Below are 141,268 nucleotides of genomic sequence, written 5' to 3'. Positions count from 1 at the left end.
ACAAGCTTGCTCGTGGAAACCCCAATTCCCGCAAGCACTCAACTAAGTTCCATTTTCGCAGCTCTCCTGCAAAAGGCCCAAGCTCCAAACCCTAAGGCCTTCCATAAGCCAAATTCCGCAAGCCGGTACTTCTTTCAAGGATCCGTACTTCAAAAGGGGATCTCCACGTACGAGAGAGACGGGCAAAGATCTTAAGGCTGCATACCAAGGCGAGTAATTCGTAGACCGCGAAGGCAAACCAAAAGCCGAAATCACATCTACGATGGCCCCTAAAAAGTCACAAGGCACGCCTGCAGGAGGTTCATCTCCTAGTATTCATGTGGACATTTCCCCGAGCCCACAAATCCAGGTTTTCTTCCTATTTTTGATTTCACGTAGAAGTATTGCAATTATGCACGGTTATTTCATGGACTAGGATGCACTTATGCTTGTCAAATCCACCTAGCAAAATGATATTGGAAATAAATTGGTTATTTAGAATTTACTAGAATTAACTTATGATACGAAATTGGTCATTGGTACTTTCAATGGAATGAATGAAAAAAACATAAGGTGTATATGCATTTTAGGACCTTATTAGCAAGTTGCCTTTTGTGCATTTAGAGTGACGGTCTAGAACGCCTATTGCCTATTTTACAAGGTCGAAATTATTAAAGTGCAACTTTGATTAGGCATGGAAAGTTTAATGGCATGTCACATTTTGTTTTCAAATCTCCTTGGTAATGATTCATTAATGAAGTCGTTATCAACCGTAGGAAATAGCAAAGCATGGAAAAGATTATAAGGGCTGCATGAAATAGGTTAACTCTAGCTTCAATTGGCGTGAATCTCATTTAACTATGTAGTAGTTAGGAAAAGGTTGCATGTTGCACATTCGTTGTACGCAATAATTTCATTCATCAAGAGTTATATTTAGGGAAAAGCTACATGATTCATTTAAGCATGAAATCTTAAAAAGCTTAGAAAAAGAATTGTGAGCATGATCCTTGAATGTAAGACCTAGTAGGTTCAATGGAAGTTATGCCGCAATGTAACATGCATTTTTTTCTTAACAGGAAATGTTAGGGTTATTGCGAATCTAGTCGTATGTAGAAGCAATGAATCGCGTGCTTACGTGAATTGTGACATAATGCAACTAGTCTTCCCCGTTTAGACCAAGTTGATATCTCTTGGAATGGTTCATCCTGGTCACAATACAAGTACATCGAATTACCTAAATCACCTAACCCGCAAGGGATTCGCATAGGATGGTTCAAGCGATACAATAAATACCCCAAGTGCTAACTAGGGTTTAGCATGTTAAGGAATTGACCTTGTTTCGCACTTGTTGTCAAGTCGAAACCCCCACACCCAAAGGTCCTACCCACATTCACGGAACGTAGGGACAATTGGATGCGCTTGCAAGAAATGATCTAGGGTTTCTACCCTAAGGATCACTCATTCAAATGATGAAACTTGGATTGAGTTGGAATCCCTAGGACCGAACGTTGTCCACCTAGTGCAATTAGGAATGGGTTGGGTAAGATGACACCCTAAACCCTGTTTCTTATCTAATCATAATTCCTTGACCAGAAAACACCGTTCAATGGGTGAAAATGATCTTATGGAATAGATGCGACACTTGTGTAACAAGTTGAAACCTCGCATGATCTTGTGGGTTGATCACAAGAGAGTTGCCAATTCCTTGGAATGAGATTGGCAGATTCTTGCGCAAGTTTAACTTGCAAGAGGATGAGTAGCCGTCTTGCTACAGCACCTTTCTTGGGGAAAATTTGCCAAGATAAGGGAAATTAGGTATTTGCTTGGAAGCAAAAGGATCAGTCAACAATTTGGAGCGACATGGTCGTCAGGAGTTATTGTTAATGTATGAAACCTAAGGTATTGGGTAAGTTGGGTTGATAGGGTATGGCCCTAACCCAAGGACAAAAGGGTGAACAAACAAACCCTTGGGGATCTTGCCAAGTCGCAATTGATCCCGGATTGAATGCTAGACGCATTCGGAGAGAAGAAGTCACTCCTTAGCAGTTGGCCAAATAAACGACCACTGGAATTGATTGTGCTTGTAATAGTTTAGGAGCATTGTTTGCATTTGTTTGCTCAACGAACTAAAGGATGAAAAGATATTTAATGCTTCAGGTTGAAGGCTTGAAGGGAGAGGCAACTTCAGTTACCCCCGACTGTCTGCGTGACCCTAACCAAGGGGGTTGTTAGCTGCGCCGAGAACGTGGGCCGAACCCGCCGCGTGAGGTCTCTCTATTGATTGCTACTTGGAGCAAGAGGACGCTTGGGTGCCAGAGGGCTCTGGCCATAAATCCCTTTCCTTTCGGGCCCTACAGAAGAGGCCAACGTGACTCGGGATTGGATCTCAAGGCCCGCATACTAGTCTACGGGCAGAATCTTGGATTAGTAATCCCTGTGGATTGCTGGATAGCCTTCGGGCGGATTATGGATAGCCTTCGGGCGGATTATGGATTAGCCTGCTGGTTGGAATTTATGGATGTATTCCAAAGATAAATAAGATAACATGTTGTAAAGGAACTTGTTTGATACTGCTTTTCTATGTCAAGTGCTAAGATTATGTGAAGGAACCAGTGTCTAACGGTCTAATTAAGAAAGCTGCTTGATGCATGTCCAACTAAATGTGGTAGATAATTAGACAACTAAAACAACCTTGAGGAAAATGCAGTTGATGTGGCCATGGGTCCATCCTATCGATGGGTGGTCCCAGTTGGCCGAAAACTTTTCTCAATCGTAATGGACAGCAAGGAGCTCCTCTCAAAGGAAATGAACAGCAAGGGCACTGACCTAGAGTTTAGATAACAAAAAAAATCCCGGTTTATGCTATTTTAGGGGAACGGAATGGGATTATGCCTTATGGCAGAGAGGTCGAGCCTTGCATCCTCTCGTTTCCCATTCTCCTTGAACCAAATGCAGCGTGAATCCGCTTCAACCCTAGCGTTTCTACGTAAAGTAGTGCGCTTGGGGTTCAACGCTAGTAGACCCTGATTCAGTGTCTTCTAAGTGGGGACGGCCAAAATACTTCCGCTACGTGGCAGACGCCGAAGTCCTAGATCACAAACCCTGTAACATTCCATGAGAGTGCCGGGCGGAGCTTTCTAGACTCTCTTTCCGATGGATTGCTAAGACGTGTCCTAAAAGGGAACAGATGGACACATTACAATTGGTATCAGAGCGAACAAACGAAGGATTTGTCTTTATAAGAAATCTTAATAAGAAGAAGTAAAGCAAATGTTGATGTTAAGAACATTTCCTTACTTTCGATGCTGTCTTGCAGAATTATGAAGCATGGAATAGGTTCTTAGTGTTCCGAGTCATGTTTATGACCATGATGCATTCCTTAGATTATCAACGAAGGATCGATATGATGAACATCCTAGATCGTATTTATAATCCATCGCCTTTGTACATGGAACGGAGATGGACAGGTGACTCAGGAATCTACTATATAGCTATCCACCGGTTTGCGTACCTTCAAACCAACCTAAAGAGGATCAAGTGGTTGGAGGACTTGAAGATCGTGAAGCTATTCGTTTTTGTTGAAGCTCACGTAAACACAACTTTACATGTCGAAGGTCAGAGGGTCAAGCTGAACTCATATGTATACGAGGAAGTGACCCACATAATCCCAACTAAGAGGATCAAGGTGTTGGGACGCTACAAAAAGAATGGGTACCAAAGGAAAGGATACCCTAATCTTTCGATGACTTATCGATTCCTAAAAGTCCATGACCCGAAACCATACTATTATCCAGTTCCCGTGGCTAAATGTAACACAACATTATTCTCCCCGAACTAATGTACCAATTTCTCTACCATCCCAAGAAATATTGTACTCCGAAAGGGCTAGGCCCATATAAATGAAATAAAACTTCTTTTTATCAATGTTTGTCTTGTCTATGAGAATTGATAAAATTTAAGTGGCTAGGTTCTTGGCTAGAAGCTGAATTGGGTATGAAATATAATCATAATGATTAGCGAGTTGTAACGTTAAAAATCCTCTATCCAGGCACAACCCCAGGTACAGGTTCCCAGTCCATCCCCTACATCAAGTACGGTTGTGATTTAAGAGAAGAAGTTTCTTCTCAAGCAGATCAAACCGCCGGAATTTGACGGGAAAGGAAGGACTGTCCAAGCTAATGCTAAGATTTGGATAGAGTCCATGGAAGATTACTTTGAAGCAGCCGGTACTGCACCTGCCAACTAGGCTATGCTCTCCAAGCTAAAGCTCACCGACGAAGCCAGGCTTTGGTGGAAGCAATAGTGCAGAGATCAAGGGATCTCAGAAGGATCCATTACTTAGAAAAGCTGAAGAAAGCTATGAAAGGAAGATACTTACCACCTACGTATCGCACGCAGAAAATGAATGAGTTTTACGAGCTGAAACAATTGGGTCTAACTCTTGACGCATACTACTCAAAATTCGTCTCACTTCTGAAGTATGCACCACAGATGGATATGACACAGCAGGTATGGAAGTTTTGTGCTAGTTTAAACCCACCAATGAATACCTGCCTTGAATCTATGCGCCCAATAGATCTACAGGACACACACATTCGAGCTACGCCCATAATTCAGGAGGTGCAGGCTAGGCCAAGAAGTAACAGGACTTGGTCTTATAATGATCAGAACAGAGGAGCATATAGGCCCCAAGCTAAGAGAGTTCAAGGTCAAAACCGTGGACAAAGAAAGAAAGCAAGGACCAATAATGTCAATAACTTTGTCCCTACCCAATGTAATGGCCGAAATCTCTGTTGTTTCCATTTCAAAAGGCAATGTCCCAAGCTTGGCGGAGGACAATGTCGAGCTCCTTTCCAAGGAATTGGCCGTGGCCAAGGGGCCACCACCCAAGGCAGAGGAAGAATCGCCTGTATTGCCAACAGGGAAATGTGCGAAGAAGAAGACCCAACCATGGAAGTAGAGGTTGAAAGGGCAACAGTCCATGCCGCCCTTCACAAGAAAGGCCCGAATCGCGAGTTTTCGATGATTCAGAAACCATCAAACTATCAAGGTAAAGGCTTAAAAACCTTGATTGATTGTGGCAGTACGCATTCCTTTATCTCACCAGCTGGTGCAAGAAGATTAGGAATAGCCACAGTAGAAGCATCTACCTTGCTTGTGGAATTAGCAAATGGTCGTGAGGTCACTTGTACCAGGCAAACTGCTAAGGTGGAACTCTTTCTGGGAGGAAAGTCGACTTTGGTCAAATTCAGGGTCACGAACCTAGGTATCCATGAGTGTTTGCTCGGAATGGATTGGATTAAACCTAATGACGCCCACATTCATTGTTGAAAGGGCCAAGTTTCCTTTCGAAACTCTAAAAGGGAATTGGTCACAACTCAAGGAGAGGCTGGAAAGCCGAAAATTCAATTGGCTAAAGTATCTCGGATTGTGAAGGGAGTTAGAAAGGGATTACATGTCTACTTTATTAAGCTCAATAAGCTAGATCAGAAGCAGGAGTGTAGTGAAGGACCTTCATGGCTAAAGGAGTACGCAGAAGAAAGCCCTCATTATGGGTTTGAATATTGCAAAGAAGGGTGGTATCCGCCAGTTATTGGTGAAAGGGGACTCTCAGTTGGTTTTAAATCAACTCAATGGGACATATATGGTACGAAACCCCATCCTTTGCATGTACCATCATACTGCCATAGCCCTGCTAGACGAATTTGATAGAGTGTCTTTTCAGCTGATTCCACGAAATTGGAATCAGTTTGCCGATTCATTGGCTAACCTTGCGTATGAAGAAGACCTCTTCTTTAATTGTGGCCCTTGTCCCGATACATCTATTGATGGTGAGACAGGACCTGGTCGTTTGTGGGGTATGCTTTCTGAACATGCCCTCTTTGGCAGACGATGGTTGATATGGGTGATGCAGAGGGTAGGCGAGACTCATTTGCCTTTATTATCTTGGACCCAGAGACTGATTAGACGACATGTGATGCGAACACCTCTTGCGATATACGCAGGAGGGATGGGTCATAATTTGATGCACCTAGTTTAGGGCTTCGAGCCTCTGTTCCCCTGGGAATGGTATGCTTTGATGTCTATCATAGTTGTTTCCAGGAGGATATTATCTGTAGTATTGTTTGATTTCATTAGGCCAAGAGGGCCAATTTAGTTTTGTAGCAAAGTCATGTTTTATTTCATTAGGCCAAGAGGGCCATTCCCCTGTCTAGTGCGGGTGCGTTTAATCGGGTTTTTGTTTTAAGTGTTGTGCTGGACAGGTTTCGTGTTGTGTGGAATTTGGTGGAGCTTGGCGGAGCCTTTGCTGCGATGGAAGCTTCTTGTGGCCAATCCAGGTGATACCTCTCCTTTACGAGTACCTTTCTTTCCTGTTATATGTGTATTTGTACTTGTCGAGGGGATATATTTTTGTTGGGGACCGGCAACCAAGGCATGAAGTCCCAGTTTTCGGCTAAGTATGTTTGAGGGGGGTCGGAGTAGTCATTGCCTCCTGTAAAGACATTGTCAGGCATCGAAAGACCTGTTTTAGAAGGAAGTCCTAATGGCCCTGTTCTGCTAGCTTGCTAGGCAGCCGTTCTAGGCGTTCCTGTTAGTTGTGAGGCGGTTAGAGAAGCCTGCCAAAAGATAATAATGATGATGCCAAGAAGCCCTGAACATCCTGAAAGATGAATATAAATACGAAGGTGTGTAAAAAGGGGTTCTAACCCCTATCAAAGAAAATAAAAGGGATGAAAATGTATAAGTAGTTGATCATTGCCTTGCGAAGGCCTGGTAGGTTCCTGGGGACGAATCAGACCCGGGGTCGATACCTTGTCTTCCTAGGGGTGGCTTCTTGCTGAAGAATGAATGACAAAACAAGGAAGGTTGGAGCGAAAATAAAAGTGAGCGTTAGAAAAGGATTAAGTGTCGCCTTGCGAGGGCTTGGTAGGTTCTTGGGTGCCGAGATATGTCCTGAGGCCGATGCTCTGTTCTCCTTGGGTCACTACGCTCAGCTCCCTCCTTTTTACATGCCCAAGTATATTGATAAAATAAAAACCCTACAAGAAGACATGTACTGAAAGAAAATGCTCCTTGATCAGGCTATAGGAGTCCTCGCCTAGTAGGAGCTCCTAGTTGTGTTGTCTTTAGTTGGTAAGTAGTTCAGACTACCACTTAGGGCAACCTCTTTGATAGGGTTTTTAGTTTAGGCTATGTTGGAGCAGTTGGTCAGTGACTCGCTTCGGATCTTCTATTGGATGATACTAGGCCAACTCCTTGTGGATGTCATGCCTTGGTTCTGTCCAGGGGTAGGGGGAGCATTGTGCTGAGTGTTATTATATATTTGTTTTGTATCATCTTGATGCTTCTTTGGTTGTTTATGTGCAGATATGTTCGTGGATTCGACGGGCTGAGCCGCCCTATCCCGTGGTCGCCAATGAGAGCGGAATTTAGGTGACAGAAAGTGCTTTAAAATAGCTAAAAATTATGAATATCAAGGGAAAAATATTCAGCGTCAAAGGCGACGGCTCGATCTAGGACGATTTTAAGCGTCAAAGTGCTTTAAAGGTGCCCGAGCAACACTTGTTGATTTTTCATAATTTTTCAGACAGTCGTGCGGGTTGACACGGGCTACTGGCCAATGCGGGATCCTAAGCCGGACGCCCAGGATTTTTCAGAGCTCAATTCCGAGTCCGGACGGGGAAATGGCCAAGGAAATGGTCAAGATTTGAAGGGGTGGACAAAGTTTGGCCCAAACGAGTAGACGGGAAGTGCTTAAAAATAGCTAAAAATTATGAATATCAAGGGAAAAATATTCAACGTCAAAGGCGGCAGCTCGATCTAGGACGATTTTAAGCATCAAAGTGCTTTAAAGGTGCCCGAGCGACACTTGTTGATTTTTCATAATTTTTCAGACAGTCGTGTGGGTTGACACGGGCTACTGGCCAATGCGGGATGCTAAGCTGGACGCCCAGGATTTTTCAAAGCTCAATTCCGAGTCCAGACAGAGAAATGGCCAAGGAAATGGTCAAGATTTGAAGGGGTGGACAAAGTTTGGCCCAAATGAGTAAGTGACTCTTGGGAGCCCAAAATGAAAGTCACATGAAATGAAAGAGAGAAAATCGTGGAGAGAGAAAGAAGAAGCCACGCCTGTAGCACGCCGAAATTTGCGCTAGGATGGAGAGAGGGCATCATGCCTGTTCAATACAACCCCTGTCACTGATCATTGCCCTTGCTTCCCTCCTGGATGATGACTCTATCGCCGCCTCTCACCCGTCAAATGATGCTCTCTTTGAAGATCTATGATTTCAATCTTTCTCTCTCCTCCCTCTCTCTCTTCTAAAGTCAAGTTCATGTGGGAAGAGGAAGGAAGAAGAAAGAATGATGGAGGCTTGTCCGGCATTGATCGGATTGCTCCACGGGCTGGAAATGGTGATTTGTGATCGTCATGAGCATGAAGTGCAACTGATTTTCAGGTTTGCAGCCATGGACATGAAACCCGAAACACGCAAATAAGCGGTAATTCAATTTTTTCAAAGGAAATTTGAGATTTCATGGCTTTTGATTGATAAAATGTGGTTCATGTGGGCTAAAAATTGTTTATGTTGCTGTTTTCCATGAGTACTTGTTGATCCTAATCAGAAAATCAGAAAAATATACATCTTGTGGTTCAAAATAATACACTAAAACACGTAAAATATGGAAAATCAAGGGAAAATGATGGTTTTGAGCATAAAAATGGGAAAATGAATAGGAACACCATTTAAATTTTCATTTTGCTGCAAGAAGGAACTAAGGGCCACAACCCATAACCTGTCTTGAATTTCCAGTAATTAAATAATGCAAGAAATAAGGGAAAATACAATGAAAATAGAGGAAAATCACTAAAAATAGGGAAAAAATGCATTTTGGGTGCGGAAAATTAATGAAAATTAAGAACAATGTTTGTGAATGTTTGTTGGGATTGAAGCATGAGGATTTGCCTCAGTTCAACCCCACCTTCTTGTTCTAGTGTGTTTTTTCCGCTTTTTGCACATAAAATGATGGCAAAATGCCCTATAAATCTATGCAACAATGCAACATTTGATCGATGGAAGGGTAGAGTGGTTAAAATGTGTCTAAATATGGAGTCAAATGATGAAAAGATTATTGTTTTGTTTGCATGCCATATAGGCCGGTGAATAATTATAAAATAAGGGCCTAGTAGCACGAGGGTTTCCTCGGTGCTAGGTTTGTGCAACGCCGCATAAGAATGGTAGTTGAAAATCATTGAAAGGATGTCTTCCGCATGTGCACAATATTGATTTCATAACTATTTGAGCACTTGGCATCCACACTATGCATAAATCATGAAAAGGATTTAAAGGTATCAAAAATCCTGGATGCACAGCAATTGTTTTCATTAGGATCTTGACCTGTGTTGAGTGAGAGATAGGACACCCTAAGCCATAGGCTAGTCGTGGGGTCTAGGGAAAAGAGAAGGACAATGGTACATTCCTGTATACGATTAAATGGTACCTTGAGTGGATTTTGTGCGAAATGTTTATATGTTGAGCGACACATCGAGGGGCCAATCCCCAAGGTGTAGGAGAGTCGCAGAGGGGTGGCGGCACTCAGCCGTTGGAGGACCCCCTATGTTTGTGCTTCGTGCCATTAGGCAATGTGTAAGGGACTCCCTCTGAGGAGTAGTGGGTGAGAGAAGAGTGGATTACAAACGACGTAATACAAATGCAAGATATTTAGGAAGGCAATGTGTGTGTCATCAACGCTCCTGGCCACGAGGCCGTGGGGTTGTTGAGCACGTGAGATAGAGGCCCGGCTAGTAGATTTGCTGTTTGCTTTGTTTTGATCATCAAAAGAATGAAATAAAAGCTTGTTGATGTTACAATATAGATTTTCTTGCAGTAGAATCCCCTTTTCCTTGGTGTTCCTCTTGGGGCTCCAACATAGCCTAAGCCTTATCCTATGGTTGTATTAAGTAAGTGTGTGAGAGGCTGTGTAAAGGGTTCTAAAGGTCAAAGTGTCTATCTTTTTGTGAGAGACTTGGAAAAGTAGACTATAGAGAAGACAAAATGAGAATATTAATGAATAAGAAGAGAATGAAGAAATCTTGAGCCTCTATATCTGTGTCTCAACCACCTTCCGTTGTGCATCCACATGAGATCTCTCATCTATTCTTAGGTGGATAGGGGTGAGGGTGGTAGTTGGGAGCAAGAGAGAGGGAGGGTGGTGGTCAGGGGCAAGGGGGGGAAGAGGGGAAGCAATGGCTGGTGCAGTCCCGAGTGACAGGTGAACTAACTACTAGCAATGGCTAGGGCAACAATGCCGAGGGCGACCACAGTGATGGCAGGTGACGGGGCGATGAGAGGAAGGAGAGAGGAAAGGAGGGAGGAGGGAAGGAGGGAGGTGCATGGATGGGTGGGGGATAAGGAGAGAGAAAGAGAGAGAAGAGAGAGAGAGAAAGAAGAAGAAGACGGAGAAAAAAAGGAGAGGAGGGGGCACAAATAGATGGGAGGGGGTGTAGTTCGTGGATTTTGTTTTCTTTTTTTCTTTTTAAATTATTTTTAAAAGTTTTTTGGTTTAAGCATCGGATTTTTCTGTCTCATGCACAAGTGTGGGGCAAGGTAAAAAAAATTTCAACGATGGGAAGGATCAACAAAGGAGAAGGATAGGTGGATCAGCCACAAGATGGTGGATTAGACCCGACTGCATGCCATTCAAGGTGAAATCTAGACATTCCCATCCACATGCAAAGGCAAGAAGATGAAAAATTTACAAAAAAATTATTTTGGAAAGATTTGATGCTCAAATTGACATGCAATAAAAAGAAAAAGTGGGCAGGGAAACATGATAAATATGATGGATAACACAAACAATATGTACGATATGAAAAATAGGTGTTCACATGAAAAAAATAAAAAATTTCACCTAAAAATGAAATAAAAAGGTGATAATAAAAAAATCATTTGCCAAAATGGAATACAAAAAAAAGAAAAAGTTGGCCAGTTTGATAAGAGAAAAGGGCAATCAAATCAAAATATAGATCTGGTGAGAAATGAGAGCGTTCACGTGGAAAATAGTAAAAAGACACATGAAAAGAGGAACAAAAAATAATTTGAGAAGATCCACCAATCAAAATAGAGGGAAAAAAAAAGAAAAAAAAATCAAAGGAGAGGTGTTCAATAGGACTACTATGTCAAAGTGCGATCCTAGGGGAATAAAGGCATATTTGGATGAAAAAATGTCAAAAAATACATAGAAAAACACACACAAAAAAATACAAAATCTGAGTGTAGAGACGGAGGGAAGGAAAAAGGAAAAAGATTTAGTGGACAAGCGACTCAAGACTATCCAAGAAAGGCACCATTCCGATTAGAAGAGAGCGTGTTCACATGAAAAAATAGCAAAAGATGCATAAGAAGTTTACCCACCACAAATACACAAAAATGAGTAATGGCCAATCCCTACATGGAAATGATAGGTTGTAAAGAGGAAAAGTGCCTAGGAGAAGGGAAAGATCACGGGTATCATCTCAGACTACAGTTTTGGGACGTGAAAGGTACATTCTCATGAAAACACATCTAATTCGCATAAAATTCTTCAAAAATTAATAACTGAGGAACCGTTGCTGAAAACAAAGGTAAGTAAAAAGAAAAATATCAAGTTCAAAGGGACAAATAGGACTATAAGGTTGGATTTCAATTTAAAAAAACCTTAGGATATGTTCACATAAAAGATCAAAATAACTAGAAAAAAGTGTTAAAGGGCAAGGAAAGACCCCGAGAACAGGGTAGAATAGGACGGTTGGTGGAAAAGGGACCTCAACAGAGCATAGATAAAATATGATATCATTAAATATCGGATAGCAGTGTGTTCATAAATGCAAATAAACAAGACACATAGGGATGCATTTCCAGATGTAAACTTTGAACACACCAATTTGTCTAATCATTAGTAGTAGGGGCCTAATACTTGACCATGATCCAAACCCTTGCATCCCTACACTTAAAACATGATATATATATATATATAAATGCAAGAGGTAGGGTTAAAAACACTTGGCCCACTCAGTTTGTCGAAGTGGATTGCTGTTAATGTGCTGGGGGGTCAGAGTCATCTGTAGGAGGTACCATAGCTTCCTACAACATGTATCAAATATGGTAGGGACCATGTAATAACACTCACGGAGGTAGCATCATTGATGAAAACCCTTAAGTTATCAATGAGATGAAGAGTATAGCACTCAACTCAATAGGTGCTCATGTGAGAATGATAGATCAATCTCTCATCCCCCACAACTCACAACACTCAAAGAGGAAGGAAGGAGAACCTCTATCTTGCACCCATTAAGAAATCAACAAGGAGAATAATGCAAAGGGAGTTTGCTAGTGTGCACAATTAATGGTGTGTTAGTGCATCCAAACCCATCTAGCATAGGTGCGAGAGGGCAAGCCAAGGAGCCTTACAGTTTAGTGCATAAAATAGAGTGGTGTGTCCTATGTTGACTATAGAGACATGTCTTGTGTGTGCATAGAAAAACGAAAATGTGCCTAGCACCAATATCATAATGTCCCTCAATCCTCACCTCTTAGAGTTGATTGAAGGGAAATTTGGGCATGCTCAATCCCCCCTCTGTCTCATACTGTGTTGATGAATATAGGAGGGTAGCCCATACTTACATCCCCATCCGATTAGGATGAAAGCTCACATCATTCAAGGTTTATTGATCAAGAGCGGCTTCTCCAGTATGTTACTCATGAATATATGTGTGCATCACGTGGGTTCAAAAAAATGTATTTTTAAAATACAAATTTTATATATTTTTTACATACAGAAGGGTGTAATATAAAGATGTTATTTAGAGATTGAATAGAAAAGGATTATAATATATTCAAACACACACTGTATACACAAGAGGAAGCTCACTCAAGAACACAAGAAGAGAGATGGAGGCCAAAACGTTTTCTTGCTAGTTTCTTCTTCTTCTTCTTCCACACACTATACAATGTACACAAAGATAAAAGAAAGTGGCCTTCTAAGTCAAACAGTGCATAACTGACTATACTAATCGACTAGTGTTATATCTTTGCCAGCTGTAGGTAGGTGTAATAAACTAAATATAATAAGTGATAAGTCAGTGGCCATGTGAGTATCATAATGACCACCAACGTACTAAGTGTAGATGTGCGGACTCATCTAGCTAGGCAGACCATCATCAATGTCCGTACGTGTTGAGCTTGCCATCTCAACACTCCCCCTCAGGCTCAAATCTATCTTTGCAACTCCAAGTAAGCTTCGAAGCTTTCAAATCTTCTCTCCACCCAATGCCTTTGTAAAAATGTCAACTATTCTAATCCTGTGTGCTGACATATACAAAGTCAATCTCTCTTGCAAGTACCTTCTCTCTCACAAAGTGGTAGTGCACCTCAATGTGTTTTGTCCTAGCATGGAACACTGGATTCCTAGCTAATTGTATGCTACTCATGTTGTCACAATGAATGACAACTAGACTATTTCCCTGCACATCCAAATCACCTAACAACATTTGCAACCATACCACCTCACATACAGCCATAGCAGCACCTCTATACTTAGCCTATGTACTCGATAAAGCAACTGTAGGTTACTTTTTGCTGCTCCATGTAATTGTTGCACTGCCAAGGGAAAACATGAATCCACTTGTAGGTCTTCTATCTAACCTGCTACCATCCCAATCTGCATTTGTGTATCCAAAGACCTATACATCCTTACCTACCTCATAAAAAATTCCGTAATGTGAAGTGGACTTCACATACCTCAATATACATCTAATTGCATCCAAATGAGGCTTTCTAGGCATCTACATAAACTGATTGACAAGGCCAATAGCATAGCTCATGTCTGGCCTTGTGATAGTCATGTAAATCAAATTCCCCAGTATCCTCTTGAACATAGTAGGGTCTTCTATCTCATCCCCAATGTCAGCACTCAACTTTACATTTTGCTCCAATGGTACTGAAAGAGGCTTACATGCTGTCATACCATACTTGGATAACATATCCAAGCCATACTACCTTTGGGACAGTCATATACCATCATCACATATGATCACCTCAATACCAAGAAAGTATCTCAGTTCACCCAAATCTTTCATCTTAAACTTTGCAGCCCCACTCTCGAGTGCCTTGCGTGCATCTGATCGTCTGTGTGACATATATGCACGTATGTAGTCCATCATCCAACCTGTAGAAAATCTATTTGTTGAGGCTGGAACCAAAAACTCCTCATGCAAGGATGCTACTATGTGGTATATTTTTCCAATGATCTAAGACATTGTGCCAAAAAACTTGTTGGCACAACTCTCTCATGCGAGCCATCTGTTTGAAGGCAGGCATAGGAACCCAGTATAAGCAAGGGAGTATAAGGGCAGATGAGTGTGAATAGCCCTAGGGGTAGGGTAAACCCTAATCCTAGCTTGGCAAAGGCTATATAAACAGCCTATGGGTCACTATCAAATGTGGGAGAGTGTACCCAAGTTGTACTCTAAGCAACTTAGTAAGCAAGATTTTGTTATTGTACCTTGAACTCTCTTCTCCCTCTTGTGCGCACATTCCAATGCTGCAACTCTAGTTTTCAACATGGTATGAGAGCCGCCTTTGATCTCCTCAGCTACCCTTAGCCTCAACTATCACTAAGTGTATATGAGCCTTTACCTCCTTCATCTTATCCTTCTTTCCTCCATAGCTGCCTGCAACCTACCTCCATTGGAGGAGTTGGGGAGGACAAAGAAGGCCATATCTCCCTCTCATTTCTTCTAGGGACTTGTTGCCTATCCCAGGGCGAATCAGCCTGGCATGATAAACCTCGGGATTAGTCGACAGCATGGGCAATATTGCCAAAAATTGAGAAACAGCACAGTTTCTGATAGCGTGGCATCTTCAGGCATGGCGTGGGCAACAGGCAACACAATCTCAGCCACCACCATAGGGCTTCTATAGCCCCCCTACTGGGCCATTGTTCTACAAGAGGGCTTCTAGAAATTCCTCTCATAGAGAGAGATCTCTGCTAAACCCTAACTGTATATTTTGTGGCAGCCATAGCCAACAAGCTCTAAGCTTGACATTTTGTCATTTTTTCACTCTGAGCTTCATTAACAATGATTCTAATCACTGAAGCATAGTCTATGAAGCCTATTCCAGATTCTAAAGCTCTTGGGCATGCTCAATGGACATTACTAAGCATTGGGAAGCTGACTTCCAACTAGGTTCCATTCAAGCACTTCACTAGCTTGACAATAGTGTTTCTAAACACTAATCATGAATCATCTAATCATTTGCTTACTAGGCATTCACTAAAATATAGTGAGTTTTTGTATTCCTCTTCGTATATTGTTGAAAGGTTATGTGTACAATTAACACATAGACCATCATACACTAGAAGTGTATTGCATACCGTGAGTGACTTTGTTTCAAGTACACTGGTCAATGAAATCAAAAGCATGAGTGTCATTGTACTCTCCTCGAAATCATTAGCAACAAGCATTGAGATCATAGACCAACCTTGCCCAACACAAGCTTCATCCACTAAGCCATACCACAAGGAGGAGCCTGAAGTCGAGTCTAGGTTTACTTCATTAAAACCTAAAAAGAGTATTAAGCCTCGGAAGAAGTTTGCACATAAGAAAGGACCACCACAGTCATACTTTGAAATATTACATTAATATGATTTTCAGCCTTTTTTTTCATTGCAACTTTGATTTCAAATTGTCTGATTTGCTTCCACATTCAGTGGAAAGTTTGTAAGGGACTAGACACTGCCCTTGTCCTAACAAGTGGTAAGACCTTCCCAATAACCACAACATATGCTGATGTCCGTCCTCAAATTCGAAAGTTTGATGGCAAAGTTTTCCACCCATGGCAGGTACTTATAAAATACAAAATGATGGAGAGAGGGTATTGGCCTCTCATTCAAGGCAGTAGAGTTGTAAACTCTACAAATCTGGTTGATATAGAGGATTACCAACATGCTCAAGCAATCATAATGTTACACTTAGACGAGTCCTTGATTCATTTTGTTGATCAACTAAAAACTGCTAAAGAAAAATGGGATGAGCTTGAAAAGATCTATGGAGCCACTGGCAAAAATACTAAAATCTTCCTTAAAATTTAATTCTTTAGCTTGGAATATCGATCAAGAGAAGATTTGGAAAAAATCATCTCTCATATGAAGGGACTTATGGCACAACTTTCCTTTGTACAAGCTCCAATACATGAAGAAGATGCTATTGCTATTCTTCTAAAAGCTATAAAACAGGTGTTTCCTACTCTTGTAACCACTCTCACCAACATTCCAGATCCTACATTGGAAAGTACCATTTAATCCTGTTTGGATGAAGAAAACAGGAACCACAATAAAGCAGCAATAGTCAGGAAACTTCAAATTCCCATGATCAAGTATTGGTTCATACAGCTCTCACTAGATGTTCTTTCTATAAGAAAAAAGGACATCTTGTAAACAACTGCTGGAAGAAGTATCCCGAGAAGATGAAATGTAATAAGTGCAAAAAGACAGGGCATATCACAAGTAAATGCCCCAACACTCCTGATATACCCAAAGAATTGGTGGCCAACTATGCCTCCAATCCATTGGAGGGTGGAGTCATCTGCTGTCTACTTGGCTACGCACCAGGACGATATCGGTAACATGTTGGTATGGGTGATGTTGCCTTATTTGTCCTCTGCTGAAGCATTTCCATTCGAGCTAGGCATCACGGAAAGCTTTATCCCAGTCTCATGGAACGGTGTGGTAGAGAATTGCAGGAATACACTGTGTTACTACTGCGAATCATGCTATGACTACTCCTATGCCTTCTGTAATTACCAAATAGCTTTCTTTTCCATTCTCTGCTCGATTTCTTTAAGTGCATAAAGTTCCAGTTCCCTTCTCAATTGCAGGTATCTCGTCTTGCACATATTTAATAGCTGATGCGATTTCCTTGGTTGAGGATGAGCTTGCTGCGTGCTTGGTTTTCCTTGTTGAGGCCCTTTTTCTTGATGTTTTGCGCTATTTTTTGTTTCTTCAGAGTTGCCTTCTGCTCAAAGACAGCTTTTTCATGTACATTGCTTATCACAATCCAAGATACTGTACCCAGTTCATCACCACCATCATCTTTCTCTGTTATCTCGGAAGCAGTGGGTATCTTCTCCTCGTCCAGTTCATTGTCACAGGTGCTCTCCTTCGTTTCCTTCTGCGGTGTTATCTAACGCTTCCTTGAACCTTCTTCCCCCGTAGCTTCCCTGTCGCCCTCCCTATTACACTCCCTTTTTCCCCATCACGGAGAGAGACCAAAAAAAACCAACATTAGCCTCCCCATTCCCAAAATTCCCTGCGGCCCCCCAAATTGGCTATACAGCACGTAGCTTTTTGTTATAGAAAAGCAGCCCCATTATTACCACAAGCTTTTCATTTTCCTTGATCTCTCACAAACTTTCATGCTGGACAGGGCGGAAATATGACTCAATGATTCCACCACACAACCACCCATAGGTTAGTGCATGGTATATCTGTTTGGAACCTGGAGTAGAATCTGGTGTGGCTGCAGCAAGCTTTTCTAATAGGGCATCCTAGTTGCACATTAAGAAGGGATCTTCCCTCAACTGCTCAGCAAGAGCATTATGCAGTCCAGTAGTGCAGCACCAAGCAAAACATCCTTTTCCAATAGCCCCTCTCAAATGATCTTAGCATGTATAACTTTTCCCTTGTCGGCAGCTCCTATACTACCACAGGTTTTCAGAACACAAGCAAAGGTGACAACATCAAGAGAGAGACCCTCTCCTTACATCCGTTCAAAACAGTTCAGTGCTTCCTTGCCGTGTCCATGTTGGATGTATCCTTAATAAGTGCAGTCCATGAGACTATGTTCTGAATTGGCAGCCCATCAAACACTTGGATTGCTTCTGCAAGAGAGTAGCATTTCCCAGACATGTCCATCATTGTAGTCCCCATGTATAGCTCTTTCTCAAGTCCTCTCCTAGTTATCTCAGAATGTATGCTATGCCCTGTTTCTAAATCTCTGAACCCATTTTGAATATATCCTGTCATTAAAGCATTCCATGACACTTAATTTCTTTCCAGCAAGCCCTTGAAGATTTTATGCACTTCGTTTAAACTTCCACATTTGACATACATGTCAACCAGAGCATTATTGATTAATCCTTCTTACTCCAAACTCTCTTCCTCGTAGAACAAAAGTATAAACACAACAACTAAATATGTACAAAGTATCAAATCCCACACACAACTTTTGGGTGGTTTTCACACCTCGAATGCGCAGCAATACGACATCCACCCCCTCTAATCCTACGCATCCTCCGGATGGGCCAACTACCCATGATCGTTATCATCAAGATCCACAAACAGATTGATCTCTTCATTATGCATTTCCGGTATATCATCAAGCTTATCTGTCATATCATCTGTCTCTTCCATTGGAGTTTCTTCTCGTCGCTCTTCTCTTGCTAATTCTTCCAATGCATAATCTTCATTATCTCTTTTCTTAAAAATCTTTATTCTTTTTCCAGCAATAGGCACTCTAAGCACTGTCCCATCCAATTCTGTCAACTCATATGTTGCATTATCAAAAACATGTCTGACTATGTACAACCCAAACCATCTTTTCACCATCTTCCGAAGTGCAGTATGCTGATTTTCAAGGCTGCTATCAAAGACTAATACCCAATCTCCCTCTTCTATTGCTCTAGGCCGCAAGCGATGCCTGCTATCAAACTTGTCCTTATTTCTTAGTCTAGCAACCTTCAACCTGTCAATAGCTAGCTGAATATCCTCTGGTCTTCTCTCCAACTGCCGAATCGGAAGAGCTAAGAGCTCCTCTCTCGTCAAATCCTCCTGCCAAGGTAAAACTGACCAAGTCAAAGCACAAGTCTCAGTCGGCATAACAGGTTTCTGACCATACATCAACTCTGTAGGCATATATCCTGTGGTAACACTGTGAGTCGTACGATCAGCCCACAAAGCAAATGGTAGAAGTTTCGGCCATTCTCCAATCCGTCCTCTGCATGCTTTGGCTAATGCTTTCACTATCGGCGGATGCCCTCTTTCATTCTTCCCATTTCCCTCTGGATTGTATGCTGTGGTTAGAGCCAACTTAATTCCTAGTTGAGAGAAAAACTCCCTAGCTTCATCTGCATCCAATTCACCGTGATCCGCAGTGATCTTACCCACACAGCCATACCTGTAGAAAATTTCTTCCAATAAGAACTTACACACTGCACTAGTGGTCTTTGTTCTCAAAGATATGCCCTCAACATGATTGGTAAGATCTTCTCTAGCCAAAACAATGTATCTCATCTGCCATAGACCCATAAGCATAGTAATCAAGTCAACTACCCACTTATAATGAATACATAGCGGATAGGTCGGATGAAGCTCATCTCGATGACGCACTACCGAATACATCTGACAATCCCTGCAAGTCTCAACGAAGTGAGAAACATCTCTATACATGCCTTTCCACCAATATTTCTCCTTGATTTTCTCATAAGTAGCCCACACTCCTCTATGACCAGCCCAAGGACTCTCATGAAACTCCCTCATCACCTGTAACTGTCTCTCCCTATCGCAGACAACCCGCAAAGGTAATCCGCCTCTTTTCTTTGGATGCTTCCAAAGAAATCCATCCTTGAGAAAATAACCATAGGCTTTCCTTCTGATTTTCTTGAACTCTTCATCTATCCATTCATCTTTTTGCTTAGTGTACTAAGGTACCTGCCAATCTGCAACCAATCTCCAACATAGAGTTTTTCTATGAAAGCCACAATAACCATAATGGCTGAAATTTCTATATCATCCTCTTCTGCAAATAGCATCTCCTCATCATCATATCTAGCTCTAGACAGCATATCTACCACTGGATTATCCTTCCTTGCTATGTGTTTAAATTCTGGATTTAATGACTTGATGTATACAATCCATCTCAGCATAGCTATATCCGGAGTAGAGCAACTCGTGATCATACCAATCAATGGCAAGCAATCTGTCTCTACCACAATTGAAGCTCCAATAAAGTACTCCTTGTCACATTTGAGAGCCGTAACAATCCCCAGTAACTCCCTCTTGATTTGCAGATATCTCCTCTGTCTCTCATTTAGGACTTTCGCCCCAAACCGAATAGCATACCTATTTCCATCTGCATCTTCTTGACCCACAGCCCAATTGGACTAGTGTCAACTGTCAATACAATAGGCCTTCTGCAAATATAATCCGCTTTCCTGAGAGTAGGAGCATTCTGCAATAACTTCTTCAATTTCCGTATGGCTCTAGTATGGCTCTCATCCCAATAGAATTTCTGCCCCTTTCGAAGTAGCTGATATAAACAATCTGCTATGTGTGCAAAATGAGGTATCCAAATCATATAAAACACACAAGCTCCAATGAATCTCCGTACCTCTGAAGTGGTAGAACAATACTCCGCAATCTTGCATATAGCATCCACCTTATCAGGTGAGGGTTTCCTGCCATAATACCCACACATATGTCCAACAATGACAACCTCATTCACTCCAAAAACAGATTTTTGCCCTAAAAGTGTCAAGTTCACTTCTTCTAATCTGGCCAAAATCTTCTCACAAGCTGAAATATGATCAGCCACAAAGTATCTACAACCCTGCTCATTTAGACTCTCATTTTTCTCTTCTTCTGCACACCCCTTAATGGGCACATCATCCAAGAAAGGCATAGTAAGCTGAGGTATATAATCACAAAGGACCTTATGCATGGCATTCATCATATGCGCAACAGAATTAGTGGCACCTTGAGGCAAGGTACACATCCTGACAAGCCCAATAGGAGTTCTCATGGTGGTTATGTCCCTACTTTCCAAAGCCAACTGAAACTGATCATATCCTGAATACAAATCACCTAAAGAATAGATGGCACGTCCAGCAAATGCTTCTGCAAACTCATCCACAACTAGACCTATACCAACATTCCTGATAGTAACTCTGTTCACTGGTTGCATGTCCTGAATAAATCGGAGAGTACCATTCTTCTTTGGAACTGTAAACCACCTGTTTGAGTATGGTGCAGATGAAGGCTCAAGAATTCCCATCCTGATTTTCTCATTCAATAAATCAATCAGCTTTGGCAAGTGTGCTTTAGGCACTGGAATAGGTCGGAGATTCCATGGAATATGAGGAATAGTAAAAATGACCATAGGAGCAACAATATCTGGATTCACACATCCAATCTCATGCGGGAAAAAAGCAAATCCCCTTCCATGTCACTCAAGCATCTCCTCAAAGCATTGCTTCTCTATGGGTAACAAGAAATCACAATTTCCAATTTTCAATTCAACAAGAGTCTATTGCTGAAAATTTATGACCAATATGCTCCGGATTCCTCAAAATTGGTTGTTTAGCACCCCTCTCTATTTGCTGATCACTGTCAGGTGGAAGCGGTACAGCTACCGGCTTCACATTCTTATCCACAGTTTTATATTTCTTGTCAACCCTGGCTTCATTATGCTCTTCTGCATTACTCAAATCTTGCTGTAAATCAACAATTCTGCACTCCAATGGCTGAATATCCTCAGTCCTCTGCTCTATGGACTGCATAGAAACAGCCCTAAACTCTGGATGCTGAAATATTTCAGCAGTAAACTCTGTTGGCTGAAAGTTTTCAGCCCTCTGTGTCTCTGTAAGCTGATCATAACCAGCCCGAAACTCTGTTTGCTGAATTTCTTTAGCACTCAACACTTTTTGCTGAGCTACCTCAGCCTCTAACTCAATCTGTGACACAAAATCTGCAATTTCATGAAACATGTCCAGGGATTGCACTAATACATTACTGTGACAACTCTGCATATCAGTTTTCAGCATATCTTCCATCTCTTCCATCGTATCTGCATAAATCATACTATTATACATCCCATCTATGTGCTCGTCATCCTCCAAAATTCCTGCATTTTTCAATTTTTTCTCCTTCCTGCATATGTACTACCTGGCAGCTCTAGGCAACCTAGAAATCTTCTGATAGCTCATCGAACTATTTGCTGAAATCCCAACAAAACCAAAGGAGAAAACACTGCTGCCAGGAGGCGAGAACTCCAATCTCCTCTGCTCTGTACCACCATCGTCTCGCGAAACGGCAGTACCTAATGAAAACCCGAATCCCTCACAGTGGGCAAAGGTGCATCTCTGAGAGTATCTCTGTTTCTAACATGGTTCACACACACAGTCATAAACTGAACTGCTCTCATGCCATCTTTACTGTGAATCCGTGCATAAGCAGAACCATCATCCATTACCTTTGTTTCCATGCGCATCTCTGTGATGAATGGCTGTCCAAGAATTATGGGATAAGAGCATGAATCCTGCACAAAGAAATGGAAATCCTCCTCTACATCACCAATAGAAACCCTGACAGTGGGACAGGCAGCATACAAATCACCTGCAGTATTATTGGTGGCTCTCATACGCCACCCATGCTCTACATCCATAGGCCATCTGTTACTTTCATAAACTCCACGAACTATGAGATTAATCTCTGAACCATGATCCACCAAGCAACATAAGGTACCTGTTTCTCTCCAATCTTTACCATCGTCTCTGTAGTTGCCCTAGACCAATGACTCCGCGAAAAGTGACTACGCGGTATCAAGACAGGTTCATCAGTTTCAACATAATGCATAGGCTGAACCCTCTTCTCTATCTGTGGAAAAACAGAAGCATTCTCAACCATAACCTCATCCTCATCCTCATCCAACTCCCCAATCAAAACTCCCTGTATATCAGTGGTAGGCAATGCATGTCTTTTCCTCTTGAGGACCTCCTGAAACTGATCTTGAAACTCTCTTTTCGAGATGCCCAAAACCTTAGAAATAGTGAAAGTCACCTCACTGCCAAGTATCTTGTCATTAAAGATTTTCTTCATGTCTGTAGATGTCTCAATATCGGACATCAATCTAAACCCTGGTTGCTTTCTCTCTCTAGGCTCTTGCCTCTTTTCTCTGTTTTAAGCATCTTCCATCTGTCGATCTGGCCGTGGTTTCAAAGACGGTCCTGTAGTAGGTGGTGTAACAAACTCACCCCCTCTAGTCTTCTTAGTTGCACTTGGATTTTCTTCATCCCTCTTACGCTTCTCCTCAACAAGTACATTTTCTCCATGAGACTTAGCCAAATAAGCATAAATAGAGTACCTGTCACAACAGGCGAATCCCAACTTGTCTCTGATCTGATGCTAGAGCCTGCACTAGTCAAAACATTTTGCTGAATTTTTCCCTTGTTTGCAGTCTCCATAGCATAAGTCCATAGTGCTGACTGAGTCTCTGATCCCTTCTCAATCTGGACTCCATATGCAGAAGCATCACCTCTAGCTGTCACATAAGAAATACGCGCAGCCATATCATCCACTAACTTCTTCATTCCACCTTTACCAAAGTTGGTAGCAAGTGGAACCCCTGTCTCAGTCAACCAAATCTTACCATCTTGTCCCCAATATACCAAATTCTTCCTCCTTGCATCCTGAAAAGATTCATAATCCCTGCAATGTTGATGGTCCGTACTATTGCACCAAATACATCTCCGATCTCTCCTAGATGCAGTAGGAGCACTCCTAGGTGCAGTAGGAGCACTAGAAGAAGAAGTAGGCGCAGTCGAAGCAAACTGCTCTTTCAATTTTCCCACCAACTCCGCTTTAACTGATTCCAGTGTCAAATCCGTTATGCCTTTGATTATGTCATCAAGAGAGGTAGGCACCGATGGAGCGGATGGTTTTGGAGCAGAAGATGCAGGCATCGGTCGTGGAACAGGAGGAATAGGAGGAGTAGAAACAGTAGGCACTGGCATAGGCCAAGAAACTGGTTGAGGAGGAGAAGAAAAAACAGGAATAGAAGTAGGCATAGGAACAGATGATGGTGTCGGTGTCATAGAACCATTCTATAGGCGGGTCTTCCATATCCTCCTCTTGGTCAAAGTCGAGACTGCATCTTGGGCATCCTGCCAATCCGTTTTAAGTCCCATAGGCTTCATGCGATCCTCAAGAAGCTCTCCCAATTCTTCCTGAAGAGCAGGATCTGTAGCTTGCAAGAAAAGCTCAAGTTTTTCAACATCCAATGCTCTTTGTTCAATGGCATCAAGCTGACTATACCTCTCTTCAAATTCCCGAATCAACTCTGAAGCAGCTAGACCTTTGTTTGGCATGTAGACCCACTCTCGAAATGACCGCGGAGTAGCCATACCAAAGTCCTCAAGGAAATATTCTTCTTTCTTTCTTAAAATCTTGCCAATGTGTATTTTGAATAAAAAGATCAGTCACTTTTTCCCTCAAAGCGGCTGTGAGAAGACGAAGAAAGTACTTACTCATAAGTCCAGCTGGAACTCCAAAAAACCCCATCTTGATCTCATATGTCTTCAAATATGCTGAAACATTATGGCCATCAAATAGCTTCTTCTCATTCTCAACTGCTTCAATAGCCTTAGTCGCGCTGTTTGCATTCTCCTTCTCTGAATAGAGTTGCCTTTGCTGAGACAACTGCTATTGATGCAATTGTTGCTGCTGCTGCATATACAATTGTGTCTGCTGATTTTGGAGCTGCATATACATGGACATATTCTGTAAAATCTGCTTTAGATCCTCTGTTGAAGTACTTGACGCAGCAGTCATTGATGGAGCTGAAGTAGAGGACGCAGCTGGAATTGTAGAAGAGACTGAAATAGAGCTGAAGTATCTCCCATCCTGAAATTTCTGCGACGCTTTCACGTCGGGTTCACCAAGATGTCGAAGGATTTGTCAAAGCAAAGCAAAGTCGTGTCTACAGAAGTCTCTAATTACTTTGACAGGTATCTTGCTCAATATGGGATCAGAAGACAACTTACTTGCAGCTATACACCACAGCAAAACAGTGTTGCAGAGAGGAAAAACAAGGTCCTGATGGAATCAACTAGAGCAATGCTGAATGAGAAATGTCTGCCAAATGGTTATTGGGCTGAAGCAGTGATGACTGCTATCTATGTACTGAATTGAACCCCTACAACAGGGATTCATGATGTCACTCCATATGAGAGGCTGTATGGTCATAAACCTGATATTTTACACTTGAAGGTATTTGGCAGCATTGCATATATGCATATACAAGATGAAAAGAGGAAGAAATTGGATCACCTCCTCCATCTGATCTCAAACAGGATATGTAGCAGCCCAACTCATTTTTTGCATTCTTCTTGAAGTCTTTGAATGCATCAACACATCATCTTTATGCTTCAAAACATAAAGCCAAGCATACCTGCTGAAATCATCAATAAATGAGACATAATACCATGCACCTCCAAATGAAGCATTATGTGAAGGACCCCAGACATTAGAGTGCACCAACTGTAAAGGCCTTGTGCTGTTTTTTACATGTCTCATGAAAGAAAACCGTGCCTGCTTCCCAAACTGACATGCACGGCATACATGACCAAAGTCATTATACTTGAACTTAGGTAATCCAAGTACTACTTCCTTTTGCTGCATAGATTTCAGCTTTTGTACATTGACATGTCCAATTTGCTTGTGCCAAATCTCTACATCCCGAATGGCACTCTCATCATGAGCAAACATGGCTGCCTTAAGTCCCGGAATGGTCGCATCCAATGTAAACATCCTGCCATCCCTTCTGCCCTTGGCAATTAACTTGCAGCCATTTCCATACTCCTCAATGAAACATCCATCTTTGTTAAATCTCACTTGCAGATTCTGTTCTGCCATTTGACCCACAAACAAAAGATTCTTTGTTATGGTCGGTACATGCAATACATCATGCAGGCCTTTCTTCTTGCCATCAGGCATCATGAGAGGAACAATCCCTTTATGCTTTATGTCATGTTGGGTGTCATCCCCAGTACATACATGACCATGTGTACTTGCAACCATCTCATCAAACCACTCTCCATGCGGTGTCAGGTGGTTTGACGCTCCAGAGTCAATGTACCATCTATCATCTCTATTATGTCTCGATGCATTTTTGGATACATGCTGCATGGCAAAGAGTCTATCAACTTGCTCATCATGAGCACCACTGGAAGATGCATAGTGCCCATGCTGTCTGCCCTTTGCCTTCATATCTCCCTACTTTTTATAGCAATCCTTTGCAGTGTGCCCATACTTGCCACAATAATGGCAATCCTTGTCCCTATTGGACTGATCAGATGACTGCCATGAACCAGATCTACCACCTCTACCTCGGGGTGATCTCCCCCTGCCTCTAAATCTGCGAGATCCATGTTGGCCTTGTGTATTTGCACCATGCCAATTACCCTACTGTTGCTGCTGTCCATAAGCATTACGAGTGTCACCACGACCTTGAAATGAACCATGACCTCTAAATCCTCTGCCACGCTAGCTAGAGTATAACACAGTGTCTCTACTCTGAGATACACTAGAACCTGTATTCAAACCAAGTTTGACCTCCTCATGCAACAACAAAGCAACTAGCTCTTCCCAGGTAGGGGGCTCTTTTCTAACAGAAATGGATGTGTCAAAATCTTTGTACTCTTTCCCTAATCCATTCAAGGAAACAGCAATCATATCATCTTCTAATACACTTGAGCCAATGGTAGCAAGTTGATCAGGTATGGTCTTAATCTCTGTGGTATACACTTGGATGATCCTGCCATTCCTAGACATGTTGTTGAACTGTTGTTTCAACAAGATCTTTCGTGCATGTGTCATGGTTCCATAATTTTTCATCAGTATGTCCCAAGCATCCTTTAGAGTCTCACATCCAGTGATTTGAATTACCATAGCATCAGATATACATAGAGAAAACCAATGCAGCACCTTGCATGCTCTCTTATTCCATAGCCTATGAGCTATTTTCTATTCATTAGTTGGATTCGTTGTGCAGGCAACTCAGGAGCAGCCTCATCTCCTGTACATAGATCCCAATAACCCCTGCCAACTAGAAAGTTCTTCATTCTGAATTTCCATAATGCAAAGTTCTTGTTGTCTAACTTCTCTCCAACTATCTGAGTGATATTATCAGTCCCATGTGCATTAGCCATGATGTAATAGACTGTCTGTCAGATGTTTAACTACCTGCAAACCAATAAGTATGACTAACCAAGTTCAGTCCACAACAGTTTATGACAGTTTTGTGCAACTAATTGCAGTAAAAAACTAGGGTATTTCAGCCCAATGATAACCCAAAAAAGTCCCAAAACAAATGGTCTAACTCGTGGGTAAAACAATCAATACATATGCTATGTATTTGCTTCAGTTTAAACTCCTGCAACCTGACTACCACGGACCAAAGATGCAGCCTGAAAACTGTAGTTTGTGTATAACGAGCAACAATTTCAAGTCCAAAAACAACATGCATACATGCCATACATGTCCCAAAACTTCCCAGATAGCTGCTAGTACATGTGTCAAGCCATACATAGGCATAGAAGCACAAAACAGTGCATACCTAGCAAATACAAGTGTCAATTAATTTGGCTCCAGGTTGCAGTCAACCAGAAATCAACATAACAAGCTTTAAACAACTCCAAAATATCTTCAAATCATGTCATACATTTGCTCCAGTGTGACAAAGTCAATACATGACTATGCGGGTAACTCTAGGCTTCCTGCCTTCAATGAGCCAAGTCATACATTGCATTTACATTCTATATTCAGCCAAGAAGATGAACTTGCATTTGCTTCAGCTCCAAAACTTCAGCATTCAGTAATATCCAAAGCTCTCTTTGATCCTCTAAGAACTCAGCATAGATATATCACCTCATGTAGATGACGGGTGCCCAAGGTAGCATGTAATGCTTTAGTGGAAAGTGATGCTTGTTGTCCACTATTTAATGACAATTTCCAGCCTATCAATGGCTTTTAGATCTGAGTATTCTAAGCAAAAAATCTCAGCTCCAAGACATTAGATCCAATGTATACATGCTTTGACACATTCTTGTGCTTTAATGATGCCTTCTGAGTGTAATACAAAGCTCCTGTATGTCAATAATGACCGAATGCATGCTGTCCATTCATTTTCACAGCAATTAAGAACTAATTGCAAGTCTGTGTCTGATTACTCCAGCTCATAATAGAGCTCCCACACAAGCATTTGCATTTGCTTCTTGTACTCTTCAAGTACCTTCAAGAGTGAGCATTCATGCTTTATGGGTCTTGTTCATGTGCCCCATTTGATGTTTCACACGTTGCAGTCCATTCTGCCCTACAGGTGCAGTTCACGCAGAATGAGCAAGGGTTGCTGCTGTACACGATGAATAATATGAGCTTATAGAAGGTTTGCATAGGCTCAATAAGGCCTTTCAAATGCTCTAGTAGGGTCACCAACAACCTCTTGATCAATGGCTAGTCTCCTTCAACAATGCATACCTCTGTGTGACCAAATGGTAAAAATGACAGTCAGTCCTCTTCTTTTTCCAGCCCTTCAGGTTAGTCTTGAAGTCATCTTCTGCAATGCTCTACTCCACAGAACTCAGTCTTATGGGTGCTCTAATAACATGTTCAAAGATGAGAGAGAGAGACAGGGAAAACTCCATATCCATGAGCCTTCAGGCTCTCATTGTGTTTTCTTCATTATGCAGAATAATACTAAACCACACAATACAATGTAAAGTAAAACTAGACTGACTAGACTGACTAACTCTAGTCAAGTCACTGAGTAACTACTAACCCGACTCATTTAATGTAGTCACATGGAGACAGCTGTACACAGTAGCTGTCATAGATGTCGGTTACACACCAAGAAAAATTGACGGGTGGAGCTTGATTTCTAACACTACCAAACATAGAGTTTGGCTAGGAAAGAGAGAGTAGCCAATGACTATTCTTTGGGCCATGCTCAAATGCAATGTGGTTTGTGCAAGGGTGATTTTCTCTTCCAGTAGCGGGAAGGCCTAAGACTTTTTTGTGGCTGCGGTGGAGCAGAACTAGATGGATGCATTAGCAATGATGTTCCGCTAGATTGCTCCTTGGGATGAGCATCTGCTTGGAAGGTTAGTTGTCTGTCCTGCGAGGGGCTTGGAAGACGTGCAACCTTCATCATGAGCTGCTTTGAGCATGCAAGATTCGGTCGCATTAGATGATTGTAGGACATCTAGCTGCCACGTAAGTTGATGGGTTTATGAGATCTCGAGAGACATAGTGGGTTCAGGCTGCATGGGACTGATTGATTGAGTCTCTAGAAACTTCACTCTAGAATTAGTAGTGGTACTTTCTCCATAGTGGTTCTTTGTGGGGTTGATGGTCTTCTAGTGACTTGGACATTGAATGCTTCCATTTATAGAGACATGTGTCATCCTACATTCACTTGGTAACTCGTGAGAGCACATGCAAGTCATATGCTTCAACCAAAATGAACAGGTGCAGCTAAAAAAGATATCACTTATCTGAATCCCATAGTGCAGACTTTGATACATATCCCTTGTGCTTGATTATCATTGCTTGTGTGTGTGTTGGCTTTACTTCTTTTGGTATTATTTATACATAGTCACAAAACAAGTTGTTTATTTATATACATGTTTTAAAATCCATGTCACTTTATGAGGGTAAAAACCAATTGTAGAACTTAGGATTGTATTTGAATGTGGCACACGTATCTAGTAATCGTGGCAGCCTACTCAATAACAACAAATATTTTGCAACATAGAGTAGCATGGTACCTTGTCCGAGCCTACTGGCAATATGTAACTCCTCCACAGTGAGAACTTTATCAATCAGAGAGTTTTCCTTGGGGAAAGAACTATATGTATATCCTCTATATCACGTGCGTTCAAGGCCTATTTATAAATATCCTTATATGTGAATTTTTCATGAATAAAACATAACCCTTTTCTATGTAAAATGTAAATAAATCCTTTATATTACGCCCTTATGTATGTAAAAAATGTATAAAAATAGTATTTTAAAAATGCATTATTTTGAACCCCATGATGCACACATATATTCATGAGTAACTTACCCAAGGAGTTCTCTTGGCTAGTTTCAGCTAAGTCCATACCTCAAACGGCAGTCGCTACTCGAAAGGAAGTTGGCGCCACATAGGTCAGAGACTGCCATTGGGCCAATCGCTCCTTTGAGGATGTCATAATCTGGGCTCCAAGTTCGACATTGTAGCATGGTTTTAAAACCAATTGACTTCGACCCTCTAATCGTTGCCTTAGTTGCTCTCTCTCAAAGAGATTTGGTTGGCAAAGTGCTTTGTTAAATGTCACAATCAAGCATAGCTCATCGGGTTCCTCATCAGAGATGAGTTGCATGCATTCATGTAAGAGCTTGTCATAGTGCTTGTTAAGATATTCTTGTTCTTCTCAAGATAGCAGATATTACAAATATTCCTCAAGGTGTTTGCTAGGCAATGTGTCAATGTCCGCAACGACGTAGGCACGTGTGAATAGTTTGAGTTTATCATCCAACTCGATCAAGCACTCTGTGATACTTCTATGTTTGATGAGGGCTTGCTTGGTTGCTATCTCATGCAAGATTCTTGGAGTTTACCTAGGCTTTAACATAGTTGGGGGACTTAGGCCTAGATGAGCAAGATTGGTCAATGCTAGGATTGCTCATGTTCTTCGGGTTTTCATATTCCTCCTCAGGCTTTGTTGTTATTGTGTCATGGTTCTCCTCAAATGTGACTGGTATAGTTTCGTTAACCTATTGTGATAATGTTGTATCCACTCTTGATTGGGCAATGTAAGTTCTTTTGTCAATGGATTGAGAGTTGCAAGCAACTGTTGATGGTAATTGTTGCTTTGATTTATTAGAACACATGGATGTGTCTGAGAAAACACCCAACATGGATGTATTAGAACCCAAGCAAGAGTATTATTCCTCAACTCTTCAGCACTCTTGGTTTCAATCTTCTTGGTGTCTACTATGGCCACTTACAACTGTTGTTGTTTTCATTATTTTCTCCTCTTTTTCTTGGACAATTAATGTGTATCCTTTAGAGACTTAGGATCCTGAACTAGGTTAGTCATTCATATGTGATGGGACCTAAAATGAACTGACACTGGCTATAGCACTAGCCGGATCTCTAACATGCACAAGACAACCCCATGGTCTCATGGTCAGGAGCGTCTACAGGACACATTGCCCTACCATCGTACGCACATTTTGCATTTGCATCGTGTTTATAGTCCAACCCTTAACTTTCTCACACTCCTCAAATGGAGTCCCTACACATTTTGGTGTAATTCACCACATAGAACAACATAGGAGGCACCCCCGACTGATTGTTGCGACCGAACTGCGACCCTCCTACACCTTGGAGATTGGACCCTCGATGCGTCACTAACACATATAACACATACAAAAAAAAATATGGTCTTGGTACCAATATTATATCATTCCAAGAATGTACCAGTCCTCACTTACTTGTCCCCTTGGACCCACCGTCTAGACCTACAGCTTGGGTGGCTTAGTCTCTCTAGCATGGGTCATTTATGCTTCAACCAATTGCTATGCATGCTAGGAATAAATACAATGTGTATGGTTCATGCAAAAGTGAATGCCTTATTGTGCACAAACAATTATGGTTTGAAATCAGCCTATGTGTCGTGCAAAAACAGTCCTTTTAATGAATTTTCACTAATGCGCAATGCTTCGTTGTAGGAACCTAGCACCAAGGCAAACCTTGTGCTGCTAGATCCATTATTTTCAAATAAACTGCATCCTAAATGTTATGTATAAAGAGAACAATCAGACTTTGTATTATTTCAGCGCTTAAACTATGGTATAACATCATGCTCCCCCTCACCGTTAAAATTTTGCTGCGGTGCATAGGTGTAGAGGTTCTTTTATGTCATTTTTTGTATGTAAAAGCAATAAATACACACTTTAACACAAAGGGCAAGGCCAAACTGAGGCTTAACCTCATGCTTCAGCCCCGTCAAACATTTACATACATAGATTTTATTTTTTTATTTTTTTCAAATACAAGAAATCTATTTTTTCATTTTTTCTATTTTTTCTATTTATTTTTAATAAAAAATATGTATTTTATGGTTTTTTTTCAAATGACTAATCATTTGAACTAAAACTTAGAATGTTTTCTTATTTTATCCCATGTCCACTCATTTATCCCACTCAAAATCAAAGAAACTATCAACTTCCATCGAAATTAGTATTTGTTAACCGATAAACAAACAACGTGGAAAATATGGAAAAGCTAAAGCAAAAGACAAAGGCCAAGGCAAAGTGAAATAGAAGACAAAGGCACACAAGGAAAAGCGCAAGTCAATACTTTTGTAAAAGAGCATAAGCACATCATGATTTAATTTAAGGAGCAAATTTTTCTTATAATTTTTTCTTGCATTTAGGAAGGATATGAGCAAAACACTGAAGCAAATAGTAGGGTTTTCTACTGTTGTATAATAGGCTGAAACAGGGAAATAGGAGCACAAATTCATATTTTTGGCTGGAAGAGTAGGAGGGACTAACTTCTGAGGTCACAACAGGCTGGGATGGGGCAATAAGAGGCCCACAGAACCAGGAGAGACCACATTTGACATCCTACCTTCTGAGAAGAGAGTGAGCTTGAGAGCTAGGGAGAGAGCGAGAGAGAGAGAGAGCAGCTAGGAGATCGTTGAAGGGCTGATTGATTCAAACGCCACATTGATTCCAGGTATACATGGCAGTTCCTTCTATTGTTTTGCACCTATTTGGAAGGTACGGGACGATTCCGTGGAGTAGGCGTTGACCTTGAGGCATCGTGCGCAATCCGCGGGCCATTTTCTGCACTGTCGAACCAGTCCATCCGATTCCCAGAATCGGACCATTCAATTTCGAGGTCGGACCGTTCGACTGCTAGAATCGGACCACCTTGTCGGATCCGATTCCCAGAATCGGACCACTCCGAGAATCGGACCCAGTCTCAAAATCGGACACTTGGACCCTGAAAATTGGACTTCAAAATCGGACACTTGGACCCAGGAAATCGGATGGCTCAGAATTGGACGCCTATCAAAATCGGACATCCGATTCTAGAAATCGGATGTGACCAAAATCGGACCACTGGGCCGATCGGACCAACCCAAAATTGGACGTTCGATTCTGATAATCGAACTCCTAAAAATTGGGCATCTAAGAATTGGACAGAAAACTATTAAAATCGGAGAGGTATCTAGAACACAAATTTTCACGCATCTAAACCCCGAAATTGATCCCAAAGATAATGTAGAGCTAAAGGCACATCACAGATCCATCACTGGGCTGAAACTTAGAGCAAGCAGCTCAAAATTTGGCTATAAACGGTCCTCAAAATTGCACATGGCATTTACTGTAACGGCCCTGCAGGCTGGGCGGACTACCCCCCTGGACCCCCACAAAGGGGGCTCTGCCCCCTCTGCACCTCCCCCAAGTAGATTGGAGAGAAAACGCACGTCGTGATGACAGGTCCTTGAAATTGGACCCTAGTGTAGTAATGGCTCTACATGAGCATGGATTCTCACTTGCAAAAGAGCAACCAAAAGCCCCTACCCGAACAGAGAGAAACAGAGACCCTAGAACATCAATGGGCCAATCTAGCCAACAAGGGCAAAAAGGCCACATTGCAAAAACACATATGTATTGCATACTGACTGCATCTAGTCAAAGCAAAAATCAACAACATCAAGCTGCAACTACGAGGAGGACTAGATATGATAGTCCTGATGATAGATGCTCCTTGAATAGCACTGCACTGATGATCCAAGACACCAATGGAGAATCCACATCTGGTAGTGCAGTTGGGAACTCAAGAGCATTTGTCAAAAGGCTTAAATTTACAATCCAAGACTCGGAAGACGAAGACATAGCACCACCTGCTTATCTTAGGGTCTAACTCACCATGAAAAGAGAGCATACTATCGATGCTTTGATTGATGAAGGAGCAGATTTTAATATCTTGACCTATGAATCATGGACCCTACTAGGCCAATCAAAGCTCACACCGACTAATGCAACTCTTAGCCCTTATGGGAGACACCCACAAGCACTCATGGGGAAGTGCAAAAACCTTGCGACAATTGAAACTGAGAGCTTGCCTATCCTATTTCATGTTCCTCCAAATAGTGCTAATTATGGGAAGGAAACCCTCCTAGGAAGACCCTTCAAGAGGGCGACCAAGTGTGAGGCAACCTATGTAGCACATAGGATACACCTGACACTACAGGGTGTGAGGATAGTCACAACCTTTAGCAAGGGTGACCTCATCGAATCTCGAGGAAAAGGCAAGGAGGGTGCTGACATAACAGTCAAGCCTGCTAATGCAAGTAAGGACTTGTTGGAAGAGTTGATACAGATACAGGTCGAACAACGAGAACCAATAAGTGAGGCCATGCATGAAACAAGAAGGTGAAGAGACAATGCCAAGGAATTGAGTGGTGGTACTTTCTCCTACTGTGCATATGGGATTTTGGTCCTGAGCCCTCATTGCTTCTCACAAAGGGACTAAAGTAGGTGTGATTGCAAATATCTCAACACCCCTCCTCAATCACAACCAAAAGTACAAAGTGTGTAGAGGCTTTAGTGAAAGCAACACTTGCAAAGTGTGGGCACACCATAAACATGGCAAAAACACCAGAAGCTGTCGCAAAAAAGGCTAAGTGTGGATACCACAAACATGACGGACATCCAAAGGGTTTAGCATGGACCTCACAATGTGTACAAAGGCTGTAGTACAAGGATAACTGAGGAGTTTACAAATTTATGTTTGAGGCATTAGGGCTAGGAAATACAAAACTAAAAAAGTCTATTTGAATAGAAGGACTGATGAGGTTTGTCCTTCTCCTAGTGGTCTTCTTCTTCTTCTTCCTTTGCTCCATTTTCTTCTTCTTCTTTGACTGCAACTAGATAGGCCTTTTGGGACCTCTTTCTGGTGTTGCAGAACTTCTCGATGTGTCCGGTCCTTTTGCAGAAGTCACAGAAGAGCTGATCCTTCTTGCCTTTGTACGTGCTGCCAACATATAATGCATGCTCATCTCTAGAGGTACTTGGTTCTTTCTTAGTTTTTAGCTTCTTTTCCTCCTCTAACAGTGACGCCTGGATATCAACAAGTTCAGGATTTGGTATGTTGATTAAAGTTGTTGATACATTATTATATTCAGGAGGCAAACTCTTATGTAGAACACTGATGCAAACATCTTCTTCCATTTTAATGTTGATTCCTGCAAGTTGGGTTAGAAGTCCTTTCATGTAATTTAGATGTGTGGCAAGTGATGTGCTGGACTTCATTTCAAGCCTGAAAAACTCAATTAGAAGACCATACTTTGATGATTTAGACTGTGCACCGAACAAGGTATCAAGTCTCTTCCATGTATCCAGTGAGGTCTCACAGTTATCCACATGGTGGATATAGCTGTCATCTAGCTCCAGTTTGATAATGGCCTAAGCCTTATCATCGTTCTTTTGGCAAGTGATAGCAAGATCTGCATCACGAGGCTTCTTTTCATTTCCAGTGGTAATGGCCCATAGTCCCTTCTTCATCAAGATCAATTTGATGCGGGTCTGCCAGGTATGAAACCCAACTCCTTTGAAACAGGCAGTTGGAGAATCTTTGCCCATGTTTTACTTGATAGCACTCCATCTCGGCAGCCATAGCCGATCTCCCGAGCTTCCGACACTCCTCGGCTTCCCGAGCTCCCTCCCGGCATTGTTGGGGTTCTTCAGGGCCTTGCCCTTGAGGTATTGCATCAGACTTTGAAGGGTTTTACTTCAGTTGTCAATTTTAAACAGGTGGAAGAAGAGGGGCAGCCATCATATGAAGCTTCAAAGCTCCATATCTCCATTGCCCTTTGCTTTGGGCATTCATGGCTTTGTGTATGCCCTCTTTGGGGCCTGTTTGAGCCTTCCATCCACATCAACATTGCCACATGGAGCAGCCACTTCCCAGGACAGCCTATGCTGAATTTGCGCTAGATTTCTGCCTGCCTACTCATCACGTTTTCAGTCTATATGCCTTGGCTCCTAAATCAGCACTTAAACAATGGTTTCTAGAAGGCATTTGAGCTACTTTGAAAGCCTCTTTAGGCCTTGTGCTTGGCATTGAAGCTTTGGGGCTGACATTCTCTGATTTGGGACTGTCATTTACTGTTATACAGTGCTGGAAACAGGGCAGCCACACTTGGCATTGGCATTTGATGCTTATACTCTACTCCGGTTACCTTGTTTGATGCTCGTATGCGCAATGGCAGTGAAGTATCAAAAGATACTAGTTTGAAATTTAATGTTTGTTGCTTGAGTTTGACTTGATGATCTTCAAAAACTCTTCATAGCTTTCCCTCCTTACTAATTTTATGGTTGAATACTTGCTGAAAATTTTAGATAAAAGTGGCCTTGGTTTGGTTTAAGTGGCAAGAAAGAGAAAATGAAGGAAAAATGAGCTTAAAGGTAAGTGGCTATGGCTGTCCTGTCAAAACAGGGACCATCAACTGGTAAATGAGCTCCCACGTGCTCTAGAGGTTGAATCTGCTCAAACCCTTTAAGATGAATGACCCTCACTAATGGATCTAACTCTCGCAAAGAGGGTTTGTACTCATTATGCTCGAGTTGAGAGATCTAAGCCTTCAAAGTGGTCGTTGTCAAAACTGTGCCCAAATTTGGGAAAATGCAAATACCGGGCATGGTGTGCATCAATCTCCTTGATTTTTATGCCAAGAAGTTGCGGCTTGACTTAATAACAACTCTTGAGAAGAAATCTTGAAGAGACATGGCCTGGTTGATGAGATATGGCTCCTCCAACAAAGGTAGGTAGGTGCTGTCCACAGATACAGTTATGGTAGCAACTTTGAAAAGAGGCAATGCTGAAGCTATAGTTGCCCAATCTCAATGATTGAGGTGCCAAGAAGGAGCTTTGGAAGTAGAAAAACACTTCTCTAGAAGGAAGTTCAGAGAGATTTGGCCTATGGAGAGATTTGAAAGCTTCAAACTGACAGGGTGCTACTCTCTATGATTGCCATGGAAGCTTCATTGAAGGTAGGAATGCAAATGAAGTTGGAGATAGGGTCCAGTACTCAAACTGAGCTAAGAAGAGATGGAAAGGAGCTGGGAGGAGTGAAAGGAGAGTTAGGCCATGCTCAACTGAGCTCTAATACCATGTGAAATACGCGGGATCTAGAGCATGGCAGATGCGGAAGCTATGGAGGTTAAAAGAGGAAAAAGAAACTCACGAGGACATCGACCTTGACTAGGACAAATTGTTACACAAGTGAATTAGGCTCCAAGATTGAGACTTGGACTCATAAACACAATCTTGTGTATTGACAGTGACATGACACTATACTGGAAAGAAAAGAGTACTATCATTGCCTTAGAAAAAGAGTGCAAGTACAATGCTTTATAGGAATTGAGTGGTGGTACTTTCTCCTACTGTGCATATGGGATTCTGGTCCTGAGCCCTCACTGCTTCTCAGAAAGGGACTAAAGTAGGTGTGATTGCAAATATCTCAACATAGCTCAACTGATACTCGATCTATGCAAGTGAATGCTCTAAGGGCAACAAAAGACACGACCACTTCCAATCGACCTAAGGACTTGACACTGCAATCCACCAATAGTAGCAAGTCCACTGAACTAGTTGCTACTACTTCCAATCAGGGATCACAGCAGTCACAACCCTTGGCCGTGACAATGCCCCTTGTGGAACATTTCCTTAGTAGTTTACCTGTGGAGGAGGTGTCGCAACCAACTTCATTGACAACTCCAGCACTTCCCAAGCGCCTAAAGTCTAGGTTGGAGGAGTTAAACAGAGGGGAAGAGGTAGACTCTCCAAAAAGGGAGGCAGTTATACCCTCACAACCTAGCGAGGCTATTCAGCAGGCCACAGCTATGTCCCATAAGGACACACTAGAGAAAGAGAATGCTGAGGCCCAACCAAGCACATCAATGGTTGACCTAGTCCAAGGTCCTGAGTCGTTGAGGGATGCACCTTCACTGACCAAGAAAAAGAGGAGAAAACAACGAAAACAACAGTAGTTACAGGTGGTTGTGGACCCCAAGAACATTGAGACCAAGAGCACTGGAGAGCTAAGGAGCAAAGCATCAAATCCATCCACCAATGAACCCATTGATGTCTCTCCTAAAAGCGGTGAAACCTCAGACACATCCGTGTGCTCTAAAAAATCAAAGCAGTCATTATCATCAACGATTTCTGACAACACTCAATCCACCGACAACAGAACTCGCATTGACCAATCAAGAGTGGATATAAAACTGTCACAACAGGGTGACAAATTTATACCAGTCACATCCAAGGAGAACCATGATGCCATATCAAAGCCTCAGGAGAAACATGGAAACCCCAAGAGCATAAGAAATCCTAGTGTTGACCAATCTTGCTTGAGCCCCTAGCTATCCTAAAGCCTAGGCAAACTCCTAGAACCTTGCATGAGATAGCAACCGAGCAAGTCCTCGTTGAACATAGAAGTGTCGCAGAATAAAAATCTAGTTGGACGCTAAGCTCAAAGTGTTTGCACGTATCTACGTCTTGGCAGACATGGGCGCATTCCCTAAAGAGCAGCTTGAAGAATACTTGCCATTCCCCTTATCCTGGGAAGAGCAAGAACATATTGACGAGCACTATAACAGGCTCTTGCATGAATGCATGCAACTCATCTCTGACGAGGAAGCCGATGAACTACGCTTAATTGTAACATTCAATGATGTTCTCTGCCAACCAAATCTCTTAGAGATAGAGCAACTAAACCGACAATCAAAGGGTCGAAGTCAATTTGAACAAAATTGGTGTGAAAACCACGTTGCAATGGCCCAACTAGGATCCCAGATCATGACAATCGTGAAGGAGCGATTGGCCAAATGGCGGTCTCAAAGAGACCCAACCTATGTGGCACCAACTTCCTTTCGAGTGTTGCTGACTGCCATTCGGGGTACGGACTTAGTTGAAGCTAGCCAAGAGAACTCTCTGTCTAATAAGGTTCTCATTGAGGAGGAGTTACATGTTGCTAGTAGACTAGGACAAGGTTCCATGCTACTCGATGTTGGAAAATATCTATCGGTATTGAGTAAGCTGCCACGAGTACTGGATGTGTGTGCCACACTCCAGTACAATCTAGAGTTCTAAAATTGGTTTTTATCCTCGTGAACTGATATGGATTCATAAATATGTATATAAATAAACAATGACTTTTGTGACCCTGTATAAATAAGATCAATAAACTCAAGCAATGATAGTCAAGTGCAGGGAGAAGAGATGGATTTGACAAGCTGAGCTCCTCAGGTCCTCCTCGCACCACATATTGAGAAGTTGTGTGACCATTCCCGCCCACAGGAGGAGGGCATGCAACCCTCATTATTGCCATACGAAGCCCTGACCAACATCTCTGACGGTGTAGATGCGGCACTATCCCTTTCTATACACCTTTTCCCTTTTTCGGTCTATCCTTCCGGGGATGAGCCCTGCTCCACTCCATGACAACCAGTCCATGCAACTTAGCATAAGCCAAGATCTGCTAATGGCTAGAGGCAAAATGAACATCATCATGGGGGCCATCCCTCTACAACAAACACTGTATGCATCATCTCTCCCCTCCTCATCATATGCACTTGATAACCCACTATATAATCCCTTCCATGTGAATATTTTTATCCTGCCTCAAGGCCTAATCCTTGGTTCACATTTTGCAAGTCCCCCTACGGTAGCCAACATGGAGCACCCGGTGTAGCTGGCTTGCAAGGATGCTATCTGCCATCGAAGGGAGCATGTAGCACAAGCTCCTCCGTCGAAACACTATGTACCTACCCTTAAAAGGTATGCAAAGAAATGAGGCCCCAAGCGACACGGCCCAGGACGTAGGTCGAAAACCTCCCAAGCCAAGAGGATGAGAGCTCAAGGGAGCACACATGGCGTGGCAACATCCCTCGTGCGTGCCCCCAATAGACACTCGGGCACCAGATGCTCAAAAGAGGAGAGGGCAGCTCGGGATAAGCATGAATTTGACGCATTTTTTAAAATCATTCTAGAAACAGTTGTGGCCAAGGACTACACCATCCGGGTCCCAGGCGACATCTTCCCTGTCCAGCCTCATAGGAGCCCCGCACCAGCAGAGCCTCAGTCGCCCGACCACCCTGACTCGCCCCGCCTCATGCAAATAGAGTAGCCCCTATGTTATATAAGCAGCTTAACAAGGCCATCCTGCCATAAATTTTTGTTTTTAAATGGTTAAAGGGGCAGGCTCCACGCCTGTATACACTTTCCTTACCTATTGCTAATGTATGCCACGTCTTTAACAAGCACCGGAATATGCATCGCAATAAGCATCATAGGATTTTGATAAAGTAATATCTTGACATGATTGCATCTATTCGTTGTACTTGATGCATGCGACTTGCATATGCTCTTAAGAAGTGACAAGTGGGTGCAGGATGACACAGGTCTTCGTGCAAACGTATTCAATGCCCAAGTCACCGCAAGACAACCAACCTCACAAAGAACCATGACAAAGCCACGCTGCCGAAAGCAAAAATCACCCTTGCGAGTGCCCACATCGCATGGCCCAAAGCATAGTCATGGGCTATGCTGGCTTTCCAGGTCAAGCTCTACAGTTGGCTCACGGTAGTTGTTACCTCAATTGTACCGACATCGTGTGTCGCAAAGAGGTTTGCAATATCTCAAGTGTATCTCCCTATCTCAACAACTGCTTCTCTAACAACGAGGCTAAGGCACAATCATCACTATAATATCCATTTCTTGAGCCTTCGAAGCTTGACATTTCCCAACCCATTGAAAGGCTGATAGCCTCAATATATTGCAATGTTTGTACTCAGGCAAGTCCAAAAAAAAAGGAGAAAAGAGAAGAGAAAGAAAGAAAGAAAGAAAGAAAAGAAAGCATAAGAAAAAGAAACAAAAAAGAAAACAGAAAAGGAAAAAAGAAAAGAAAATAACGAAAAGATAAGAAGCACCCACAATCATAGCAGAGCACCTAGGGGTCCTCAAATTAGGTACGTCCAGTGATCTTGGTCAGTTGGCTTCGTCCCAAGTCCCCTAGCCCTTTTGCATCACCCACAATTGTTCAGGGCACATCAAGGGTAGGACATACCTAGGGAGAAGACCTGTCACCCTGACCCATTCACACGATTCCCTCTTGCACTCTGCCTTAATATCATTGCAATCAATTGTGGTAAGTATCGCAAGATGGCCATGAAAAGTACACCTTCCTCATCGAGCAAGTCCAATAGCTCCCAGCTATCGAAAGTGAGGTGTCCCTGTGTTCAATTATGCTACATCATGCAGTCACAATGCAAAAGATGTCTCATACACCTTCACGTGTACTTCTTCTCAATATGGACAACTTTGCTTCATCCACACATTGTTACGAGAAACTAGCCCGCGGTCTTCTAACTACGTAATATCTAAGTATGCATGAGCACTCATATAATATCTGCACTGAAATATATACACAGTTTGGGTCCTCAAGTGCAGGACAATACTCTCAGTTTGCTTAGATTTTGACCTGTCTCCCAAACTAATTGAACTATGTCTTGTGCACGATAGAGAAGACTAGCACTACCCCTAGGAAGAGACCACCTATGAGAGGTTTTCAATTGCAGGTATTGAAGACTCCAACAAAAGTGTCGTTCACTCTTCATCGACACCCAACTCTGAAATCTTATCCTTTATCATCCTGCAAGCCCGCCAAGAATCGTCCTGTGCAGAATCCCTAACAAACCAACACTTGTGCTGACCATCAGTGCAATCCCCAACAAAGAACATCCCTATCACCAACTTCAACAACCCTACCACCAGCCACCTAGGCCACCAATGTGCCACCAATGACATTTCTCCACATCACCACCAATACTCCTCCACGGCAACCACCGATGTCCCTTCCACCCACGTCTTCAGTGCAAGTCAAAGCCTACAACCTACGACGGTGAGTGCCATGGGACTGGCACTCCTCTAGGAGGGGGGTAATGTTAACTGGTAGACGAACAAGGTGGAAAATATGGAAAAGCTAAAGCAAAAGAAAAAGGCCAAGGAAAAGTGAAACGGAAGACAGAGGTGCACAAGGAAAAGTGCAAGTCAATACTTATGTAAAAGAGCGCAAGCGCATCATGATTTAATTTAAGGAGCACTGGGCTCTCACCTATGCAATTTGTAAAGGATGGGAGGTAGGAAGAAAGCTAGGAAGCTAGGAGGACAATGGAAAAAAGGGCCTAGGCCATGGCTGGCCATGTAAAAAAGGGGATAAGGGGATGACCGCCCAAAAGGGATTTAGGGTTTTGTATATAAAGTTGAAAAGGGAATGAGAAGCTCATTCTTGTGTGTGGCCAAAAGTGGCTCTCCTCTTCTTGTTCTTGCTTGCTTGAGCTTGTGCTTGAGAGAGGGAGTGTGAGAGTGTGAGGGAGTGAGTGTGTGAGGGTGAGGGACTGGGGAGGAGAAGCTCTCCATCTTCTCCTCTTCTTCTCTTCTCTTCTCTTCTCTTGTCTTGCTCGCGGCTATGGAGCTTGGAGCGTGAAGCTTGAGGATGGAGCTTGCTTGAAGCTTGCACTTGGATCATGGAGCTACTGGAGTGCGCGGGAGAGGAGGTAACTCGATTGGCATGGAGGTAAGCTCACTACACCCATAGATATGGATGGTGCATCGGATATGTGAGAGGTAGCCATTAGTGCTCGGCTTGGAATGCTTGAACAATAAGCTGTCTGTGGGTCTTGGTGGTTGAGCGAAAGCTCCCACAGTATTTTTTCGAGTTTTGAAATTTTATAATTGTTGTAAATCAATACACGTTATGCATAACAATGATTGCAGCCCTCAAACATAATGCAAGGAACATTTAAATAAAATTTCAGCCTATGTGCACACCATTTAGATCATGAACGATAAAAAACAAGAAAAATTCTTTCATAGAATAGAGCATACTGCCCTTTTGCGTGTTTTGGGTTTTTTGAATATTTCATTGGGACTGTGTATCGACCAACTAGCCATGGATTTCAGCATAGATCTTCAGCCTTCAGCCTCCTCAGCCTCTTGGAATAATCTGGTGCCTCCCGGACAAGCGTCCATCACCCGATTCTCTTCTTGATCCTTGCCACATGAAGTGCCTCTATGCAAGAGAGAGAAAGACTGAATTCTGATCTCCACAACCAGGCAGCCATTTCACGTGTAGTCTAGAGTGATGAGGAGTGAAGATAGAGTGCATCTTAGGCATCCAGTCAGTTGGGGGGGTTTTTTGTAAGTGCCATAGCCCATCTCTCCACCAATTAGAATAATGGTGCCTTCATCAGACTGTCGCACAAAAAAGGTTGCCCCCCCCCCCACGATTTTGATTTTTTGGGGCTTTCTTAAGTCCTTTCCCACTTGACCTTTTTGGGTCCTAACCTTCCAAGCACTCCCTCTCCATCATCCGATACCTGAATTGAAGTCTAAAAAATCCTAGGCATCCGTCTTGAAGTCCCACATTGTTGGCATCACCCTCGGTCTCGTATGTCATGCCAAAAAATTATGAAAATTCACCAACCGTCGTCTAATGAGTCTTTTAAGCACTTTTGGGCATTGCCGCTTAAAATCGTACTGATTGCAACCGGCGCCTTTGACAAAGTCTATTTTTTCCCTGAAATTCAAAAAATTTGGCTATTTTTAAGCACTTCTCGGCATCAAAAATCATTTGTCATTGGCGACCACGAGATAGGGCGACTCAGCCCATCGAATCCCACGAACAGATTTGCACATAAACACAATCACAAAGAGCATCAAGCTAATACAATATAGATACACAGCAAAACACATCACAGCTTTCACCCTACCCCCTATCAAAACCAAGGCATGATTCCACAAGGAGTAGGCCTAGCATAATCTGATAGAAAGCCTAAAGCTAGTCACTAAACAACTGTTGCAACACAACCAAGCTAAAAAGAACTATCAGAGAGGTCATCCTAAGTGCTGGTCTGAACTACCTACCTAACTAAGGACAACTCAACTAGGAGCTTCTACTAGGCGAGGACTCCTATAGACTGATCAAGAAATAGTTTCTTTTAGCACATTGGGTCTTTAAGCCTCTTATTTTCTATACTCGGGCATGTAAAAAGGAGGGAGCTGAGCTTAGTGACCAAGGAGAACAGGGCATTGGCCTCAGGTCCTATCTCAGTACCCAAGAACCAAGCCCTCGCAAGGCAACACTGAATCCTTTTCTAATGCTCACTTTTATTTTTGCTCCAACCTTCTTGTATTCTTTGTTTTTTCAACTAGATGCCACCCCTCGAAAGATAAGGCATTGGCCCCGGGTCTTGTATCCTCCCTAGGAATCTACCACACCTTCACAAGCTGATAAACAACAGTTCAAGGATTTTTTTTTCTTTCCTTTTTTATATGTATAGGGATTAGAACCCCTTTTTACACACCTCCGTATATTCATATATTATCTTTCAAATATTCAGGGTTTTGCATCTTCCATCATTATTTTAGTAGGCTTCTCTAACTACCTCACAACTAATAGGAACTCCTAGAATGGCCACCTAGCAAGTCAACAGAACAAGGTCACTAGATTTGCCTTCTAAAATAGGTTTTTCAATGCCTGACAATGCCTTTGCAGGAGGCGATGACTACTCAGACCTCCCCTAGACATAGAAAGCTTAAACCTTGGACTTCATGCCTTAAGTGGCGATCCCCAACAAATAAAAGAAATTAACCCTTACACACACATATAGCATTAATTGCTTAAGGGAAAAGACTCAAAAAAGGGATGAAACCACCTAGAATGGCCACAAGAAGCTCCTTCACAGTAAAGGTTCCCTCCAGTGACTTCATCAACCTTTATGATGCAATCACTACAACAAAAACCCATTAACTGTACCTGCACCAAACAGACATGTGCCCTATTGGCCTAATGAAATGGCACATTTCACTGCAAACTAGCTAGCCCTCTTGGCCTAAAGAAATCAAACATGACACGACAAAACTAACTGGCCCTCCTAGCCTAAGGAAATAGATAATTAAAACCTTAAAACAACTGGCCCTTCTGGCCTAAAGAAATAAAAAGCTAGCTCATATAGATCCCTCCTTGGAAGAAGGCAATATACGAAAATACGCTCCCTTCCAAGGGGAAAAATATGGCTCTCACCCCCTAAACTAAATGCATCAAGTTGTGACCCATACCTCCTGCGTATATAGAAAGAGGCATACGGATAACATGTCGTCTCATATACATATGAGTCCAGGATAATAATGGTGGATGGGTCTCGGCCACTCTTCGCATTACCCATATCAACCATCGCCTGCTATATAATGCATGGTCTGATAACATTCCCCACAAGCGACCAGGTCTCGTCTTGTTTGCAAGAGGGACATTCGGACTAGGACCACAGTTGAAGAAAATGTCCTCTTCATAAGCAAAATTAGCTAAGGAATCCGCAAATTGATTTCAATAACTTGGAATGAGCCGAAGAGATACGCTCTCAAATTCATCAAGTAAAGTTATAGGAGTGCGATGATACATACAAAGGATGGGATTTCAGACTGTATATGTCCCATTGAGTTGATTTAAGATCAGATGGGAATCCCCCTTTACCAACAACCACCAATACCCAGCTCTTAAAGCCTTCTGTGCCATTAACCGCCCAGCAAAGTTCTCTCCACAAGCGAAGTCATTGCACTCTTTCAATATAAATGGAACCTCGTCAGGCATCACATGTTAGCGATAGATATCATCAACACCCTGCTGATATATTGTTCCTGCGATCAAGGAAAATTTCAATGCTTGCTATTTAATTTTTCTCTTCTCCGATTTTGATAAAGTAGCTCCAGTCTCTCCCATAGAAAGATAGTGTGTTATAGCGGCATACCAATAGGGAATAGACACCGTATCAATCTTAAACAAAGTTTTCATATCACTTCCTTCAGGTGAGACCTCTTTTGGCTCTCCAAAATCCACAAGACACTCTACAATGCCTTGAAGCTTTGGTAGCTTGCTCTTAATCTCATAATCAAATTCGGCAAAGTGATTAACCACTTTGCTAAACAATTAGGCTGTTGTAACTTATTCAACAATGATCGAAGTCCTTCCGCCTTCGTATAAAAAACCACATTCTCATAAAGAATGTAGTGCCGGAACTTTTTGGTTGCAAATACCATCTCAAGGCACAACTTCTCCATATAGGTGTAATTAATTTCTGGTATACCCAACTTCTGACTAGCAAAAGCTATCGGGTGGTACCACTTCTCCTCCTAATTTTGGGATAAGCAACAGCTAATACTATGCATGGTTGCTGCTGAAAATATATAGAACATTTTTCCCCTTTTAGGTGCTTTTAAAACAGGTGCTTTGGCAAGCTCTTGCTTCACATAGTCAAAAGATACTTTGCAAGCATCACTCCATGCAAATTGACAGTTAAAGGACAATAGGTTTGTCAGTGGCAATGTTCTTTCTCCCAAGGCATTGATAAACCTCCGATAAAACCCTGTCCATACTGATGAATTCCCATTTCATTTGGGGAATGTCAAGTGGTTGCAATTTTCCTAGCATTTTGACATGTTTGGCCTTAATATGTTGACAAGACAAACACTCGGTGACATATTTGAGAACGTCACCTTTAAGCCTCTCCTAGTAGTAGCTCTTCCTAACTGCATTGAGAGTCTTGGCATAGCCGGGATGTCCTGAGAAAGGGGAATCATGAGCTTCCCACAGTATCTTCTACTTGAGTGACTAGCTTGCCGGTATACATAATCTCGTTCTATAGTAGACAAGTCCACTATTGACAGAGAATTTATGATACTTAGCTTGTAGTTTTTGGTCCTGATCCTTGATAGGGATCTCCCTTAGCATCTTCTGATAGGCTGGATCATGGCATGCTTCTTCTCTAGCTAGCTCAAGTATTGGGTTGTTTGGCATGGATACCTTTGTGGCTAGAGATCTAGCTGTTGATACATTTTGCAAGATTAGAGAATTAAGGAGTGCCTTGTGACTGAGTGCATCGACAACTACATTCTCATTTCCAAGTCGGTATTTGATTTCAAAATCATACTCCTCCAGCACTTCAATCCACCGACATTGCCTCATGTTGAGCTCGTTCTGGGTAAAGATCCACTTGAGACTTTTATGATCTATCACTAGAGTAAACTTGTTACCCAACAAGTAGTGTCTCCAAAGCTTTAGAGCATGGATGACAGCTAACAGTTCCAGATCATGGGTAGCATAATTCTTCTCATGGCTCTTTAGTTTTCTTGAAGAGTAAGCTACTGGGTGATCTTCTTGCATGAGCACACATCCTAAGGCAAGCGTGCTAGTGTCAGTTACTACTTCAAACCAAAAGTTTCAGGATAGGTGCTAATACCAAATTTTGCTTTAATATATCAAAGCTAGATTGTTCGCCAATTGACCATGCAATGGATGTTTGCTTCTTGAGTAGATCCGTCAGAGGTGCTGCAATCAAAGCATAGTTTTTGATGAAGACCCTATACCATCCTGTCAATCCAAGAAAATTGCGTATTTCTTTGACGGGGGTCTCGGATGACAACTCCTACACTTCCTTTTTTGCATACACCCCTAGACGCCCCATCAAAGTACAAGGTGTACGTCCATAAAGGGTATACATATCCCGTCATCCTGAACTCTACTCGTAATTATGGTAATCGAAATTCAGCATATTCAACGGGTGGACTGTAGGCTCCATCCCTCCATCATCATGGAAATTCAACAGGGATGCTCGTCAAAATTTGTAGGCAGTGATGGCAGAAGACCTTGATTTCCCAAATAAATGTCCCGCCTTCTTGCTCAATCACCTTGTATCCTTTGCTCCACCAAATGAGCTTTCCCTAATGATACCTCTGTTCTAAATATGGGTGTTCTAAATAAGGGATCAAACAACCCATCAACCTCTATCACGATTTCCTTGCAAATGTTTGATCGATCTCTCCTAGACCTGCAAGGCAGTCATAGCATTAGTGCAATAAAAAATAATAAGGTTTAATCTTATTAAGATTAATCTTATTTTTAAATTCTATCCCCTCAAGGTCAACTAACAAGACTGTGGATTTATTCTTTCCTATTCTAACGATCCTATAGGGCCCGTCCCATTTGGGCTCTAGCTTGCCTGAAAATAATTCACGTCGTGCGTCATAATACAGAACAAGCTGTCCTTTCTTGAAGGTGTATTTCTTGTCTTTGAGGTCGTGTAACTGCTTCATTCGACGCTTCGCCACTTCTTGGTGCAATAAGCTCTGCAGCTTAAGCTCATCTAAATGTGCCAGTGTCGTCAAGCGCTCAAAAAGTGTGTCTTCATCACTCAAAGAATGATTGATGGCAAACCGAATAGTCGGCAGCTCAATCTCTAAAGGCAAGACACACTCCTCCCCATATACTAACTTGAACGGGGTATGGCCAGTGGCTCGTTTGAAGGTCGTATTATAGGCCCACACTGCCACGTATAACTTTTTATCCCAATCCCGTTTCTTTTCCGCCACAATTTTGGACAGGATGCCCACAAGCTGCTTGTTGGTGCTTTCAACTTGCCCATTGGCTTGGGGGTTATATGGGGTTGTCTTGTTATGCTTGATTTGCCAAGTCTCTGTCAAGCCTTTGATTACCTTATTCAGGAAATGGGTTCCGCGGTCCGACACTAATTCTTTCGGCGGACCAAAATGGCATATTATTTGCTCTAAGTGGTCGTTTCCTATTCTCTCGACTATCATGTCGTTGGTTGGCAAATATCGCATCTCTTAACATACGCAAATGCATCCTGGAAGATGAAAGGCCGCCAATAACCTGCTCTTAAAGCCTTTTGTGTTGTAAGCCATCCAGCAAAATGGCCACCGCAAGCATAATCATGGCACTCTTCCAAAATGAATGGCACCTCGTCAAGCATCACACATCGGCGATAGATGTCATCAACCCCTTGCCGATATAATGTACCTGCGATCAAAGCAAACTTTAATGCTTGCTGCTTAATTTTCCTTCTCTCAGCTTTAGATAATTCGGATCCCGCCTCTCCCGTCGATAAATAATGTGTTATTGCAGCATACCAAGAGGGAATAGATGCCGTATCTATTTTAAATAACACCTCCATGTCACTACCTTCAGCCACAGATTCTTTCGGCTCCCCAAAGTCCACAAGACATTCCACGATGCCTTGCAACCTTGGTGGCTTACTACGGATTTCATAATCAAATTCTTGCAAAGTGATCAACCACTTTGCTAGACGATCAGGCGGCTGTAGCTTATTCATCAATAATCGAAGCCCCTCCGCCTTCCTATAAAGCACGACTTTCTCATAGAGAATATAATGCCTGAATTTCTTGGTCCCAAAGACCATCGCTAGACACAACTTCTCCATGTAGGTATAATTGATTTCGGATACCCCTAGCTTCCGGCTAGCAAAAGCAATCGGGTGGTACCACTTCTCTTCCCAAATTTGGGCTAAACAGCAGCTGATACTATACATGGTGGCTGCTGAGAATATATAGAACACCTCACCTCTTTTAGGTGCTTTTAAAACGGGCACTCTTGCTAGCTCCTGTTTCACATCCTCGAATGCTACCTTACAAGGGTCACCCCATACAAACGAACAGCTAAAGGACAATAAATTTGTAAGCGGCAACGTTCTTTCTGCCAAGGCATTTATAAATCTACGGTAATAACCGACCGAAGACAGAAAGCTATGAACTTCTTTCAGAGTGCGTGGTGGACCCATGGCAACTATAACTTTAACCTTGTCGGGGTCTGTCGCAATTCCTACCGAACTGACCACATGACCCAGCAATAGCCCATAAGGTACTCCAAAAACACACTTCCGTGGGTTTAGGGTGATGCAAAATTGTCTACAGCGCTCAAAGCATTTTCTTAAAATGATCAACTGCCTTCTTCTCACGGTGGCAACCCCTAAGTCATCAATAAACACCTTCAACTCTTCAGGGGATATGTCACCGAATGTCTTATCTGCTGTTCGTTGCCACGAACCAGGCGCATTGCATAAACCAAAGGCCATCACATGGTACGCAAAAGTACCAAATACAGTAATGAAAGTTGTTTTCAACTTGTCCTCTTCTGCAATTGCCATCTGGCTATATCCTGCAAAGCAATCCATAAACGAATATATCTCCCTACCTGTTAATTGATCCAAAATCTGGTCAATAAATGGCAACGGGCAGTAGTCCTTAACTATCTGCTTATTCAGCTCCCTAAATTCTACACATAATCGAATTTGATTATTTTTCTTCTTTCTGATCACAACTGGCGAACACCATTCCGTGTGTTGCATAGGAAAAATCAAACCCGCTTTTCGAAGCTTCTGTAACTCTTCAAACAGCCCATCCCTCAGTTCGAAAGGCATACGCCTTACTTTCTGTCGTACAGGATGACTGCCCTCTTTCAACGGAATTGTATGAACAGCAAGACTAGGAGGAATGCCTCTCAGCTCATCATAACTCCAGGAAAAGATATCACGGAATTCCTGAATCAAGGCCATATAGTCCTCCCTTTTTGTTGTGCTGAGCATAGAACCTAATTTGATTGGCCGTGAATCATCAGGCGTACCAAGGTCTAGCTCGATAACATCGGCATCTCTTATACGATCTTGGCCCTCTATCAGCTCGTTCAAAGTAATCTGATATATGTATTCCGTGGTGGATCCCTCTTTGGACTCATCACTCGATGATGTCTCACTCGCAGATAAATCTTCTAATGTCTCCAATTCTGTAGAAGATAGAGAAGCTCTCTCACTCTGCGGGGACTCAGGATAAGCATCAACCACCACACGCTGGGCACCCCTGCTGAATATTAGTCGATCGGCGGGTATATCTACTTGGCAGTCCGCTTGCAAGATCTAAGGTCGTCCGAGTAATACTTGGTAACTTGGACACCCTGCAAAACGAATCACCCTAAAGTCCAACAGGCATTCTACATTTGCAACAGTGACATGGACCTTAGTAATGCAGCCTTCTGGCTATCTCAAACTATCATCTGCCATTCTGAGAATTGTGGAGGTATCTTTCTGGATCGCAAGACCCAATCTTTCCATCAATTCAGAACTCATAATGTTAACAGATGATCCCGCGTCGACAATGGCATAATCTACTAATATCCCATCGACATAGGCTGCAACCCTTGGGCAATACTTCTCAGCATACTCGAACCAATCATCACCAACTCGCGCAATACCCAAAGGTTCTACGATATACCCGGTATGTAGGATCTTTCTAAATTCCTTGTGTACTCCTGGGGAAAGCTTAATAAGCTGTAAAAGATTCACATCCGGCTTGACCTCGCAAAGAGAGCTCGCCAAATCAAATTCATGATAGTTCGATAGAGTTCGCTTTTCACGCCAAACCATCCGCTCTTTAGATCGCTGAACCGGCTTTATTGCCTCTTTTTTAACTTTCACCTTCTTCTTTGGTGCTTCCTTATCAGCTTTACTTTCCACGGGCTTCAAAGGGCCCCCTTCCATGGCAGGATCCAAAACTTGAGTTCCTTTGTTTCCTTGTTTAGGGTTTCCGTCGACAGGCTTATCCTTGTCGGCTTCTCGCAGATTAGAGGTTTCAGCATCATTAACGCGTACAGCCTCAATCAAACTAACCCCACTACCACTTGGTAGCTCCTCCACTGTAGTCTTTGGTCGTTGAAGTATTTGTTTAGGCCCATCGTCTCGCTGGGAATCATTTCCTTGCACACGATGATTAACAGGCCCTGGCTGCCGACTACCCTGCTGGAGGGAACTGATCTTACTCCAGCAAGTAGCTGCTAAATGGCCGGATTTTCCACAGATGTCGCACTTAACATTTGGACAATTTCTTGGATAGTGCTGCCCATCACACCATTTGCAACTAAACCTCGAAGGTACGCCCTCATCTGGGTATCTACTTCCTATCAAATTTTTTTGTTTTTTAAGGAAGTTGATATCAACGGCTATTTGTCGATACTGCTCCGTGATCATGTCGGTATAATGCTTCATCATGTCCTTAACCTTGCCAAGAACATTGGAAGCGCTCGACTCATAGCCTTAGTCATTACCATGTCATTCCATCAGCCTAACAATTCGATTAGGCACTGGTTGTTGAGCCACAGGCATGGTATTAGAATTGACTGCCTGACCTCCACCATTTAGAGCCATTTGACTACCCGTAGGCATCGACATGCTAGGGGGAGCTAGTAATAAAGAGACATTCTGCATCATGTTCCCTCTCCCATTAGGGTTAGCCATTGCTATCCCTTGGCCACTACTGCCATTGGCCATCGCCATATTGTTTCCCAATACTAAACCCATATTCGAATTGCCTCGAGAAGCATAGGCTGCTTGTAGTCGGGATTCCACCTCTTGTGCTCGTGTAATGGCAGTATCTATATCCCCCAAGGGGACACTACTCAACTGCAATTGGATATTAAAGTCCAAACCATGAAGGAAATATTGCAATTGGGCAGCTGCGGGGATAGGAATAGAGGTGTCCAACTTACGGAAAACCTCTTTTATTTTCTTCGCATAAGCACGAATATCCTCGTGTGGTTCTTGACGGGTCACGTTGAGTACACACAACCAATATTGCCCACCCCTTTCAGAGGCAAACTCCCTTCGAAAAGCTCCATAAAATGAATCAATATTCAATATGGTTCCGGCTTATAAACCATGATACCATATGGCAGCTCTTCCTTTGAGAGTCATATTGAAGAACATCATTAAATGTCCTTCTTCTTGGATGCGACAGTTAAACATGAACTTTTGAAACTCCCTAATATGGAGTTCCGCATCTTCCTCAACTAACCCATTAAAAATGGGTAGTGGGTAACCTAGAGCTGGCAAATCCGTGTTCCTGCTAGAATTGCAATAGGTTGCGCCATGATGAGGATTGGATTTGCACTAGGATTAGGGGACGGTGAGGTTGCACCTCCCACACTTGATGTAGACTGGCTTATGGAAGAAAGGGGAACACTAGAGCTTCCACCTTCTCCTAACTTACTGCTTGTAGCCCCAAGACCACTAGATCCACTCCCTCGTAAGGGTTTAGCACCGCTACGCTTAGGGGAATATCTCCTAAAAATTTCAGCACGTCGCCTAGCTCTTTCGTCTCTCTCTTGCTTTTGGATTTCTGCTAGATGATGCTTATCGATAAATAACGGATCAATCACAGTATCCTTTGGCATAAACTACTAGTTGGTCCCTAGACAACCAGGATTCGAGGACCGCCACTTTTAAGCGGCTCCCGGCAAACGCACCACTGATGGAACCTAGAACGGGTCGGCACTGGCTCATGCACTAGCCAGGCCTCTATCTCACGTGCTCAACAACCCCACGGCCTCGCGGCCAGGAGTGTTGATGACACACACATTGCCTTCCTAAATATCTTACGTTTGTATTACGTCGTTTGTAATCCACTCTTCTCTCACCCACTACTCCTCAAAGGGAGTCCCTTACACATTGCCTAATGGCACGAAGCACAGACATAGGGGGTCCTCCAATGGCTGAGTGCCACCACCCCTTTGTGACTCTCCTACACCTTGGGGATTGGCCCCTCGATGCATCGCTCAGCATATAAACATTTCGCACAAAATCCACTCAATGTACCATTGTCCTTACTTCTCTTTTCCCTAGACCCCACGACTAGCCTATGGCTTAGGGTGTCCTATCTCTCACTCAACGTAGGTCAAGATCCTAATGAAAACAATTGATGTGCATCCAGGATTTCTGATACCTTTAAATCCTTTTCATGATTTATGCATAGTGTGGATGCCAAGTGCTCAAATAGTTATGAAATCAATATTGTGCACATGCGGAAGACATCCTTTCAATGATTTTCAACTACCATTCTTATGCGGCGTTGCACAAACTTAGCACCGAGGAAACCCTCGTGTTACTAGGCCCTTATTTTATAATTATTCACCGGCCTATATGGCATGCAAACAAAACAGCAATATTTTCATCATTTTACTCCACATTTAGACACATTTTAACCACTCTACCCTTCCATCGATCAAATGTTGCATCATTGCATAGATTTATAGGGCATTTTGCCATCATTTTATGTGTAAAAAGCGAGAAAAACACACTAGAACAAGAAGGTGGGGTTGAACTGAGGCAAATCCTCATGCTTCAATCCCCACAAACATTCACAAACATTGTTATTAATTTTCATTAATTTTCCGCACCCAAAATGCATTTTTCCCCTATTTTTAGTGATTTTCCTCTATTTTCCTTGTATTTTCCCTTATTTCCTGCATTATTTAATTACTGGAAATTCAAGACAGGTTATGGGCTGTGGCCCTTAGTTCCTTCTTGCAGCAAAATGAAAATTTAGTTGGTGTTCCTATTCATTTTTTCATTTTTATGCTCAAAACCATCATTTTCCCTTGATTTTCCATATTTTACGTATTTTAGTGTATTATTTTGAACGACAAGATGCATATTTTTCTGATTTTCTGATTAGGATCAACAAGTACTCATGGAAAACAGCAACATAAACAATTTTTAGCCCACATGAACCACATTTTATCAATCAAAAGCCAAATTGTTTGAGAAGGGATTTCTTCTCTTGTAACTCAGCAAAAATTAACGTTTGTAAAGTCTCCACCCACCCACCCACAAACTAACGTATGTCGGAGTATTTTCCATCTCGTGGTGTTGCACCGGACCTCGCCACCACTCTCACTTTGTTTTTATCCATTCATTATCTCCTCTCTTTCCATCTCTCTCTTTTTCTCTTTCTTTATTATGCTGTACGTTTATTCCCTCTCTCTTGTTCTTTCTTCCTTTTTCTCGTCCTCCCCCTCTCTCATTTTCTTTAACAAAACATATATCTCTCTCTACTACTACAACAACAACAATAACAACAACAACAACTACTACTACTACAACAAGAACAACAAACAAGAAAAGAAAAGAAAAAACTACTATTACTACCACTACTATAACAACAATAACAAATAAGAAAACTAAACAACAATAAACAAGAAAACAAAAAAAAAACTATTACTACTACTAGAATAACAACAACAACAACAACAAAAAACAAGAAAAACACTACTATAACTACAACTATGACTACGACCACAACCACGACCACGACCACGACCACGACTACGACTATGACTACGACGACAATGACGACGACGACGACGACTACGACCATGACCACGACCACGACCACAACCATGACCACAACCGCAACCACAAATACGACTATGACTACCAGTACTAGTACCACTACCAATACCACTATAATAAACAAGAAAAGAAGAAAAAACTACTACTACTACCATTACTACGATAACAACACCAAATAAGAAAACTAGACAACAATAACAAGAAAACAAAAAGAACTATTACAACAACAACAACAACAACAAACAAGAAAACCACCACCACTACTACAACCATGACTATGACAACTACGACTACAACCATGACTACAACTACGACTATGACTACGACCATGACTATGTCTACGACCACGACTACTACTACAACTACGACTACGACTACGACCACGACCACGACCATGACTATGTCTACGACCGCGACTACGCCTATGGCTACCACTATAATAAACAAGAAAAGAAGAAAAAAAAAACAACAACTACTACTACAATAACAATAAACAAGAAAAGAAGAAAAAACTACTACTACTACTACTGCTGCTACTACAACAAAGAATAAGAAAACTAAACAACAATAAACAAGAAAAGAAAAAAAAAAACTACTACTACTACTACAACAACAACAAACAAGAAAACAACAATCTCTCCCTCTCCCTCTCTCATTTCCTCTCCCTCCCTCACCCTCTCCCTCCCTTTCTCTCTTTCCCTATTATGTTTAATGTTTTTTCTCTCTTCCTCTCCCTCTCTCTTTCCCTATTACATTTAATGTTTCCCTCTCTTTCCTCTCTCTCCCTCTCCCTCTCTCATTTCCTTTTCTCTCTTCCTCTCCCTCTCTTATTTCCTCTCCCTCCCTCTCCCTCTCTTTCTCTCTTTCCCTATTATATTTAATGTTTTTTCTCTTATCTCCTCTCCCTCTCTCATTTCCTTTTCTCTCTTCCTCTCCCTCCCTCATTTCCTCTTCCTCTCTCTCCCTCTTCCTCTCTTCCTCCCTTTCCTTATTATGTTTAATGTTTTTTCCTATTATGTTTAATATATTTTCTCTCTTCCTCTCCCTCTCTCATTTCTTTTTCTCTATTCCTCTCTCTCTCTCTCATTTCCTCTCCCTCTCTTTCTCTATTATGTTTAATGTTTCCCTCTCTTTCCTCTCCCTCCCTCTCCCTCTCCCTCTCTTTCTCTCTTTTCCTATTATGTTTAATGTTTCCCTCTCTTCCTCTCCCTCTCATTTCCTCTCCCTCCCTCTCCCTCTCCCTCTCCCTCCCTCTCTCATTTCCTCTCCCTCTCCCTCTCCCTCTCTTTCTCTCTCATTTCCTCTCTCTCTCTCAATACACATGAATTTTAACAAAAACAAGTAAAAGAGAAAGAGGAAACACAAAAACAAAGCATCAAGGAACAATGCACTCACCGTAAAGGCTCAAAAAAGGGTTCGGCGGCTCCTCTTCATGCGACGGCGGCTCCTCTTTGCCCTCCATACACTTCCTCCTCTTCTTCGCAAACGGCGGCGGCAGTGGTGAGAAGCTTTCCTTCTCCCTCTTTCGCTCTTTCTCTTCCTCTCCCTCTCAAATGCAAGATGTTCACTCTCTCTTTCGTGTATGCGCACAAAATAAAGTGCTCAAGATTCGGCTCGCGTTTTTTTCGTCTGAGTACCGTCGCTATGCCGCTATTTTGTGTCGCAAAGCATCGTCACTATACCTCCATATCATTGTAGTGTGTGCACAATGAAGATGTTCTCTTAAGTACACGTGCATCTAAAATTTATTGGATATAGCTGCAGCAAGCATCATGCCATGCTAGTGCTCAATGATGGTGCAAAACATGCATCAACCCAACCTTTGGAATGAAAGTAATTGATAAATCAGGAGACGACCCTTAAGTATAGTGTATTCGACAAGTGCAACGTGAATTGCTCTTGAACCCATAATCCCTGTGTTGTGCAAGAGTATCAATAAGAAAATACACCTATTTTAAAATGTTTAGTAGCTACCATGACGGTCTTGTTTCAATCTGTCCAGGAAAACACAAATCTTGACCAAGGCTATCAAGTATTCATGCTCAAAAATCCAAAATAACAACATAACCAATTTCTAATCTAGACAAATACAAAAAATCTAGCCATAAAAACAATAAAACAAATAGTCATACAAACGGCTAAGCTACAAAAATCCTACCTTTCTAATGTTTTTCTAAGAGTTTTCAATTTATGCAAAAGTAATTGACACCATTGCAATTGCTATGTTGGCCGCCACCCCCAATTGATTGTGCCCAACATGGCCACTTCAAAGCTGCCATAGACTCTTGCTCTAGGGCCACTTGTATTTATAGGCATAGCCCTGCCATGCCTTGGGGCCATTGCCCCTGTGCTAGCTATCCCCATACCTTCACCATTGCCCACGCTAACCATTGCTACACAATCCTCCACTTCTGTTCTTCCCCATCACCGTGCACCACTCCACCGTTCTAGCTGTGAGCTAAGACACACTACCTAGCCACTACATTACCACCACAATAACCAGTGCACATGCCTACCTCCCACTTAAAAACCCTTGACATACACACAAACCACACAAACACATGCACACCCATTAACACACACATGTGACCCCACATGAACCACACCTCCACACAAGACCAAACACATATACCCCCCCATCCCACATGAATCTCGCCTCAACACATTGAAAACACACACAAATTCTATCCATTGACATACTAAAAACACACACCCCATGTGCACATCACATACACTCACTCACACTAAGCTCAACCCACACATATACACATAGTTTCATACACTCCTCTCTCTCTTTCCCACACACATACTACGCACACACACCAAGCACATATACACATAGATACACAACACATACATAGAGATAACCTAGGCATACACATCCCTGCACACACATAGTGATACATGCTAGCACACCCTTGCACATGCTCAACACACACACACACACACACACACACACACACACACACACACACACACACACACACACACACACACACACACACACACACACACACACACATACCACTTATAAGTTGTCAAGCTACTCATGCATTTGGGGTGATACACCCATATGCTTTGTGTTGTTTATTTTCTCTCAACTCACTTCTATATCCACCCTAGTGGTAAGGGAGTGTCAAGGGGAGGGAGAAGGGAGGAAAGAGACATGCACACTACTCATATGCATGCACATCTACACATAGACACACACCTATAGATACACAAGTACACACATATACACAACTAGTAGAAAACTAGTAGACATACCCACACACATGCATTACTACATTCTTAGTGCATACACTTTTGTATCCCCCTTTGCAAGGTGTCCTACCACTTTCCAATTGTGCAACCGTACATCTATGTGTGTTTGACTACACATGTGTGTATTTGTGTGCATTTGATTGCACACGTGTACATCAACCTACATAATAGCGCACTCATCGAAACTCACATAGTCACTTGTACATCTATTACCTCACATCGTGAGTTTGTACATTCTTGTGCATTCATAGTTTGTATCTCATTTTAGCGCATCCACATGTGCATTTGATTGTATACATGTGTGTCAATATGCGTCTGACCCCATACAGTGTATCCAACCACACACAATACAATCATGCACGGTGTATCCATGTGTGCATCTGTACATCCAAAGTGTGTATTGTCATTGCATTCTAGAAACTCTTGTGCATTTGTTCATTCTAGTGCACCATGTGTGCATTCAACTGCACACTTGTGTATCCATGTGTGTCTAACTACACATGTGTGCTTTCACACAACTAGGTATATTCGTCACTCCACATACTACATCCATTTAATCATAGTGTACGCACCTACCCACACAATGTGCATTCGATCGCACACTATGTGCATCCACCCACATACCCACCTTATCACACATAGAATGCATTTATACGCATGTAGTGTAATTGCGCACTAATTGCACCTAGTGTACAAAATACTCCATCTCATCTATAACGACGTTTGGATCCATGGCACTCCTTCAGCTCTCTTGATCGAACTTTTCCATGACATGACAATCCATTGTGGAGCGCATTTTGTCGATGCACTCGACGTGGAAATGTCACCTGTGCGATCACGCCGCACTGTATATTTTGTATTGTACATTGAAACGGTTAGATTAGTTGTCACATATAAAATCTAGATATGATAGCTTATAAAACATGTAGTCACCTTCAGACTACATCTCCTTGAGAATTTCCACTTCTCAGTAGAGACCTCCACCCCTTCGCGAGAAGCTACGATCAAAGCTCCATGTAACCATTGCATAGACTCAAACTGTAGCATCTCCTCCATGCTCTCAGGATATTGAATTGGTCAATGGCACATACTGCGTCAAAATTTTGATCGCACTTCTTCCAGATCTTTCTTGGCCTACTCATACCTAGCGAGCCACGTCTCTATGGATGCATGATGCAACATAAAAAACAATTCACTTTCTCCTCCATTGCAACATCCATCCTTTTTTCTACCCCATTTTCAACCACCACATCTCTGGGCAATCTATCATCATCCTTTAGCGACCATAGCATATTGTTGTCTAAATCCACTGTTGGTAGCCACTGTGAAATATGCACTAACACATTTGACACCAGCCAACCTTCAGCCATGCTACCTTCTAGTTGAGCTTGTTGTCGCATAAAGCCTTTTTGACGTACTCCAAGAAGAATATCCATCGTGTATGGATGAGTTCCGCAATATCCACTTCATCTACAAGATGCACCAGGAGGTGGATTTGTATCGTGAGCATGCTGGTGGGCATGTACTTCTCAAAGAGACAAACTATCTCCACCGCTTCTTGCCTTGCGGATTCAATAGAGGATGTCTTGATCTCCTTCTGTGACATCCATTGCACTACATTTGACAACGTGTAAATCATCCCGCATATTTCTAGAGTGATGCATCTCGCGATCACCATCGCTAGTACAAACTGCCACAAATGAAGATGCATTAGGAACACCGACTAGATACTAAATAGCAAAATACGCAGGCCACTTACAATTGAGACGAGTACAAACACCTGACATATCTTATACCAATCATGGAATTTTAGCCTTGATAGTTAGTCATCTTTAGAAAAAGCGAATCTGAGGGAATGCATCATACCCGTCATGGTGCGGATAGACTTGATAATTTGCTTCACAATGAGGTTTTCTTTAGCAGACAGAACGCAAGGAGCGTGAAGCAGTTGCAAGCGACCATCAATGCTCAACTGTGGCCAAAGCGCCTCCATCTTGCCTACCTCCAAATCCATTTGTGCCCCTGCAGTGTCTCTCTTTCCTGTGATGTGGTCCCATAATAAGCTACCCACATTCTTGAAAATATGCATGGGATCCAAAAAGTGATTGATCTATAAGTGGGTCTAATACAGCAACTCGTAGAAAAGTGAGAACCGTCGCATTCCGTTTGGATGTGACTTCGTGTGGACTATTTTCAACTCGTACCAGCTTTGGGCATTCATTTGTACTAGAGGTTGTCTAAGAAAACCTTCCCTGAATTCATGATCCTTCGGCAAGAAAGTGGCGTGTCCTTGATATACCATCTTCTTCATGGTTCGTGACTTTTGGGAGTCTAAATATGGCCCACATAATGGACATGCATGATAACTTGAGGTAACTAGACTTGTCCCAACACCCCTATTTAGTCAACAAAAACTTGAACGAGCTTTATTAGATATCACCAACGAGAACGAAAGACTACTTATATGAGCACTCCTCGAATCCCGAAAAGTCATGCATGGTCCACATGAGAATGATTCGTATATTGACGGGACCGTTGACCATCGCGCTTGTTCATATCTTCCATGGCAACCCCCTCCTCCCACAAAATCTTAAGCTCATCAACTAATGGACAGAGATGGACGTCCATATTCTTAACTTTGTAGCGCCCAATAATGAGCAAGCTAAGGATTAGGTGTTCTTTCTTCGTAGAAAGCCATCGCGGGATGTTATAGTTAACAAGGACTACAAGCCACACATTGTAAGACGAAGATTCCTTGGCTCTCGTACAAAGCCTGGAATGGTAGAGTTAATGTGGCTCCATGCACGTGAATCTAATGATATTCATCTCTTTGTACATTCTTTGGGTTGTTGTCGGAGCCTTCTCTTCTACCTTAACATCCAACTTTTCAATATTTGCATAGATTTCTATCAAATTCAGCCTCAAATCATGCATGCCTTTGATTAATTCATCCATAGCATCACCTTTACGAGCCGGATGAACATGTATAGTCGGTTGGTCTGCCACCATAGCTACAGGCGCCTTGGCTGCAATCTCAGCCCCCTTGTGAGCACTGGCAAGTGTGGTGCATGTACCCCATCTTAATTTCATATATTCTCTCTTTACCAACATATGCATTGCCTAAGTTACTCCATCTATGGATCTATTTTGTGCATGCCACATTGTCAAGCTCGCCATGCCCGACGTACGAAACATGTGAGGTATACGTGGTATAAGTGGAAAGTGTCTAAGAACTTTTTGATGAATAGTCACACTTTGAGGAAGAGCTATGTTGCTGTAAAAGTTCATTTGAAAATTTTATGGAGCATTGCAAGACTTTCCAATGGGAAGAAGTCAGTCTAATGTTCCTTATAGCCTATGGTGCAAGTGATATATTCTATGGATTATACAATAATCCAAAGAATGTGGTTCGGGGAGAGACCATTAGGAGGTTACCTCTTCAATGCACTAATGGATTTATACTCCATTTCTTGAATTTAGGGAGCATGTCCCAATGCTATAAAGGAAAGTTGGAAAATTTAAGCTATTTCTAGGACAATTCACAAACTTACTAACATCAATGAATAGAAAGTTACGCCACATGTTGGCTCCTCACCATTAGGAAGTGCTAGCTCTCAAGTGCTTTGTGTCATGCCTACTATGATATAATATGATTTATGGTATTTATAAGTGTTCCTTCTTTGAATATTATTTGCTCTCTCACATATGCACACACATGTAAATTTTGATTGAACTTATGTAATGTCATAACAAAATCTTAGATAACTAATTACTATTTATTTTGTAAATTTTAGGTTTTTGTTTCCCATTAACAAATTATAAAAATTTTGATTGAACTGATCGCGTGCATGCATGCGTGCATGCACACATATGCATGCATGTGTGTGGTTCAAAGTGATGCAGGATTCAAGCTTATGTAATATCACATCAAATATACAATAATAAATTGTAACTAACTACAATTACTTTTGTAAATTTTAGGTTTTTGTTCCCAATCAACAATTTATTCCAATAGTGAATGAATTGATAAATTAAATGTAATGTGTTATGTTCTCACACACACACACACACACACACACACACAAAAAAAAAATTGAACATGACTGTTTTACCATTCACATATAAAATAATACTATGTTCATCATTGTTTCAACATTTATTTGATTTGATATATATAATTGTCGTAAGTGTCCTTTTATGTAAGGCTCGAAGAAGCCAATCTTTTGAAATTTTCTTTGTAAGCAATGGCTCCACCTATGAGGAGCACAATAAGGAATAATCTCTTAAGAGTTCATAGAAGACTTCTAGAAAGTACTAGACAAAGTTGTAGGCTACAAGCAATAGTTAAGACATGTTTTCATAATATCCAAGAGGGGGTTTATTCAATCAAGAGTTTCTAGGAACACTCCTCCCTTTTGCACCTTTGCATGTTCATGATGGGTACATTGTTCCAATTCCCTTTCCCTCTTATCATCTAGAAATATCTTTCTCTAGTATACATCCATTCCATGATTGGTACAACAATTTACACGTTGTGCAAACAAGACATCAATTGGTATGGTCTTTCATGCAAAATGTTCGTACACCAAACGTTGAAATTGTCGATGGCATAGTCTTCTCTTGGGAAATTTAGGGAACCATGCATATATGCTTATTGAAGATGCATCACATGAAGTTCATGCAAGTGACACCCAATTTGATGAGGCCATTGTTATACAACCTTCTCTATTGTGCCTATCTAAAAACATGAGGGAAATTGTCATTTTGTGGAGGGAGCAGTGCAAATAGAAGTTGTGGGGCATTGTTTACTTAATGGGGATACAATTCAAGAAGAGCAAGTGATTGAGGATGACCAAATGCATGGTTTTGAAGAGATTGTGCAATAAGATCCCTCTTTCTTGCCCCACAAAATGGGGGAATGTGTTCCCTTTTACATGACTTGCCTCCATTAGATTGCCATCCAGTATAGGTGTATTGGTATTCAAAGAACCACATGTGCTTTCTTTTGGGATATAGGATAGATTGTGAATTCGTCTCTCTACATTGCTCTGGAGTGTGGAGACTAAGATTGTGCATGCTGATATGCTCAAAAAAATTCTTGTAAAAATGGTAAAGTTAATCAGCTATCCTTGCAAGAACCACCCCAGATTTTGCAAAATCTATTGGATGGTACTCATAGGTATAGTTGTAAATTTAAAAATAACATTTGTGAATATAATAATGTCCTTTCCTTTGTTTTGATGAAGGCACATGTAGATGAATTATTGGGCTCTATCGGAAATGGATATGCTTTTTGTGTGCATGGTTCAGTGTATCATCGTATGGTCCAATGTTGCCTATCGACAAAAGCAAGAAATAAGACCATGATTCACACAACTCTATGAGTATGATACTGAGTATGAACTAGCAATTGCTTGTAAATGACACCTTTCTTAATACTTGAACTATTACAAGAGCTTCAAGAAATTATGCACAACTTGAACATCTACGTGCAAGCTTTTCCCTTTGTTGGGACTCTTTATCGGCAAAGTTCTACAATGGAGTTTAGGATGACAATTGCAAAGAGTTGTTCTACCTCAAGACAATACTCAATGCCCCATATCAGGAATGAGATTGCTACAATTATGTTTAGGTGAGGAGGATGAGCTCAAACATTTTGATGTCCATGCCTTCACTCAAGAGGGTCAATGTGTGCAAATGTCTAATTGGCATCAGGCATACATGCCAATGTTGTACATCTTGCTTTTTCCAAATGGAGAAGATGGATTTCATACAAGGATTCCATATAGGATCTCTAAGGATGTTCTACTACATGAATTGATGAACAAGGTTTGTATCACATAGATGCAATTCTATGTATATCGTCTTCACATGCGAAAGGATTCAAACGCATGTTTGTTGAGAGGAGGAATGTTGTTATGGTAGTTTATATTGGATACACATTATAGTATTGAGCATTGTAGGCTTGCATAGTGTCATCAAAATCAATGAACATTGTGTACAAAATTATATCAAAGATTTGGTAGATATAGTGTGTGGTACTAACAATGTTGATGTTTACATCCTAGGAACAAATGTTGGAAAGAGAATTATTATGCCACCTTCTTTCATGGGTGGTGGTCTGAGGTTCATGCATCAATTGTATCAGGCATGCCTTTACTACTCACATATTTCATGCAAACCATATGGATCTAATGGATACCCTTATCAAGAAAAAACTTTTTGGAAGGGTTGATAGATGTGTTAGTATTATAGAGTTCCTAAATAGAGACTTGTCTCACTCCCATACTTTATGGATTCTAAAAGAGATGTTTAAAAATTCTATGGTAGAGGATTATGATAAATTAGTGTGTGTGATGAGTTATTGAACAAGGAAAAGTTCTTTGCATTACATGACGTGGTTGTTAGATGTAATATACATGGGCCATGTGGGCATTTAATTCAAATTGTTCATGTATGAGTGATGGGAAGTATAGGAAGGGATATCTAAAGAAGTTCATTCACAAGACTAATGTAAACAATACCGGTTATCTTGTCTACAGGAGACATGATGATGGCAACCTTTGTGAATGTTAAGGGTAATGTGTTTGATAATCACTAGGCGGTGCCCTACAATCCATACCTTTCAAAGAAATATAATGCACATATGCTCCACTGTTTGTAGTTGTGAAGCACCTTTACAAATACATTTATAAGGGTCAAATCATAGCCCGTGTTAGAGTGGGACCATAAGGTAACAATAAAAAGTTTCCAATGGAAATGATTAATGAGATTGAAAGATACCTTGATGCTGTTTATGTCCTTGCATTTGAGGCTTCTTGGCATATTTTGCATGAGACCATCTACACAACAAAAAGCTTGATATTCAAAGATTTCAGGTCCATCTACTAGGTGAGAATACATGATTTTTGGAGATGGTGACAACATGGGAGACGTAGTTGCAAATCATAATATTAGAAATACCACTATTATGGAGCAGTTTTTATAAAACCAGCAATATCTAGAAGTGACAACATTGTTATACAAAGATTTTCCTAGTCAATGGGTATGAAATGCAAGCAAGAAGATTTGGACAAAAAGAAAAAAGGTAATACCATTGGTTGTATGTTTTATGTTTTCTTATATGTGGGGTGAAATATACTATTTATGAATGCTCTTAATAATTTATAGGGGAAACATATATTTTGAATTGTACCCCACATTCAGTACGCTTGTGTAGCCATGGGCACCTTGAAGAGAGATCAAGAGGAGGCTTTACACATTTAGCTTGGATGGGCTAAAGATCTTGTTCCATGACAATGATTGTTGCAAGGATTTCACTATGAACACTGTATACAAATAAGTCTTACAAAGAGAGTAATCAAATTTAGTTTCTTTAAAAGTGTGTCCTGTTTTGTTGCTTCATGCATTATTGCTTTTCTCGGATTCATTTAATTCTATTTTCTTTCTTCTTTTTTCATTTGGATTTATAGGGAAATGGAGACCCCAGTGTTTGGTTACTATCATGCATCTCAGATGATTGAGATGAGATTGCAAGAGAAATATTTGCCTTTGGGTTCGGATCATAAAATGCGTAGATCTCTTGCACATGTGGTTGAGCACCTCGATAGTCTTCCATTTCTTCGAAGATTTGAAGATGTTTTTATTCAGATTATGTACGAGGGATACATGTATGTTACTATGTAGTGGCCTCCTTTCATATAGTTGTAAAAAAAAAAAGTGAGAGGGTGGTGTGTTGTTTGTATATCACAATTAGTAAGTTTAGGGTCTGTAATATAGCTAAAAGGATTTTTTTTTTCTTTTGGCGGGGGGGGGGGGAGGTTGGGATAGATGGGGTAGGGTAAAGGGGCCAGTGTAGTAGCACCTAACTTGGATGCCTAAAATCTCAATCTTCAAGTAGACAATTGTTTGGTGCAATGGTTACATATCGTCCCTTCACCATGAAGCATCTCCAAAAAAAAAGAGGCAAGCATAATACTCCTTGCTTGTGCAATGGCCGTCGAAGTAATTTTATGTGTTGTGAAAAACTCACACTAAACAAGTGCACAGAGGAGCCTCACTAAAGACACACATGGGTTAGTAGATGACAAGTTTTGAACCCCCATTTGCCAATTGAGTGTTTGATTTCCATCCCCATGAACCATTTGAGCAACCTAGAGTGACTTGTTATTGGTTAGTGCTTGCAACAAAGAAATGCACTTCTTTTGGGGGCCGTTCTTTAACTGGCCCCCTTCCCCTAGAGAGGGGAGTTTCAAACCATATCACTTTGACATGTGACCTTAAAACCCATGTATAACATTCGTGGTTTCGGAGGGTAAGGTCTAGGTAGGGGGATTTTGGAAAAATTTTCAACCTCAGAGACAATGGGTGAGCGACAAGAGTGTCCACTCGCAGGGTGCACATGGCGCCGGAGTTAGAACTTGCAACGTCATCGACTTGGCAGTTGTTTCAACCACGATTTCCCCGATGCTATGGCAGGATTGGAAGCAGCTCTTACATCCATGATGCAGCAACATGCTCATCGAAGCGTACAGCTGAAAGATCGTGCTGGTAATCTCCTCTGAACTATAGACTTTCGCCTTTTCCGTACATTTATCCGTGATACCGCCTGGAGTTGTTTTCTCCGCCATCTGTGTAGCAAATTAGACACATTAAAGTCTCGAAGAATGATCAATGGTAAAGTGCAATGCATAAAGTCAATAGCATTCGAGAATGACATTTTGTCTGCAGCCGTATCAAACTGCCATTTGGTACCCGAGAAGATCTTGGCATATAAGGTAAGAGGTGAAGTTTCTAGTTGCCACTTGGTGAAGTTTTAAAATTACTCACCAATGGATGCAAAATGGATGGAAGGGGGCGACTTAGCAAATCATCCTAAGTTATTGTAGCTTTATATTGATACATTTCATCTCGAGCCAACTTTAGATCAGGCTTCTTTGTAAAGAAACTCCCTAACGCAGAAAACACAAATACAATCGCATGATAAAGCACAAATTGATACAGAACACAATTAGGGTTAGGGTAACTCAAAGACAATGAACATCGTGAATAATCTAAAATGAATGAATTGAAAAATACAATGCTAAATGTAGCAAACACATTGTGTAGTGAATGAATATTGTATCTCAAACTCTTGTGTCTTGAGGATCGAGGCAGAGCTAATGAGTTGGAGAGTGTGTTGTACTTTGACGGATCCCAAAATGCAGCAAGGTAGCCTTTAAAAACATCCGACGGTAGCAAATACAACAATGTTAGACAGACAGCGGAGAGAGAAAAACAACAAACACAGGTTTTCGAGATGATGTAGCAACTTGATGAAGTTCTAGAGCAGCAAAATGCAAGTTTTCTGATGAAGATGAGTAAGTAGAATCAAAATGCAGCTAATTGGGGTGTTGTCCGCAGTAGATGATAGCTCTTGGATGGTCAACACGCATAGTAGACAAGTCACCAGCAGCAAATAAAGGCTTGGGATTGGTTGGTAGTAGGCGATAGCTGAGGTAGACAACAAACTATGAAGGAAGGCTGATAGACAAGTGTTAGAAGGTGGGAGATGATGACGGGCAGTTGTAACTAAGATATCCTTTGGGAATGAGGTGTGGACAATAAAGTTATAGCACTTATAAATTGCAAAAACGAGAGATTAGGTTGAGTGGGAGAGCAAGCTATCTATTTATAGAAAGTTTGTGGTCTTCCAAATAAGGGTTTATATGTGGACATTGAAACTCTCTTGAACCTTTTCCGTTTAAAAGAAATGGTTAAAATTCACTAATTAGCTTGAGTTTTGGGGCTGTTTAATAAAAGCTAATGATAATTTGGCTCAACATCCTTCACGTTCAACATATTGAGGGTCTGGAGTATTGCTTGATACTAAAGGGGGAGATAGCACTTTTACTCCTCTAGTGATGGACAACTTGTGTGTATAGTGGATCTCGGATGTACTTAGTTTGCATCCAAGGTACAGTTTGCTGATAGTATTTTTGCTAGGAGGTACTAGTCACTGTGCCTGGTATATAGATGGGTATACTTTTTACTATGGCTTTGAGACTATACATTTGCATTGGTTATTGGTGGTTTTTAGCCGATCCATGTTTCACATAAGTGTCATGTGATTGGACATGCATTGTTCATTCTTGGTTTATGCGTTACTTTGCCTTGATGGTCAGAAAAGTGTTGGTTTTGTTAGAAGTGGTGTAGCAATGGAAGCATAGACAAGTGGTGAAATGAACTGCTGAACACAAGATAGAAGAGAAAGAAAACATAAGAACATTGCAAAAGAAGAGAACTCTTAGAAGTGCTTGGGAAATGGAATCCATATTCCAAACATGGGAATGATGCATACAACAACGAGTCTTTAGCTCCAAGGTACTAGCACCGGCTATCTCTCTCCACAGAATTTGTAGGCGATAATGTGGCTGAATGAGGAGAGAGCTGGGTAAAAAAAAAGAAAAATGCCAAAATAGGAACATGCCAGCTAGCATCCAATGTTGGTTGGGCCAGCATAAAATGCTCCAAATAAGCATCATAATAACCATAATAAAATGCCTGAATAACCTAGCCATGCTTGGCATAGGTCAAGCTCACACACAAGCTATCTGAATTGCTAATACCCTCTCTCAGATCATGGGTGATCTGATACAATACAATGATACAATGATAATGACTCATCACAGTCCATACAACATAGAACCACTAGAGTAGAATCGTGGATATCTATGTAGTGGGTGATTAAGCCACCACCAAGCTGCCTCAGAGAACTTGATGTCGATGTTGATCTTACCAGCTCCTGAAAATAGATAAGAGTCATAACAGATCTCTGTGTCCGTCAACAATGTCCTGTAGTAGCATACGAGACCATCTTGTCAAAAATGCCTCAGAACATACGTGACCATGGATTTCCCGACTCTGGCTAAGACCGCCAAAGTGTCCCTCATGTGAGCTTGGACTAGGAGCCAATCCCGCTCTCTGTCAAATAACTGCCCATCATGAACCTGGATGTCAATCCTAGCTCCAGGATTTGAACCCGCCAAACACCGATCAATGCGTTAGGGACGTCCCTCTCTGGAACTTGTGCACATGTATACCTATATAGATGAGGCTTGATTGCCCTAGTTATGATTCTCCATCTTGTTGATACGATCCCTCATCATAGGAGAATCTATGATAGAGAGCTATGATCTATCATAGCTTCAATTCGAGAGAGAGGCGATGCCTAAATGTTCGGACCTGGTAGAGAGTTGCTAATCTCTTCCAAACCTTTGCAGCAATGTGGGTGTGTCTTACATGCATTAGCACAGAATTCGCACAACTCAAAAAGAGAAAAGAGCAGGTTTTGGTATTTACCTAATCCCATAAAGCTATGGAGCTCAAGGTCGCTCCAACATGGGGATCCACAATAGGTTAGGGGATAGGGATTGTGACAAAATCCCAAAGGTTGAACTTTTAAAGGATGCACTCAACTTTCCACAGCGGCAGAGGGTAGTTCATCCCATCTAGCTTCTTGGTTGCAGGTAGAGAGGGTAGGATAGGCACCTGCACAGGGGGTGCCGACATTGCCAATGAGGGACTAGTAGCCCCAGAAGAATGTGAAGGGAGAGAATAATAGGATAGTGGTCGGTCTTCATGGTCCTGATCCACACTATCTGCCCAATCATACACATCTGCCATAGATGTCCTCCAAGAAGACCTACAAGAAAACAAGACAAAAGGTGCTGCATTGGGTGTGCTCTGCTTGTCTAGGGTCCATCAATCTTCTGATGAGAAAGGACTGATGTACAGCAATGGAGATGGGGGGTACCCAAGGCAGGAGAGGTGACTTGATGCCGTGAAGGAGCAACAGATTTGCAAAAACCTGGATGTCAAGCCTCCAAAAACATGTGGCCCAGCGGATTGATGCGCTGCCTGGCTGAAAGAGATGGTTTGCCTAGTAAATGTAGCACAATAGATGTTCTGCTTGCCTGGCAAAGAAGCCACCTAGCTGAAGAGGAAGCTGCCCAGTGACAAACGCAGCATGAAATAAAGGTCTGTCCATGTGTCCAGCCTAGAATGGTGCTGCCCCAGCAGAGAGAATGACTGGTCAAGCAGAAATGGAACTAAATAAGTGTTTCTCCACCTGCAATATGGTGCCATCTGCAGAAAAGAACAGCTGGCTAAGCATTAGGAAGCTGCTGCAGCACACGAATTAGCTGCCTGGACTGAAACACGTATAAAAGATACCTGTCCCTACAAAGAAGATGACTTTAGGGAGAGAGAGACTGTCTAGCAGAGAGGAAGTGTCCTCAGCTTGAAATGCAAGGTAAAGAAGTGGGTGCAGCTCCAAATGCACCTGGGAAAGTGATGAAAACAGGCTGCCCTGCTTTGCAGTACAGTAAACGCAGGTTTGCAGCCTGTTTGTTGATACCCAGCTTGCTGGATATGGCAGACAGGTTGCTCCTCTTCAAAGATTCCGCCTCCCACACATGGCTTTGATACCATGCCAGAGTGCTCAGCGAACTGGAAAATGAACACGGAGAGAAGCAGACTGAATCGACACATGAGAGAAGTTACACATTGACTGCAATGGCTGAAAGGTACAAGGCTTTGCAATGGTCAGCCCCAACACACAGCATGGAGCTTTAGTGTGGACACCAAATTGACTGCAATGGCTGAAAGGTACAAGGCTTTGCAATGGTCAGCCCCAACATACAGCATGGAGCTTTAGTGTGGACACCAAATGTTAGCAAGGGGATGAAAGAGAATGAGGAGGGCTGGCTGATCACAATGAATGCGATAAATGCCTAGGACAGCCTACAGTGCCCAAAAAGAAATGTATTAATGTACCTTCCATCTAAAGTTCCTAAAGCACATAAAAATGACACTGACAATGTTAGAGCACCTACTATCTTCATTTGACTCAGACTGAGGCTCATAGGTAAGAAATGACTATACAAGACATACATGTTTGCTAACACAAATTGTGCCCAATTGTACTTGGAACTAAGGGGCAATTTGAGCCTTGATGTTTCTTCATTTATGATAGCTTATAGTCACCCAATTCGTAGAGAGAGATTGGATGCTTGTGCATTGGTCAATCTCAATGTACTAAAATGTTCATGGAATACAAGTTATAGAAATACCACAAGGGATGCCAATTTTGGGGCCAATTAGGTGTTGATTGCCTCCAAATTAGGTGATAAAGTTTTACTTCAGTTTCACAAATCTATTGCTTGCTGTAATTGTTGGTTAATTAGGTAAATCAACACCTAGTTAGGCTGGTTTCACTCTGCATTGGTGGCACCAGTGTTTGTTGCCAAACAACAGACCAAAATCAAGTCGTCTATTTATGTTAGCAATCATGTTTGTTAGGCATTGTCATTGCCTGCCTATGAGCCTCATTCTGAATCAGATGGGGATATTAGGAGCTCTGACATGTCTATCATGTGCTTTGATGGATTAGGTAGCTCTATTTAGAGCAAGCATTTCTTTTCTTAGTCAATTTAGTGTGCATTTCTTGGTTTGCTAGGCACCAGTCAGCTTGTGCAGCCCTTGTAGACTGCAATTTTCCTTGACGACCCATGTTGGCATTTATTGCTTGCCATATCTGCATTTTCATGATCACATGATGCTGGTTTACCAATTTTTGGCTGGCAGATTGCCAGATTTAGGCCTTATTGCAGCAATCAGCCAGATTTGGCTATTTATAGTTAGTGGCCACTTTGGGGTAGATTCATTCTTTTCTTCCTCTTGCAAGTGCACACTTAGATTGCAGCATTCGTCTCTGTCTTTGGCGAGGGCTGCTGGCTGCACATAGTCTCCATCATCGCCTACATCACCGTCATTGTCTTCAGTGCTATCATCATTTTCCAACTTGATCCAGTGCCCTCACTGATGCTTTGGGTTGCATGTAGGGATTGATTAGTCCATCATTGTATTCAGCATTCTTTCCAGGTTTAGTGCAGATTTCTCTTTCATTCCTACTGTCTTCTCTCCTCCTTTTCTCTCTATATTTGTGTTCCTCTTTTGTTGTGCACTCACATGGTATCATTGACTAAGTGAGGACATGGGTTTTCCTTTAGAGAAGACCACCCTATTGTTGGAAGCACAAAATTTCAGCTTGCTGTTTATTGTAGAAAATGTAGACTTTTTGTGTTTTACAAGTGCTTCCAACAAAGATAAGGCATCTACAATTGTTTTCTTGCAAGTGTAGCTGTTATTCTCTCCATTTGGGCTCTTCTATAGGCAAATGCAATAGATTTAGTGTGTTTGCAGGACTAGAGATATGGATTATCACCGATTCCAAGGCTTTGATGTCTCAAATGAGGAGTCTATTCATACTCTCTTTGATGATCTTGCGAAGGGGTGCAAGCTCATCCCTCATGTCCTGCAACTTCTTGATGTGATTCTTCATGGAAAGAGAGTCATCAATATTGAGCATCTGAAGTTTCTTCTCTAAGGTGATTCAGTGGACAAATGTCTTTTGATGATGCAAAGAAGCAAGTTCATCCCTTATATCCAATGATCGTGAGGAGCTTCTTCATCGGTGGTTTACATCGACAGACTTCATTGGCATTGACACTCTTCTTGTCGCCCTCAGATCTGCATCTTTGGCCTTCAACCACATCTAGCATCTGAGAATGGGTGTTAGCAGTCATGTTTGCTATGCACTGTCATCTCTTGCCTTTGAGTCTTAGTCAGAGTTAGTGGGGACATTAGGAGCTCTAACATATCTGTCATGTGCTTTGAGAGAGAAGGCAACTCTATTCAAAGCATGCATTTCTTTTCCCAATTCGTCTAGTGTGTATTTCTTGGTTTTGCTAGGCACTAGTCAGTTTATGTAGCCCTTGCAAATTGTGGATTGCCGTGTGTATCCCCGTTGGTATTTATGGCATGCCGCATCAGCATTTTCATGACTACATAAAGTTGTTCAACCAAGTTTTGGCTAGCCAATTGCCAGATTTAGACCCTATTGCAATAGTCGGCCAGCTTTGGCTATTTATAATTAGTGGCCACTTTGGGCCAGATTCATTCTTTTTTTCCTCTTGCAGTTGCACAAACAGACTATAGTGCTCATCTTTGTCTCGGGCGAGGGCTGCTAGCTGTGCACTCTATCTTAGTCATCATCTTCGTCACCGTCACCGTCATCGTCTCGGGTGAGGGCTGATGACTGCGCACTCTATCTCAATCATCGTCTTCGTCACCGTCACCATCTCCGATGTTGTCATCATTTTCTTTGCTTGATCCAGTGCCCTCATTGATGCTCTGGGCTGCGTGCCAAGATTGATTAGTCCATTGTTGTATTTAGCATTCTTTCCAGATTGAGTGCATATTTCTCTTTCATTCCTGTTGTCTTCTCCTTTTCTCTCCATGTTTATGTTCCTATTTCGTTGCGTACTTTCACATGGTATCATCACCTAAGTGCAAACACAGGGTTTCCTTTAGAGAAGACCATCCAATTGCTGAAAACACAAATTTCAACTTCTTGTTTGCTGTAGAAAACATAGATTTTTTGTGTTTTACGAGTGCTTCCAACAAAGTCGGGATATCTACAACGGTTTTCTTGTAGGTGTAGCTGATTATTCTTTCTTTTCAAGCTCTTCTACAACCAAGCGCAACAATTTAGTGTGTTTGCAAGTCTAGAGATATAGAATATCACTAGTTCCAAGGCTTTAATAACGCAAATGATGAACGGGATTCCTCCCTTGCTAGGTTAGACAAATTGGAGCAGCTATCTTCTCCCCGTTCTCTTCATGTCTCCCATAGGGCCTGTCCTTTTGGCCCTGGATGCCTATGATGCACTATCAATATAGGTGCTTCTCGCTTCTTTACCCGAAGAAGATTGGTTGGATGGATCAAATTATTCACTTTCATCTTGAACTTGTAAGATGGAGTGTACTCTTGACACCTTTGATCTTTGGGAGTTTGTTACCCACCCTATTTCCCATCCCGTGGAGGATCCTATAGTGATGTTGAGAAACCACTTCTTCCTTGTATCCAATTCAGTTAGGGTTTCACATTGACAACTCCAAAAAGAGTTGGTGTTCTCATTTTGGTCATTTTTTCAGCGATGTTGTGCCGCTACGCAGACAGTGTAGAAAACTTCTAGAATAGGGTGACATGCAAAAAACAAGTGGCTTTTCAGCCAGTTTTGAGAAATCTCGTGCAAAACAGAGGAGCTTCCGAAATCGCATAGCGGGCGATTGTACTTTTCAAGCAACAAACAACACTTGGAATTGGGAAGAAGGAGCGATCTTGGAGGATTCTGAGGAGGTGGCTTGAGGGTTTATCCCCCTTTTGGAGCCAACAAAACCATTAGATTTGCCGTTTGAGCAGCAGAGAAGGAGCTAGTGTGCAGTATGTGTTTTTTGGTCTATCAAGGAGCTCTAAGAGATCTAATGTTTAGAGATTGCTTCCAAGTAGTCCTAGACAAGGATTTTGTTTATCTTCTCAGGTTCTATCAGTACATAGTGCTTTGAATCATTGAGCTTTGTCTTTATCTTGTGTATCTCTTGTCTATTCTTTTTCTTCTCTTCTATCCTATTCTCTACTTTCTTTTCTCTCTCTGATCCCCGTTAGATACGGCCTTTCGTCTAAAACCCCTCCGACATTGGTAAGCTCGATGTGAAATGTCGTCAAAGGAAAGACAGGATGGAAGAATCTTTAAGCACAGTTTCTAGTGATGTTTTGCAACAGTTAGCATAGAATATGAACATGCTTATGCAGGTACAACAACAACAGATGATGTAGGCTTTTGCTAAAACAGAAACTGTACATGCAGGTTGTTGATTGGGTAGCTTTCAAGAAGACACTTTGGGAAGAATTTTACATTGCATGCAGGTTGTTGATTGGGTAGTTTTCAAGAAGATACTTTGGGAAGAATTTTACATTGAAGACACTAGTTTGATTATCCGCAAGACTTTCCAGGAGTGGATTCTAAAACCCAATAAGTGTCTTGTGGCTACAGAGTTATTAAGTCAGCTTGAGCAGTTGGATCTTGTAAAACAACAAGCTCTTGTAAGTCAGAAAATTGAATTGTTTCTACAAGCGGCAGATTCTGAGCTTCAAGAGAAACTTAATGATTTGTTAGAGGATTAGACTACAGAGACAGGGCTTAAAACAGAGTGAAGATATGTTAAGGAAGCTATTATTGCATTGGTGAAAAAGCATAGAAGAAGAGAAAGATTGCATGTATCTAGCTTGTCCATTGTTATGGGCAAAATAGTTGATGTATCCAGTAAGCCACCTACTTTTGTGACTAATCCTATGGCTCCACTTGTTGTTCCCATTGTTAGGGAAGATGTATTAGATGAATTGGTTAAATGTATGTGGGATCTTTAGGTGAAGGTTGCAAAATTGGATGAGAAAGGACAATAGGAAAGGGAACGGGTAACAATTCCTAAACCAGGGAAAAAATGTATGTGGTGTGATAGTTTGCAATATGAAAGGAAGGATTGTACTGCTTATCAGGAGGCCTTGGCACAACAGCTTATCTTTTAGAAAGTTGGCAAGATCCATGCACAAGAAACGAGATTGTCTCTTACTTTGAATTTTTGAAAGGGAGGTATGCAAAAGTTGTTGGAAGACTTGGTTGTCTGAAATGCTTATGTGGCTATACATGCTTCTATTTTTGGTCTACAATTGGATAGAATGCCTGGCCAAGTGATGGTTGGTTCAAAGGCTACAATATGGATACATGCTTTGCATATAATTGAAAAGAAGAAAGTTACCGATTGTGAAATGTCTCATGCAGGGCAAGACATTTATCACATAACTAGTTGGGAATCACCGGTAGATGCATATTTAGTATATGCATATTTAGCAAAGGTGCAAAACACGGATGTATTTGTGGAAGAGAAACGAAAGAGAAATGAAGGTAATGCAGGGACATCTAAGAGAGTGATAAGAAGAAGTGTGGATCAGTCTAAAGCTGCAAATCAGCCACCTCTCGAGTATGTTATGGAAGAGGTTGGGCAGGAGCAGAAACATGATTGAATACAAGAGGGTAAAAAGAAGGACAAGCAGCTAGGATATAAGTTGTAGTTTGATATTGAGATAAGCACGTATCTTAAGAAGATTCTTGAAGAATGGATTTTTAACAGTCGGGTGGAATTCACCTTGGGAGAGGTGCTTGGCATTGCCAGTGTGAATTTCATGACGAAATCATTGACATAATTAAGAGAAAGTGTCAGTTTCTTGGTGATACTACTAGTACATTGCTATAATTTGAAGAGGAAATTGGTATGTTGGGCATTCGGTTTGAATATGAGCATGATGTAAGTGCTAGTTTTTCTATGCAGGATGCTGCTAATCAATGGACAACATGTGGAAAAGAGAAGAAAGTTGCTGAAAATGCATTGTCTTCTAGCAATATGCATGGTGAACAGACTCTGGGATTTATTCCTAGGAGTCATTACACAAGAAATCATTGGGCCAGGGCTACCATTGAAACAATAGTGAAAATAAGGGAGCGTGAAACTCCTTGTGTTACTTTGCTTGACCATGGGTCTGAGATTAATGTCATTGAGTGTGGATTGTATGAAATGGTGCATGGCCTGTGGACACTGATCATGGTTGGCGTACGAGGGCTGCAAATAATTCTTCAAAAGAGCTCTATGCTGCATGTCCTAATGTAAAAGTAACGATTGGTGATGTACAAGTAGAGCAATACTTCTTTGTGCAAGATAATTCCTCGTATGCAGTGATTTTGGGACAGCCCTATATCACAGGAGTGTGTATGGAAACAAAGGTGCTTGACAATGGTTCTGCTTATGTAAGAGTCAGAAGCAAGGATGGGAGGAAAGTAGTCCAATTTCTTACTATTTGTGTTAATCATCCTAGAAATCGGGATACGCTTTTAGAGTCTCCTTTGCCTCCAAATGTAAGGGAATTCAAAGACCTGGATTTTCATTAAGCATTGTTGTAATGCGGGGCTACAATAGTATTGTTCAGAGGATGTACTCGCCTCTTGATGGAATGCAGCATGTATTTACTATTGGTTATTCTCAGTTTACAAAAAATAGTTCATGTTGGTTTAAGCCTATGGAAGCTATATGCAAGGCTAAATGCATATCTATGAAACGGGCTACTAAGGAACTGAGAGCATTGGGGTTGTTAGCTGAAAATGAAGGCATTTCACGCCTCTTTTATGGGTTGAATATTACTGACACTATGGCTGAAATTTCAGCAACTATACATGTAGAAAATGAGGCTAAAAATAGTGTTATTAGTATGTTCTTTGGACATGTATGATGTTATAGCATTGTTTGCTTAGCAGGAAGGATTACAATGGGCTGAAGCAGTTGTGGAGACAAGTATAAGATGGTTGAGAAAAAGGTGAAACCGGTTGCTTTGCCGCTTTCACCAAACAATGAGGGTTTCTACGAGAACGTGTCAAGGCAGCCAAGTTTACGGGATCCTAAAGATATAGGTCATCAATTGACAGCTGAAACATTACAGGAATTGAAAGTTGGTACAGAAGGGTTTTTTTTGCCTACTGACAGAGACAATTTTATGTAGATGTTGGCTAGGCATGGGAAAGCATTTGCGTTTCAGCCAGCTGAAATAGATTGTGTGGATTCGAATGTTGTCTCTCCTATAGTAATATTTATTGTGCCACATGTACCATGGAACTTGAGGCCTATTCCAATGCCTAAAGCTTACTTACCAAAGCTAATGGATCTGCTAAATGAAAAGATTCGCATGAAGATCTTGGAGCCCTCTCCAGTTCCATACTCAAGTCGTTGGTTCACTATGTCCAAAAACAATGGGGCTTTGGGATTTATTCAAGATATGCAGTCGGTCAATAAAGTGACTATAAGAAATGTGGATGCAGGTCCTGTGGTTGATGAATTTACAGAGGCTTTTGCAGGTAGAGTGATCTATTCTTTGGGTGATCTTTACTCGGGGTATGATCAGTTTCAACTTGTAGTTGAGAGTAGGGATATCACAACCATGAAGACTCCCTTGGGTTTGGTACGGATGTGTACTCTCTCGTAGGGTGCAACAAACTCAGTGGCACACATGTCAAGTGCTATGAATAGGGTACTCACTGCAAACCATATTGTGGATTGTGAGAGGATTTTGACGTGTCTAGAAGAGGTGTATTTAACTCTTTCTGCTGTCTTTGGAGTTGAAGAGGTTTTGATTGTTGGGCATATGTGTGGGCCCTATGGGCGAAGACCATCACCAGTGAAAATAGATGAGATTGATAGAATGCAAGATGTACGCACGAATGTATCAGAGGTGTATAGATTCTTGGGAGCATGTGCGTTCTGTTTGATTTGGATCCCTCACTTTGCACATGTAGCTAATGCTCTATATCAGCTCTTGAGGAAAGGTCAAAGGTTTCCTTGGGAAAGAAAGCAATGAAGAAATTGAAGCAGCTCTTGAAATCTGCTTCTACATTGAGAATTGAGAAAGGCCGATTATGCATATGAAAAGCCTATCATTATTACTGTTGATATAAGCCCAATCGGGATTGGGAGGCAATTGGGCAAGATGATGAAGAAGGGCAAAGATATGCATTACGGGGAATTGTGACAGCACTTAAATGTGATAAGGAGTATTTTATGGGTGCTCGTGTAGTCATTGAGACCAATTGTTTGCCGGTATTGGGTATGATTTTTAGTTGTTCCACCTCGGACATTGCTATGCTTTGGTGGATTGCATACATAAAATCTTTGAACCCTAAATTTCAACATATTGCATGAAGAGATAACCCAGTGGCAGACATGTTATCTCGGGTACGCTATGAGAATGAAGATGGGATAATGGATGAGGAGAAAGAAGATGAGTTTCTTGCGGCTGAAAATGATTTTGTAAGAGTGAATTTAGCAATGCAAGGAGTTGCTACAACATTAACAGAAGCTTGGACAACAAAGAGAAGACACTTTAGATGTTTTGTATCTTGTGTAGAAGTGCTTTTGGAAGACAAATATACAGGAGAGTAGCTGAGAATTGGTCAATACCTCAGTACATTAACAAAGAGAGATAAATGGTTAGATGAGGAGTTTAAGAAGATCAAGAGGAAAGCCTATGGGTTTTTCTCAAAAGATGGGTACTTATGGAAACATGCTAAAAAGAAACAGGGTATGCCATTGCGAGTTTTGGGTGACAAAGCTTCACAAGTAAATGTTATGCAAGAATTTCATGAAAGCTTATGGGTTGGCTATAGAGGTCTTTGGGGTACTTTTGCAAAGATCAAAGAAAGATATTGGCGGCAGTGTATGTATAAGGATGTTGCTCACTTTGTGGAAACATGTACGACATGCCAAATGTATTCATCTGTGAGACATCGAGATGGATTGTAGCCCACATATCCATTCTCTCGTCATTTTAAGTGGGTGGTGACTAAACAAGTAGAAGGGAGAGCTCTACGTACTAAGATAACAAATGCAGTATGTACTTTTCTCTTAGAAGAGATCTTTTGTCCGTATAACTGTGTGGGAAAAATTACAGCAGATAGGGGTGAACTGGATGTAGATGAAGCCCATGATTTCTTTACATGGTCAGAGATAAAGCTTGCTTTAACTTCAACTTATAATCTTGAAGGAAATGGCAAAAGTGAAAGAGGTCACCCACCTATTGTGAAGGCATTGGCAAAAGCATATGGAGAGAAGGTAAAAGTGGCCATGATTGCTCCCTTATGCTTTGTGGGTTGACAGAACAACTCATAGTGCTGTTATAGGATATATGCCTATTGAATTGATATACGCTCAAAAACCTATCATGCCGATAGAAGAGATGACACTCACATGGAGTGGGCTACCTTGGGAAGAGGAGTTGAATCGAGAGGAGTTGTTGGCCTTGCACATTAGACAGTTGGAAAGAAAGTCAGAAGACATAGAGACAACAGTTGCAAAATTAAGGGCAGCAAGGATACAAAACAATAAACGGTTTGACAAAAGACATAGATTGAGACCAAGAACCAAACAAGATGGGGATTGGGTATTGGTTTATGATAGCAATTTAGACAACCAGCATAGTGCCATGCGTAAAGTTTTCAAAAGATGGTTTGGAGCATATGTGGTAAGACAAGTGTTTGATAATACTACTTATGCATTAAATGAGCTAGATAGGACAGCCATAAGACTTCCGGTAGTAGCGAAAAGAATCAAATTATTCAAGAGGCGGGAATCTTGTTAGCAGTCATGTTTGTCATGCCTTGTCATCTCCTGCCTGTGAGCCTCAGTCTGAGTCAGACGAGGACTTTAGGAGCTTTGACATGTCTTTCACTTGTTTAGACGGAGGAGGTAGCTCATTCTAGAGCACTCAGTTTATTGCATTTCAGTGCATTTTCTCCTCTAGTCGGGATTTTATGTGCATTTTCTGGGGCAGTTTCTGCATTCTTCAGCTTGCCTCACCTGCCGGACATTGTCCACCCTTTCCGAGATTTTTCTGAGCATTCCTGGCATTTTTACCAGCATTAAATGCTGGTCGGACATATTTATGGCCTCAAATTTCAAGTCGGCCAGTTTTTGGGTTTTTTGGCTATTTATAGCCATTTCCCACTTGGCAGTCAGTTGTATTATCATCTTCCCTCCTTCTTTGGCAGGTGCACACTCCGACTCCGTCATCTTCCTCCGTCTTCGATGCTGCCGTCATCATCAGCCTGATTTGGTGCCCTCATTGACGCTTCGGGCTGCGTGCAGGGGCTGATCAGTCCACAGTTTTGTATTCAGCATTCATTATAGTCAGTGCAGATTTTCTTCCTTCATTTTCTGCTGTCTCTCTCTCCTCCTCTGTGTTCGTGTTCTTCTTCCGTTGCGCATTCTCACATGGTATCAGAGCCTGACTGAGAGCACGGAGGACCTAACCTTGTGGAGAGATACCTCACCCCTCTTCTGCTGCTGTCGCCTCATCTCCAACTACCCAGGCGGCCCCTCCAGGTGGCCATTCTTCTTGTGTTTGCTGCAGACGACTCCTCCAGAGGCTGCCACGTCATCAAACCACCCCTCCTGCTTGCGTTTACCATCAAGCGGCCCCTCCTTCAGCTGGGCGACACATCATCAGGCTGCGTTTTGCAGATCTCGTGGTCATTTCCACTCCTGGTGGTTCATCTCCTACTGGCGACCCACTCCCAGGCTGCGTTTTGGTGCTTTCGGCTTCTGCTCTGGTGATCTTCATCAGATACCCTTGTGTTTTGCAGCTCCAGGTGTTTGTAGGCTATCACAGCCTGCGTTTTGGTGGTTGGTGACCAGACTGCTGGTCATTATTCGGCATCGGCAAAGTTTTCTTTGGTGTTTGGTGTTTTGCAAATTGGAAGATGTATTCTCATCAATTTACGGGCTTTGATGACTCAGATGACGAGCTTTTGTCTCGACACTCATCTGAACGGAGGCGTGATTTTTATCACGAGGACCGTCGTCCGGAGTCTATTTCTCTTTCTCGTCCCCCTTCTATTTATGTATCTCGGCGAGTCTCTTCCAGTGGGCCGAAGATGCAGCCTTTGGTACCCCCTGTACAAGTACCCGTACTTTCTCAGCTGCCCAAAGAGGACCGATTGGATGGCTCCAACTTTTCTCTATGGTCCTACAAGGTGGAGTGTATCTTGGACTCCTTCGATCTTTGGGAGCTTGTTTCTGTTCCTATTCCCCGGCCTAAGGTGGATCCCGCAGATGGGACATCTATGGATCGTGCAGCCTTATGGGATCGGCTTAATTCTAGAGCCAAATCTTTGCTCTTTCTGAGTTTGCAGGATTCTGTCTTGTTCATGTTCACAGGTTGAAGACTGCAGCAGACGTGTGGAGAAAGCTCGCGTCTCTCTATCAACAGAAGACGTTTGCCCACCGGATATCTCTTGAAAAGAAGTTGCGGATGCTCGCTATTGATGATAGTCCTTCCATGAAGGACCACATCAACAGATTACAGGATATGAGGGATGAGCTTGCATCCCTCGGTTGGACGATATCTTCTGAAGACATGGCTATGATTCTTTTGACTCAGCTGCCATTGCCTCGGTTTGATGTCTTCTACACCAACCTTCTTACATCGAGGACCCGTGAGAAGCTTCTATGGGAGGAGCTATCGCCGCTTGTCTTGGAGCATGAGGAGCGACTCAGAGAGGTCAGTGCTAGTGGATCCGACTCCATTAGAGCCTTTGTTGCAGGTTCGGGAGGACAGAAGAAGAAGAAGACGAAGTCAAAGGCTAAGAAGCAGGACAGTTCTTTAGGCTCTGACTCAGATTCAGAGAGACCGAAGTGCCCACACTGTGGGAAAGGGACACATCCCGAGGAGAAATGCTGGAAGAAGTACCCTCACCTTCGTCCGGGAGCGACGGGTGGATCTACATCGGAGCCTTCTTCTACCTCTACACCAGCTGTTACCCATGAGTTAGTGTTCCTTCATATCCATGCTTTGGAGGAGGATCCTTCTTCCGTGGCTGCAGTGTCTTCTGCGCAGCCTTGGTTAGTGGACAGTGGTGCTTCGAGTCATATGACTCCCTGAGGTGATTTGTTACAAGATCTTCGTCCATCAGAGGGTTCAGTCACTGTAGGTGACATTTTATCGGTGCCTATTAGTGGTGTTGGCACATTGCCTTTGTTTACCGACCGACCTTCGAGCTCCTTTTCACAGGCCCTACATGTTCCGGATTTGGGCCTTCCCCTCCTCTCAGTTTATGGTCTTACGAGGCTTGGCACACGAGTGATCTTTACCGAGCATGCCGTTGTTATTGAGGATTCTCTTACAGGAGCTGTCTTATCTACAGGTTGGCAGGAGAGCGGGCTTTACAAGCTCCATTCCCCTTCTTTGATGCAGGGTCCTCTGAGGCAGTCTATTGCTATACCCGTTCCTGCTTGTGCACCTTCTATTTCACAGGTTTCTTCCCATCCCCCACCTTCGCCTCCGGTGGTTCCCTCGTACCCCCCATTCCTTTCAGAGGGGGGACGATCTTGGTGATGCGGCTGTGGATTCCTTGGCCCCTAGTGTTTTAGAGGGGGATTCCCAGGATCGTGAGGAGCTCCTTCAGCAGCAGTCTACATCGACGGACTTCATTGACCTTGGCATTCCTCTTGCCACCCCAGGATCCGTTTCTCCCTTGGCCTTCAGCCACATCCAGGATCTGAGAGGGGGTGTTAGCAGTCATGTTTGTCATGCCTTGTCATCTCCTGCCTGTGAGCCTCAGTCTGAGTCAGACGAGGACTCTAGGAGCTCTGACATGTCTTTCACTTGTTTTGACGGAGGAGGTAACTCATTCCAGAGCACTCAGTTTATTGCATTTCAGTGCATTTTCTCCTCTAGTCGGGATTTTATGTGCATTTTCCGGGGCAGTTTCTGCATTCTTCAGCCTGCCTCACCTGCCGGACATTGTCCACCCTTTCCGAGATTTTTCTGAGCATTCCTGGCATTTTTACCAGCATTAAATGCTGGTCGGACATATTTATGGCCTCAAATTTCAGGTCGGCCAGTTTTTGGGTTTTTTGGCTATTTATAGCCATTTCCCACTTGGCAGTCAGTTGTATTATCATCTTCCCTCCTTTGGCAGGTGCACACTCCGACTCCGTCATCTTCCTCCATCTTCGATGCTGCCGTCATCATCAGCCTGATTTGGTGCCCTCATTGACGCTTCGGGCTGCGTGCAGGGGCTGATCAGTCCACAGTTTTGTATTCAGCATTCATTATAGTCAGTGCAGATTTTCTTCCTTCATTTTCTGCTCTCTCTCTCCTCCTCTGTGTTCGTGTTCTTCTTCCGTTGCGCATTCTCACATGGTATCAGAGCCTGACTGAGAGCACGGAGGACCTAACCTTGTGGAGAGATACCTCACCCCTCTTCTGCTGCTGCCGCCTCATCTCCAACTACCCAGGCGGCCCCTCCAGGTGGCCATTCTTCTTGCGTTTGCTGCAGACGACTCCTCCAGAGGCTGCCACGTCATCAAACGACCCCTCCTGCTTGCGTTTACCATCAAGCGGCCCCTTCTTCAGCTGGGCGACACATCATCAGGCTGCGTTTTGCAGATCTCGTGGTCGTTTCCACTCCTGGTGGTTCATCTCCTACTGGCGACCCACTCCCAGGCTGCGTTTTGGTGCTTTCGGCTTCTGCTCTGGTGATCTTCATCAAATACCCTTGCGTTTTGCAGCTCCAGGTGTTTGTAGGCTATCACAGCCTGCGTTTTGGTGGTTGGTGACCAGACTGCTGGTCATTATTCGGCATCGGCAAAGTTTTCTTTGGTGTTTGGTGTTTTGCAAATTGGAAGATGTCTTCTCATCAATTTACGGGCTTTGATGACTCAGATGACGAGCTTTTGTCTCGACACTCATCTGAACGGAGGCGTGATTTTTATCACGAGGACCGTCGTCCGGAGTCTATTTCTCTTTCTCGTCCCCCTTCTATTTATGTATCTCGGCGAGTCTCTTCCAGTGGGCCGAAGATGCAGCCTTTGGTACCCCCTGTACAAGTACCCGTACTTTCTCAGCTGCCCAAAGAGGACCGATTGGATGGCTCCAACTTTTCTCTATGGTCCTACAAGGTGGAGTGTATCTTGGACTCCTTCGATCTTTGGGAGCTTGTTTCTGTTCCTATTCCCCGGCCTAAGGTGGATCCCGCAGATGGGACATCTATGGATCGTGCAGCCTTATGGGATCGGCTTAATTCTAGAGCCAAATCTTTGCTCTTTCTGAGTTTGCAGGATTCTGTCTTGTTCATGTTCACAGGTTGAAGACTGCAGCAGACGTGTGGAGAAAGCTCGCGTCTCTCTATCAACAGAAGACGTTTGCCCACCGGATATCTCTTGAAAAGAAGTTGCGGATGCTCGCTATTGATGATAGTCCTTCCATGAAGGACCACATCAACAGATTACAGGATATGAGGGATGAGCTTGCATCCCTCGGTTGGACGATATCTTCTGAAGACATGGCTATGATTCTTTTGACTCAGCTGCCATTGCCTCGGTTTGATGTCTTCTACACCAACCTTCTTACATCGAGGACCCGTGAGAAGCTTCTATGGGAGGAGCTATCGCCGCTTGTCTTGGAGCATGAGGAGCGACTCAGAGAGGTCAGTGCTAGTGGATCCGACTCCATTAGAGCCTTTGTTGCAGGTTCGGGAGGACAGAAGAAGAAGAAGACGAAGTCAAAGGCTAAGAAGCAGGACAGTTCTTTAGGCTCTGACTCAGATTCAGAGAGACCGAAGTGCCCACACTGTGGGAAAGGGACACATCCCGAGGAGAAATGCTGGAAGAAGTACCCTCACCTTCGTCCGGGAGCGACGGGTGGATCTACATCGGAGCCTTCTTCTACCTCTACACCAGCTGTTACCCATGAGTTAGTGTTCCTTCATATCCATGCTTTGGAGGAGGATCCTTCTTCCGTGGCTGCAGTGTCTTCTGCGCAGCCTTGGTTAGTGGACAGTGGTGCTTCGAGTCATATGACTCCCTGAGGTGATTTGTTACAAGATCTTCGTCCATCAGAGGGTTCAGTCACTGTAGGTGACATTTTATCGGTGCCTATTAGTGGTGTTGGCACATTGCCTTTGTTTACCGACCGACCTTCGAGCTCCTTTTCACAGGCCCTACATGTTCCGGATTTGGGCCTTCCCCTCCTCTCAGTTTATGGTCTTACGAGGCTTGGCACACGAGTGATCTTTACCGAGCATGCCGTTGTTATTGAGGATTCTCTTACAGGAGCTGTCTTATCTACAGGTTGGCAGGAGAGCGGGCTTTACAAGCTCCATTCCCCTTCTTTGATGCAGGGTCCTCTGAGGCAGTCTATTGCTATACCCGTTCCTGCTTGTGCACCTTCTATTTCACAGGTTTCTTCCCATCCCCCACCTTCGCCTCCGGTGGTTCCCTCGTACCCCCCATTCCTTTCAGAGGGGGGACGATCTTGGTGATGCGGCTGTGGATTCCTTGGCCCCTAGTGTTTTAGAGGGGGATTCCCAGGATCGTGAGGAGCTCCTTCAGCAGCAGTCTACATCGACGGACTTCATTGACCTTGGCATTCCTCTTGCCACCCCAGGATCCGTTTCTCCCTTGGCCTTCAGCCACATCCAGGATCTGAGAGGGGGTGTTAGCAGTCATGTTTGTCATGCCTTGTCATCTCCTGCCTGTGAGCCTCAGTCTGAGTCAGACGAGGACTCTAGGAGCTCTGACATGTCTTTCACTTGTTTTGACGGAGGAGGTAACTCATTCCAGAGCACTCAGTTTATTGCATTTCAGTGCATTTTCTCCTCTAGTCGGGATTTTATGTGCATTTTCCGGGGCAGTTTCTGCATTCTTCAGCCTGCCTCACCTGCCGGACATTGTCCACCCTTTCCGAGATTTTTCTGAGCATTCCTGGCATTTTTACCAGCATTAAATGCTGGTCGGACATATTTATGGCCTCAAATTTCAGGTCGGCCAGTTTTTGGGTTTTTTGGCTATTTATAGCCATTTCCCACTTGGCAGTCAGTTGTATTATCATCTTCCCTCCTTTGGCAGGTGCACACTCCGACTCCGTCATCTTCCTCCATCTTCGATGCTGCCGTCATCATCAGCCTGATTTGGTGCCCTCATTGACGCTTCGGGCTGCGTGCAGGGGCTGATCAGTCCACAGTTTTGTATTCAGCATTCATTATAGTCAGTGCAGATTTTCTTCCTTCATTTTCTGCTCTCTCTCTCCTCCTCTGTGTTCGTGTTCTTCTTCCGTTGCGCATTCTCACATGGTATCAGAGCCTGACTGAGAGCACGGAGGACCTAACCTTGTGGAGAGATACCTCACCCCTCTTCTGCTGCTGCCGCCTCATCTCCAACTACCCAGGCGGCCCCTCCAGGTGGCCATTCTTCTTGCGTTTGCTGCAGACGACTCCTCCAGAGGCTGCCACGTCATCAAACGACCCCTCCTGCTTGCGTTTACCATCAAGCGGCCCCTTCTTCAGCTGGGCGACACATCATCAGGCTGCGTTTTGCAGATCTCGTGGTCGTTTCCACTCCTGGTGGTTCATCTCCTACTGGCGACCCACTCCCAGGCTGCGTTTTGGTGCTTTCGGCTTCTGCTCTGGTGATCTTCATCAAATACCCTTGCGTTTTGCAGCTCCAGGTGTTTGTAGGCTATCACAGCCTGCGTTTTGGTGGTTGGTGACCAGACTGCTGGTCATTATTCGGCATCGGCAAAGTTTTCTTTGGTGTTTGGTGTTTTGCAAATTGGAAGATGTCTTCTCATCAATTTACGGGCTTTGATGACTCAGATGACGAGCTTTTGTCTCGACACTCATCTGAACGGAGGCGTGATTTTTATCACGAGGACCGTCGTCCGGAGTCTATTTCTCTTTCTCGTCCCCCTTCTATTTATGTATCTCGGCGAGTCTCTTCCAGTGGGCCGAAGATGCAGCCTTTGGTACCCCCTGTACAAGTACCCGTACTTTCTCAGCTGCCCAAAGAGGACCGATTGGATGGCTCCAACTTTTCTCTATGGTCCTACAAGGTGGAGTGTATCTTGGACTCCTTCGATCTTTGGGAGCTTGTTTCTGTTCCTATTCCCCGGCCTAAGGTGGATCCCGCAGATGGGACATCTATGGATCGTGCAGCCTTATGGGATCGGCTTAATTCTAGAGCCAAATCTTTGCTCTTTCTGAGTTTGCAGGATTCTGTCTTGTTCATGTTCACAGGTTGAAGACTGCAGCAGACGTGTGGAGAAAGCTCGCGTCTCTCTATCAACAGAAGACGTTTGCCCACCGGATATCTCTTGAAAAGAAGTTGCGGATGCTCGCTATTGATGATAGTCCTTCCATGAAGGACCACATCAACAGATTACAGGATATGAGGGATGAGCTTGCATCCCTCGGTTGGACGATATCTTCTGAAGACATGGCTATGATTCTTTTGACTCAGCTGCCATTGCCTCGGTTTGATGTCTTCTACACCAACCTTCTTACATCGAGGACCCGTGAGAAGCTTCTATGGGAGGAGCTATCGCCGCTTGTCTTGGAGCATGAGGAGCGACTCAGAGAGGTCAGTGCTAGTGGATCCGACTCCATTAGAGCCTTTGTTGCAGGTTCGGGAGGACAGAAGAAGAAGAAGACGAAGTCAAAGGCTAAGAAGCAGGACAGTTCTTTAGGCTCTGACTCAGATTCAGAGAGACCGAAGTGCCCACACTGTGGGAAAGGGACACATCCCGAGGAGAAATGCTGGAAGAAGTACCCTCACCTTCGTCCGGGAGCGACGGGTGGATCTACATCGGAGCCTTCTTCTACCTCTACACCAGCTGTTACCCATGAGTTAGTGTTCCTTCATATCCATGCTTTGGAGGAGGATCCTTCTTCCGTGGCTGCAGTGTCTTCTGCGCAGCCTTGGTTAGTGGACAGTGGTGCTTCGAGTCATATGACTCCCTGAGGTGATTTGTTACAAGATCTTCGTCCATCAGAGGGTTCAGTCACTGTAGGTGACATTTTATCGGTGCCTATTAGTGGTGTTGGCACATTGCCTTTGTTTACCGACCGACCTTCGAGCTCCTTTTCACAGGCCCTACATGTTCCGGATTTGGGCCTTCCCCTCCTCTCAGTTTATGGTCTTACGAGGCTTGGCACACGAGTGATCTTTACCGAGCATGCCGTTGTTATTGAGGATTCTCTTACAGGAGCTGTCTTATCTACAGGTTGGCAGGAGAGCGGGCTTTACAAGCTCCATTCCCCTTCTTTGATGCAGGGTCCTCTGAGGCAGTCTATTGCTATACCCGTTCCTGCTTGTGCACCTTCTATTTCACAGGTTTCTTCCCATCCCCCACCTTCGCCTCCGGTGGTTCCCTCGTACCCCCCATTCCTTTCAGAGGGGGGACGATCTTGGTGATGCGGCTGTGGATTCCTTGGCCCCTAGTGTTTTAGAGGGGGATTCCCAGGATCGTGAGGAGCTCCTTCAGCAGCAGTCTACATCGACGGACTTCATTGACCTTGGCATTCCTCTTGCCACCCCAGGATCCGTTTCTCCCTTGGCCTTCAGCCACATCCAGGATCTGAGAGGGGGTGTTAGCAGTCATGTTTGTCATGCCTTGTCATCTCCTGCCTGTGAGCCTCAGTCTGAGTCAGACGAGGACTCTAGGAGCTCTGACATGTCTTTCACTTGTTTTGACGGAGGAGGTAACTCATTCCAGAGCACTCAGTTTATTGCATTTCAGTGCATTTTCTCCTCTAGTCGGGATTTTATGTGCATTTTCCGGGGCAGTTTCTGCATTCTTCAGCCTGCCTCACCTGCCGGACATTGTCCACCCTTTCCGAGATTTTTCTGAGCATTCCTGGCATTTTTACCAGCATTAAATGCTGGTCGGACATATTTATGGCCTCAAATTTCAGGTCGGCCAGTTTTTGGGTTTTTTGGCTATTTATAGCCATTTCCCACTTGGCAGTCAGTTGTATTATCATCTTCCCTCCTTTGGCAGGTGCACACTCCGACTCCGTCATCTTCCTCCATCTTCGATGCTGCCGTCATCATCAGCCTGATTTGGTGCCCTCATTGACGCTTCGGGCTGCGTGCAGGGGCTGATCAGTCCACAGTTTTGTATTCAGCATTCATTATAGTCAGTGCAGATTTTCTTCCTTCATTTTCTGCTCTCTCTCTCCTCCTCTGTGTTCGTGTTCTTCTTCCGTTGCGCATTCTCACATGGTATCAGAGCCTGACTGAGAGCACGGAGGACCTAACCTTGTGGAGAGATACCTCACCCCTCTTCTGCTGCTGCCGCCTCATCTCCAACTACCCAGGCGGCCCCTCCAGGTGGCCATTCTTCTTGCGTTTGCTGCAGACGACTCCTCCAGAGGCTGCCACGTCATCAAACGACCCCTCCTGCTTGCGTTTACCATCAAGCGGCCCCTTCTTCAGCTGGGCGACACATCATCAGGCTGCGTTTTGCAGATCTCGTGGTCGTTTCCACTCCTGGTGGTTCATCTCCTACTGGCGACCCACTCCCAGGCTGCGTTTTGGTGCTTTCGGCTTCTGCTCTGGTGATCTTCATCAAATACCCTTGCGTTTTGCAGCTCCAGGTGTTTGTAGGCTATCACAGCCTGCGTTTTGGTGGTTGGTGACCAGACTGCTGGTCATTATTCGGCATCGGCAAAGTTTTCTTTGGTGTTTGGTGTTTTGCAAATTGGAAGATGTCTTCTCATCAATTTACGGGCTTTGATGACTCAGATGACGAGCTTTTGTCTCGACACTCATCTGAACGGAGGCGTGATTTTTATCACGAGGACCGTCGTCCGGAGTCTATTTCTCTTTCTCGTCCCCCTTCTATTTATGTATCTCGGCGAGTCTCTTCCAGTGGGCCGAAGATGCAGCCTTTGGTACCCCCTGTACAAGTACCCGTACTTTCTCAGCTGCCCAAAGAGGACCGATTGGATGGCTCCAACTTTTCTCTATGGTCCTACAAGGTGGAGTGTATCTTGGACTCCTTCGATCTTTGGGAGCTTGTTTCTGTTCCTATTCCCCGGCCTAAGGTGGATCCCGCAGATGGGACATCTATGGATCGTGCAGCCTTATGGGATCGGCTTAATTCTAGAGCCAAATCTTTGCTCTTTCTGAGTTTGCAGGATTCTGTCTTGTTCATGTTCACAGGTTGAAGACTGCAGCAGACGTGTGGAGAAAGCTCGCGTCTCTCTATCAACAGAAGACGTTTGCCCACCGGATATCTCTTGAAAAGAAGTTGCGGATGCTCGCTATTGATGATAGTCCTTCCATGAAGGACCACATCAACAGATTACAGGATATGAGGGATGAGCTTGCATCCCTCGGTTGGACGATATCTTCTGAAGACATGGCTATGATTCTTTTGACTCAGCTGCCATTGCCTCGGTTTGATGTCTTCTACACCAACCTTCTTACATCGAGGACCCGTGAGAAGCTTCTATGGGAGGAGCTATCGCCGCTTGTCTTGGAGCATGAGGAGCGACTCAGAGAGGTCAGTGCTAGTGGATCCGACTCCATTAGAGCCTTTGTTGCAGGTTCGGGAGGACAGAAGAAGAAGAAGACGAAGTCAAAGGCTAAGAAGCAGGACAGTTCTTTAGGCTCTGACTCAGATTCAGAGAGACCGAAGTGCCCACACTGTGGGAAAGGGACACATCCCGAGGAGAAATGCTGGAAGAAGTACCCTCACCTTCGTCCGGGAGCGACGGGTGGATCTACATCGGAGCCTTCTTCTACCTCTACACCAGCTGTTACCCATGAGTTAGTGTTCCTTCATATCCATGCTTTGGAGGAGGATCCTTCTTCCGTGGCTGCAGTGTCTTCTGCGCAGCCTTGGTTAGTGGACAGTGGTGCTTCGAGTCATATGACTCCCTGAGGTGATTTGTTACAAGATCTTCGTCCATCAGAGGGTTCAGTCACTGTAGGTGACATTTTATCGGTGCCTATTAGTGGTGTTGGCACATTGCCTTTGTTTACCGACCGACCTTCGAGCTCCTTTTCACAGGCCCTACATGTTCCGGATTTGGGCCTTCCCCTCCTCTCAGTTTATGGTCTTACGAGGCTTGGCACACGAGTGATCTTTACCGAGCATGCCGTTGTTATTGAGGATTCTCTTACAGGAGCTGTCTTATCTACAGGTTGGCAGGAGAGCGGGCTTTACAAGCTCCATTCCCCTTCTTTGATGCAGGGTCCTCTGAGGCAGTCTATTGCTATACCCGTTCCTGCTTGTGCACCTTCTATTTCACAGGTTTCTTCCCATCCCCCACCTTCGCCTCCGGTGGTTCCCTCGTACCCCCCATTCCTTTCAGAGGGGGGACGATCTTGGTGATGCGGCTGTGGATTCCTTGGCCCCTAGTGTTTTAGAGGGGGATTCCCAGGATCGTGAGGAGCTCCTTCAGCAGCAGTCTACATCGACGGACTTCATTGACCTTGGCATTCCTCTTGCCACCCCAGGATCCGTTTCTCCCTTGGCCTTCAGCCACATCCAGGATCTGAGAGGGGGTGTTAGCAGTCATGTTTGTCATGCCTTGTCATCTCCTGCCTGTGAGCCTCAGTCTGAGTCAGACGAGGACTCTAGGAGCTCTGACATGTCTTTCACTTGTTTTGACGGAGGAGGTAACTCATTCCAGAGCACTCAGTTTATTGCATTTCAGTGCATTTTCTCCTCTAGTCGGGATTTTATGTGCATTTTCCGGGGCAGTTTCTGCATTCTTCAGCCTGCCTCACCTGCCGGACATTGTCCACCCTTTCCGAGATTTTTCTGAGCATTCCTGGCATTTTTACCAGCATTAAATGCTGGTCGGACATATTTATGGCCTCAAATTTCAGGTCGGCCAGTTTTTGGGTTTTTTGGCTATTTATAGCCATTTCCCACTTGGCAGTCAGTTGTATTATCATCTTCCCTCCTTTGGCAGGTGCACACTCCGACTCCGTCATCTTCCTCCATCTTCGATGCTGCCGTCATCATCAGCCTGATTTGGTGCCCTCATTGACGCTTCGGGCTGCGTGCAGGGGCTGATCAGTCCACAGTTTTGTATTCAGCATTCATTATAGTCAGTGCAGATTTTCTTCCTTCATTTTCTGCTCTCTCTCTCCTCCTCTGTGTTCGTGTTCTTCTTCCGTTGCGCATTCTCACATGGTATCAGAGCCTGACTGAGAGCACGGAGGACCTAACCTTGTGGAGAGATACCTCACCCCTCTTCTGCTGCTGCCGCCTCATCTCCAACTACCCAGGCGGCCCCTCCAGGTGGCCATTCTTCTTGCGTTTGCTGCAGACGACTCCTCCAGAGGCTGCCACGTCATCAAACGACCCCTCCTGCTTGCGTTTACCATCAAGCGGCCCCTTCTTCAGCTGGGCGACACATCATCAGGCTGCGTTTTGCAGATCTCGTGGTCGTTTCCACTCCTGGTGGTTCATCTCCTACTGGCGACCCACTCCCAGGCTGCGTTTTGGTGCTTTCGGCTTCTGCTCTGGTGATCTTCATCAAATACCCTTGCGTTTTGCAGCTCCAGGTGTTTGTAGGCTATCACAGCCTGCGTTTTGGTGGTTGGTGACCAGACTGCTGGTCATTATTCGGCATCGGCAAAGTTTTCTTTGGTGTTTGGTGTTTTGCAAATTGGAAGATGTCTTCTCATCAATTTACGGGCTTTGATGACTCAGATGACGAGCTTTTGTCTCGACACTCATCTGAACGGAGGCGTGATTTTTATCACGAGGACCGTCGTCCGGAGTCTATTTCTCTTTCTCGTCCCCCTTCTATTTATGTATCTCGGCGAGTCTCTTCCAGTGGGCCGAAGATGCAGCCTTTGGTACCCCCTGTACAAGTACCCGTACTTTCTCAGCTGCCCAAAGAGGACCGATTGGATGGCTCCAACTTTTCTCTATGGTCCTACAAGGTGGAGTGTATCTTGGACTCCTTCGATCTTTGGGAGCTTGTTTCTGTTCCTATTCCCCGGCCTAAGGTGGATCCCGCAGATGGGACATCTATGGATCGTGCAGCCTTATGGGATCGGCTTAATTCTAGAGCCAAATCTTTGCTCTTTCTGAGTTTGCAGGATTCTGTCTTGTTCATGTTCACAGGTTGAAGACTGCAGCAGACGTGTGGAGAAAGCTCGCGTCTCTCTATCAACAGAAGACGTTTGCCCACCGGATATCTCTTGAAAAGAAGTTGCGGATGCTCGCTATTGATGATAGTCCTTCCATGAAGGACCACATCAACAGATTACAGGATATGAGGGATGAGCTTGCATCCCTCGGTTGGACGATATCTTCTGAAGACATGGCTATGATTCTTTTGACTCAGCTGCCATTGCCTCGGTTTGATGTCTTCTACACCAACCTTCTTACATCGAGGACCCGTGAGAAGCTTCTATGGGAGGAGCTATCGCCGCTTGTCTTGGAGCATGAGGAGCGACTCAGAGAGGTCAGTGCTAGTGGATCCGACTCCATTAGAGCCTTTGTTGCAGGTTCGGGAGGACAGAAGAAGAAGAAGACGAAGTCAAAGGCTAAGAAGCAGGACAGTTCTTTAGGCTCTGACTCAGATTCAGAGAGACCGAAGTGCCCACACTGTGGGAAAGGGACACATCCCGAGGAGAAATGCTGGAAGAAGTACCCTCACCTTCGTCCGGGAGCGACGGGTGGATCTACATCGGAGCCTTCTTCTACCTCTACACCAGCTGTTACCCATGAGTTAGTGTTCCTTCATATCCATGCTTTGGAGGAGGATCCTTCTTCCGTGGCTGCAGTGTCTTCTGCGCAGCCTTGGTTAGTGGACAGTGGTGCTTCGAGTCATATGACTCCCTGAGGTGATTTGTTACAAGATCTTCGTCCATCAGAGGGTTCAGTCACTGTAGGTGACATTTTATCGGTGCCTATTAGTGGTGTTGGCACATTGCCTTTGTTTACCGACCGACCTTCGAGCTCCTTTTCACAGGCCCTACATGTTCCGGATTTGGGCCTTCCCCTCCTCTCAGTTTATGGTCTTACGAGGCTTGGCACACGAGTGATCTTTACCGAGCATGCCGTTGTTATTGAGGATTCTCTTACAGGAGCTGTCTTATCTACAGGTTGGCAGGAGAGCGGGCTTTACAAGCTCCATTCCCCTTCTTTGATGCAGGGTCCTCTGAGGCAGTCTATTGCTATACCCGTTCCTGCTTGTGCACCTTCTATTTCACAGGTTTCTTCCCATCCCCCACCTTCGCCTCCGGTGGTTCCCTCGTACCCCCCATTCCTTTCAGAGGGGGGACGATCTTGGTGATGCGGCTGTGGATTCCTTGGCCCCTAGTGTTTTAGAGGGGGATTCCCAGGATCGTGAGGAGCTCCTTCAGCAGCAGTCTACATCGACGGACTTCATTGACCTTGGCATTCCTCTTGCCACCCCAGGATCCGTTTCTCCCTTGGCCTTCAGCCACATCCAGGATCTGAGAGGGGGTGTTAGCAGTCATGTTTGTCATGCCTTGTCATCTCCTGCCTGTGAGCCTCAGTCTGAGTCAGACGAGGACTCTAGGAGCTCTGACATGTCTTTCACTTGTTTTGACGGAGGAGGTAACTCATTCCAGAGCACTCAGTTTATTGCATTTCAGTGCATTTTCTCCTCTAGTCGGGATTTTATGTGCATTTTCCGGGGCAGTTTCTGCATTCTTCAGCCTGCCTCACCTGCCGGACATTGTCCACCCTTTCCGAGATTTTTCTGAGCATTCCTGGCATTTTTACCAGCATTAAATGCTGGTCGGACATATTTATGGCCTCAAATTTCAGGTCGGCCAGTTTTTGGGTTTTTTGGCTATTTATAGCCATTTCCCACTTGGCAGTCAGTTGTATTATCATCTTCCCTCCTTTGGCAGGTGCACACTCCGACTCCGTCATCTTCCTCCATCTTCGATGCTGCCGTCATCATCAGCCTGATTTGGTGCCCTCATTGACGCTTCGGGCTGCGTGCAGGGGCTGATCAGTCCACAGTTTTGTATTCAGCATTCATTATAGTCAGTGCAGATTTTCTTCCTTCATTTTCTGCTCTCTCTCTCCTCCTCTGTGTTCGTGTTCTTCTTCCGTTGCGCATTCTCACATGGTATCAGAGCCTGACTGAGAGCACGGAGGACCTAACCTTGTGGAGAGATACCTCACCCCTCTTCTGCTGCTGCCGCCTCATCTCCAACTACCCAGGCGGCCCCTCCAGGTGGCCATTCTTCTTGCGTTTGCTGCAGACGACTCCTCCAGAGGCTGCCACGTCATCAAACGACCCCTCCTGCTTGCGTTTACCATCAAGCGGCCCCTTCTTCAGCTGGGCGACACATCATCAGGCTGCGTTTTGCAGATCTCGTGGTCGTTTCCACTCCTGGTGGTTCATCTCCTACTGGCGACCCACTCCCAGGCTGCGTTTTGGTGCTTTCGGCTTCTGCTCTGGTGATCTTCATCAAATACCCTTGCGTTTTGCAGCTCCAGGTGTTTGTAGGCTATCACAGCCTGCGTTTTGGTGGTTGGTGACCAGACTGCTGGTCATTATTCGGCATCGGCAAAGTTTTCTTTGGTGTTTGGTGTTTTGCAAATTGGAAGATGTCTTCTCATCAATTTACGGGCTTTGATGACTCAGATGACGAGCTTTTGTCTCGACACTCATCTGAACGGAGGCGTGATTTTTATCACGAGGACCGTCGTCCGGAGTCTATTTCTCTTTCTCGTCCCCCTTCTATTTATGTATCTCGGCGAGTCTCTTCCAGTGGGCCGAAGATGCAGCCTTTGGTACCCCCTGTACAAGTACCCGTACTTTCTCAGCTGCCCAAAGAGGACCGATTGGATGGCTCCAACTTTTCTCTATGGTCCTACAAGGTGGAGTGTATCTTGGACTCCTTCGATCTTTGGGAGCTTGTTTCTGTTCCTATTCCCCGGCCTAAGGTGGATCCCGCAGATGGGACATCTATGGATCGTGCAGCCTTATGGGATCGGCTTAATTCTAGAGCCAAATCTTTGCTCTTTCTGAGTTTGCAGGATTCTGTCTTGTTCATGTTCACAGGTTGAAGACTGCAGCAGACGTGTGGAGAAAGCTCGCGTCTCTCTATCAACAGAAGACGTTTGCCCACCGGATATCTCTTGAAAAGAAGTTGCGGATGCTCGCTATTGATGATAGTCCTTCCATGAAGGACCACATCAACAGATTACAGGATATGAGGGATGAGCTTGCATCCCTCGGTTGGACGATATCTTCTGAAGACATGGCTATGATTCTTTTGACTCAGCTGCCATTGCCTCGGTTTGATGTCTTCTACACCAACCTTCTTACATCGAGGACCCGTGAGAAGCTTCTATGGGAGGAGCTATCGCCGCTTGTCTTGGAGCATGAGGAGCGACTCAGAGAGGTCAGTGCTAGTGGATCCGACTCCATTAGAGCCTTTGTTGCAGGTTCGGGAGGACAGAAGAAGAAGAAGACGAAGTCAAAGGCTAAGAAGCAGGACAGTTCTTTAGGCTCTGACTCAGATTCAGAGAGACCGAAGTGCCCACACTGTGGGAAAGGGACACATCCCGAGGAGAAATGCTGGAAGAAGTACCCTCACCTTCGTCCGGGAGCGACGGGTGGATCTACATCGGAGCCTTCTTCTACCTCTACACCAGCTGTTACCCATGAGTTAGTGTTCCTTCATATCCATGCTTTGGAGGAGGATCCTTCTTCCGTGGCTGCAGTGTCTTCTGCGCAGCCTTGGTTAGTGGACAGTGGTGCTTCGAGTCATATGACTCCCTGAGGTGATTTGTTACAAGATCTTCGTCCATCAGAGGGTTCAGTCACTGTAGGTGACATTTTATCGGTGCCTATTAGTGGTGTTGGCACATTGCCTTTGTTTACCGACCGACCTTCGAGCTCCTTTTCACAGGCCCTACATGTTCCGGATTTGGGCCTTCCCCTCCTCTCAGTTTATGGTCTTACGAGGCTTGGCACACGAGTGATCTTTACCGAGCATGCCGTTGTTATTGAGGATTCTCTTACAAGAGCTGTCTTATCTACAGGTTGGCAGGAGAGCGGGCTTTACAAGCTCCATTCCCCTTCTTTGATGCAGGGTCCTTCGAGGCAGTCTATTGCTATACCCGTTCCTGCTTGTGCACCTTCTATTTCACAGGTTTCTTCCCATCCCCCACCTTCGCCTCCGGTGGTTCCCTCGTACCCCCCATTCCTTTCAGAGGGGGACGATCTTGGTGATGCGGCTGTGGATTCCCTGGCCCCTAGTGTTTTAGAGGGGGATTCCCAGGATCGTGAGGAGCTCCTTCAGCAGCAGTCTACATCGACGGACTTCATTGACCTTGGCATTCCTCTTGCCACCCCAGGATCCGTTTCTCCCTTGGCCTTCAGCCACATCCAGGATCTGAGAGGGGGTGTTAGCAGTCATGTTTGTCATGCCTTGTCATCTCCTGCCTGTGAGCCTCAGTCTGAGTCAGATGAGGACTCTAGGAGCTCTGACATGTCTTTCACTTGTTTTGACGGAGGAGGTAGCTCATTCTAGAGCACTCAGTTTATTGCATTTCAGTGCATTTTCTCCTCTAGTCGGGATTTTATGTGCATTTTCCGGGGCAGTTTCTGCATTCTTCAGCCTGCCCCACCTGCCGGACATTGTCCACCCTTTCCGAGATTTTTCTGAGCATTCCTGGCATTTTTACCAGCATTAAATGCTGGTCGGACATATTTATGGCCTCAAATTTCAGGTCGGCCAGTTTTTGGGTTTTTTGGCTATTTATAGCCATTTCCCACTTGGCAGTCAGTTGTATTATCATCTTCCCTCCTTCTTTTGCAGGTGCACACTCCGACTCCGTCATCTTCCTCCGTCTCCTCATCTGGTGCCCTCACTGACGCTTCGGGCTGCGTGCAGGGGCTGATCAGTCCACAGTTTTGTATTCAGCATTCATTACAGTCAGTGCAGATTTTCTTCCTTCATTTTCTGCTGTCTCTCTCTCCTCCTCTGTGTTCGTGTTCTTCTTCCGTTGTGCATTCTCACAAATCTGCTGCCTATGAGTTGCTAAAATTGGAAGAAAATAGTGGCCATGATATGGGGGCTAGCCAAGAAGATATGGAAGATGAAGAAGCAAAGGATATGGTTGTAGAGGATGAGAAGGACTTAGAATTTGGTGACAACTAGGATTTTGGCACATATGGGAGGATATGTAGGTTCAGAGGGGATGGATGTCGTGTCACTACGTGAGCACAGTGTGAAAAACTCTGGAGTGTATCATCATTTGACTTTCTTATTGACGTAGAGAGTCAATGTGATCTGAGTCATTAGTGCTAGTGTCTGTGGCATGGATGGTCAAAAAATAATATATTTTTGGATAATTTTAGCATATTTTTGATATTATTTATTATAAAAATCTTAAAAAGTTAGGAAAGCTTCTAGATTAAGATGGCATGCAAAAAGCAAGTTGCTTTTTTAGTTAGTTTCGGATTTTTCATGAAAAAGAAAGATAGGTAAAATCGTGCGTGTCATAACAAAGCAACATAGATAGTCTCATCTCTACGTTACCATCTAGAGAGCTTCTACTCTACTTAAGTTGATTCATACTAACCTTTGTGGGCCTATGGGCACGGCTTTTCTTGGGAAGGCCAAGTATTTGATGCTGATTATAAGAGGACTTTAGTTGTTATGTGTAGCCTTATTTTCTGGAGTCCAAGAGTGAGGCATACTCCCGTTTCTGCGAGTGGAAGTTGTTTGTTGAGACATAGACTATGTGCAAAGTTCGTGCATACGAGCCGTCATTGTGAAGATCTTCTAATTGCTTTTCTTAGTTTTGCAAGGATCACGGCATTCGGGTGAAGTATATGTATCCGAACACACCTTTGGAGAATGGTGTGATGGATTGTGTGGTGCACAGATCGGATGCTATATGCTCGCGTAGTGAATGCCGGAAGGTCCCTAAGAACAAAAAAACTCTACTTTTTGCACAAAACTCAAGGTAGAAAGCATGCACGACATGAACAAGAGACCAATTGGGTACAATCTCCCCCCATGCCTTGTGTGAGCGCTCCACAAAGCATGTATTTTTATGTATTAATCATCTTTAAGCTCAAATAATAGCCCAAATTACAAAATATCACGCTTTTGGCTTTTGAGTTTGCTTTAGCAAAAAATAGAAATAAAGCTAATGGGCGGGCGTCCAAAGAGTCAGGCATACCCAATACAATGTCCAAATACAATAATCGTGCGTCCATGCGCATACAAAATAATAAATAAATATCCAACGTCTCAATAAATAGGCGCGACAAAATATAGGCGCCATACCTAAGGTATGCGCCCATCAAAATATAAGTGATAACTCGAATACACGCTATCATTCAATCCTTTACTCCGCTACTGCTGCTATCTCTACACATGAACTGAAGCATTCACAATCGTTAGTAAAATAATACAATTAAACCGACAAAAGTGAATACCTAGCAGTCTTCAGCTACATAAATAAATCAATTGGTTAGAAATCAATTCTAACCTTTATTTATCACGAGTACGCACTCTAAACTCATAAACGTTAATTAATTTAATATGTATTTTGCGGAATCATCCGCTATGGAATCACCCATGTATACACTAAATTAATGAAATGCCCGAAAATGATAGGCGTCCCCATCAATTTCTCGCACAAAGAATACACTTTGTGTATGAGCCCCGATCAACAAAGTTTACGGAATTCATCGTAAAGCCTCACGGAATCCACCATGGCACGGAATCCACTGTGAAATATGCCTCCTGGCATCATACCTTTATCATATGTGGAATATTTAAGTTCGGAGGGTTTCAATTTACAGTTAGAATAGGCTATAGGATGATTATCTTGCATAAGTACGGCTCCTATTCCAGATCCGCTAGTATCAGTAACTACTAAAAAGAATGGTCTATTGAAATCGGATAGTTGTAATATAGGAGCATGGGTTAATGCATGTTTCAATAAATCAAAAGATTTCTGTTGATTATCAGACCAATGATAAATAATACCTTTATTTAAAAGTTTAGTCAAAGGCAAAGCAAGTAATGAAAAATTTCGCACAAATTTCTTGTAAAAACTAGCAAGACCTAGAAAAAAACATAACTCATGTACATTTTTAGGTATTGGCCAGTTCAATATTGCTTCTATTTCTTAGGGTCAACCTTAATACCTTCTGATGACACAATATAATCTAGATATTCAATTTCTGTTTGAAAGAACTTACTCTTTTTCGGATTAGAATACAATTGATTATCTTTCAACAACTTGAAAACCAAAGATAGATGTTCATAATGCTCTTTCTCATTTTTACTGAACACCAAGATATCATCAAAGAATACTATAACACAATGCTAATATTTCAAAAATATACGATTCATCATTCTATTAAATGTAGCAGGTGCATTAGTCAATCCAAAAGACATCACTAAAAATTCATAGTGACCAAATTGTGTTTTAAATGCAGTCTTGAATATGTCAGATTTATCTAATCTCACTTGATGATAATCAGATTTAAGATCTATTTTACTAAATATGGCAGAACCTTGTAGTTTATCCATAAGATCATCGACCCTAGGAATTGGATATCTATTCTTTACAGTAATCTTATTTAGGATACGATAATCAATGCATATACGATAAGTATTATTATTATTCTTTACCAACAAAACATGTGCACTAAATGGAGAACTAGTAGGTCTAATCAATCCTCTATTTAATAATTCCTTAACTTGAGTTTGAATTTCTTTTTGCTCTATCTGGTTATGCCTATATGGTGCTTTATAAGGTGGTTGTGTACGAGGAATTAAATCTATTTTGTGGTCTTCAGGACGTGAAGGAGGTAATCCAGGTGGTAGATCTTCAGCAAAACAATTTTTAAATTGTGAAATGAATTCTTTATGCCTAGGGTGCATATGTTTTTCTTTAGCTTGCAGTTCATTCACCCAAATTAAATAAGATTTACTACCTTTGTGTAATGCACGTTTAGCTTGAGTATGAGTAAGTAGTGGAAAAGCATTAGATGCATGCATATCATACAATGTAATGTGTTTTTCTTGAAAATGAATATTAATTGAATGCATGGAATAATCTATGTCAGGATTATGCTGATGACGCCAAGGCATACCTAAAATAATATCACTGGACTGTAATGGTACAACTAGAAAATTCATTCTTTCAGTGTATTCACCAATTTGAATTTCTAAATCATGAACCTCTTGTGTTCCATTATACATTGTGCCTAAGAATGTTGCTTTAATGTGATAATGCGTAGGAACAGTTTGTAATTTCAATTCTTTCACTAACTTTGCAGAAATAAAATCATGTGTACTACCATCATCATACAAAATAATCTTTTCTTTTCTATGCACTAAACATTTCATTGCCAACAAAGAATGTGGAGTTGGCATACCTGGTAAAGTATCCGAAGGAGTAGTAATGTCGTTCTCATCTTCCGTAAAGTCGGGCATTTCCTTATGTTCTTCATCTTTCATTGCTCCAAGATAGTTGATATGGACAGGTGGCTTCTTCGATTGGCAATTGGCTGCTAAATGTCCAAGTTGATGGCATTTGTAACACACTATAGGTTTGGCTTTAGATACATTGTTTGCAATGCCAGGAAGTCTAGGAATATTAGGATTTGGCTGTGAAGATGGCTTAGGGTTTTGATTGGTATTTGATGGCAAAGCAGGTGGTTTTGTTCAAGACTTACGGAAAGATGATGAAGGAAATCGACTTTGGTTGAATCTTTTAAAATTTGAATTGAATTGCTTAGAAACCATAGTTACCATTTGCTTGAAATTGTTGTGGACGCTTGTCTCTTCCTCGAATCTTGTCTTCAGTGTCATGAGCTAAAGAAATTGCATCTTCAAGAGTTGCAGGCTTGAACATATTGACTTCAACGTAGTAATACCCAAGTAATCCAGACATATACTTGCGCTTGTGAGTCGTTTCAGGTACGTTTTCAAGCATGCGTAGTTGAAGTAAGGCATTCCAAAAGCGTTCGGTGTACTGAGAAATAGGCTCACGATCTCTTTGCTGAAGAAGGTCCCATTGCTTTATGGCTTTTTCATGGAATTGTGGAGGAAGGAAATTTTGCATAAACTTCTTCTTGAAACTCTCCCAGGTAGTGGGACAATCTATGCTCTTACGAACCACGGTCCACCAAAGAGATGCTCTATCTACTAAATGATTAGTGACACACTTGATTTTATCTTTTTCAGCGTATGTTTTCTCATGAAAGTAATCATCAAACTGACTGATGAATGCAAGAACAGTTTTTCCATCTCGAGTGCCATTGAAAGTACGGAATTTGAAATTTCTTTTACTTATCTTTGTTTCTTTACGGATGGATTGAGCTTCGAGAGTCGCATCGATGATACGTCAGATAAGATCTTCAGGTTGTGGTCCATCTTTGTCGGTAGTCGATCTTTGTAAATTGGCCAATTGAACTTGCAAGGCTTGTCGGGCTCTTCGTTCTTCGTCCAACTGCATCATAATTAAATCCAACTTTTGTTTCACCGTAGGTTCAGGAAGATCGCCTTTAGCCATTAAATTATCCATATTTTGCTCCGTCATCCTGTAAAACTTCAAAAGACCTCACACTCTCAAAATCCAATTAACAAGATGAGCGTAGCTCAAGATCGGGTGTACAAGGTTTATATATTTTTGTTTGGCTTTCACGGTCTTCGTCTTTGGCAATTGTGGGATTTGAAATCTTTGTAAAATCTGCGTTTGTCTTTCTGCGTGTGCTGAAACTGGTTCAGCAAGTCTGCGTATGCGAACAGAGTCTTCTAGGGAACAACTTTGTAGTTCGGTGCTTCTGCGCAGGAACAGTCCTTATGGGAGTTTTAGGCACGAGTCAGTTCTTCCTTCTGGTGACTTGACTGACTTGCAGAGTTGCAAACTTACGAAACTTGATCAACTTGGAGGATTTGTGTGACTGATGACTTGCTTGACTAAGCTTAAAGCTTAGGATGAATTAAATGACGAATTTTAGGGGAGGGAAGCGTTTTTTGCGCCGTTGATCACGGCGTCAGCATGCTGCGATATAAAACGATGAGATTTTGGGGCTTTTAAGCTTTTAAGTAAGCTTATTAAGCTTACTTAAGCTTTTGACTTAAGCTTGAACTTTTAAAGATATGGAGGCTTATCTGTTTGACTGTGGAAAAACGTATTGGAGAAGAAGATGTAGGAGTGGTCCTCCGCCGTTACAGGCCGGTCCTTCGCGATCAGAGGCTGTAAACAGAGATTCTTGACCGCTAGGAATCCACCCGTATCGACCGTTCGCGATGAGACTGACTGTAGAGCTCGATCGTTCCAGGAGCTTTACCTTCGCACAAGATGGGTAGCGATTGGAAGCTCTCGATCTCAGCTTCGCTCTGATACCACTGGTGCACAGATCGGATGCTGTATACTTGCGTAGTGAACGTCGGAAGGTCCCTAAGAACAAAAGAACTCTACTTTTTGCACAAAACTCAAGGTAGAAAGTATGCACGACATGAACAAGAGACCAATTGGGTACAATCTCCCCCCATGCCTTGTGTGAGCGCTCCACAAAGAATCTATTTTTATGTATTAATCATCTTCAAGCTCAAATAATAGCCCAAATTACAAAATAGCACGCTTTTGGCTTTTGAGTTTGCTTTAGCAAAAAATAGAAATAAAGCTAATGGGCGGGCGCCCAAAGAGTCAGGCATACCCAATACAATGTCCAAATACAATAATCGTGCGCCCATGCGCATACAAAATAATAAATAAATATCCAACGTCTCAATAAATAGACGCGACAAAATATAGGCGTCATACCTAAGGTATGCGCCCATCAAAATATAAGTGATAACTCGAATACACGCTATCCTCCAATGCTTTCCTTCGCCACTGCTGCTATCTCTACACATGAACTGAAGCATTCACAATCGTTAGTAAAATAATACAATTAAACCGACAAAAGTGAATACCTAGCAGTCTTCAACTACATAAATAAATCAACTGGTTAGAAATCAATTCTAACCTTTATTTATCACGAGTGCGCACTCTAAACTCATAAACGTTTATTAATTTAATATGTATTTTGCGGAATCACCCGCTATGGAATCACCCATGTACACACTAAATTAATGAAATGCCCGAAAAGGATAGGCGTCCCCATCTTCTTCTCGCACAAAGAATCCACTTTGTGTATGAGCCCCGGTCAACAAAGTTTACGGAATCCACCGTAAAACCTCACAGAATCCACCGTGGCACGGAATCCACCGTGAAATATGCCTCTTGGCATCATTGTGTAAATTAGACCATACTAGAGATGGCCTGATCGATGTTGGAGCATCAGGGTCTTCCTCATACCCTTTGGGGTGAGGCGGTGGCTACTGGGGTTCACATTCACAACCGTTCCTGGACTTTTGTATTACAGGACATGACTCCCTATGAGGCTTTCTTTGGTCGAAAGTCCTCTGTGACTCATTTTTACATCTTTGGGTGTGATGCATTTGCCCATGTGGACAAGAAGAAGAGGAAAACGAAGCTCAACTTGAAATCTTGGAAGCTCATCTTCATGGGCTATAGCACTACCATGAAGGGCTATTGACTCTACGACCGACGACACAGAAGGTTGAGGTGGGCAAGGATGTGATCTTTGACAAGGCTTCGGCCTTTGAGGATCCTATTGATGGTTCTATTTTAGGTGTTGCTTCATTATTGATTGCCTTCTGTTTCTCTACTTCCATCTGGGTTGCCTCTTAGCACCTCCTTTTCATCTTCGGCTCCTCCCCCTTCTTCTCCATCCTCTACTCCAGCTTCCCTACCACCTTTGATCGATGTGACTTCTACTACTTCGTCGCTTACTTCCACCCCTTTAGCCTCCCCTTCAAAGTCTTCTAGGATTGCTCAATCGTCAGAGGGGGAGCCTTGTTCAGATGAGGAGGATTTACCTTTCCTTGGTGAGGGGGAGTCCCTTTCACAGATAGGTGCATTGCAGGTATCGGAGGCTACTCAGTCTCCTTTGCAGTTGGATGAGCCTATTCGGATTCCTTGTTGGTACCGACAACTCATGCACGATTTAAGTGTTTCTCACTTTTCTGCTTCTCCTCTAGGTCCACACACATCAGCTCGCTTACAAACCTAGCAGACTAGTTCACTTTGTGTGAACTATGCTCTTATGCTATAGATTCTTCATGCTAGCGAGCCTACTACAGTTGAGGAGGCTCTTGCATAGTATATTTTGCATTCGGCCATGTATGAGGAACTCGATTGTATCGAGCATAATTAGACTTGGGAATTGATTCCGCGTCCCTCGAAGCGGAAGGTGATAGGTGTGAAGTGGGTCTATAAGATCAAGTACCTTGCAGATGGTTACTTGGATACATATAAAGCTAGGCTTGTAGCCAAGGGTTTTGCTCAGATGGCAGGCTTGGACTATTTTGAAACTTTTGCACCTACGGCTCGGATGTCTACTATTCAGCCTATTTTGGCTCTTGCAACCCACCATCGTTGGCCTGTTTCTATGGGCGTAAAGTTTGCCTCCTTGAATGGTGTCCTTTAGGAGAAGATTTATGTTTCACAGCTGCTAGGTTTTCTTGTGCAAGGGAAGGATGTGTTGAGCTAAAATATGCATTACTTGCTGATTATCCTCTTAAATAGCCCCAAAACACACAAAAAATGCTCTTTTAGAGTAAAACCCTAAAATGGGGAGCGGTTCGAGAGAGTTCAGTGGAAACCCTAAAACGGGGAGTGGTTCGAGAGAGTTTAGTAGAAACCCTAATTTTTGGGGCGCCCTTCCACATCTATAAATAGATAGGTTGCCCTCATTTAGCGATCATCCTTGTTTGCAGGTTACACCAGCCCACACATCCTCTTGCTGCTGTTGGCGCCCAGTTTCCAGCCTACAGGCCACCTCCATTTGCTGTCCAGCCATCATCGACTGCAGCCACATTATCTTCAGCCTGTCCATTGTTGTAGGCGACAGCTCTCAGCTGCTGGCGACTGCTCTAGACTGTCCCAGATTGTTGTTCAGTCTGCTGTCCATCATCTTCAGGGTCAGTCAGCTTGCGTTTTCAGCATTGTAGGCCTTGACACTCTCAGACACTGTTTTAGCTTGCTGTTTACACCAGACTGTGCACAGTTTCCAGCCTCCGATCGGTGGTACACTGCTGTGTTTACCAGTTTCCAGCCTCCAGACTGCTGTGTTTTGGTGACCAGCCTGTTGCCATTCACTTTTCAGCACTCCTACACTCTGACTAGTGGTCACAGACTTGGGATCCGTCTTCGGTGGACGTCACACTCCGACATTGCTTTGCCCTTAAGCACACTGTACACGCTTACATTCATTTACAGCATTCATTCACTTCAGAGTTGTGTTCTCTCCAGGGTTGTCTCCGTACGTAGTACGGACTGATCTGTACGGTACGATATGGTACATTTCCGTACGATTTAGTACAAAAAAATGGGCACTTTTTGGCCACTCTACTTTAAGTCTACAACTTTTATTTTATTTTATTTTATTATATTCTTTCTTTCTTATTTCTCCCCCAAGTCTCTCTCTCTCTCTCTCTCTCTCTCTCAGGTTATTTGAGATTCAGACAATTTCTCTCAACCTTCTCTCTCTCAAGCCCACACTTCTCTTATTTGTATGATCATGCATGTATGATGTATCCACTCCCATCTATGTAGTTATAAGTTGTAGGTAGCAGTAGCACATGTTGCGCATTCCACATCAAGTTTTGGCATGTTACCCTCAAGTACTCATCTTATATACTCTAATAACATTGCTATTTAGACTTGAAATCTCTATTCTATTATCTTTTGTCCAAAATAATCAAGTTATTTTTTTTGTCATACTAATATCGTACCGTACCTTATAAAATCTGAAGGTAGCATTTAGTACCGTATTTTATTGTACCGTACCGTATCGTACCTTTTGGACCTGACAACTATGGTTCTCTCTCTCCCTTCTTTTGTTTGTGTTACAAGTTTCTGTGTTTGAGTTTTGAGTTTTGCGTTTAGGGTTTGAGTTTTGCCCTTTGTGTTTGTGTCTGTCTCTTTGTGTTTCTGTCATGGTCGTACACTCTGTGTGTCCTCAGTGAAAACCCTAGCAGTTTCCTTCACAGGAGGACCATGTCTACAGATTGCGGAAGGCCCTCTGGCTTAAAGCAAGCTCCTTGTGTTGGTACTAGAGGATTGATTGATTCTTTCTATAGAGTGGCTTCCATCAATTAACTCATAACCCCAACCTATACTTCCAAGTTAAGAGTGACATGTGTTTTGCTCATCTTATACGTGGATGATCTTATCATTACAGGGAATTCTACTCAAGAGGTTGATTGTACTTGGGAGATTTTACGACAGGAGTTTGACATGATGGATCTTGGGATCCTACATTTCTTCCTTGGCTTGGAGATCTATCGGATGGCTCAAGGCATTTTGATTTTGTAGTACAGTACATTTCCGAGCTTCTTTTGGAGTTTAGTATGGCTAATTGTTAGTTGCTCCATGGATCCAGAATCCAAGCTTTTGGTAGCTGGAACTCCCCTTATAGATGCTAGTTGGTATAGGTGTTTTGTTAGCTCTCTCATCTGGCTTATTCACACTTGGCGGGATGTTTTTTTTGTTGTCGCATTGTTATCTTCTTTCATGAAGACTCCCACTCAGGAGCAATGGAGAGCGGTCTTGTGCATTTTTCGTTATTTATAGAGGACTCCATCCTACAGGTTCATGTATGGAGAGGGGGTTACTCTCTTTGGTTGGAGTGATTGTGACTGGATAAGTGATGTGGGTGTGTGTCACTTCCTCTACAGGCTATGTCTTCTTCCTTGGATCGGGAGTAATCTTGTGGAGCAGCAAGAAGTAGCCTATTGTGGCCCTTTCTTTTATAGAGGTAGAGTATCGTGCAGTATGTTCTACAGCTATGGAGGTGGTTAGGCTTCGTTGCATGTTGGCAGAGATTGGCTTTTCTCAACTTGGAACTATGGAGTTGCGTTTTGACAACCAGAGTGCTCTAGCTTTGGCAAAGAACCCTATGTTTCATGCTCGCACAAAGCACATCGAGGTTTAGTATCACTATGTTCAAGAGTGGATTGTGGATTTCGAGTTAGCAGTGGCCTATTGTCCCACGGAGGACAACGTAGCCGATCTCTTCACGAAGCCTTTGCCCTAGGTTTCTATGCTTCATCACATGAGGTTGTTGGGTCTTCAGATACTCTACTAGGATTTGAGAGGGGGTGTTAGCCTGTCTATGTTAGTTACGTCAATTTGTGATCTCCTAGTTGCGAGCTCTTGTCGGAGTCTGATGGAGACCTAGGAGCTTTGGTAGTTTAAATGCATTTTCTTTATTTGTCAGCTTCTTGTGTGCATTCCTATGCTAGTTTTTGCTTTCCATAGTCTGCCTACACTTGCCGAACATTGTCATTGTCATTCGGGATTTTTCTGGGGTCTCTCCTATTTTTTATTGCATTTTTCTTCAGTGACTAGTATTAAATGCTGGTCGGCCAGCTTTTTTGGCACCTATTGGTGTAGAACAACTAGTTTTGTGCATTTATGGCAATTTATAGCTAGCCCCCTCAATTGGAAGACAAATACACTCTTCAAAGTTTTCAGCCTTCCCTTTGCAAGTGCACATTCCGACACTCTGACTCTCCATGCTTGGTGCTACCATTGTCATCAGCCTGATCTGGTGCCCTCATTAATGCTTTGGGCTGCGTGTAGGGACCGGTCAGTCCATCATGATTTCTATGAACATTCTTCTTCAATTAGTGCAATATTCTTCCTTCATCTTCTCTCTCTCTCTCTCTCTCTCTTTGCTTCCCTCTATGTTCGTGTTTCTCTTCCATTGCACACTCTCATGTTGAGACCTACACAGCCACTAGTTAGCCACCACAGTCAGCACCATTCTTAACACCAAAGGGCATGTCTGATTGGTTTGCTGGACCATTGATGGACTTTTGTTCTCAAGTCCACCTCGTCTTTGTAGGGACATCAGAGGATGTAAGCTTAGTCCACATTTGTGAGTTCCCCTCTAATGAAGCAATTCTCTACCTAACCAAGTTGTTTTCCCACTACTTGGATTGTGGATAGTGGAGCTTCGAGCCAGACATCACATGACCTCCATTCAAGAAATTTTTCTCATCCAAGCCCTTGCAGTTGGAAATGTCCATCGTGGGAACAACTCCTCAATCAAAATCCAAGGTCTAAGTTGCGTCAAGTTTGATACTGACAATGACTAGATCTTGCTTTGATGGATGATGTGTATTATGTCCTCTATCTTGGAGCAAATCTTTTATCCATTCAATAGCTTTGCCGATTGAAGCGAGCATCTAAAAGCCCTGAACAACGTAGTATACTAGACCATTGTTATATTAGCTTATTTTCTAGTTTGAACCGTTTTAGAAAATGGAAAGAATGAATACTTGAGGTTGAATATGACATTTATTCAGAGAAATGCAACCATGAGCACTTTAAACAAAGGGAGACATTGAGGGTTAAAGATGGGCAAACCCCTCCTTCCTTTGAGAGTGCCCAATGGAAGAACAATATGAACGCGGAGAGAAAAGGAGAAGAGAGAAGACAGCAGGAATGGAAGAGAAATCTGCACTGAAGTCTGAATTTGGAAAGAATGTTGAATACGATGGGCTGATTAGTCCTTGCATGCTGCCTGTCATTGACGATGATGACAGCATGGAGACAGAGATGGAGCATGTAGCCAGCAACACTTGCAAAACGTCCACAAAAACTGGTCAACCCCCCAAAAATGTGCCATAAATATGCAGTTTGAATGCACTGCACTAACTGCAGCAGAATATACTGATGTGGCAGTACAAGAGAAATTGCAGCAGTCAGGGGCTGATCATAGCCTGCAGAAGCTGCCCAAACTGACAAGCATTTAGTAGATGAAGGAACTGCAAACCTAAATCTGACTAAAGAAGGAAATGCACACTAAATAGAGTGGAAATGATAGTTAGAGCTCCAATGTCTCCATTAGACTCTGATGGAGCTCACAACAAGAAGATGACAAACTGACAAAATAAAATGGCAGTGTAACACCCCATCTTAGATTGTGGGAGTGTTTGAAGATCCAACAATCTCATATGAAGAAGAATAAAAGCCTACGGAAGATGCTTCGTGAAAAGATCCGCTGCATTGTCTGCCATGGGATAGTAGGCCATTGCTAACTCAGAATCCATGATTTGCTCTCGAACAATGGACTGATTAGTCCTTGCATGCAGCCCAAAGTGTCAATGATGATGATGACAGCATTGGAGACAAAGATGGAGTGTACAGCCAGCAACATTTGCAAAAGACAGGAGATGATCTCCATTTGCTACCAAGTGCGCTATGAATAGGCAACATTTAAAAAAACTGGCCGACTTGCCAAAAATGGGCCATAAATATGCAGTCTGGCTGCACTAACTGCAGTGAAAAATGCTGATGTGGCAGGCACAAGAGAAATTGCAGCAGTCAGGGGCTGATCTCAGCTTGCCGAAGCTGCCCAAATTGACAAACACTTAGTAGATGAAGGAAATGCACACCTAAAGTTGACTAAAGAAGGAAATGCACACTAAATAGAGTGGAAATGATAGTCAAAGCTCCAATGTCTCCATTAGACTCTGATGGAGCTCACAACCAAGAGATGATAGACTGACAGAATAAAATGGCAAGCTACCACCCCATCTTAGATTGTGGGAGTGTTTGAAGACCTAACAATCTCATATGAAGAAGCATAAGAGCCTATAGAAGAGGCTTCCTGAAAAGATCTGCCGCATTGTCTGCCATGGGACAATAGGGCATTGCTAACTTAGAATCCACGATTTGCTCCTGAACAAATGGACTGATTAGTCCTTGCATGCAACCCAAAGCGTCAATGACAATGATGACAACACTAGAGATAGAGATGGAGTGTGTAGCCAGCAACACCTGCAAAAGACAAAAGATGATCTCCATTTGCTGTCAAGTGGGCTATAAACATGAAACATCCACAAAAATTGGCCGACCTACCAAAAATGGGCCATAAATATCCATTTTGACTGCACTAACTGCAGTGAAAAATGCTGATGTGGCAGGCACAAGAGAAATTGCAGTAGTTAGGGGCTGATCGCAGCATGCAGAAGCTGCCCAGACCAACAAGCACTTAGTAGATGAAGGAAATAAACACCTAAATCTGACTAAAGAAGGAAATGCACACTAAACAGAGTGGAAATGATAGTTAGAGCTCCAATGTCTCCGCTAGACTCTGATGGAGCTTACAACTAGGAGATGACAAACTGACAGAATAAAATGGCAGGCTGCCATCCCATCTTAGATTGTGGGAGTGTCTGAAGATCCAACAATCTCATATTAAGAAGCATAAAAGCCTACAGAAAAGGCTTCGTGAAAAGATCCACTACATTTTTTGCCGCGGGACAGTAGGCCACTGCTAACTTAGAATCCACGATCTGCTCGTGAACAAAGTGGTATTGAACCTCAATGTGAGAGTGAGAGCATGGAACATAGGGTTCTTCACCAAGCCAATGCCCTTTGGTTATCCACACATAGCTATGTGGGTATTGTCCTGTCCGTGGAAAGAAATTTCTGCCAACAAAGCGATGGAGCCAAATTGCCACTTGACCGGTAGAACAAAATGGATGATACTTGGCCTTTGTAGAAGACAAGGCCATGACAGACCGCTTCTTGTTGCTCCATAGATAGAGCTTGAGTCGAGGGAGAAAGCAAAACCTGTAGTGGAGCATCTTGACTCCACATCATCTACCCAATTTGAGTCACTCCATCCAGCAAGTGTGTCCTCCTCTCCATACATGATGCCATAGGATCGAGTCCCTTGTAAGTAGCACAACATGTGTAAAGCAACTCGCTAATGAGCCTGAGTAGGAGTCTTTATGAAAGAAGACAACAACGCCACCACAAGAGAGATGCATGGCTTAGGATGGATAAGCCAGAATAGTGATCCAATAAGACACTTGTACGGTGTAGCATTAGGAAGGGATTTTTGCTAGGGGTAGCATTAGGAAGGGATTTTTGGTAGTAACAACTTGGACTAAGGGTCCATAGGGCAAGAAATAGGCCGATAGTTGGCCATACCAAACTTTAAAAGAAGCTCAGACATATACCTTGTCAGAGTGCAGCGGTGCGGAAGCGTAGGATTGAGAGAGAGAGAACGCAGAGAGAAAAGGGAGAGAAAGAGACAGTGTACAATGAAGATCTGCTGTATAAAGAATGCTGAATACAAAGATATACACGGGCGCAGTGCGCTGGACTGCGTGTCTCCACCTCGACGATGCGACCTGCTGTCCACCTCGAAGTCTGCTGCAGTCTGCACTGTCTGCTGTCTGAAATCTGTGAACAGAGACAGAAATCTGCACGGCACCGGTCTGTAATCTGCGACAGAGAAGAATGGGCAGACTGCTGGAAACGTCGGCAATATATAGCCGAAAAACTGCCTGAAATGGGGCGCCAGAAATAGGGCGCAGCCCGGAGTAAGTCGGCTGCAGGCAGTCGGACTGCCACGTGGCAATCCGACTGCACAGTCCGACTGTGCAGCAGCCTGCTGGTCCGACTGTGCAGGCCTGCCTGCCCACCAAACAGGCTATGATCGCTAACACCCCCTCTCAGAGCCTGGGCAGGGCAGAAGCCTGAGGGATCTGGAATGTTGCCGAAGGAGAGCCTGAGGAAGCGCCTTTGTAAACAAATCCGCAAGATTATCCTCCGTCTTGCAATACTCCACAGTGATGGTCTCATCCAGAAGCTTTTCTCGGATGAAATGGTACTAAATCTCAATGTGCTTCGTCCGGGCATGAAAAACAGGGTTCCTCGCCAAGGCAATGCAACTCTCATTGTCACATCGCAGCAATGTAGGACGAGTCTGGGGGCACCCAAGCTCCTCCAACAATCTCCGAAGCCACACAACCTTGCATGTGGTGGAAGACGCGGCCCGATACTCCGCCTCAGTAGACGAAAGGGCTACCGTGGGCTGCTTCTTGCTACTCCATGAAATAACACCTGCACCCAAAGTAAAGCAGTAACCTGTTGTAGACCGCCTATGGTCCACGTCACCGGCCCAATCCGAGTCGCTCCAACCTGCAAGTACAAGATCTGACCCATCTGTCCCTGCGGGGTAATGAATCCCCAAATCAGACGTCCCCCTCAGATACCGAAGTATCCTCTGAGCAGCCTGCCAATGCACCGTCTTAGGTTCACTCATGAACCCTGCCAAGAGCCCAACAGCAAAACATAGATCAACCCTGGTGTTGAGAAGCCAAATCAAAGACCCTATCAACTGTCGATAGCGGGAAGCATCCGCCAAAGGAGAAGCTGAGTGGGAAGTGGCCTTCCAGTTCGGATCCATAGGAGTAGAGAGGGCCCGATAATCTTCCATCTCAAAAGACACCAAGAGCTCCTGTACATATCTCTGTTGGGAGAGAAAAATCCCCCTCTGAGACTGATAAATCTCATGTCCTAAAAAGAAATGGAGTAGCCCCAAATCCGTCATCTCGAACGTCCGATGTAAAGCTGACTTTGTCTCCTGGACCTGCTGTGCATCATCACCTGTGACAATCAAATCATCAACATATAATACAAACAGCACACAACCATCCTCGGAAGTGTGAACATACAGCTGCGGATCGGCCTTGGACCGCTGATATCCCAACTGAGACTGGAGGAACGAATCAATCTTCTCGTTCCAAGCTCGCGGGGCCTGCTTGAGACCATACAGGGCCTTCTTCAACCTGTAGACTTTCCCATCTGAAGAACCAAAGCCAGGAGGCTGCTCAACGTAGATCTCCTCCTTCAGATCACCATTCAGGAAGGCCGACTTCGCATCCAGCTGATAAACAAGCCATCTCCTATGGCCAGCCAAAGCAAGAACAGCTCTAATGGTTGCCATACGAGCTGTAGGGGCAAAGGTGTCATGACAGTCAATCCCTGGGCGCTGGGCAAAACCCTTAGCAACAAGGCGAGCCTTGTGCTTATCCAAAGTATCATCACTGAGATATTTGGTCTTGAAGACCCACTTGACTCCAATCACCTTCTTCGTCGGGGGGCGTGGCACAAGTGACCAAGTGCCATTCCTCTCAATAGCCTCCAACTCAGCTTCCATAGCTTTCTTCCATGGGGCAGACTGTAAAGCCTCCTTCACGGAGGTGGGCTGTCGATCCTGCATAACACGGGACATCAAACAATAATTGGAGCAAACAAGCTCCGAAGAATGCGCCTGGTGCCTCCGTGACCGCCGCGGACCATCCTGCGGTCCCCACTCCTCAGGAACCCCCTCGATCCCTGAATCACGGAGTGTGTCACGGGCCCAGCGAGGAGGAGGCCGAACCTCCCCTCGTCGTTCTCCATCAGTAGAAGACTCTGGAATGTCCACCGGTGGTAACTCCGCAGAAGGATCCGGTGGAACAGTAGACTCTGTGTCAGAAACAGAATCATAATCAAAGGGCACAGGCTCCAGTGGAACTGTAGAAGGAGCCAAACTCTCCCCTGGATCTCCAAGAACGGGGTACTCCTCACCCGTTGAAGAAGTCGGAACCTCCACAAACCGCACATCACGGCTAGTATATACATCCCGCTTGACGGTATCATATAGTCGGTAGCCTTGGGACTGGGAGCTGTAGCCAACAAATACCTGTTTTCGGGAAGCCGCTTCAAATTTGTCACGGTGAGCCTTGGGAATGTGAACATAGGCATCACACCCAAAGACCCGAAAGTAAGAAACACCTGGCTTCGTCCCAAAATAAGCCTCAAATGGAGTCATCCCTTCCACGGCCGAAGTAGGGGATCGATTAAGGATGTGGACTGCAGTAGCCACAGCCTCGGCCCACAGAACCTGAGGGGTCTGTCGGTGCTCCATCATGGTGCGCGCCATCTCGATTACACTGCGGTTCTTCCGTTCTAGAATACCATTTTCTTGAGGAGTATTGGTATTGGCAAACTCCTGGTGAATTCCTCTATCTGCACAAAACCGAGCAAATTCATTAGACACAAATTCACCTCCCTTGTCGGATCGCAAGGTCTTCAACTTCCGGCCTGATCGGTTCTCCTCAAAGAGAAGCCAATCCTTGAAGTGCGAGAAAGCTTCTGACTTTAGTGCCAAAAAGTAGGCCCATGTCATCTTGCTGTAGTCATCCACGATCAGCATGAAGTACGAGCTCCCACGCAGGGACTCATTCCTCATCGGGCCACATAGATCCATAGATACTAGCTCCATCGGTGAAGTAGACCACCGCGAAGCTGTGTGGGGAATGGCATCCCGATGCTGCTTCCCCCGTATGCAGGAGACACATGGCTGCTGGCTCACCACTATATCCGGCAACCCTCGAACAAGCTGTCCACGTGACGCCCTCTGAAGATAGTCATAGTTCAGGTGACTAAACCGAGCATGCCATAATTCAGACTGTGACTGTGAGGTAAGAAGAAGAGTAGAGAGGGCAGTGGAAGACTTCAGTTTGTAAATGCCGTTCTCCTCATATCCAGATGATAGAACCTTCCTCGATTCACGATCAAGGACTCGCACAGTAGAACTGTCAAACTCCACCAAAAGACCAAGGGAGCAAATCTTATGAACTGAAAGGAGATGGTACCCTAATCTTGGTATATGCAAAACCTCTGAGGTATGGGTGCCACCTCGTCCATCCGGAATAAGCTGCATCTTACCCCGACCTGCAATAGAAACTGAAGAGCTGTCTCCAATGAGAACCTGCCCACGCGAAGGTCGCAGCTGGGCAATACCATCTGATAAAGGAGTCATGTGCCGTGAGGCACCATTGTCAACAATCCACTCTCGAGCTTGGGGAGCCGTCATCGCAGCATCAGAAGCATTCGGTGAAGCGTCCTCAATGACAACTAGATGTAGAAATGCAGCTGATGAGGGTGCAGCCACCGCTCCAGAATCCTTGGTTTCCTTTTTCTTGGTGTCCTTCGAGTCTTTGTCAGGGCAATCCTTCTTCCAATGGCCAGTCTTTCCACAAATATGACATGTGGAGTCTTTGTCCTTGTCCTTCTCCTTGTCCTTCTTGGACTTGTTATCCCCCTTCTTCTTCTTTTGGTCCTTTCCCTTCTTCTGAGAGGCTTGACCTGTCAACGCCTCTGTCTTGGAAGCATTCTGTCCCTTTAACTGTTCCTCTTGGTCCAAGACCATAGGAACCAGCTCTTCCCACCGAAGAGTAGACTCTCGCCCCGAAGCAATAAGGGCAGAGTAAAATGTACCGAATCGTGGCGGCAACTGGGACAATAGTGTGATCGCCATGTCTTCGGAGGAAATCGGCTTCCCCGCATTCTGAACCTGCATCTGTAGCTGCCTTAGCTTGTTAATGTGTTCCCTTAGCGAAGAAGACTTATTGACGGACAAAGTCCACATCTGGACCTCCAAAGAAACCCTCTTCATCAGGGTCATCCGATTGTACATTTGATCAAGCTCCAGCCATATCTCACGAGCCACCGTCAAGTGCTCGATGTGAGCGATCACGGCTGTAGTGCATGATAGAAAGAGAAAGGATCGAATCCTGGCATTCAGTTTGTCCCAATGAGACTGGGCCCTGGCCAACTCCGCACGAGCATCGGAAGAGAGTTTGGACTCATCTCTTACCGAAGGCCGGTCAATATCTTCCTGTACCAACTCCGCCAAATCATAGGACTCAAGAATGGCCAACATCATAACGCGCCAAATGCGGTAGTTGTCGCCGTCGAGCTTCTGATCTGTAGGAAGTGCCGGTAAGACAGGCACCTTCCGGTCCATAATCGCCTGGAACTCCAAGTCCATCTCTGTAGACATCTTCACCTGCAATGCCTTCTCAAACGCAAAAGCAGCCCCCTCTGACTGAGTAAACTCAGCCTGCTAAGGCTCTTCCGCGTCCCGAAGCTTCTTCACCCGCCGGAGGCGATGAAAAAGCAAAACCTGCACTTTTAGGTCGAAAACTCAAACTTTCTCCGTGTCAAACAGCAGTAAACAGCAGCAAATCCACCACCTGTACTCCTTTCCTGTGCGCCCAGACTCGTTTCAGCCTTGTTCCAAGGTGCAGCCCTCCTGTTTGCCCTTAAACGCAAAAAACGCAAATTTGTGTCGCGATGGAAACTCCTCTTCAGGTTGATTCTGCGCTCAGTCAGCCCTCAAACACTGCTCTGATACCATGTCAGAGTGCAGCGGTGCGGAAGCGTAGGACTGAGAGAGAGAGAACGCAGAGAGAAAAAGGAGAGAAAGAGACAGTGTACAATGAAGATCTGCTGTATAAAGAATGCTGAATACAAAGATATACACGGGCGCAGTGCGCTGGACTGCGTGTCTCTGTCAGAGATCATAGCCTGTTTTCAGGCAGGCAGCAGCTGCACAGTCCAGCTGCACAGTCGGACAGTCGGACTGCCACGTGGCAGTCCGACTGCCTGCAGCTGATTTTTATCAGGCTGCGCCCTATTTTGGCGCCCCACTCTAGGCAGATTTTCGCCTATTTATTGCTGACGTTTTCAGCAGTCTGGCATTCATTCTCTGTCGCAGATTACAGACCGGTGCCGTGCAGATCTCTGTCTCTGTTCGCAGATTTCAGACAGCAGACAGTGCAGACTGCAGCAGACTTCGAGGTGGACAGCAGGTCGCATCGTCGAGGTGGAGACACGCAGTCCAGCGCACTGCGCCCGTGTATATCTTTGTATTCAGCATTCTTTATACAGCAGATCTTCAGTGTACACTGTCTCTTTCTCTCCCTTCTCTCTCTGCGTTCTCTCTCTCAGTCCTACGCTTCTGCACCGCTGCACTCTGACATGGTATCAGAGCAGTGTTTGAGGGCTGACTGAGCGCAGAATCAACTTGAAGAGGAGTTTCCATCGCGACACAAATTTGCGTTTTTTGCGTTTAAGGGCAGACAGGAGGGCTGCGCCTTGGAACAAGGCTGAAACGAGTGTGGGCGCACAGGAAAGGAGTACAGGTGGTGGATTTGCTGCTGTTTACTGCTGTTTGTCGCGGAGAAAGTTTGAGTTTTCAACCTAAAAGTGCAGGTTTTGCTTTTTCATCGCCTCCGGCGGGTGAAGAAGCTTCGGGACGCGGAAGAGCCTTAGCAGGCTGAGTTTACCCAGTCAGAGGGGGCTGCTTTTGCGTTTGAGAAGGCATTGCAGGTGAAGATGTCTACAGAGATGGACTTGGAGTTCCAGGCGATTATGGACCGGAAGGTGCCTGTCCTACCGGCTCTTCCTACAGATCAGAAGCTCGACGGCGACAACTACCGCATTTGGCGCGTTATGATGTTGGCCATTCTGGAGTCCTATGATTTGGCGGAGTTGGTACAGGAAGATATTGACCGGCCTTCGGTAAGAGATGAGTCCAAACTCTCTTCCGATGCTCGTGCGGAGTTGGCCAGGGCCCAGTCTCATTGGGATAAACTGAATGCCAGGATTCGATCCTTTCTCTTTCTATCATGCACTACAGCCGTGATCGCTCACATCGAGCACTTGACGGTGGCTCGTGAGATATGGCTGGAGCTTGATCAAATGTACAATCGGATGACCCTGATGAAGAGGGTTTCTTTGGAGGTACAGATGCGGACTTTGTCCGTCAATAAGTCTTCTTCGCTAAGGGAACACATTAACAAGCTAAGGCAGCTACAGATGCAGGTTCAGAATGCGGGGAACCCGATCTCCTCCGAAGACATGGCGATTATACTCTTGTCCCAGTTGCCGCCACGATTCGGTACATTTTACTCTGCCCTTATTGCTTCAGGGCGAGAGTCTACTCTTCGGTGGGAGGAGTTGGTTCCTATGGTCTTGGACCAAGAGGAACAGTTAAAGGGACAGAATGCTTCCAAGACGGAGGCATTGACAGGTCAAGCCTCTCAGAAGAAGGGGAAGGACCAAAAGAAGAAGAAGGGGGATAACAAGTCCAAGAAGGACAAGGAGAAGGACAAGGACAAAGACTCCACATGCCATATTTGTGGAAAGACTGGCCATTGGAAGAAGGATTGCCCTGATAAAGACTCGAAGGACACCAAGAAGAAGGAAACCAAGGATTCTGGAGCAGTGGTTGCACCCTCATCAGCTGCATTTCTACACTTAGTTGTCATTGACGACGCTTCACCGAATGCTTCTGATGCTGCGCTGGCGGCTTCCCAATCTCGAGAGTGGATTATTGATAGTGGTGCCTCACGGCACATGACTCCTTCATCAGATGGTGTTGCCCAGCTGCGACCTTCGCGTGGGCAGGTTCTCATTGGAGACAGCTCTTCTGTTTCTATTGCAGGTCGGGGTAAGATGCAGCTTATTCCGGATGGACGAGGTGGCACCCATACTTCAGAGGTTTTGCATGTACCAGGATTGGGGTACCATCTCCTTTCAGTCCATAAGATTTGCTCCCTTGGTCTTCTGGTGGAGTTTGACAGTTCTACAGTGCGAGTCCTTGATCGTGAATCGAGGAAGGTTCTATCATCTGGATATGAGGAGAACGGCATTTACAAACTGAAGTCTTCCACTGCCCTCTCTACTCTTCTTCTTACCTCACAGTCACAGTCTGAATTATGGCATGCTAGGTTTGGTCACCTGAACTATGACTATCTTCGGAAGGCGTCACGGGGACAGCTTGTTCGAGGGTTGCCGGATATAGTGGTGAGCCAGCAGCCATGTGTCTCCTGCATAAGGGGGAAGCAGCATAGGGATGCCATTTCCCACACCGCTTCGCGGCGGTCTACTGCACCGATGGAGTTAGTATCTACGGATCTATGTGGCCCTATGAGGAATGAGTCCCTGCGTGGGAGCTCGTACTTCATGCTGATCGTGGATGACTATAGCAGGTTGACATGGGCCTACTTTTTGGCACTAAAGTCAGAAGCTTTCTCGCACTTCAAGGATTGGCTTCTCTTTGAGGAGAACCGATCAGGCTGGAAGTTGAAGACCTTGCGATCCGACAAGGGAGGTGAATTTGTGTCTAATGAATTTGCTCGGTTTTGTGCAGATAGAGGAATTCACCAGGAGTTTGCCAATACGAATACTCCACAAGAAAATGGTATTCTCGAATGGAAGAACCGCAGTGTGATCGAGATGGCGCGCACCATGATGGAGCACCGACAGACCCCTCAGGTTCTGTGGGCCGAGGCTGTGGCTACTGCAGTCCACATCCTTAACCGATCTCCTACTTCGGCCGTGGAAGGGATGACTCCATTTGAGGCGTATTTTGGGTCGAAGCCAGATGTTTCTTACTTTCGGGTCTTTGGGTGTGATGCCTATGTTCACATTCCCAAAGCTCACCGTGACAAATTCGAAGCGGCTTTCCGCAAACAGGTATTTGTTAGCTACAGCTCCCAGTCCCAAGGCTACCGACTGTATGATCCCGTCAAGCGGGATGTATATACTAGCCGTGATGTGCGGTTTGTGGAGGTTCCGGCTTCTTCAACGGGTGAGGAGCATCCCGTTCTTGGAGATCCAGGGGAGAGTTTGGCTCCTTCTACAGTTCCACTGGAGCCTGTGCCGTTTGATTATGATTCTGTTTCTGACACAGAGTCTACTATTCCACCGGATTCTTCTGAGGAGTTACCACCAGTGGATATTCTAGAGTCTTCTACTGATGGAGAACGACGAGGGGAGGTTCGGCCTCCTCCTCGCTGGGCCCGTGACACACTCCGTGATTCAGGGATCGAGGGGGTTCCTGAGGAGTGGGGACCGCAGGATGGTCCGCGGCGGTCACGGAGGCACCAGGCGCATTCTTCGGAGCTTGTGTGCTCCAATTATTGTTTGATGTCCCGAGTTATGCAGGATCGAGAGCCCACCTCCGTGAAGGAGGCTTTACAGTCCGCCCCATGGAAGAAAGCTATGGAAGCTGAGTTGGAGGCTATTGAGAGGAATGGCACTTGGTCACTTGTGCCACGCCCCCCGAAGAAGAAGGTGATTGGAGTCAAGTGGGTCTTCAAGACCAAATATCTCAGTGATGGTACTTTGGATAAGCACAAGGCTCGCCTTGTTGCTAAGGGTTTTGCCCAGTGCCCAGGGATTGATTGTCATGACACCTTTGCCCCTATAGCTCGTATGGCAACCATTAGAGCTGTTCTTGCTTTGGCTGGCCATAGGAGATGGCCTGTTTATCAGCTGGATGTGAAGTCGGCCTTCCTGAATGGTGATTTGAAGGAGGAGATCTACGTTGAGCAGCCTCCTGGCTTTGGTTCTTCGGACGGGAAAGTCTACAGGTTGAAGAAGGCCCTGTATGGTCTCAAGCAGGCCCCGCGAGCTTGGAACGAGAAGATTGATTCGTTCCTCCAATCTCAGTTGGGATATCGGCGGTCCAAGGCCGATCCGCAGCTATATGTTCACACTTCCGAGGATGGTTGTGTGCTGTTTGTATTATATGTTGATGATTTGATTGTCACAGGTGATGATGCACAGCAGGTCCAGGAGACAAAGTCAGCTTTACATCGGACGTTCGAGATGACGGATTTGGGGCTACTCCATTTCTTTTTAGGACATGAGATTTTTCAGTCTCAGAGGGGGATCTTTCTCTCCCAACAGAGATATGTACAGGAACTCTTGGTCTCTTTTGAGATGGAAGATTGTCGGGCCCTCTCTACTCCTATGGATCCGAACTGGAAGGCCACTTCCCACTCAGCTTCTCCTTTGGCGGATGCTTCCCGCTATCGACAGTTGATAGGGTCTTTGATTTGGCTTCTCAACACCAGGGTTGATCTATGTTTTGCTGTTGGGCTCTTGGCTGGGTTCATGAGTGAACCTAAGACGGTGCATTGGCAGGCTGCTCAGAGGATACTTCGGTATCTGAGGGGGACGTCTGATTTGGGGATTCATTACCCCGCAGGGACAGATGGGTCAGATCTTGTACTTGCAGGTTGGAGCGACTCGGATTGGGCCGGTGACGTGGACCACAGGCGGTCTACAACAGGTTACTGCTTTACTTTGGGTGCAGGTGTTATTTCTTGGAGTAGCAAGAAGCAGCCCACGGTAGCCCTTTCGTCTACTGAGGCGGAGTATCGGGCCGCGTCTTCCACCACATGCGAGGTTGTGTGGCTTCGGAGACTGTTGGAGGAGCTTGGGTGCTCCCAGACTCGTCCTACATTGCTGCGATGTGACAATGAGAGTTGCATTGCCTTGGCGAGGAATCCTGTTTTTCATGCCCGGACGAAGCACATTGAGATCCAGTACCACTTCATCCGAGAAAAGCTTTTGGATGAGACCATCACTGTGGAGTATTGCAAGACGGAGGATAATCTTGCGGATTTGTTTACGAAGGCGCTTCCTCAGGCTCTACTTCGGCAACATTCCAGATCCCTCAGGCTTCTGCCCTGTCCAAGCTCTGAGAGGGGGTGTCAGAGATCATAGCCTGTTTTCAGGCAGGCAGCAGCTGCACAGTCCAGCTGCACAGTCGGACTGTGCAGTCGGACTGCCACGTGGCAGTCCGACTGCCTGCAGCTGATTTTTATCAGGCTGCGCCCTATTTTGGCGCCCCACTCTAGGCAGATTTTCGCCTATTTATTGCTGACGTTTTCAGCAGTGTGGCATTCATTCTCTGTCGCAGATTACAGACCGGTGCCGTGCAGATCTCTGTCTCTGTTCGCAGATTTCAGACAGCAGACAGTGCAGACTGCAGCAGACTTGGAGGTGGACAGCAGGTCGCATCGTCGAGGTGGAGACACGCAGTCCAGCGCACTGCGCCCGTGTATATCTTTGTATTCAGCATTCTTTATACAGCAGATCTTCAGTGTACACTGTCTCTTTCTCTCCCTTCTCTCTTTGCGTTCTCTCACTCTCAGTCCTACGCTTCCGCACCGCTGCACTCTGACAGTCTCCACCTCGACGATGCGACCTGCTGTCCACCTCGAAGTTTGCTGCAGTCTGCACTGTCTGCTGTCTGAAATCTGTGAACAGAGACAGAAATCTGCACGGCACCGGTCTGTAATCTGCGACAGAGAAGAATGGGCAGACTGCTGGAAACGTTGGCAATATATAGCCGAAAAACTGCCTGAAATGGGGCGCCAGAAATAGGGCGCAGCCTGGAGTAAGTCGGCTGCAGGCAGTCGGACTGCCACGTGGCAGTCCGACTGCACAGTCCGACTGTGCAGCAGCCTGCTGGTCCGACTGTGCAGGCCTGCCTGCCCACCAAACAGGCTATGATCGCTAACAACCTATGCTGGGAGATGAAAATGCCCAATGCCATTTGATAGATCTTCAACCAAGGAAGAAGTAAAGGATCCCAAGGTTTGTCATATCGAACTCCTACCGCAAGATCTTTGGAGTCCGATCAACCTCTTGTGAGTCACTCCTTGTAATAATCAAGTCATCCACATATAAGATGACTAAAATACACATCTTATAATAAAAGTTGGGGTCATGATGTGATCGATGGAAGTCACTCTATAAGAAGAATCAATCAATCCTCTGGTACTAAACCCTAGGAGCTTGCTTTAGGCCATAAAGGGCTTTTCACAATTTGTAGACATGATCCTTCTTCCACTACACAAGAGAACTAGATGGGTGTGAAACATAGATCTCCTCAAGTATGCCGTTCAAGAAGGCAAACTTCACGCCCATCTAAAAGATAGGCTAGTGGCGATGGGTTGCAAGAGCCAAAATAGCCTGAATAGTAGACATATAGATTGTAGGTGCGAGTATGAATAATCCAAACCTGCACGTTGTGCAAAACTCCTGGCAATTGTTGGTGATGGACAATAGATCAACTCAGTTGGAGATAGTGAACACGATAGTAGAGAAAGAGTGTATAGTCATAGCTCGACACACGATTAATTGCAAGTAAGATACAAAGTACAAAGTACAACCCTTAGACTTTAGGGTTGTGTAAGTGACTTAAAGTGCACACACATAGATGTGTGTAATTTGTGGTAAGTGACCAAAATGTGCAGCATAAATACATAGATGAGGAATAATGTGAATGGGAGAAAAAACCTCTCTTACGGAGAGTAAAGAAGAATCCGTGACATAAGAGTGTAGATTACGCAAAGTGAACTATCCCACTAGGCCTATATCTTGGCTGACCTACGTGGGCCTGAAGGGGTCATAAGAAAATGAGTAACACCTGTATCCTCCATGAGCCGTTAATACCACCGAGAAATGGTGATAGGCTCATCTTGCTGTGAGGGAGACCAAAGGCCATTGGTACCTGCAATGCACTTGTTTGGGAAAGGGACTCCCCCTCATTGGATAGAGGTACATTCTCCTCATTAGAGGAAGAGGGCCTCTCCCGAGGTGGTTCAATTCCCCTACAAGACACCTGAGGGATTGCGAAGGAGTAGAAATACTCGATGAAAAACAAAAGAACATCGCAAAGGTGAACTCAGAGATATGCTTAGGAAATGGAATCCATATGCCAAATATGAGATAGTCATGTACAATAGTGAGGCACTGGCTATGTGGGTGTTGGCACCGGCTCCCAATGCCAATAAAATAGCAGTTGAGCTAATATCAATATGCAATTGGCCAATAATAAATGGCTTAAATCACGAGAATGATGCCAATGAAAAATACCTAAAATAGATTACAATGCCCAACCCATAATTGTAAATGTTAGACTCACTCATGAGCTAACTAAACTGGTAATGGTTGTAACCCACAAAGATAAGCTTCTTTGACTTTGGGTAAAGTTTTTTGTTGTGTTTCTTCTTGTCCACATGGACATAAGCATCGCACCCAAAGATGCAAAAGTGGGATATGGAAGGTTTCTTCCTAAAGAAAGCCTTATAAAAGTCATGTCCTACAATGCAGAAGTTGGAGACCTATTGCAGATATGCACCGCAATAACAACCACCTCACCCCAAAGAGAGCGAGGTAGACTCTGATGCCCCAACATCAATCAGGCCATCTCAAGCATGGTCCCATTGGTGCACTCTACCACACCACTCTTTGATGTGAGTTTGGATGGGAATATTCTACTTGAATGCTCGTGATCCATGCAAAACTTAGAAAAAATGTTAGAGCAAAACTTGCTGTCGTAGTCAGCTTGTACACCTCAAACCTTGAAAGACATTTGCATTTTGGCAAACACCTTCCACTGGCAGAAGTTGGAGTACACCTCACTCTTATACTTAAAGAAGTACAGCCACACATATCTGTTGAAACCATCAATAATCAGCATCAAATATTTGGCCTTCCTAAGGGAGGCCATGCCCATGGGTCTGCATAAGTTAGTGTGGACCTACTTGAGTGGTGTTGTAGCCCTCTTAGAGGCAAACAATAGATGAAGTTGCTTATACTGCTTACCTCGTAATTAGCTACGGCACAAGGTGTAAATAGGAGGAAAATTTGGGAGACCCTCCACTAACTTCTTCTAAGAAGCCTTGCATTTGGAGTCAAAGTTGTCCATAATGGCATGCCAAAGTAGTCCAGGCTTGTGAGAAGTACAGCCAACAACACCTGCAAAGGACAGAATATGATCTCCATTTGTTGACAAGTGGGCTACAAATAGCCAATATCCAAAAAACTAGCCAACCTGTCAGAGTGCAGCAGTGCGGAAGCGTGGGACCAAGATGGAGAGAGTAGGGTGAACATAGAGAGAGAGAGAGAGAGAGAGAGAGAGAGAGAGAGAGAGAGAGAGAGAGAGAGAGAGAGAAGAACAAGAAGATGTGTTGTATAAAGTATGCTAAATACAAAGGAATACAGACAATGTCTCCCTACTGGACACCTCGAAGTCTGCTGCAATCTGGCCGATCTCTGCCCTGAAATCTGCATACCAAAAAACTGTTGATAGTGCTACAAACCTGGTCGACTGTATAGCAGTTCGACTGGACTGCCACGTGGCAGTCTGACTACATTCTGCGTGGCTGCTGCTGACATGGCATTGACAGATGAACAAACCTGCTCCTCACACTAAAACTCTCTTGAATGACTGCCCGGCTGAAAAACTGCATATGCACACAACCTAACTGAGAAAAATGCTTGCCCAGGGTATGACAATCTCTAACACCCCCTCTCAGATCCTGGACAAGGCATAAGGCTGAGGGATTTGGAATGTTGTCGAAGTAGAGCCTAGGAAAGCGCCTTCGTAAACAGATCTGCAAGATTGTCCTTAGTCTTACAGTACTCCACATCTATGGTCTCATTCAGAAGCTTCTCCTTGATGAAGTGGTACTGGATCTCTATGTGCTTCATCTGGGCATGGAATATCGGATTCCATGGCAAGGCAATGCAACTCTCATTGTCGCACCGCAGAATAGTAGGACGAGTTTGGGGGCAGCCAAGCTCCTCCAACAATCTCCGAAGCCACACAATCTCACATGTGGTAGAAGACGCGGCTCGATACTCCACCTCAGTCGAAGATGGGGCTACCGTGGGTTGCTTCTTGCTACTCTAAGAGATAACACTTGCACCCAAGGTAAAACGATAGCTTGTAGTAGACTACCTATGGTCCACATCGCCAGCCCAATCTGAATCACTCCAACGTGCAAGGACAAGATCGGAAGCACCTGCACTTGTTGGATAGTAAATCCCTAGGTCGAAGGTTCCCCTCAGAAACCATAGTATCCTCTGAGCAGCCTGTCAATGCATCTGCTAAGGTTCACTCATGAACCCAGCCAAGGGCAGCAAAACATAGATCAACTTCAGTGTTGAGAAATGAGCTCTCTTTATAGGAGAAATGGGCGAGCTAGTGCAAAAAGGGAAAGCTGAGTAGCACAAGACCATAGTAACATGGGATGGCCGTCTTCTAGTTTCCAATCCCAATCCTAGCTTGTTCCCATATTGTCCCAATCCCATCCCCATGTTAAGTCCCATTCTCATGGTGACAAGGGATGACCTTTGTACCTATAAGGACATCATTTTGCTTGTTAGTTATACTGATTGCTCGCCATGGCTGGCCGCTTTGCTAGATAGATGTCAAAAATACATTTATGAATAGCTATTTGGATGAGGAAGTCTATGTGGAACAACCTCGGGGTTTTCTACTTTATATTGTAAGGATAAGGTCTTTTTGCTTGCAGGATGCTTTTTATGGACTAAAGCAAGCACTATGTTTATGGCTTCATAGGATGGATGAGTTCCTCAGAACTCATGGCTACTATTCTATTCCATATGACCCAAATTTCTATGTCAAAACTACTTTGAAGGGGATTAACTATATCCTTTTATATGTTGATGATTTATTTCTTACAAACTCAGATTTTGCTACTGTTGCAGATATAAAAGCCACGCTTTGCACCACATTTAAGATGAGTGACCTTGGTCAGTTATTCTATTTTTCGGGCATGGAGGCAGTTTGATTTGGGGATGGGATCTTTGTATCTCAACAAAAATATGTGCTTTAATTAGTTGAGTAGTATTGCACTGATTAAACACGGCATGTGGACATGCCTCTTGATTCTACTATGAAATTATCTATGGTTCTCCATGGTCAACCCTTTGATGAGCATACCTATAGGTTTGTGGTAGGAAACTTCTCTAGTTGATTCACACTAGACCAAACTTAGTTTACTCAGTTTCATTGCTAGTCACTATTTTAATACAGCTAAAATGTCACTCTAGATTTCTTGCATGCATGTGTTGAGATGTGTTTGGTATACTTATTCTTATAGTTTGACATATAGTTGTGGTTTGATCTTGCAGGGATAGATAGATTCAAATTGGGCAGGAGATCTCGTGAAAGGTCCCCCTAGGATCCAACCTGCATAGGAGTCACGATATGAGCCATATCTGCAAATAAAAGGGATTGGACATCAAATTCATCTCCTAGCCATAGAGTCAAATGGCTCACCCGCAAGCTTGGGAGCTAGCAGTACTTTAGGTCACAACCACATCCCAAGGGTTGACGTCCTAAATCACCAGTCCACACCATCCTATTGTTAGCCAATGGGCCAAGAGCCCAAGAGTGGTGATCACAGAATGAATGTGCACAATAGGGCCTTGAGTCATATAAATAGGACTCGACTGCCCTAACCTCGAATTACCCTTAGTGCATTTGCACTAAATAATTTCATGACCATTGTGACCAATGCTACTAGTGCCCATTTGGATGTCGAAGGACGTAACACTTTCCCCCTTATGAATGATTGTTGTCCTTAGCAATATCCCTAGGGATGAAGTGAGGAAAATGACTCTTCAATGAATGTACCGACTCCTAGTAGCCTCCATCTCTTGGCGCTTTTTTCACTTGACCAAATACTCCGGATAAACGGTCAGACGGGATCGTTTAGTCCCAAGGTCAAGAACCAAATTGGGTTTGAGTTGAATATATGGAGTGATATTCTGGAGCTGCAAGACTTTCTCAATCTGAACTGTCAATTCATCTTGTCCCAATTGTTCTTTCAAATGACTAATGTGGAACATAGGGCGAGCCAGGTATTCTGAAGGCAAATCCAGCTCATAGGATATGCAACATATCTTCTTGGTATTATGGAAAGAACCACAATACCTCAAAGACAATATGCAACACTTGCCGGTAGTCATCGAATCAGATTCCTTTGGGACTCCCAGATGCCCTCTTGCAGCTTTGGAGGAGTACAATGTTGGTTGGCATAAAACATGGCACGATCGTGAACCATTTTAATGCTTTCCCTAGCAATCGTCAACATCTCATGCATATCATGCAAAAAGCTAACCATAGATTGCGTTTTGCAACCTTTAAGCTATCTTGAGTATATGTGAGCTCATAGATAGGAAATTCCTTGTCTACCCCACAATTCTTTGCAGTATCAACTACTTGAGCGAGTGATTGCAAATAAAAAATTTGCCTATTCATTTGCTATTTGTGTTAACATGGCTGCATGAGTTGCATGTGAGGCTGCATTTGTGACTGCTCTCCAAAAGTTCTGCAATGTGCAAGATGTGTAGAGTGCATTTTGGTCATTTCTTGTTGCCTTCTATGCTTTCAAGTTCCAACACATGCAAGAGTTGCATTTTTTGTTCAGCCTGTTGTCTTTTGCTGAACAGCAGCGTGCAGGTTACTTTTCTACTAGGAATCTCAATGTGCTACTGGTTGCCTCAGATTTGCTGCGCTTGCCACATATTTGTCAAAAGACGACGTACCAGCGAGACAGTAGGGTTTGCGGGGAGGAACACGGAGTGAACTCGACAAACACTGAGAAGAGAAGAGAAGCAAGAAGAAACTCTGATGAAGATCTAAATCATGGAGTGAATGTGATACAAGGGAACAAGGGTACTGCAGCTCAAGGAAGATGATGAAGATAGCTACGAACCACAAACCGCAATGTCCTCCTAAAGGAGTGTGAGGGCGGTGGAGAGGCTGGAGAGAAGAGGTGATGGATTGAGTGCATCAGCCATAAAGAATGAGTGACAGAGGCAGTCTATAAATAGGCAAGAGACTGTCTAGGGTGGCATCCAGAGGGAGGGCCAGCTCCCTAGGGTGGCGCCACACTGTGTGTGTCCAGTTTCTTTTTGGGGTTGTCCACTGTGAAACCCTAAATGCAAAATGCAGAACGCAAAAGTATGGGTGAAGGGTTTCTCAACACCCCCTCTCAGGCCCAAAAGGAGAAGAAGAGAAGAGTGAGGTGGAGATGGAATGCTACATGCTGAAGAATACTCATGTAGCAGGTGCCACTTGGATAGTGTCCCTGGTGGGGAAATTGTTCACTTGTCCAAGTGCCCTAATACAAAGATGATGAAAACATGCAATGCATAGGAGGAATATCGGACTTTGTGTGGTGTCGAGAACCATAAGGATATGCCCATACTTGATCTCGGGAGTTGGCTCAATGCTGACCAAGTGACCAAGGCAAGAAGAAGAGGAGGATGAAGATGTAGAGGATCCCTAAGATCCAAGATTTCCACTTGAAAGGTAACCTGCAGTAAAGAACAATAGATAGAGTGAACTGGAGAACCCGAAACTTAACTTGGGGAGAGAAGCCACTAGCTCCGTACATCCATGCAAGAAGGAACACAAAGGCCTCGTCACCAAGTTGCGATTGAACCTCCAAGGCCCCGATCTAGATAGATCCTCGAGATCCTGGGTATCAAGAGCTGAGATGACCGTTGGAAGGAAGCCACCCCATCCAAGGGTAGAAGAAGAAGATAAAAGGCCTCCGCCAAGATGTGCGAAGGATTGAGTGGTGGGTGGGGATCCCCTTTGAAACTGGAGGAATAGGAGCCTCCTTTGAAGTTGCAGTAGATGTAGATGCCCCTCAGAGAGCAAAGAAAGATTATCCCCCTCTGAATCCCCCTTTGACATTGATAGAAAATTAAAAAACTCATGGATCATGGACTCTGAAATGTTTGAGGATGAAGGAAGTGCCGTCGATCGTGCCGAAGAAGGTATCTAGGGTGGTGAAGAACTCCTGGAGGTTGCCTCTCGAATGTGAGTAGGCGAGGGTGAAGGGTGGGGCTCAGATTGAGCAATGAGTGGGCAACAGTCGTAGCTTTTCAATGGAGCGAACTGGGAAGCCGAAGAAGAGGAAGGAGTCGAGCAGCCACCGTCTCTCGAAGGAGCAGATTGACGGGGAGACGATATCAAACAATCACTCTCTCGATGGAGAAAATTGCAGAACTATGGGCCGTGATAGCCACTGTACCCGAAAATAGATGGGAGAAGACTGTCATTGGCATTGCGACAATCTCCAAGAGGTCGTAGCGCCAATCGATCCTTCATGTGCTCGAAAGGACTTAGTGCGCATCGGATGTGTCTTATTGCCTTGAGCATAGTACTTTGATAGCCGATGCAAAACGATCTCTGTGGCCCAGAAAGGAGAGGTGGCAAAGGTAGTGCCAAATGGGAGACGATAGGAGCACCCAGTAGATTGGTCATCTGTTGATAAAGAAGCCATGGGTATCAATGTGCCTTGTTGAAGAAGGAAGAGGTCAGCCACGAACCATGAGTTGCAATGTCCGCCTCAAGGGTTGGGAGGGTAGTGGAAGGCTGGAAGTGAGCTGCCAGCTGCTGCCAAGGAGCTGCTAGCTGCAAATGCAGCCTGCAGTAGGGAGGGAGGAGCCGTCGGTTGGAGAATATCATTGCTAGGAGTCTGGCTAAGCCGCCAGCAGTAGGGAGGAGCCACCAACAGCAGAGAATGGCCGCTAGCAGCTTAGCCGAGCCGCTAGCAGTAGGGAGGAGCCACCAGCTGTGGCTGAGCTGCAAGCGGCAGAGAACGACCGCTAGCAGTTTGGTTGAGCTGCCAAGAGCAAGGAGCCGCCGCCAGCTGACTGGGAGGTGGAGGCGGTTGCAGCAGCCTTGAACACAGGCTTGAAAACAGTAAATGCAGGAGGGAGCAGCCGCTAGTTAGGATGTTGATGCAACGGAAGAAGAAGAGAAGTGGATGCCGAACCTGCCACCAGTCTTTACCTTCACTGGAGTGGAGGATCTTTGCTAGTGTTTGAGCAGATCCAGCTCTGATACCATGTCAAAAGATGGCGTACTAGCGAGACAATAGGGTTTGCAGGGAGGAACACGAAGTGAACTCGACATACACTGAGAAGAGAAGAGAAGAGAGAAGAAACTTTGATGAATGGAATGATGAAGATCTTAATCATGGAGTGAATGTGATACAAGGGAACAAGGGTGCCGTAGCACAAGGAAGATGATGAAGACAACCACGAACCACGAACCACGAACCGCAATGTCCTCCTGAAGGGGTGTTAGGGCGGTGGAGAGGCTGGAAAGCAGAGGTGACAGATTGAATGAATTAGCGGTAAAGAATGAGTGACAGAGGCAGCCTATAAATAGGCAAGATATTGTCTAGGGTGGCACCCAGAGGGAGGGCATCAACTGTCTAGGGTGGCGCCACATTGTGGGCGCCCAGTCCCTTTTTGGGGCTGTCCACTGTGAAACCCTAAATGTAAAATGTGAAACCCTAAACGCAAAACGCAAAATGCAAAACTACTGGTGAAGGGTTTCTCAACAATATTGTGACCATATAAGTTGTCTGCAAGTTGGATTGTGTATAGATGTGTGCTCTATGTAGGCTCAGCCTTACATCTGATGTTTGCTCCGCTGCCCTGATCACATTTGAACCCTTTAGGTGTATTGCATGGACATATATCACAGGACAATTCATCAGGACCATTGTCCCAATCATCAGTGTTCAGTTTTCAGACATAAAACATAGTTTTCATCGGCATAGTTGCTTGGAGTTACCAAATCAATAAAACGAAATGGGTAGGAAATGGTTGAAATGGAGTTTCAGTGTCAGTAAAAAACTTGAATGGTACGTCAGTCCATCGTCCACAGTCAAAACCTCTCCTATATGTTTCCAAGCACATGGTTGCAATAAGCCTTCTGGGGCATTCTCATCAATTGCTTATACCTATGTACAATGTATAGATGCCATTAGAGTCAGTGTAGACATTTAATGTTATGACTGAAAGTTGTACATATTGAGAAGCTCTTGGGCACAGTCTTCCAAGGGGTATCACACAGTACTCAAATAATGGTGCAAGGGTGAGAGCCCACAAGTCTCAATTTCTCATGAAATTGTTGCTGTTTGCACATTATCAATGGTGCAGGCTGTGACCTGAAAGTAAACTGCTGAGGAATCTGAGGGGGAGAGAGCAGGAAACAAGATAACAAAGGCGACTGTAGGAACAACAATAAAGAAGGAAGTAGGCAGCCTAGACAAGGCCAAAAAGGTTTTTGTTTTCCATGTTGGGGACTTTTAACCCTTGTAGCAGTAGAAATGCATTTCCTGTTTCTTGAGATGATCAGAAATGACATGCCATTTCCTAGGCTAGGAAATGGTCTGTCATGCAACTATGGTTTCAGACAAGGATTCCAGTTTAGAAGGTTATGCAAAAGTGGTTTTCTCCAACAAGTTACAAGGAAGATAAATTTTTTTGAGGGCTAAAGGGGTTTAAGTGGTGCTCTCTTTTCTGTTGCCACATTCCATGTGGTTCAGCTTTAAGTTATTGTGAAGCTAAGCCTATGCTAGGTTTCATACTTGGATTGGTAGCATTTTCAGCTCACAGTTGGGGATGTGAATCCACACATACCTTCAATTCCACACACCCAACCTTCACTCCATAACCTAAGACTCAGAATTTGATCTTATGATAAAAGAAGAAAAAAAATTAACTCAATTTGAATCACTAGATCTGCTTCCACTTCAACACAGAATCCTAACTGACCTTAACTAGCGCACACAAACAATTTGCCTTGCACATAATGTGACAGTGACTCGAGTATTGATTGAATAATGAGTTTTATATTGATCTTTCAACACAGAAAGGGCCAAAAAAGATGCTCTAGCAGCTGCTGCCATTGTTTCAGATCTGCTTGTGGAAACATTGAATGGGGATGTGCAGAAATCCTTCTTGTATGAAAAACAGATTGCAATTGAGGCTCAAGCATTAGCTGCTACAGTCCAGCGCTTTACCAAGCAGACAAACCAATGGCTTGTCTTGGTTAATGCTTTCAATGCAGCTTTAAAGGTGAGGTTCTTGGCATTTTCCTTCTTGTTTATGTTTAAAACTCAATCATGATACAACAATAAAAATCTATCCACTGGTTTTGGATCAGGAAATTGGTGACTTTGAAAACTGGGTCAAGGTGATGGAGTATGATTGTGAAAGTATTGCCAATGCTTTACGTCATGTTTCTTTGGTTTCAGGAAGGCATTCATTTCTTTGAGTTCTGAGGTATCAGGAAAGTCTGCTGTCCACATGATTCAATTCTATGATTAAGATCAATATGTTCGTAACACAATAACGATTGCCAACAGTATTTGTCATGAGGTACTTGCTATGCAGACTGTTATGTTGTAGGTCAGTTCATAAAGAGCATGCTTCTAAATTTGAGGATCAGTATATATTGAGCATTGATTTCTGCACTTCATTAGAAGAGCGCTCAAGAAAGATGATTGACCATTGACGTTGTCCAATGCTTATTGTTTGAAAGGAAGATACACCATACAATGGTTAGTTGTTATGAAGTATTTGATGTCAGACTAAAATGTACAGTTTTTAGCATGAGAATAAAGATAATAGCATCTAGTTATCTGAATCGTGTCTCGGTTCTGGTGCTGCACATAAGGCAAAGCAGCAAGAGTATTTTTGCCCTGCCAAAGGCTAGCAGGCCATTGTGTTCATTCTTGGGGTTTCCCATTTTCTCTCAAGGATAAGGTGTTTTTGAAATGAGAATAGTTTTCCAAAAAAGAATTGGTTGAAGGTTACCATAGCCTTCTCCTCTACTCATCTTTATGATTATTTGAATGCAAAATTTATTGCTTATATTTCACACAGACACACACACATGTACATTAGTACGCATGCATGCCATGTTTGGTTTTTACATTCTCATCTTCTAGGAGTCTTGGCCATTTTTGTTAAGAGCATTGATAAGGAGCAAACTTGGTGGCATGCATGTTCTCTCTTCTCTCTCTCATGTGAATGGGTGTTGCAGAAGTGGCCTTGAAGGGAGATCTAATGTCATGGGGAGTTTGTCTCTCTCAATATAGAATAATTTAATGGAAAGGATGATCATGCCAAAATGTTGCCTACACTAAAATAGAGCTCATGGAAACCCATGCCAATGATGGCTTTTTCCCTTTCAAATTCCAACTTGCTCCTTAATTTCAAGGACTTCATGCAAAATTTACCTCTTTCTTTGAAGATTTGTTTTTGAAAAATTGATTGTTATTGGTCAACTATTAGATTGTGAACAAGCCATCAAAAAGAAATTGGAATTGGGATGATAGAAGCTTATATGATGAAATCACCATGTGCAACAATAAAGATGACTTGGATATGAGCTAGAAGTTAGAGTTTGGATCATACATTGAAAAGTTTCTTTGTAAAGCATGGAAATCCATGCCAATGATGGTTTCTTTCCTTTTAAATTTGAACTCGCTCCTTAATATTAAGGAGTTTATGCAAAATTTGCTTCTCTTGTTTGAAGATTCATGTTTAAAAATCAATTGTTGTTTGTCAACTGTTAGATAGTGAACAAGCCATGAGAAAAAAGCAAGTGGCATGTCCCAATAAAAGCCCAACCAATATGCATTCACAAGGGATCATTATGCTTCTAATTGTTCCATTTATTAGCTAATGGGTTGGAAGAACCATTGCTTCTAAGGAGTATTAGACATTAGGGTCAATTTTGAGACCAAAAGGGCCATGTAAGAATTTATATTAGTTTTTAATCACATTTGAATTAGATAAAAGTAGGAGAATGTCATTTTATTAATTGCTCATTTTTCTCTAATTTTAGGGCCAAGTTAGTATTAAATAATGATGGCATCTTTCTCTTTTCTCTCATTTTTATTTTCATGTTTAATAGCCTCATTCCCAAAGAGTTTGATTGAGACTTTGATAATGACGCCACATCTCCCAAGACATTTGATAATGACATCTAGATACCTATTTTTAAAGTTCTAATTACATTTTGTTTTTAGACGGTTTTTTTTCTAATTCTTTCACTTTTCCAAGCTCTCTTTGGATTCTACATATACTTTTGTTGCTTTGTTCATTGTTTCCTTTACTTCTTTCGTTAGCATTCTCTTTCTTTGTGTTTGTCCATGCCATTGAAAGAAGCTTGAGATATTGCTTGGCATACCCTTTTGGAAGAGGAAAGAAGGTTTACAAAGTTAATGGGAATGTAAAGATTTTAATGGTTTTAGAAGTCATTTTCATGGTGATGGGTCTTTCTCCTTATCTTCATTCTTACTTACTATTACTCTTGCTCTTTTGCTTTTCATATATTCTTATGCTCTATTGGTAAAAGCCTTAGTATGCCAATTGGATTAGATAAAATGAGGGATTTGTCAATGTAACTAGAATGTAAAAGTATTTTCTATTTGCATTTGCACTTGCATTGGTTTATGAAGTCACTTGTAACCATGTTTTCCAATGTTGTAGGTCTTTCATTCTCCTTTGCTTTTGAGAAACATGGATGAAACTCCAATGAAAAAGATGAGTCATATTCGTATTAGTATGAAAGAAGAATATTTCACATAGAAAGAAAAGAACCATAAGGTGCTTTGAGATGAAGTTGAGATTGGAAGGTTGAGAGATGAAAGCAAGAAGTACATTGATCTGTGGGTAAATGGAGGGTTATATCCAACATATCCATTAACAAGTCAACCATCCGAATTTTGAACTCTTCATGACACAATCAGGTTTCTAGGAGATGGAAATGATGGCTTGTTAGGGTATTGTAACTGTTTGGAGTCTCAACATGTAAGTGAGGTTTAAAATTTGAGGGAGTTACTTTTTCACAACCATTCTTCTTAGGAGGCAGAGTATGGATAACAAGAGAATGAGTTCTTCACATTTCTTGATGTAGGCATTTGAAAGTGATGTAGGCTTGATAGAGTAAGCATAATCTAAATGCAACCTTGGAAGCTTATCAAGAATCCATATCTCTGTACACGATGTACAAATATGTATCCTTCTTTATGGAATTTGAAGAATAGCCTCCCAATTTCTACCTTGCAATTCTTCAATGGCACTACTTTGCAAATGCCTTCATGCATTGTTCAAATCCTAGCTAAACTATTTTTCTTGTCCCTTGATAGGGCAATTCCTATGTGATTACTATGTTTTGCCTTTGCCTCTATTCTGCAATCATATATGATCTAAGAAAAACTAAACAACTTTGATGATGTTGACGAAGGTTCTTCACTGCCACCTTGTTAATTGCTCTATACCCTTGTCTACTTATTGAAGCATTGTCACATGCTTCCAAAACCCTTGGTTCAACTATGTTTTGAAAATCCTTGCTTAGGTCCTTTCACACATCTTTTCACATAGAGATTGAAGCCAAATTCCATAGCAAATTGATAGTCCTCTTTGGTTTTGTGTTCTATTTGCCTCATGAAATGAAAATTCTTAAATTCAATACCTACTATATTCTTTTTGATTATTCGCTTGAAACCCTTGTCTTTTGGTGTTAAATTGTTGAAATGCCTTTGCCTAAACCTAAATCCAATTGATGTTAGTGAGACTTTCAATTTCACCACTTAAATCATTTTGTGATTTAATTTCCTCCTTGAGCTTCTCCATTTCCTCATTCATTGTTTTTAACTTTGTGTCTATCTCAACCTCCAAAAAGTCACATCAAGGAGTTGAAAGCAAGGTAAAAGGACTCGAAAAAAATATCATTGTCAATTATAAATCATTTGGTTGAAATTGCTTCGCAAGGATAAGTTTAGAGGCTCATTTTCACCTTTTTGTTGGTATTAGAAGAAATTTGGCTGAATTAGTAGAGAGTAAAATGGTACATTTGACCATACATGGTAGTGTCCCATTGGCTTATTCACTAATCTAATCATTGGTGAATTCTAATCAAAATGTTTTTTTTCCCCTCAAAATCGGCCGTAATGCGGTGCTCATGAAAGACCTATGATGTTGGAGTTACATTATCAGAATTGGGTTGACAAAAGCTTTTATGATGAAATCACCATGTCCAACAATAAAGATGACTTAGATATGAGCTAAAAGCTATAGTAATGGCATAACGTAAGTATGAACCAATTTAATAGAGTACTTGGAAGAGATTCATGACATAGAGGTCTCAATTGCATGCACAATATGAGAATTTATTAGTATTTTTAAGTTTAGTTTCTTGATGAAAGCATGAAACAAACAATAATAATTACTCTTATTGTCTTTCTTTGTAATTGTTAAAGAAATATATTTTGGATTAAGCCAATGTCTTGACATATAAACCATATATATACTAACTATAGTTTAGCAAAGAATGTGATGGAAGGTGAATGAGATTGTATATAATGTTTGGTGTGTCTTGAATCTCTTGGGATTTCTTATGGACATTAACATACATGAATATTTAGTTTTGGTGTTAGATATCCTAGAGATAGAGAGTTTGTTTCCCTTGAGGTATAGAATATAAATGTCTTGCATTGCCATGAATACTATAACACTTAAGAGATGAGATAACTATCAAGGTTTGATATATCGACTATATAGTGTGCATCCATGTAGTGGTATGTGTGTGTACATTATGCTTCATTGACTCTCCTCTTATATGTGATCTCAACATTAAAGTCTAAGTCTACTCACAAATCAGATCTTAGCATTATGCCTCATTGGCTCTCCTCTTATATGTGACCTTAGCATTAAAGTCTAATTCTACTCATAAATGTGATGAGAGACAATTTATACGAGATTGGGCATGCTTGAGTTTGCAACACATTGGGCATATATGTGTGTACACAAAGGCGGGGGGGGGGGGGGGGGGGGTATGTATTATTGTTCTTTTAGATGCCTTAGTCATATATGGCAAAGAGACAGATATCGAGGTTTTATTTGCAACCCACTTAGAGGGACCGTTGGCACAAGAAGAAGCTAACTTCAAGGTGCCATTGGTACAAAAAGAAAACCAAACTGGCCTTAGTAGACAATAATATTTATTTATTTCTTTCTTGTGACACAAAGGGAGAGGGGGTGGAAAGGAGGGAGGGAGAGGGAGAGAGTCAAAGGCAGTGAGGGAGATATTGAGGGAGTGAGCAAGAGAGGGAGAGAGTGGACCACACACACATACACACGCACGCACGCACACGCACACACACACACACACACGAGAGTGGGAGAAAGGGCATGAGAGTTTAGGGGAGGGGCCTGAGAGAGGGGGGGGGGGGCAAATCAAGAGTTCGATATGGTGACTCATTGACACATCACCAAGCAAAGAATAATGAGGAAATAATCAAAAAAATTTGGATTTTTGAGATATCAAAGATAAAGATGAATCATTTAAGGAATCAATGTTTCAAAGGAACCAAAATATGGATTAAAAAAGAGCTTACACCAACACAACAAAAATCATGACCAAGTGAGATTGCCAAGATAAAGGATAGCAAGAAAGAGGAAAAATGGAGAATTTATTGAGGCAACAAAGCCATGATAGAAGAATTGAAAAAACCTAAGATTTAGGCTACTTTAGGATTCTTGATTAATGTAATATCTCTTGCAGCTTTATCAATTAGTTTTCAATTGTGCCAAACATTTTAAGGTGTGCCATTTTTCCATATGCACTTTTTGAGGCATTTTAGAGGATCTCTCTCTCTCTCTCTCTCTCTCTCTCTCTCTCTCTCTCTCTCTCTCTCTCTCTCTCTTTCTTTCCTTAATGATTGTTTCTCCTTAGTTTTTCTTCCCCCCACCTTTTCATATGAGGGTATGTTCATGCATGTAAGCTTGAACAAATTTTAATCTCCCTAATCACTTCCCCTACAATGCAAGGGTAGCACCTATTGGTGAGGTGTAGACTTGAGCTTTTTCCCTAACAGTAACGTGGACCCAAAGACTTTTTTTTGATAATCTGAGTATCATCACCTAAACCTAATCAAAAGCCAAGGCCATAGGAGGAACACTTATGTTTGCAATTCTACAACTTGGAAGTAGAGAATATGGCTTTGAAAGACTCAGTTGCCAAAGTAATTACATGCTTGGTAGATCTAGAGAAAAGGCTACCAATATATATGGCTATAGCTAAAATTGAAGATGAATTCAGGGAAATAACTACCAAAGTGCAAGAGGAAGTACACAAGGAGATGGAGAGAAGGAAGGAAGTAGATAAGTAAGGTATGACTGACAATATCTTTTCAATAGTCAATGAAGCCACATTGCAATATGATTGCATTCCATGCACATTTAGGAGACCTACCTAATGTGTTACATGAAGAAAAACGAGAGTGACTACATGATGAAGATACAAAGATTTTAAGATACATACAAGTTAGAGACCAAACTATGGGCAAATCTAGAAGAAGAAGGGTTCAAGTGGATGATACCTTGGAAAATCATCAAGTAAGTGGAAAGAATTGAGAAACTTTGGAGTTTAAAAGCATACAAGATAAAGTCAAAGTTTTAAACCAATCAAATATTCCAAGATAACCAAAGTACAAATCACAAAATGAATTTACACTAGCACAACTCAAAGCACAACAAGTGAAATCGCCAAGGTGAAGATAGCTAGAAGCAAGTGTAAATGGGTATCTTACTACTGAGGTGGAAAAACCATCACAAAGGAGTTCAAGCACTAAGTTGCTTTGGGTCATGCTATATTTTTAACTTTTATAGCATGATGATTGTCACTAAATATCAAATACTGTGTGTGTCATCGTTATTTGGAAGAAATTAATGCACTGGTGACTGCTTGCCTCCCTTCTATATAAATCCATCCTATAGTAAAGATGTATGGAGCCTTCTAAATCTCAACTATAAATTGACCTAAGCATTGCTAATTTCATGAATCCATGACTAATTTAAGAGAGGTATCCTCCTTGAAGAGTTCCATGTATCTAGCTTGGACCGTACTATACGCTATGCATCTACACAAGAAGTACTCCTCATTGGCCATCTCCTCCTAACACAGTCTACAATTCTGGTCAACTTGCAAAATATGAGCTATTCTCCCTACCTCAATCTTGAGTTGATATGAAACCATGAGCTAGCCAATGGCTTCCTACATCTCATATGGTGTGTATATATCCAAGTATCCTGGTCTCACATGGTCAACCCATCATCCTTACTATGGATTCAAGTCCCATTGGGATAGGATGGGCTGTGGGCCAAGAGGATCTTGAAGGTAACATGTATGCAATTTGTTTTGGAGCAAAATTTCTCAATGAGCATCAAAGAAGGTATGCACAAGTAAAAAGGGAATCGTGGGGAGTTGTAACAGCATTAAAGTGTGATCATGAATACTTTATAGGTGCTTCTGTAGTGGTAGAAATTGATTGTCTTCCACTCTTGGGCATGATTGTCAACTGCTCTACACCTAACATTGTTATGCTAAGATGGATTGCATATATTAAATCTCTCAACCTCGAATTAAAGCATATTGCAGGAAAGGAAAATCCATTGATGGAAGAAGATGAAGCTGAAGAATCTATACTTGCTAAATTTCATTCCATGGATGCTGAAAATACCTTTTCAGGTACTGCATATACTAGTCCAAAGCTAAAAACAA

General features: G+C 43.4%; 1 protein-coding gene across 1 annotated transcript; it reads left to right on the top strand.

The window, feature by feature from the left end:
• The first annotated feature begins 66,495 nt into the window (after positions 1-66,495).
• On the top strand, positions 66,496-134,568 carry BLOS1 (GCN5L1 family protein). The gene is made up of 3 exons (XM_087670240.1): positions 66,496-66,774; positions 133,565-133,770; positions 133,859-134,568. The coding sequence occupies exons 1-3, from the start codon at positions 66,696-66,698 to the stop codon at positions 133,967-133,969; spliced, it is 396 nt and encodes a 131-aa protein (XP_087526366.1). The 5' UTR covers positions 66,496-66,695; the 3' UTR covers positions 133,970-134,568.
• The last annotated feature ends 6,700 nt before the right edge of the window (positions 134,569-141,268 follow it).

Source organism: Lygodium microphyllum, chromosome 28, assembly GCF_053477565.2.
Source record: "Lygodium microphyllum isolate KBCC chromosome 28, Lygodium_microphyllum_v1.1.10, whole genome shotgun sequence".
In the NCBI taxonomy this organism is placed as follows: Eukaryota; Viridiplantae; Streptophyta; class Polypodiopsida; order Schizaeales; family Lygodiaceae; genus Lygodium; species Lygodium microphyllum.
This window is presented reverse-complemented; position numbering and strand designations above follow the sequence as displayed.

What these genes read in the sequence shown, in the direction of transcription:
- BLOS1 (XM_087670240.1), top strand. Translation starts at nt 66,696, where the DNA reads ATGGCAGGATTGGAAGCAGCTCTTACATCCATGATGCAGCAACATGCT. An exon ending in ACAGCTGAAAGATCGTGCTG is followed by an intron (nt 66,775 to 133,564) that starts GTAATCTCCTCT and finishes CTTTCAACACAG; the next exon opens with AAAGGGCCAAAAAAGATGCT. An exon ending in CTTTCAATGCAGCTTTAAAG is followed by an intron (nt 133,771 to 133,858) that starts GTGAGGTTCTTG and finishes GTTTTGGATCAG; the next exon opens with GAAATTGGTGACTTTGAAAA.